This window comes from Lepidochelys olivacea (genome assembly GCF_965140295.1).
Source record: "Lepidochelys olivacea isolate rLepOli2 genome assembly, chromosome: 5".
In the NCBI taxonomy this organism is placed as follows: domain Eukaryota; kingdom Metazoa; phylum Chordata; order Testudines; family Cheloniidae; genus Lepidochelys; species Lepidochelys olivacea.
This window is the reverse complement of record NC_140415.1, coordinates 121,146,151-121,288,057: the sequence shown is the minus strand read 5'-3', so window position 1 is coordinate 121,288,057 and position 141,907 is coordinate 121,146,151. Positions and strand designations below refer to the sequence as shown.

The following is a 141,907-nucleotide window of genomic DNA, read 5'->3' as shown; positions in this document are numbered from 1 at the left end:
TGCCTGCTGGGTTTATGAGTAAAATCTTGTGATTCTGTTTTTAAGATGAAAGAGCGAGCAATACAAACGCTGGGTTACTTTCCAGTGGGAGATGGAGACTTTCCCCACCAGAAACTACTGCTGCAAGGACTAATGGATTCTGTGGAGGTAAGGCAGTAACATTATCCCTTACACTTCAGTGAGTGTTCCAATTTGTATTAGCCTTCTGAATACTTTGGGCCACATTTACAAAGGGAAAAGGGAGCTGCTCTTTGAAGTGACTCATTCCATTTTTCAGATCTGTTCTTTCTGTTTGCAAAGCAGGCTGGTAGAGGGTGAGGAGAAGTTTTGTGCATGTAAAACCTGTGGCCTCAGTTTTAGCTCCCAGTCTTGTGCCCACTTACATACATATTGTCCATGGGATTGCTTATGTCTGTAAAATTAAGCACAGGTGTAAGTGCTTGTGTTAACGGGCCCTTTTAGAGACCACTTCTGAAAATCTGGTCTTTTAAAATGTACTAAATATACACATTGAATGTCAAAATATCTTGGTCCTGTGACAAATTTTAAACAAAGGACAGAAATTGTATTGGAAAGACGTTGAGTGGTGTAGCTCGGTTAAATTAATCATTTTAGAAAAAATCAGCAATATTTTTTTTTTGTTAATCGCGGAACTCTGCTCTATGTTGGAAATGTATTTTGTTCCATCCTGTACAGTATTTCAGAGTTGCTAATTTACTGAATGAGATGCTGGAAGGAAGAATGAAAAACTCCTTCCACATTAGGGTAGTGTTCTACATTTGCAGGTTGGCTTTCCCTTTCTCAGTTGATCATGATCGCATTTAGCAAATTCAGAGGTGACTAGTGAATATCAGATCTGGTGCTGTGGCCAAGCCCTGTAATATGACATGATCATAAAAGCAACAAAAATGACATTTGTATCTTCAAAGTGGGTCTTTCAAAAGGCCGCACTTCTCTTCCTAGAACTTCTCAGAGGACTGGAGAGCTTCCTGTATAAAATGTTTATTTGAGCACAAGGATTTATCTGAGCTTGCAGGAAACTAATTTTGAGGGACTGATTCTGCTAAGAACTGAGACGCTGTTGCTCTAATTGAAGTCAGTGGGAACTGTAGGTGCTCAGCAGCTTTGAAAATTAGGCCTTAGGGCTACAGGTAATAGTAAAAAATTATGTATATATAAATTAAACTAGTAGCAAAGTTCAATGCCTGCGCTGCTCCTGATGCAGGTAAAAGGAATAGAGAGGAAGTGGTAGAGGGACACAGAACAAAGCTAAATCTTACTTGCATGTCCCTTGTGAGGGGAAAAGAATTTCTTTCCATCTCTTGAAGTTAGAATGTGCTGCTCAGCTTTTCAGTGTGTCTGGGTAGAACATTTAACAGCAGTTTGTTCCCTGAAGTGGTGGGTAGGGGAATCTTTTATTTTACTTCTGCCTAGTACAATAAAACCTCAGTTTTTCACAGGAATGACTGTGAGAGCTGAATGAAGGGAATAAACCTTTTGTTGTTCAGTCAAGGACGCTGCATCACCTTTGTTCTCTGGTTTGGACAAACGCAGAACAGTTGTAATGACTTCCAGGAATACTTTATAGCAGGCTGTCAAATAGTCCATAAAGCATTTTGTAAAAGTAAAGGCCTGAGGTTTTCAAAGTTGCCCTGGGGGTTTGTACCCTGAATTGCCATCAATTTTAACGGTGGCTGAGCATCCAAACTAGGGAGCTTTGAAAATCTCTGCAAAATGTCACTTGACTGTGCCGCTCTACTTGGAACTGGAGTGAGAATTGTTGGGGTCAGTCAGTAACAAGGTGATTATTTAGCAAGGACCTATTGTATTTTTCAGGCCAAGCAAATAGAACTTCAGTTCACCGTTGGTGAAGCCATTACCAGTGCTGCAATAGGAACCAGCTCAGTGGCTGCCCGTGATGCTTGGATGGTCACCGAGGAAGAGTATACTCCTCCTGCAGGTATACATTGTTGATGTGGGAGATTTGGAGGTGGAATGAAGAACCTGAGGGCCCTGTCCTGCATGGAGCTGAGCACTTCTGGGACACTGATTCTAATTAATGGGAGTTAGAGGCTCTTAGCAGTTCCCAGGTGGTGCTCAGTACCTTGCAGGTTTGGTCCCTTCACCAATCAGTTTGCCTGTTTTTTACTATTTAGTGTCGTCCCCCCCCCCCCCCCCGTTTGACCAATCTGAAAAATATTGAGAGACAATAAAAAGATTTTCGAAGTGTGTGCTGTTTAAATCAGCTTCTTACTAATATACAATTAACTGCCTTTTGCTTTGATCATTTATTATGCTCTCCCATGCTCATTTCATATCTAATATGTGTAAGTCCTTTAAAACAGTTAGAGCCAAATTTCCCAAAGCAGACTTTAAAACGGAATCTTCGGTTTTTCTTGCCAGAGGTTTTGTACACAAACGCTTGGATTGCTATGAACAAACTGCATTTGTGTGTGCATGGACTTGGATATCTACCCGATTTTATGCACCCAGGTGCACATTTTGTTTGCTAGTCGTATTTTTGGATATGGACGAAAGTGAGCATGAAAAATGCTGCCTACAAAAACCATAGGTTCAATCTTAGGCCCCATTCCTGCAAACGCTCACAGTCATGCTTAACTTTATAGGCATGAGTAGTCCTGTTGATCTCAATTGTGCCTAGTGTTAAGCACATGTATATGTGTTTGCAGGATCAGGTAGAAGCTAGCTTGAGTCTCTCTTGGGAATTTGGTACTCAGAAAACCCTAAAACGTTCAGTCATAGTCTGCACCATTCCTATTAGTCCAAGGACTGTTGTGGGTTTTTCAAACCTGTACCAGATGTTCAGAGTCTTGGCCAAGGATATTTTAAGACTGGCCAAGAGGTGCCTATTCAACACTCCTTACTCATTCAAAACTCCCATTGACTCCCTCAGGGCTTTTCCTGAGTAAGCAGTTTGACGGTGAAGGGTGAGTGCTTGCACCACAGTGAAGAGCTATCAATGAGTTGATTGACTGCATTAAGTGACAATAAGCATGTGTGTGTTTCAGTGTCGATGTAATGGTCCTTATCTCCTTCCATCCAAACAGACGTGAAAGTGAATGACGTGGTCCCTTGGGTTTTGGACCTCGTTTTGAATAAGCACATTGTCAGCCCTAACCCCCACGTCAGGCAGGCAGCCTGCATCTGGCTTTTGTCGCTGGTGAAGAAGCTGAATACGCACAAAGAAATTAAGGTGAAAACCTGCCTCTGCCTTGCTTTGCTGCCTTCTTTCTCTCTCCTCGCCGCTCTTGCCTCTTTCCTTCCTTATGGACTTGCTGAGATCTTCATGTGACCCCTGCATGACCCATGGGATGACACTGCTCCTACAGTCCTACAGCCTTAATAGGCTTCTTAACTTCCACTGAAGTCAGTGTGGGTTTTGTTTCCATAAGGACTGCAGGATACGGCCCCAAAGACATGTTCCCTTAGGCGAAGGGGGTTGGTGTCACTGGCATTTTAAAGGATTTCTCTTTGCAGAACGCTAAATCTCTAAGAATAAATCAGGTTTGGATTTTCCAGACTACTTGGAACCACAGGGTCAGTTCTGCCCTGCAAAGGCAGATAGGCTGATACTGTGTTTGGGATCTTTTGGATGGGACCTTAAAACTGAGGGCCTATCCACTCTGTATGACCACTAAAGATCCCCTGGTCCTCTGCCTAAGTACAGGAGTTTACCCCAGTGGTTTTGGCCAAAATTTCCTCTCCCCACCACTCTGATGCAATAGGCAATGATGATCCAGTTGGCTGCCACCTTCCAACCCAAGGTGGATGAATTTCAGCAGCAGTGTGCCTGTACATAGTTGACAAAATGCTTTGGGATGAAAGATGCTACATAGGTTTAAACTATTACTAAATTTTAAACTCGCACAGTTGCCCCACATCAGGTTATTTTTGCAGAGTTCTCATCTAAATAATGGGTCTTCAAGGAGGCAGTACGATCTTCTGATGAGGACAGGGGCTAGGAGTTTGGAGATATGGGTTCTCTTTCTGACTTACTCAGTTTGTAGCCTTGGACAAGTTACTTGACACTCCCCCTCTCCCTGCCCCCCGCAAAAAATCCTTTCTTTCCCCATCTGAAAAAAGGGAGTAACACTTACGTTACTTAGTAAATTGCTTTGAGGTTGGAGGCAAGATGTTGGATGAATGTAAAGTATTATAATTATTATAATCTCAGAACTTCAGATGGCCTGTTTCTAATTTCTCAGGAAATGAGTGCAGTTCTTGTAATGTCTTTTGAACTACGATTGTGACAGCAGTAAAATAGTCTGAATGTTTCTGCTAGACCCTGTTAGATGAAATTGAATGGAGGTAAAAACCCAGAATAATAAAAGACATGTTCTTCTTTCATCTTTCAGTCTCATCTCAAGGAGATTCAAAGTGCATTTGTTTCAGTTCTGTCTGATAATGATGGTAAGTAATACCATATCTATGTGCTTTGTCTTTGAACAAACAGTTTCTTAACAGAGGGGAGAGAATTTTTGCTATTCAGTGTAGTTACATAAAACCATTTAAACCTTTATTGTTCAGCCCTGCGAGACGTTTGTAGAAATATAATTTTTACTGGAAAATGGACACATTTGCATGCTGTTGTTCGCAGAAATGTCAAATGAAACATTTCTCTCTCCCTTAACCTGTTTGCATCAACATTTCCATTGGAAGGCAGGCTTTCCCCATCTCCTGGGATTATAGTGTCGTGGAGACCAATGGGGCTCCCCTGTTTGGTTTGTGTACCAGGGCTCCAACCCTGCAGTTGGATCCGCATGGGCAAGACCTTTGGCTGTGCCCCATTTAAATCCTTACGGGGTCCACCTGCATAGGTCCAGTTGAAGAAATGGTGCCTAGGGGGCTAAACAAAAGCCCAAAGAAATCAGTAGGGGGAGTCTTTCTGTTCATTTCCCTGGGCTTTGGCTTAGGCCCCAGCACCTTTGATGTCATTTAACTATGTCATAGATCACATTTTTTTAGCTCCTATTTTAATTCTGTCTTCATTGGTATTTTTCTTACTACTTACACACTTGGCTTTTATTGTATGAAATCTGTTGCAGAACTTAGCCAAGATGTTGCTTCAAAAGGCCTTGGGCTAGTGTATGAACTAGGTAGTGAACAAGATCAACAGGAGCTGGTCACCACACTTGTTGATACGCTTATGACTGGGAAAAGGTATGGTGAGCACAGAACTTGCAGTGTGTGTAACCACTTTGAAAGTAAGTGTGTGTGTGTGTGAGAGAGAGAGACCTGTGGAGAGAGGTTTCTTAGGATTTGAATGGTGGAAGTCAACTTTCACCTACTCCCCATGTTTCTGACAGTGTGATAACTAAGTACAACAAACTCTAGCCTATTGAGCTGTGCTGAATGGTTGAAATGTTAAAAAGGTGTTTTGGGGTTTGCCTTGTGGGTCAAATGCATCTTGTGCTGATCAAGTTTTAACGAAGAACTATTTCTTTTTTGTGCAAGAGAGTCCAATGTCCTTTCTGCTTTGGGTTATTTACAGTCCCAGCAGCTCTCTGCAGGGGAGTTCCCTTGCTTGCTTGGTGCTACGAATAATGGCTGGAAATTAAATTTTGCTGTTATATTTCTAATATTTTTGATATTTTAAAAAATGTTTGATTATAGCTAAAATGACCACATAGCAAGCATTGATGGTTCTGCGGTAGAGTGGATAGCTCTCCTGCTGAGAGGAGGAAGCAGTTAGGTTGGACAAAGGTTAGAAAAACTCCCACAGAAATCAATGGGAGTGTTGCCACTAACTTCAGAGGACCATAAATTAGGAGAGTGGGGCAATATAGGGAAAATTCCAGTGGTAGCTGGGACTAAGAGGCAGATGAAAATTGTATTTTGCCCTTTGGAATGGGATAGAGACCGTGTCTAAATATGTGTTTGGATCCTTGGCCCCAGTGAATGGGAACAGATACAGTTAAAAGTAAAAAGCAGCCGTTTATATACGTTGCATCTTTTAACTTGGACTTGAACAGTAAGACCCTGACCTTTCAAAGACTTAAACAGGTGTGTAATGTTCTGCCTCGCTGGAGTCAGCGGGACTCCTTGCAGTGTATGAGGTTAAGCATGCACAGAAGTCTGCATGATCGGGACCCAAAGAAGAAGAATTTACCAGGCAAATACAGCAAAACAAATTCATTGGTATTCGAATGTACAGCATGTGAATGATAGCCTGTTCCTGGACAGTGCACGGAAAAGCTAATGCTGGGTCTGTTTTACCACCAGGGTCAAACACGAAGTGACTGGAGAAACAGTGGTGTTCCAGGGAGCCCTTGGCAAAACCCCAGATGGGTAGGTTTAGTGATGACTTTTCCATGAGACGGGTGCAATTCTGCGCCGAACTGCTGTTACAGAGCTATATACTCCTCTTGTAAATGCTCCCTTCCTGGGATTTTATTTGTCTAGAATTTTGATTGTGTTACTCTTGTTGCCTCTCTAATGGTTACTGTAGCTCTTTCTCTGCAGTACTGATTGGACACATGTTTATATCTAAGCTGAATTACTTACTAAATTCTGCTCCAGGGTATGACTTGATTCAGTGGGAGGTATAGCGCTGTCTGTGACTGAAAAGCTACACTAATTTTTCCTTTCTGCCTTCCCAAGTCAGGGTCTCTCTACCTACAAGGAGCTTTGTTCACTGGCTAGTGACCTCAGCCAACCAGACCTGGTGTACAAATTCATGAATCTGGCCAACCACCATGCCATGTGGAACTCGCGCAAGGTAACTTGATACAACAATGCAAATACCTATGTGAGTTGTAAACCCCCCCCGCCCAAAAAAAAACCCACCAAAAAAACAATAATTGCATTATTCCTCTTCTAACAATTGGTGTGCAATTTCTGGCCATAGATACTGTGTTCTAGTGTGACTCTACCAGCATGTGAAGTGGTGAATTACAGATTTCTTCAAATTATTGCAACAAATCTTAATACTATTTGTATTGCTTGAATCCACATTCCACTGTGTAATTAATTATAGTTGTTGTTATTTATTATTTGTACTGTGGTAACAAATAGGGGCTGGGGCCCAGTGTGGTAGCTTCTGTACAAATATTTAACAAGAAGAGCTCAAATCCTAAATTTAAGGCAAAAAACAGGTGGATTTGACAAAAAGGAAGTGGAGCACAAGGTAGCAGTGAGACGACTGTGATAAGCACTGGTCACAGCACACCAGCTGTTTTAATCACTGTCCTTGAAATAATGCTCTTAATTTTATTTACCAAAAGATCAACTACTCACATTCTTCAGCCATTATACCCTTTATCAAAGCCAAAATGTGACTTGTCATGCTTCCTGAAGTCAAATAACCATAATTCCTATTCATTCTAACTAATTTAAAAAAATATTTTTGTTTATTTTAACATTTTTAAATTAAGATTTTATTAATGTGATATCCTTTTTCGTTAGCCCATTTGAAATACAAAATAAGCTGTTTTAATAACCAAGCAGGCAGTGCTCCTGTATGCTTCAAATACCCTGTCTGCTCTGCACAGGTTCACCACTTGCTCCCTTACTATGATTTGGCTTTATTGGAAACTCCACTTTAAGCAGACCGTAAGCCTCTGCCTAAGCTTTCTTCCAAAGCTTGACTAGTCACGGTGTTTCCTGCAGGACCTCCCTATCTCTGGCCTTCGATTCCTATAACCAGAGGTTCACACCTTTCTCTTGTAGCCTGGTGGAGTTAACAAGCTGCACCTGCTGTAATGAGTCAGCAGAATTTACACAGCAACTTTATGCTGGATTCTAATGTCTGCTAACAGAAGAGCACTCCATCCTCAGTGGGGTTGTAGATTCTGCCACCCTGTTACAGTAGCCTTATGATTTGCCACTGATCTTAGATCCCTGCCACAGTAGGGGAAATGAAGATGGAGTTTCTTTGTATTTACTTGCCATGCTTTTTAAAAAAAATTGTGACACAAGATTCTCTCTGTAGCTAAATGCCAGCTATGATACATTACGGACTGTAGCAATGCTAACAATCGTCACTGTGGGCTAGACTCTGAACCTCTTACTTCAGCTGCTGAGCCGTTACTTTGCTTGGTTACACTGATGTTACTGGGACTACTTGGGTGAATAGGTACACGTCAGCCTAGGGGTTGACAGTCCCGCTTTCCGACTGCAGTAGGGCTGATGAAGCAGTGCCATCTGAGTTCCTCTAAACCCTGATGAATACAAAGCAGTAATCCCAAGTATCTTAAAGAAATGCAGAGAAGTGCTTGCTCGCTCGCACGCTCTCTCTCTCTCCTTATAACCTGAGATTTTTTTTTTAAATTTTTTTTAAAGTCCCTGTTTTTATAAATGCAACACAGTGTGTGTGCAGGGAAAACTCCGACCTGGCCAATCCTTTTGGGAACACGTTTTCTTTGGAAAATCTGCTGCTTATTGTAATGCTCACTACTGCACAGATGTATACCCCCCTCACTCACCATCTCTAGATCAGAGGGCTGAGGAGGTGCCTCAAAATGAAGAAGAGTGAGGGAGAGAGAATATGTGATATGTCATTAAGTTATCCTCCCTTCGCTGCACATACACTGCATTACCTGTTGGGAGGCTGACTGTGTGGCTCAAAGCTGTGGGATTGGTCCTTAAAGTCAATATTTGGCTTCACTTTTATACTAACCAGATAACATAGGGAACGTAACTGAGCAATGACAAATCAGGGGTGCAACAGGGATCTGATCCTACATTGCTTATCTTTGTGGAAGCTTTGCCATTGACTTCAGTGGGCTCAGGATTGGGCCCTAAACAAGTAATATAGATGCACTTGTCCGCTGAAATGAATCAAATACATCCATTCTTCCTCCTTTTAGGGAGCAGCGTTCGGTTTCAACGTGATCGCTACGAAGGCTGGCGAGCAGCTAGCTCCGTTTTTGCCCCAGCTGGTCCCCCGTCTCTATCGTTACCAGTTTGATCCCAACATGGGTATTCGACAGGCTATGACCAGCATTTGGAATGCGCTTGTCACCGACAAATCTGCGGTGAGTGAGCATGAGTTCTCGTGTCCCATTTGGGTCTGTAGGGTGTTGGAGTGCAAAGCTACGTGCTTGAGCATCTCAACGGGATTCTCGGCAAGAAGTAGCTGAGGAGCATTTTGTGAAAGGCACTGATGATCTGTGCTGTATGAGGAGGAGGAAACCCGTCACTGTGTAGAGTAGGTCCTAAAATAGCCAAGTAGAACTGGGGATGTGGAATTTATTGGGAGAAATGGAAGATGCACAGATGTCTCCACACTCCCTGTTATGCATGGAAGGACCTTCCTGAGCTCATCTGCAAGGGCCACGTTCAAGCTCTGATGCCTCATAAAGAAGGGGGTTGCAGCACTTCCTGCCTTTCTTATGAGAAGCCCCTAGGGGCCCCTGCTGCTTTGTGAGGGTACAGTTCACCCATCAGTGGCTGAAGAGGGCTCTGGGGTTGTGGCAGCCAAAGATCAGCTGATCAGCTTCCCTGAAGTGGCGAGGAGGTGGCTCATTGGAAGAGGCAGATGCTGACTCAGTGGAAGAAGCTGTCCCCAAGCTACAGGAGGTAGGAGAGCTCAGTACTAGGCTCCTGAAACTCTGGAATAGATTAGTGAGTTTTCTTAGCCCCAATCCTATCTCTCCCCATAAGAAACTCCATAAGCAGATTCAGAGGCTCTAGAGACCTGTTTATTTCTGCTTCCAAACCTCTCCATAACAAAAGGGCTGGAGGGCTCTAGCCTTTCCCTCCTCCACATGGCTAATGTGGCTCCCCTCAGCCTTGGGCTCTGAACCAGCAGAGGGGAAGTCCCTTCCAAACTGGAGTCCCTTCCAAACTGGAACAAGAGAGCCAGCCCGAGCAGAACAGGCTCATGCAAAGTCAGCTCTGACCTTTCCCAGTTGATCAGGATTTGCTGTACTTTGGCTGGTATCTCTGGGGGCACTGTCTCTCGTCCACAAAGACCTTTCTTAGAAAGGTGGAAAATCTTGGCAGGTACTAGCTAAAGACCTGGCCTTTTGCTTGCTACGGTCCCAATCATGCAGTCACACCCGTGTATGTGGATCCAGTTCCAAGGTCAGAGCCTTGGTGGGAAGCTGCAGGCTCCTCCTTGTCTATGATTTTTTCTTTTCTTCCACCAGGTTGATAAATACATGAAGGAGATTCTGGATGATCTGCTCAACAATCTGACCAGCAACATGTGGAGGATCAGAGAATCCAGGTATAGTTGAACAGTGACCTCTTCCTCTTTAAACAAAACTGCCAGCAAGTCTTTAGAAATTTTAGTGGATTTAGAAAGGAGAAGGGCCGAGGGGTGGGGAGGAGGAAGGAGGCAGAACGGAACCCACCACCAGAATAGAGTCGTGCTGCGGTAGGATGTACCGCAACGCCTTGTGTTTCAGTGTTGGATCCCATTCAGCCCTGCTGCGATACTGGCCTAAAGGCTCTGAAGAAAAGGGTCTTCTGATTGCAAAGTTCTTGGGGGTCCCAGAGCCTGAAAAGTTTCAGGGTATGTCTACTCTGCAAACTAAAACCTGCAGCAGTGAGGCTCAGAACTGGGGTCAGCTGACTCGGGCTTGTGCTGCAGGGCTAAAAACAGCCATGTACATGCTCTGGCTGGAGCCCAGGCTCTGAAACATGGTGAGCGGGGAGCAACTCCGAGCCCAGGCTCCAGCCCAAGCAGAAATGTCTGCACTGCTTTTTTTAGCTCCGTAGCATGAGCCTGAGTCGGTTGACCTGGGCTCTGAGGCACACTCTGTGTGTGGTGTGCTTGGTTGGGTTTTGGGAGGGGTTTTGAAGTGTGGATGTATCCTGTGTCATGGTCAGAGTCTATGGACAATCCATTTATCAGTGTGTAGTATAAGGACTTGGTGATAGGAGGGTGCAGTTAGATACATGAGCTGCTGTTAGTTAAACATTTTTTGATATAGCTCATCAGTAAACCAGCATAAATATCGAATCTGTGCTCCAAACCTGATCCATCGAATGCCTCCGTTCCACCTCCCCACCCAGACTTAGAGGGACTTATTAGAATATCATACTCTGGCTAGAAAATAAACCTAAAGCTGGATTACAGCAGCTGTAATTAAGGTTGCTTAAGCATTTCCATTATAAACCATCTTTTTCAGTTGCTCATAACTTTCTCCAGTTTTCACTTTTCTGGCTGAAGTTTTCCAGGGCTGGTCTCTGCCCAAGTCTGCATTCTTATTGTTGTTAAAAGTTGGACCCAAACTAGTTCAGCAGTTCTGGAGAAATACAGGAGTGGGGAGAATAAAACGCTGTCCTCATTGTTTAAGGAAAAAAGATTGCCGTCTTTATGTGAAGAGCATTGGTGCTGCCTCGTGTGGACACTCAGATCCCTCATAAGGAGCGGTGTCTCCCCTGCAGTGAAAGTTCAGTGACGGGTCTGGGTCAGCTGACTCCGGCTCTGGGGTTCAGGCTATAAAACATCAGGTTAGACATTCAGGCTTGGCCTGAAGCCTGGGCTCTGACACCCAGCGAGGAGGATGAAGCCTGAATCAGCTGACCCAGATTCTGAGACTCGGTGCTGTGGGGTCTTTTATTGCAGCATATAATGTACTGTTGGTGTCTGGGTGAAAACTGGTTTTGATCCAGGTGAGTTACAAGGATTTGAAACCAAATTGTATTTATGGTAGTTTCTTTAATTACCATCTGCCTGTGTTGTAAAGGGAAGCAGGTTGCAATGTGTGTGCTTTTGTGTTGTACTTTGGTATATACGCATTTTTTTAAATGTGCAATGAAGCAGATCCATACTGAATGAGGAAGCCGGCTTGTCGGAGAAGGTGGTGAGGAGCAGTTATCGGGTGTGATTCACCACTTCCTTAATCTAGTTTTATGCCAGTGTCACTCCTCCAAAATCAAATGTAGTCAAGCTGGAGGAAAGCAGTGGTGAATCAGGGCCGGGAAATATAATGAAGGTATCTGTTGAAGGAGATAGAGCTTCATGAGCCTACTGCTTTATTCTGGAGACAGAGGGGCCTGATTCTCATCTACACAAAGGTCACGTTGCATCTTTCTGACAGTGTAAAGGGGCTTTTTAGTAGGTGTGTGTGACATTTTCATTGACTCTCAGGCCCCTTTACACTGCCAAAATGATGCAAAGTGGCTTTAATGTAAATGAGAGTCAGACCCAAAGGTCTTTCCTGCCAAGGACGGCCTGCCTTTGGAAGTAAGTTTAGATGAGAATAATGTGTGGTGGGGCTTTTTGTGGTGTTTTGGCTTTTAGTATTTTATTCCTGTATTGTATTGTATCCCTGTCTGAAACAAAACTGTGTTTGCAGCTGTCTAGCACTGAATGACTTATTAAGAGGTCGACCACTGGATGACATTATTGACAAACTTCCAGAAATCTGGGAAACCCTATTCCGAGTGCAAGATGATATTAAGGTAATAGAGCTTCCTGTTAAATTGTCAGCTCTTACAAAAAGTGTAATTATCAAATCTGGAGGGAATATCCCATCTGCTGCAAGTTTAGAAAAGTATCTCTGCGAAGTATCAGTTACTAGCTAGGGGCAGGTCCTGAGAGCATCCCCAGCTCCCACTGAAGCCAATGGAAGTCATAGGTGCTCACCACTGTTCAGGTCCTAGTGAGTAAAATGCTTGGGAAATTCTTCATATGGTTTCCTTGTAGTGTTGGGATTCCTTCTGAGAGCTTTTCCACTTGGCTTATCCAGAGCACCTTGTGCAGTTGTGGGAGAGCAAGTAGGTTTGGGGGTGTGGATACAGCACACACTGTTTTCCATTTCTCTTATGCTCAATCTTGCAAAGTGCTGAGCTGTCTGGCCCTGACCCAGCACAACACTTAAGCGAATGCTTAACTTCAGGCACATGAGTAGTCCAACTGGGATCGCTCATGTGTGAAAGTGAAGCACACGCTTAAGTGTTTCTGCAGGCCAGTGTGTTCAGCGTCCTACAGAATCAATCCTTATATTTTCTAACATCCAGCTTTGCCTGTTCAAACAGGGCTAAAGCTTCTTTGCATCTGAAATTGTGCTGTGATTGAAGGTGTGGAGGTTAGGCCTTGTCACTTTCACAAACTCAGCTGGAACTGCATCATTTTTGCTGTGTAGTGAAAGGCCAGATAAAACCAGTCCTAAATATGATGTTGGTAAAAACAGCATATAACCGAATTCCTCAGCAATGCTTCTGAGTAGAGAATAAAGCGTACAGGAGAGATTTTATGCTTCCTTTTGGAAAAGGACAGATCCTCTAACATTAGTGGCATGGAGGAACAAAGCATGGGAACTCCTTTAAATGGAAAAATGGCATCCAGCCATAAATCAGGATCAAATTGATTTCATAGCGCATGGTTCCCATTTTTTGGAATCTGAACAAAGTAAATGCACAAATAGTGATAAGAGGTTGACCATACACAAACAGATCTTTTAAACGTAACCTACAGGTTATGAATCAGATTAGTCAATACTTGTTTGGACTTTCCAGGTCAGTAATGATAAAGTAAAAAGTTTAAATAAAATATTAATGGAATTTTAACTTCTTCTGTAGGAGTCTGTACGAAAAGCAGCAGAACTAGCCTTGAAAACTTTAAGTAAGGTAAAATTGAACTTCTTCATTGCAGACTGTGTATGCGGTGGGTGTGTTGTATGTGGTGGGGTATAATAGTTCATTTCCACCTGTCCAAGAATGGCCTTTGATTATAAATTACTCTCATATAAACTACCCTGGTACTAAGGTACAGTGTTAAGTTATAGCCCAGTGGAGATAAAAAATATAGGTGTGATCCTGCATCCTGTACACACTGATAACCCCTGTTGAAATCAATGTGACACGTTGGAGGAAGACATCTGAAATCTACTTCCCTGTGTGCCCTTCTTTTTCTAGAGGGTTAAAGAGTGGTGGTATATACAGTATATAGTGCACATAGAAATGGAGCTGACTAAACAGGGTTTAGCTGCCCTTCCTGGCGTTTGAGACTCTCCTAATTTGGCACCTACTGTTGCGGCCATTGACCATTTGGGCCAATCTGGCTGAAATAACCTGCACAGCAGCCATGTTTCCATTCTGACCGTTACTAGATCCAATTGTTGAGGGCCAGGGCGATGCCATGCCTGGGTTTGGAGGACGGCACGGTTCGTGTCTCTATGTCCCCGTTCAGGAGCAAATATCGGGATACCACTGAGCTGGAATTTGGCTGAGCATGTAATCCCCCATAGAAAAATAATGGTGATATAACGGGCAAACCCAGACCTGACATGATCAGGCACAACTGCGTTGACTTCAGTGGGCTGCACCTACGTACACCAAGTCTGAATGTGACCCAGTCTCCTGGCTCTGGTTCCTCTGTAACTTTTCCCGTTGAATGCGGAAAGGCTCTGGGTTAAATCTGAGGAAAGATTTAGCAGTTTGTGATGTCGACTCTATTTATCCTTAGGTGTGTGTGAAGATGTGCGACCCCTCCAAAGGCGCAGCGGGCCAGAGAACTATAGCAGTGTTGCTCCCCTGCCTGCTGGACAAAGGGATGATGAGCACAGTGACTGAAGTTCGGGCTCTGAGGTTTGTTTTACATCCTGTGAATTCCCTTGGGATTGGGCTTGTGTTTGTTCCAAGGGGATTCGATTTATTCACCTGAACTGCAGCGTGTCCAATAATCAGTTCCCATTTTAATCCCCTCTCCCCATCCCCAGAAAAAACAACCCTCTCACCTCCCCCTGCTTTCATCCAGTTAAAACAGCAGCTCAGAGAATTCTAGTTGTTTCCTAGAGTGCAATTTCTTTAACTAAACAGAGGGCTGGTGCAATGGTGTAAGTATCAAATTCAGAATATCTAGCCTCTCTGCACCTATTGAGTTCCTGGGGGCATCCAAAGGCCCCCTCCCCTTTGGTCTAAGGAGAGGAGCTACTGAGTCCAGGGCTTAAGTAAAATCTGGGGACAATAAATTAAAGACTCTGCGGTTGCACAGGTTCACATCTCAGCAGGAGTCAATACAGCTTTCCATATTTCTGCAGCAAGTAAACTGACCCCCCATGCAGTTTGTAGTATGTGAGACTCTTCTGTGGGTCTTCACAAGCTGATGATGTGTCTGCTCTGTGTGCACATGTAAAATGCTCATGAAAAGGCATTTACCCTTGTGTCTCCTTGGCCAACATTTCTCCACTGCTCCCTGTTCATCGCTCTTTTTCAGCATTCTTTGTGCTGGTTATGCACACTCCAGAGGTGGCTGCATTTCAGTGGTCCTGAATACAAATATTTTACTTTCTGTATCCCTTTAGGATCCTTTGAGATGAAAGAATGGCACATATTGCCGTTGATTATTGTTTTGTAATCCTTTTGCTAGTGAAGTAAATGAAGCAGTAACCAAGGTTCTGAAGTAGCTAAAAGCTGAAGTGAAGCGGTCTGAAATAATATGATCCCATTAACATTATGTTGCAGAGCTCTGACCTTGTCCCCATGGGTCTCGCGCTTCCAGGTGGTTTATGCTAGCCTCAGAGGCTCACTGTAACCCTCCACATAGCCCTTCTGTCTCTAGGACCAGGGTACAGTCTACTGAGCTCTTTTCATCATAAGCCAGCAAGGAGGTTGGTGAGAGAACTCCCACATTCTCTGTTGTCCCTACAGATTATTGAAGAACAGTTTAGCCTCCTGTCTTGACAGGGGTCTGCCTTCCCCCAGAAGGCGTTTCTGTAGTGGCGGGTTGAGTGGAACCCGGGCCTGCCCTCTACTCTGGGTTCTGGCCCAGGGACCCTAATGGCAGTAGCTGTTGGCAGCTGAGCTTTCACCGCCAGAGTTGCTACCTTTCCCTGGGCCACTTCCCCACTTCTCTCTCTTAACGCCTTCTTCACCCTTACCTTGGGGCTCCCTTTCCAGTGGTTTGAGGATGTCTTCATTATCCAGCCCTTCAGCCGCACTTCCTCTCCTCTGGCTCCCTGACTCTCTTCAGCCTGACTGGAGTGAGCCCTTTTATACTAGCAGAAGGGCCTTAATTAGAGTCAGGTGTTCAAATTAGCTTAACAGCCTCACCTGACTCTGTGCAGGTTAATTGGAGTCAGGTGTTCTCATTAGCCTAACGGCTTCAACTGACTCTTTGCAGGCTAATTGGAGTCATATGTCCACCCTAGCCTGGAGCAGCCCCTGCTCTGGTCAGTCAGGGAACGGAAAACTGCTTCTCCAGTGGCCAGCCTTCGACTACTCTGCTGTACCCAACTGGCATGGGTCTATCACAGTTATTATCCAGCAAGATTAAAAAACAACAAACCATAACAAATCTCTCACGAATTGTTTTCTTCCTTGTGAGAGTCTGAAAGTACTTTGTTGCCTTCCTGATTTTCAAGTGACAGTCCATGAGCACACGTCTTGAGCCAATAATTGTTTGAGGGAGGGTATAACAAATGGAATGTGTGTGAGAGAAGCAGCCTGTGTGGAATGGAGTGATGTGGTTGAACATATTGTTTTAAACGGTGGGGGTTTCACTTGTGCAGAGATGACTGAAGTCCCTGAGCTGATTTTACATAGTGTCTCTTAATCTAATAATTTAGCTGCTTCCTGTTTCTGTGTTCAAATGTGTCTAAATAATATTATCTTTGCAACACACTGGATATGCCAGGCAATCTGGACAAGAGGATAAAATAGCCTGAACAATGTGTGAGTATCAGTAGAGACTCTAGGCAAGATTCTGGTCTCCGTTAAATAGAAAAGACACAGGAAAATTACATTCACAGACATACTCCAGATTCCTACCGAGGCAGCAGATCTGAATCTGGTGGTGTGTCAGAACAGAGTTACTACGGATACCAGCTACCCTTGGGGAAAAGGTTTTTGTAAATGATTAAGTTGTACAGGCTCTGTGATGACATGAGCTTCAATTTTTTTCCAGCATTAACACTCTTGTGAAGATCAGTAAAAGTGCTGGTGTTATGCTGAAGCCTCATGCACCAAAGCTCATTCCAGCTTTGTTGGAGTCGTTAAGTGTGTTGGAACCCCAGGTTCTCAATTATTTGAGTCTCCGTGCTACGGATCAGGAGAAAGTAAGTGTAACAACCATGGAGGACATTTTCACAGCTGTTTCACAAGGATTTAGAGCTTCAAGACTCCCACAGACATAACAAAACAAAGCAGCGACTCTCCATGAGAGGCATCCCAGGGTGTTAAGGGAATTAGCTAATGTATCTACTGAACTGTTATCTGTTGTTTGTGTATGACACAGAGAACCATGGAGTTACTGGAGGATTTTTTTAAATGCCCTGTGTGCCCCCAATCTTTCATAAAGGGAAAAAAGCAATCCTGACAATAACTGTTAGTAAACCTGACTTCAGCCCTGAGTAAAAAGTTCTGGAACAGCCAGAGACCTCTGTAAGTATGTAGGCTGCATCTACACTAACAAACCTGGCACCTGTTTCCCAGAAATGCTACTTCTGAAGCACCGTTGCTAGTTATAGTGTAAACTCCAGTGTAGATCAGATTGGGGTGTTTTCAGCACTGTCATTAAACCCTGGGCTTTCCTAATGGAGAGGGGTATTGGAGTACTGTGATCTCCCAAGGCCTCATTGCTGACATCTGCTACTTGCCTGTATTTATCTGAAAACATGCCCGAGTCAGAGTTTGTGGGGAAACACATTCCATTTGATGCTGAGATTTGGTGGCTTTTTCCACTGCCTTCAGATTAAGTCTGTTTTGTTTGTTCGGTTTCCTTTAGGCTGCAATGGATAGTGCAAGACTTAGTGCTGCTAAATCGTCTCCCATGATGGAAACAATTAATATGGTAGGTATTTGATTTAGGAAAGGTCCTAAAGTAGACTTGTGGGAGGGTGGATAATGATCAAAGTGGTAACATGGTGGGGAACTTCTCTTCAGGCTTTTATCAGACAACCATTCATTTGATTGTCAGAGTTCCACAGGTATGGGCTCTTGTCCACCTCTTCATTCGGTTAATGCCTTCTCTCCCCCCACCCCCTCAATACCTCATACAGGAGGCTACTGGCCTTCCTTCTGCATCATAGCAACTGCCATGCGGACACATGGGGTGATCCACATCTGATGTCCATTGTCATGGTTCCATGGAGGTCAGTAGAGCTGCGACAGTTGGCGCCAGCTGAGGAGCTGCCCAGGATGTGGTGAAGAGCATAGGGAGTGTTTGTTTTGTTCTTAAGGGTGACAACTAATGTTGCTTCATGGGAGACCCAACAATTTCAGGGGGATGCTGAATGCTAGCAAGGAGGGACTCCTCCACTTCTTTAAGAGTCGAAATGCTTCTCCTCTGTAGTTAGCCTTGTCTCCACTTGCCCGAGGATCTGCACCCTAATTTGTTCCCAGCTTGGGTCCCCAGGAGGCAGTGTGAGGGAATTGCTCTTGGACACCGGCTCAGAGCTCTGTTGTTTTTCCCTTTCTTCTGTCCTACCAGTGGTTTTTAGTGCTTTAGACATTTAGATCTGGGTCAGGACAGTACTTTAGTGGGAAACCTTTGGGGAAAATCCAGCTGCTGTTGAAATGGTGTAGGTTATTCAGTATTCCACACCTGTTTTTCCTGAGTTCAGCCTTCACTGGTGCCCAGGCACGCTGTCATGGGATGCTGTTCTGCTGGAGGAGCTGCCGTCTGAGTGAAAAGTACAGCTGTGGCCTCTTCTTTGGTTTGAACTCTATGGCTGTCTTCAGAAGGGATAGGGCTGTGACCGCCACTCTTTACCCAGCCTGTGACATGAAGGCAGACAGGAATATAAACACCAGCGCTGGCGGCTGTCCCAGTTGTTCTTAATAAAACCTCCGTTGTGCGAGGTGCTGTGGCTGTTCCGTGCCATTGTGCGCTCGGTGATGTGGTCTCTAAAGCACCTGTGGATAAAAGGCTGTACGTGCTGGTGCCCTAAAGACTTCAGCGGCTGCTGCTGTCTCCCCCGGCTGGGAGAGAAGAGGCGGCTAGTGGTGGTGTCTTCTCACCTCCTCCCAGCGGCCTGTGTGACACTGCTGCCCCCTGGCGTGGGTGCTCTCTGGGTCTCACCGAGACCGCAGTGCTCCCTGCAGTAGTCAGGCACAGGCCCCACAAAGACAGGCTCTGCTCCCAGCACAGCCATCTGCTGTAAAGAAATGAAGCCATCTTGTCTTCTGTGCATCCCCTGCTCATGTGGACGCAATTTCATGTGGCTCGGAGAAGCAGACTCCCTGGTAAAGGGCAATAGCAAATTGCTCACAGGATGTATTGCCTTGGAGGGCTGTCCGTGAGACACAAGGCCTGCAGCTGACGCACCACGCTTGGGCTCCACCTAATGGCTCAGTCTTACCTTTGGTGACAATGTTGCCAAACGTCCTAATAATCTGAGGGTTTCTGTACTGTCAGCATAACTCCATGAGCAATGTAGCTTGGAATGGGAATGCTTCTTTTTTTATTACTGACTTAAATCTATAGAAACCCTAGGAAGGAAGCGGAGGAAAGTGCTATGCTTTTGATGGGGTTTCTGGTGTTCCAGAGACATGATTGTTTAAAAACTCATGGTTTTTAGAAGAGAAATTTCCTTCCATTTGCTATTAACATGTTAGATGATTGAGGTTGGAAATAATCTCAGCATTGTCTGGTTCTGATGTGTTAGTGCTGCGGTGTTGAGGTTTCCCGTGGCTGCTGGGGAATGTTTATGTCCCCGCCAAAATTTACACCCACAAATTTATTTACTTGGTAGCGGTTTTATTTTATATAGTCTTAAAAATACAAAGGGCCCAATTCAGCACTTTGATGCACCAGCTCTACAATGGGGCAACCGTTGGTTTCAGTGGGGTCGCCCAAGTGTACAACGGGTGTAACTGCGTGATGAATCAGGCTGCTAATCTGTATTTGGGGCCTGACAGTGTCCCTTTAAAATGAGTGCTGCACGCTACAGTAAGCTCCCAAGTGCGGTGAAGAACAAGCAGATTGCATCTTTTCTGTTTATGGCACAGACCTGGCTTCAGTGTCTTCGCCTCAAGGTTTACTCTTTCATCCCTTCCCTTTCCATAGTGCTTGCAGTATCTGGATGTGTCTGTCCTGGGTGAGCTGGTTCCTCGGCTGTGTGAGCTGATCAGAAGTGGAATAGGCCTGGGCACTAAGGTATGTGTGCCGCATTACTAAGACTTGGGCAGTGTGGGAGGCAAAATGCTGCAACGGCAACCTTATGCTGCGCTTGTAATAGCCGAAAACTGCACCTTTCCGATCGGGATTCCTGTCCACCCGCGTTACTTGTTTCTCTACATGTGTACTAATAAACTCACCTTTGTTGTGCAGCTGGTGGATTCTGTAGGATAAGCTAATAACCTTGATTTTTCTCTTGCAACCTTTCAGGGAGGCTGTGCTAGCGTCATTGTGTCCCTGACCACTCAGTGTCCCCAGGACTTAACGCCGTACTCAGGTAAGGTTCGCTTTCAGATGCGTTTAGACTCTTTTCTGAATAGCCTGGTTTCCACTGTCCCTATTTGCTGCCAGCACAGAGTGCTCTTTGTGTTCCCTGGCCCTCCCTTGGAGCTGCTTCACGCAGAAAAGGGTTGTAGGATAAGCCCTAAAAGGGGTTGAGGGCGTGGCTCAGCAATGGGCCTAGGGCCTCTCCCTGCCATGTCTGACGCCGACTAGCGATAGCTGTGTTTTAACTGCAGTTGCGAGCACATTTTCCTTCACCAGCATGACCAGGGATTAAGGGTATAACAGGGCTGTCCCCCTACACAGCTAGAGCACGTTTCCGCCCTGGAATGGGACTTCAGCAGTGCTGCCCAACTTTGCGAAAATCTTGTTTAATGCACTGGCCAGCAGTGGCTTTGTTCTGCTGTAGGAACTCGCTCATGTTTTTAAGTCTGCTACTGCCTTCAAGCTGATGGAGTTGTTTCTTCAGCTCAGGAAGTAGGGGCTCATGCTGTTAGACCTGAAAGCCTTGTGTTCAGCCCCTACTGGCCACCTAATGAGGGACACTGCTACTGTTGGAGCATCCAAGGCTTTATCACGATTTGACAGCCTTGGGCAGGTCTCGTCTACGTTACGAGAAGGAAATATAGTTGAATGGGTTGGGGGACCATGGTGCTGAAACCAGATGCCCTTGTAGATCAGCTATGGCTATGCGTGTCGCTAGCTGCAGAACAGCAGTATTGTCCCCCTGGCTACGCTCCCGTGACAGCTGTTCTAACCGGTTTCAGTTTTGCGTGTTTACATGGGGCCAGATGGAGTTTTATCATCCTGTTAAAGGACACTTTTTCATGCATTATTAACAAAACTAAAGAAAGTGACTGATGCAGAAACAGAAATGATGTAATAAAATACAGGCACTCTAACCCATAGCAGTACAAGTCCAAGTTTGCGTTAGCAGAATCAATCCTGTCTCTTTTCAAACAGGCAAACTCATGAGTGCTTTACTCAGTGGGCTGACTGATCGCAACAGCGTGGTGCAGAAGTCTTTTGCATTTGCTATGGGGCATCTAGTTCGGGTGAGCTGGTGTCTTTTAATTGTATTTATTATATTGTTTTTTTGGGGAGGGGGATGGTTACGTGTATTTAAATGATTTGAGTCTCTCTCTGACTTTTTTTTAAAGACCTCCCGGGATAGTAGCACTGAGAAACTACTGCAGAAGCTCAACAGCTGGTACATGGAGAAGGAAGGTATGTGGTTTTTGGTGGTATTTCAGGCTTACCATATGATGCAGGGAACCAGCTCCTGGGTGTGGGAGATGCTGGTCAAGGCGTGTTCTAGTATTTTTCATCCCCATTCATGCAGTGCACTAATGTGTAAATTTACTAGATGAATAACTAATAGAAAACATAATGCTGCTCCTCTCCTATACACCCGTGTGACTCCCTCCCCTGCTTCCGTGGAGTCACTCTGGATTCTCACCAGCAAGGGAGAGAAGTCTCTGGCTCCAAATGACCAAACTGTGTCATTGTTTTCTCCCCTTGTCCTTCAGAACCGATCTATAGGATAGGCTGTGCTTTAACTGTTCATGCCATTGGGCGCTACAGCCCGGATGTGTTGAAGAACCATGCCAAACAGGTCTTGCCTCTGGCATTTCTGGGCATGCATGAGGTCCCAGATGAAGAGAAAGGAGAGAAGGATGATTCTAATCTGTGGACCGAAGTGTGGCAGGAAAATGTACCTGGTAAGTTGACTGGGAGATGGGTAGACACTTGCTTATTGCTGGGAATCCAGAGGAAACCTCATCCATAAAATATGCGAAAAATGTAACCTTTAATTCTAAGTCAAGTGCCTGCTCACGTCCATTCCATGTTAGGGGTGTGTGCTCGCCACATGCACCAGTGCCAGAAGTTTTTCCCTCCGTGGTATCCGTAGTGGGCCAGCTCTGATGCCCCCTGGAGCGGTGCGCACATGCCGTGGTATAAGGGGCGCCGCCAGCTCCCCCCACCCTCAGTTCCTTCTTGCTGCCAGTGATGGTGCTGGAACGTCTGCTGCTCTGGTTAGCTTTTCGCTTTGTTCAGTGTGTCTCACAAACGTTTTTTCCTGTAGAAAAGTTGAATATAGTTAATAGTTACCCTTAGTGTTAGTTAGGGTGACCCGATTTTATAGGGACAGTCTCCATTTTTGGGTCTTTTTCTTATATCGGCTCCTATTACCCCCCACCCCCGTCCCAATTTTTCACACGTGCTGTCTGGTTACCCCACTGTTAGTTCTAGTTAGTTGGTCCCAGACAGGACTCAGCCTAGGGCCGGGGCATGCCCTGGTCCCCGGCCCGGTCTCCAGGCTTTAAGTCATGCGATCATTGTAAGCAGCCTATGCCCATCAGCGACCCGCATGGTAATTGTTTAAGGTGTCTAGGCGAAAGACACATAAGCAACAAGTGTCGCATCTGTAAATCATTTAAACCCTGAACAAAAAGGGGGAGAGACATCCATCTCAGGACACTCCTGATGGAGTCGGTGCTGACCTTGGCACCGGAGCACAGGTCTGACTTAACCCCAAGAACTGCAGCGTTGGTGCGGAGCGCCCCGCTGGTGCCATCTACAAGCTGGCACCGATCCCTGTCCCCGGCCAAGAAGCCCAAGAGGATCGTGAGGGAAACCTCTCCCACTTCCCGTAAGGGAAAGGAGAGGGCCAGAGGAGAGCCAAGACTCATGCTGGGCAGCTCAACACCTCCATCAGGGAGTCAGTCCCCAGCTCCATTCGAGCGGTCTAGCCCATCCCGTACTATGCTTGCCACACCAGACTGTGATGAGGGCCTTTGTCAACTCGAAGTTCCGTCGACGCCCAAGGACCTGCAGGCAGCGCAGGAGATCCTGACGCTACCGGTGCCGCCCACACTGGCTCTGGCGGTACCCAAGCCCAGGGCTAAACCGACTTTGGGACCATTCTGCATGTCCCCGCCTCAGCGGCTCCACTCCCCATCGTGGGAGACGTCCCGCCAGCACTCGCCCGCACGGAGCCATCATGCCCCGGAAGTAGGGAGGCAGGCTCAGAGAAGCCCTCTTCGGTCTCCGGAGCCTGGGCACCGACAGCAGGATTCAAGGCGCGGCTTGCCAGTGACCTGGCACAGACCTTCAGAGGCATGCACTCTGCGGCATGACCGTCAAGACTGACCCTTCATGTCTCCAATGCCTTGGCACCGATCACGCGACCGATTGGTTGAGCGGGGTGGCTCGGTTCGGGGCTGTCCCCTGACCTGCCAGGACTGGGGAGAAGCGCCTCTCCCCCACAGCCCAGGTGCTGCTGTGGGGAGAAACAGTTGGGAGAAGTCCTGCACCCCAAACCCATCATTCCCGGCCACACCCCATCCCCAGCCAGAACCCTCCCCCCCCCTCCCCCATCTTCACCCTGCATCCCAGCCCCAAGCTTCTCATCCCCAGCCCCACCCTAAAGCGCACACTCCCAGCCAGTGTCACACATCACCTCCATATTGATGCACATAACAAAATTCATTCCACACATGGTTGGGAAAAATTAGAGGGCACACTGCTGCCAGGGTGGCTTTACCCCATATGAGGAGGTATTGAAAATTATTAATACCCTATGGCAAACCCCCTCCTCCCTGGCACTCATTTCAGAAAGAGCTGAGCACAAATATTTTGTACCAGCTAAAGGCCACGAGTATCTCTGTACTCACCCGGCCACAAACTCCGTCGTAGTTGAGGCAGTTAACCAGAGGGAGAGGCAGGGTCAACCCAGGGCTATGCCCGAGAATAAAGACTTGAAGAGACTGGGTCTGTTTGTGCGAAAACTTGATTCATCTTCCAGTCTTCAGTTGAGAGTGGCCAACCACCAAGCTCTCCTTAGTCGCTGTGACTACAAAATGTGGCAGGCCATGGCCAAATTCAAGGTCTTGCTGCCCGAAGGGTCCAGGAAGGAATTCCGGGTGATCCTCGAGGAGGGCATGGCTGTGGCCAGAGCAGCCCTCCAGGCAGCTTCGGACACAGCGGACTCCATGGCTTGCACCATGGCCTCTGCCATCTCCATGCAGAGGGCATCCTGGCTGCTCCTCTCAGGTCTGTCGACTGAGGCTCAGCAGTTGATGCAGGACCTCCCCTTCGACGGCCAGGCCCTGTTTGCAGAGCAGATGGACCAAAGCTGCATGGACCAAAAGACACTGAAAGCACTACCCTGAAAACTCCAGGGCTGTACGTCCCTGGTCCAGCCCGTAAGTGGCTCAAACCACAGCCATCTCAGGGTCAAGGGAGCCCACCCCGGCAGGAGCCACCCCACAAAAAGAGCAGGGCCTACAAGCGCTGCCCGAGCCACCCACCTCCTCCCTTTGCCCAATTGGGCTCGACCCGCAATAATCGGGGGGGCAAGTGGGCATTTTTAGGGTGCGTCCGAGGGCGACCTACCAGACTATAGCCCAGATATGGGAATTGGTCCTGCTTCGAGCAGGGGGTTGGACTAGATGACCTTCAGGGGTCCCTTCCAACCCTGATATTCTATGATTCTATGATCTGTATTTTCCTGCTGTTCTCCAACCGCCTTTTCTTTTTTCCTCCCCGCATGGACCTCTATAACTTCGAACTGCTGGATCCTCAATACTGTGGTACAAGGTTATATCCTCCAGTTTCTTTCTAGCCCCCCTTCCCCATCCCTCTTCAGGGACACCTCTCACAAGAGTCTTCTTGCACGGGAGGTAGAAGGGTTGCCGCAGTTGGGTGCAGTCGGAAAGGTTCCTCGTGAGTACAGGAACAAAGGGTTCTATTCTCGGTACTTTCTAATCCCGAAGGCCAAGGGTGGTCTATGGCCCATCCTGAACCTGCAAAACCTCAACAAATACTTGAAGAAGCTGAAGTTCCATGTGGTCTCCCTGGCCTCAATCATCCCGTCCCTGGATCTGTGAGACTGATATGCCGCCCTCAAATTGAAGGACGCATATTTCCACATAGCGATCTTTCAAGGCCACAGAAGCTTCCTATGTTTCACAGTGGGACCCGACAACTATCAGTTCGCATTCCTCCCATTCAGTCTCGCGTCGCACCAAGGGTGTTCTTCAAGTGCATGTCGGTAATAGCCGCTTACCTCAGACGTCGAGGTGTCCAGAGCTACCTGTACCTCAACGACTGGCTCGTCAAAGGCTGCTCAAAGTCCCAAGTCCAAAGGGATGTTGCAGTGCTGCAGGCTGCGTGCCGATCCCTGGGCCTGCTGGTAAACGACTAAAAGTCGATGTTAGTTCTGGTGCAGAGGATAGAATTCATTGGAGCGGTGCTCAACTCTATCTGTGCCAGTGTGTTCCTGCCGCAGGAGAGGTTCCAAGCGTTGGTGAACTTCATCGTGGGAGTCTCCGCGTTCCCCTGACCACGGCCAGGGTTTGCCTGAGCCTGTTGTCCCCCATGGCAGCGTGCACATACGTTGTCCCCCATGCCAGGCTCCGGATATGGCCCTTACAGCAGTGACTGGCGACGGTCTATTCTCAGTCTAGAGATCACTTCGAAAAGGTCATTACCATCCCACTGACAATACTTACCTCGCTACAATGGCGAAGTAACCCCAGGACGGTCCTGGAAGGAGTTCCAGTTGACAACCCTTGTCACATAATTGAGTTGATATCGGACGCCTTGGACTTCGGCTGGGGAGTGCATCTTGGTGGCCTCCAGATCCAGGGCATATGGTCCCCAGAGGACGTTGCATATAATCGTCAAAGAGCTCAGAGCAGTACACTTGGCCTGCGGGTCTTTCTACCGCACCTGGCGGGCAAGGTGGTGAGAGTGTTGATGGACAGTACAGCCTCGATGTTGTACATCAACAGGCAGGGGGGAGCATGCTTTTCGGCGCTCTGCCAAGAGGCTCTCAGATTGTGGGATTTCTGCATCGACCACACGATCCACCTGGAAGCCTGTCACCTCCCCGGTGTCAGGAACACGCTGACAGATTGTCTCAGCGGGTCTTTTCTTTTACCATGAGTAGTTGCTTGATCCAGAGGTAGCCCAGACACTCTTCCAGAGGTGGGGAACTCCCCGAGTGGATCTGTTCGCCACCAGACAGAACAGGAAATGTCATCTCTTCTGTTCCCTGCAGGGCCTCCCTCTCCGACACCTTCCTTCTGTCATGGTCGGAGGAAACTGATGTACGTGTTCCCTCCAATCCCAGTCATCAGCAGAGTCCTGTCAAAGGTCAAGAGAGACAAAGCCGAAGTCATCATGGTCACCCTGGCATGGCCAACATTGGTTTGGCACACTGATGGACCTGGTGGTGGCCACTCCCTGGCCCCTTCCCGACTGACCAGATCTGCTCTCCCAGGATCACGGGCATCTCCTTCACCCCAACCTTGCCCCCCTCCACCTCACAGCGTGGATGTTGCATGGCTGAACTCGGAGGAGTGGACCTGCTCTAACGTGGTCCAGCATGTCCTCCTGGAAAGCGGGAAGCCTTCCATTAGAGCAACCTACCCGGCTAAGTGGATGAGGTTCTCCCACTGGGTGTCTGAGCGTAGCATCTCTCCGTCGTGCTCCTTCTTACAATCTATCTTAGGTTACCTGCTCCATTTTAAGAACCAGGGGCTGGCCCTCTCTTCCATCAGGGTGCATCTTGCTACTATCTCCGCTTTTCATCCGCTGATCAAGTATCAGATGGTGTTCTCACAAGACATGTCTGTCCAATTCCTGAGAGGCCTCGAGAGACTCTTCCCACCGACGCGGGCGCCTGTCCAACAGTGGAACCTTAACTTGGTTCTTTCTAGGCTCACGGGCCAGCCCTTTGAACCTATCGGCTCCTGCTCCCTCTCCCACCAGTCATGGAAGGACACATTCCTTGTGGCCATAACCTCCGCGAGGCAAGTGTCAGAGCTTAAAACCCAGATATTGGAGCCACCATATACGGTATTCTACAAGGACAAAGTCCATCCAGCCTTTCTGCCAAAGGTGGTGTCCTGATTAACATGGAAGGCAGACATCTTCCTCCCAGTGTTTTGTCCCAAGCCACACACCATTAGCGAGAAAAGGAGGCTGCATGCCCTGGATGTCAGACGTTCCCTGGCATCTTACCTGGAGCGTGTCAAGCTTTTCCGCAGGTTGACGCAGCTCTTCGTCGCGACAGCGGACAGGGTAAAGGGCCTTCTGGGGTCCTCGCAGAGGATTTCCAGCTGGATCACCTCTGGCATCTAGACTGTTACGAGCTGGCACAGGTCCCACTTCTGCCGCTGATTGTGAGGACCCCCTTGACCAGAGCTCAGGCGTCCTCGGCAGCCTTCCTGGCACACGTTCCCATCCAGGACGTTTCCAGGGCTGTGACGTGGTCCTTGGTTCACACGTTCACGGTGCATTATGCCATCACGCAGCAGGCCAGGGACGACGCTTGGTTCGGCAGGGCTGTGTTGCAATCTGCTCGTCCGTGAACTCCTACCCGGTGCCTCTGTTGGCACTGCTTGGGAGTCACCTAACGTGGAATGGACCTGAGCAAGCACTCGAAGGAAAGACAGTTACGTTTTCCGTAACTGGTGTTCTTCGAGATGTGTTGCTCGTGTCCATTCCACAACCCGCCCTCTTTTCCCACTGTCGGAGTTTCCGGCAAGAAGGAACTGAGAGTTGGGGGAGCTGGCAGCGCCCCTTATACCACGGCATGTGTGCGCCGCTCCAGGGGGTGCCAGAGCCATCCACTGCGGATACCACGGAGGGAAAACCTTCTGGCACCAGCGTATATGGCAAGCGCACGCACCTCGTGTGGCATGGACATCAGCAACACATCTCGAAGAACCCACCAGTTTCGGAAAACGGTAACTGTCTTCTCTGCAGAAAATTTTTGAAAAGTGTGGGAAAATTTGCAGGGTTATTTTTAACCAATTGATATCAAAACACATGAAAACACTAATATTGTATCTTTAGGGACCTGTTTTAATAGGACTTGCTGGTCACCCTAACTATGCTTTTTTTTAATTTAATTTTTTTTATTTTAAAACCAAACCCAACCAAACCTTCATTTCCTACCAGAGACCCTGCCCACCTTTCGCACTTTCCAGATATTGTAGGGAGGGATGGGTGACAAGATGGCTTCAGCGGGAGTTGCTAGGTGCCAATGCTTGTTCAAAAAAAAAAAAAAGAAAAATCAAGCTGCTTATTTAGGTGCTTAAATCAGGGTGTAGGCTACTATCTTTCAGCTGCCTTTTTATCAAGAAGGATGACCCAATGATTACAGCTGTAGCCTCGGGTCTGGGAGATGCCTGTTTAGTTCCCTGCTCTACCACACAAAACCTGTGTGACCTTGGGCAAGTCACTTAGCCTCTTTGTGCCTCAGTTTCCCATATGCAAAGTGGGGACAACACGTGATGGATATACATGAATTACAGGTTGTGAGGCGCTGGATGCTATTGTAATGGGGGATACCGTAGATATTTTTGAAAATCTCAGCCCCAGCATTCAAAAGCTTCATGGAATGAAATTTGCTCTCGCTGCAGGTACTGATGTAGGGAGGGGTATTAAGGCTGATGCCCAGTACCTGTGCTAGCCTGATTGAAATTGGAGATCTCTTTTGGTTTGGGGTCTAGTAGGTGGTGCTCATAGTATTAACTCCAAAGAGTGGGTGTTACCCAATAGGAGGGCTCTGGATACCAGTTTCAACAGCTTTATGTCCTGGGATGAAGGACGATGCAGCTGTGTAATTTGCCCCTTGTGAGTGACTTGCGTGATCTTTCTCTGCTGTTTAGTGATCTGGTTTCAAAAGTCCCAACCAGTCAGTAGGTTACTGTTGCCAGACCTCTTCCCTAGGACCTGAGGAACTGCAGCCATCAAATTTAGTAAGGGATATGGTTTTTGAAGAAAAATAAAGTGTCCCTGGAAATTGACAAGAGAAATACCCCAATCCTCACAAGATCAAGGGATGGAGATAGGCTCTCCTGTTCAATTGTGTATTAAAGACCCTCTTAAATCAGTTCTTAAGGATTTAGCAAACATGGTGAGGAGGAGCTGGAATGACTCCCAGTTACTTGGCTCTACGATGAGTCATCTGGAGGTTACTGCGGTGACTCAGCTCACCGCCAGAAGAGGAGAATCCTTTTACTACTTGAGGATCAGCTTTTTTTTCCTTTGATGTCCTAAAATTACAGCTTTTCTCTGTGTTTGATACACAGGCACTTATGGTGGCATTAGGTTGTATATGCAGGAGTTGATCGCCATTACCCAGAAGGCTCTGCAGTCCCCGTCTTGGAAGATGAAAGCCCAGGGAGCAGCTGCCATGGCATCTATTGCCAAACAAACTGGTTCCCTGGTGCCGCCCCATCTGGGAATGGTGGTTGGTGCATTGTTGCAAGGTCTATCTGGAAGAACGTGGACAGGAAAGGTAAACAAGTGGGGCCAAGTGGATTGAGAGAGGCTCAGGTGTTCAGTCCCTTAGCCCAGAAATGGAACATAGCGAGCCATAAACATTCCCATCCCTGCAGGGAGTGTGATTCCAAATGTATCTTGCTTTGGTTGATGGACCCTTCCTGTCCTGTGTGTTCCTATGATACAAAGAGGGGCACTGAGGTTTTCTGGCCTGAGCATGTGGCTGTTTAATAGATCAGATACCCAAACTGCTTTGTTCCTGTTTGATTTAGAGCGAGTGGGACTTGTGCATGTTTTTAAATGACGAGGCATGGAACCAGAGGAATTAAAGGTGGTGGAAATGGGAAAACTCTGGCTATGCCCAGTCGGTAATGGAAATAAGTGCACCAAGTAGCATACGTAAGCACATGGAGTTAAAAAAAACAAAACAAAAAAACCTTAACGTAAATGAGAATCTGGTTCTTCAGACTACTTTCTATTCCTCTGGCAGCACGCATTTAGACACACTTTAAGGCCCAGTTTTGCAGCCAGGACAGTGTGAGTGAGAACCCGGCTGTGTCATGTTTTTGGAATGTAGGCATCTAGTCAGCTAGTTTTCTGCGGGAAGAATGAGTGAGTGGGGAGGATGAGATTAAAACAGTGCAGTTTATAGTGGCGTGATGGAAAGAATGTGCCCCTTGTAGAGGTGAGTGGCATTTGGATGCTTCTCCAGCATCTGAGTCTGAGCCACAGAGTTAGGGATACCAGTGAAAACCGTGCAGGAGGAAAGCACTGTCTCACCGTGAAGTTGTTCTCATGAGCACATCTCACTTTTGTTTTAATGCTCACAGGAGGAGCTGCTGAAAGCGATCGCCAGCGTTGTCTCTGCATGCAGGTAACCGGAACTGGATGCCACCCTAATCTCCCCCTGGACATAGACTCTTTATCTCCTCTCCCCTCTGATCTTGGGCTGGGGGCTGTTGGGCAGAAGCCGGAGTTGGCAGCAGAGCTCCTCAGTGGATGTAGGGACAGGATGGGAGAAGTGGGATGGTGACGGTGGTGAATGGATGGGCGAGTGGATTACAGGGGTGGGAAAGACAGAGGGATGGGGGACGGAGGAGGAAATGACATGAGGGTTGTATTGAAAGTGTGAGGAGGAAGAACACAGGAAGTGGGAAAAGTGTGAGGAAGAAGAGGGAAAAACAGATACTGCAAGACTGAGGAAGAGCTCAGGTACAGAAATGTACTTATGGGAAGGAAGGGAGAGCGAATGAAGCCACAGAGAGTAAAACATTGCCCTTAGAACGGAGGGTGCATGTATGTACGCTGGTGAACGCTGGGAGAAGGATTTCCCTGCCTCTGGTGGAGATTTGCACACTCTGGAGCTAACGGGCTTACTTTCGTTCATTGAGATTCTCCTGGACAGCACTTTTCCCATTTGCAAATGCCCTAGACTCCACCAAATGACAAGGAACCCCTCCCTCTTCCAAGAAAAACTTCCCAGAGGAGAGTGCCATTAGAACGCACCTCCAAGGGCTGCATCTTCTCCAGGCAAATTACTGGATGTTTTTGGGGATGGCCAGAAGATCTTGTCTAGAGCACTGTGAACCAGTCATGCCCCTTAGGCCTAGAAAAGGGCCCAGTCAGGCTCTGAGCTCTTCACTGGCACCAGTAAGACTCTGTGTGTTTGGAATAACCCATTTTATTTAACCTGTATTAAAATAAAAAGGATGGAAAGTCTGTGAATTGTGGCAGTAAAGGGTGTGGGGTCCTGGGTTCAAGATGTCGGAGCTGCTTACTTAACAAACAGCCTCAGGGGGGTGTAACTTGTGTTTGACCTTCCATGTGCTTCTGGTGTTTCAGTGTAGAGTTGCAGATGTCTGTGCCTAATCAGCCCAGCGTCAATGATGTTGTCCAGGCTGTCCTGAAAGAGTGTCGCAAAGAGAACCTCAAGTACAAGATGGTAGCTCTCAGATGTACGGCAGATGTGCTGAAAGCAACAAAGGAAGACCGGTTCCAGGAGCTGGCGGACATCGTCTTTCCGATGATAAAGAAGGTGACGCTTCAGCTTTTTGATTTACTTTGTTTTTAAAACCAGCTGGCGGTCGTAGGCCTGCCCGGGTGAAGTCATGTCCATGGGGCTCTTTTTCTCCTCAGGGCTGATGGTTTGAAAAGCTCTCCCCATTCAGACTGGTCCAGTACAGGTGTGAACGTCTCCCACTTGTTTCTCCTTGTCCCCACTTTTTTGATTTGTCTAGACTTAGTTTCTAGGAAGGGTGAGGGGCTAAACTGGAGTTCTGCGTGGTTTCCGGCGTGCCGTGCTTCTCCAGAAAGACATTAAAACCCAAGTCCCTGGCTGCTCTGCTGGAAACTAAAGATCCCATGACACTGTCTCAAACCACAGGGATTTGCCCACTGTGTTTGCATAGCATTTCTCCTCCAAACCCACTGTTGGGCAGTGCGGTGTCTGCTGGTTGCAGCCCCCCCATCTGAATCCTGAAGAGTGTGATTTTTTCAAATGCTGAGCGTCTGCAGGTTGGGCTGAAGTCAATGGGAACTACAAACATGCTGCCCCTGTGAAAATTCAGCCCTGTGTTGTTAAAGCACTTTGGGGTCCTTCCGGATGAAGACAGCATAGAAATTAGTAACATTTCTGTAGCTTTTCCTGATGGTAACAGAACGTCAGTGAATTGAGGTTCTCTAACTGTGTGGTGTGGGTGGATTATATAATGACTAGATACAAGGGCTGTTTGTTAGGAAAGCATCCTGTGGAATAAACAAAGCATATTATCCTTCCCCCCGTTACTGGTACCTCTCCAGAATTCTCATGAGAGCGTAGGAGCCGGTTCACCAAAGAATGATGATGACGAGAACGAAAAAGAAAAAGAGCTTCAGATGGAATCTCTGCTCTGTGCCTTTGAGAGTTTGGGCAAGGCCTGGCCTAGGAATCTGGAGACGCAGCGTAAGTTGGATCAGACAAATAATCAGACTGCTTTGCTGGCAGTGTGTGGATCAAAGAGTATTTGCTTTAAAAAGGGACTCAACCAGAAAGCACACTGAGGGATGCGGAGGAATGTCCAGGGCTTTCAAGAGCCATTTGCTTGAGCAGTGGGGTCAGTTGCTGCAATCCTGGCAGTAATTTACAGTAACTGGGGAAGATGCTCTGTCTTTCGCACTCCAACAAATGTACACTGCACAGTCTGTCTTTGCCCAGGCCAACCCCTGAAGAGTCCTTACAAGTGCACTCAGTGCCATATACCAGGCTGTTTTGAAGGCGTAGAGTGATGTGATAGGACGTGTAGGCCAATGTTTCCTAACTGGGGGTGTCTGAAGCAAGACACCTAAATAAGTGGTCTGGTTTTCCCAGATGCTGAGCACCCACTGTTTCCACTAATGTCAACAGGAACTTCAGGGGCTCAGCATCTCTGAATGATCAGGCCCCTTTTTACTGAGATGACAGAATGTGGATTTGGTTGCCTGTGATTAGGCCTCCATGTATGGAAGTGTTGCCCCGTCAGGATCAACCAGGGTTTCAGGGTCCTTTGTGGGAGGAGGATGTTTTGAGCTCCTTGCAGTGACTGATCTAATTTGGAGCATGGGCATAGACAACGATATTAGTGTGAAGTAGGGAAAGTACAGATCTGCCTTCCCCTTATTAATGTAATGCCACCCTAATTTGTTGTTTTCAGGCTGCTATTGGCAAGAGCTGTGCAAATTAATGTGTGAGCGTCTGAAACTCAGTACGTGGAAAGTGCAGCTTGGAGTGCTACAGGCCATGAACGCCTATTTTCAAGGGTAATTTTTCTGCTTGTACTTCACTTTTATTTCCTGCCTTCACTCAGGCATTTCGTCCTTTTCATGAAATTGTGACAAATGCACTATTACATTGGCTGTAATGATTCCTCAGAGTCAGCCAAGCGGATCCTTAGAGTGGCTTGTTTCCTTCGGCACAATGAGTCTCACACTGCTTTTAAATTTGCTAGGTTAATGCTTTTTGAAGAGGCGCACTCAGACCCCGGGGCTTTGACAGAAATCCTGTTGGAAACCTGCTCATCTATCACACACTCATTAGGTAAATCTATTTTCCCAGCAGGTGGCTGGTGATGAACAGCTTGTTTAAATGCTCGTCTTCTGGGAGCTGGCTGGTGGATGTATTTGAACCTCTCTCTTGGGACACGTTCAGTGAAGTGTAATCTGTAACGTTATCGCTCACAACCTTGAGTTCCCTTTAATCTCCCTCCCTTGGGTTGGCTGTTGAAGACAGTATTGCCCATGACGCTTTGACCAGAAGTGTCAGACTCCTTTAGAGAAGGCACACCCCTTCGTCTCCGATACTAAATACCTTGATTTTGGAGGTGGTAGATTGCTGTGTGGCTCCTTCCAGGACTGTACTTTCTACAAATCCATAACTTCCCCCATAAGAGTTCTCCTTGCAGAGGATGAGTCACGTAGGACTGGAGAACTGAATGAAACATAATTTTCCCAGTCTCTTCATTCAGACGTTTTATAGCTTGGCCAAGTTCACACCTGAAACAATAGCCATGTTTATCTCTGGTGTAGTTCCCTCAAAGTCAATGGAGTTGTACCAGAGACTATTTTGGCCCTATATATCCATGATCATTGTTTAGGATGGAAATTTTCTTACCCAAGAATTTCCTTTCTGCTAGCAGCGTCTCCCATAATTCTAATATGTCTGGGTTGCTCCTCTGCACTCTGCAGTTTCTGGAGGCAGTTCAAAGCTGCAGCGCAATGTATGCTGGCTATCAGATGAGTCATTTCAAAGCTGTATAAAAAGTCACATGCAGTGTTGTTTTAGCCACGTTGGTCCCAGGATATTAGAGAGCCAAGGTGGATGAGGTAAGATCTTTTATTGGACCAACTTCTGTTGGCGAGAGACAAGCATTCGAGCTTACACGGGGCTCTTTTTCGGGTCTGGGAAATATCACAGCTAAATACAAGGCGGAACAGATTGTTTAGCAGGAGTTAATACATATTTCAAGGGACCATTCAAGGAAAAGTGGCCCATTAACACACTTCTCCAGTCATAAGGGGGCGGGGAAGAAGCTAGAGGGTAGGATAGTTTAGTGGGTTATAGATTGTTGTAATAAGCCATAAATCCACTGTTTATTCAGTTCGGGATTTTTCATGTTAAAGTTATGAAGTTAAGCTTAAAAATCAAGAACTAAAAATCATGGCTTCCACTCTCCTGTCCGTTAGGTCCTTAGGGAACAATTCCCCTTCTTGAGGAATAACCATGTCCCTAGCTAGGGAGGTTTCTGTGGCATTGGTCTTTTGGGCTTCAGTGAGAGCATTCTCTGGTTCTTGCAGCTAATAAAATCAAAGGTCGTGATCGCTGCTACATTTAACCTGTGTCAGACTTGTCCCTGATTATGTCTTTGAAGAAGGAGCGCAGGGGACTTGCTGCCTCGGGGGAGGATTTGGAGGGAAGGTATTTGCTTTTAGGCTCATCCTCGGAAGCCTGCTCAGGTTCAATCTGAACTGTGGCCACAACCTTTTTGCACAGGGCCTCAAACTTCTCAGAGGGAAAAAAAAATTATTACATTTTTTTCCCAAGTCTTGCGCAGATTTGGAGCCCGGAAGCTCTCCTTCCTCGGCAGAGGAGGAATAGTCTGACTCGGAGGTGTCTCTTCTGGATTATTTTGTTCTTTTTCCTCCCACTTTTTATTCCTTGTGGACTTTTTTGACTTTCTGGCGAGATTTGCTGGAGATGGTGACCAGAGTGCAACCCAGACGTGGCTTGCTTTGTGCAGAGCCCGGAGAAATTTCTCCCTAGCTGTGTGCTCCTTCAGGATCCCATTCTTCTTGAGCAGGAGATGGGATCTCATTATCACCATTTTCTGACTCGAACTGGGGGTGGCAGGAAGGCTGGATATAAGCCCTGAGGGTGCTCAAGGCCCATTCCCAGATTTACCCCTGGGTCGTCTGGATGAAGTCGTCCTCAGAGCCTCTCCCTGTTCTGCCTTGGGTCTCCTGGTCAGGCTTTGGAGGTGGAGTCGTGGGGAGGGATCCTAGCTTGTCTGTCTGACTCAGAGCCTCACGCCCATGCGGGTGCTAGGGTTGGTTGCATGGGAGGAGGCTGGGCATAATTCGCCCTCTGCTGATCCTGGGAAGGCTCCCTCATGGGCAGAGCACTGTTTGGATCTCCCCTGGCCTTCGTGCAGCTGCTGTGCCATGCCAGTAAGGGGGAAAAGGAGCTCAGCAGAAAGGCATTGCAGTGGAGGCTCCATGTGTTGGAGCTGCACAGACCCCCACCAAGGAAGAAGGAGGGAGGCTTGAGATCAGAGAAAAGGCCCACTGCTGCCCGGAAAGGACAGGAAACAGTAAAGGGATTGGAGCAAATGAACTGTCACTTCACTGCTGCAGAGGTAGGAGATCTGGCAGCAAGTGGGAGGAGGGGGCATGGCCAGCCGTGAAGCACCTCCAGGACCTGCAGAGTGAAGGGGAGCAGCCCCTTCCCAGACCTCTCAGAATGATGGGAGATGATGGGCTGCAAAAGGAAACCAGAGATGCGAGTCTGTGGTGCACCTTTTAAGAGAGGACATGTTTGTGCCCTCCCAGTCCTGCTATGCTTCCAACACGCCTCTCCTGCACCCAACCCCATGGCCAAGGAAGGCGCCCTAAGGCTGTCTGCAGTGTCTGTGTTGGGGAATCGACCCCTGGGCAGATATAGGGCTCTTAGGGCCCCTTTATGCCACTTCCGTCCTTTTATGTGGCTCAAAGGGGCCAGTGTGGGGATAAGGATGTCACCCCAGGGGCTGAGGACCATGGAAGTGCTTGTGCGAGTTATGGTCACAGGAAAACAACTTGGTCTCTGGTGACGCTGGGTGAAAGCCCATATAACCAAATACCCTATTGATTTAGGAAATACCCGGATGGTTATTTTAAGCATTACCAAGCCACAAGTTTATTGAAAGGAGACTCCTCTACATAAAGAGTTGTTTCTCAAGGACTCTGATGTAGGAATATGACTGTATTAAAATGTCACCGGTGTTTGTTAGCCTCCAATTCCTCTTTAACATGTGGAACAGTTGCACTGTGTGTACTGTACCAGAAGGCGATGCATGATGCTTTTCTAACATGGTGGGGGAGTCTGTGTATTTGCAAACTCTCTGCTATTAATACACCTGACTATCCGTGGGGATTTCTGAGCTGGCCATATGATGGACAGAAGTGTTCGGAGCTACAAAAGCTAAAGTACTTTGTGGCAACAAATGGCTAAAGCTGTATTTGTGCCACTGATGTATACTCCGCTTTGAAAGTTGGCTGCATTCTTTCTCCATAGAAAATAGGAGCTACACCTCCATCAGAACAGAAGCATTGTCTGTGATAGAACTGCTGCTCACCAGACTTAAAGGTGAGGTTCTTTGTCTGCTTATCATGTGGAAGATCCAAGTCTGAGATTCCAGCTGTGTGTGTGGCCCCAAGGCCTGGAAGGGCGGAGAAGGCGATGCCTTTTGTTGCTCTGCATTTACTGTGCTGGGTGATTTAGGAGCAACGTCGACCCGCTGCATGTAGCCCTTCTCACCTGGAAGGACCGCGCAGCACTGACATGGGGTGGAGGCGGGAAAAGTGGGAGGGAGAAATTCTGAGTTATGGTTGGAGAAGCTGTGGATGAATCCAAGGTTGCGAATCCAAGGTATGCCCCCCCTTGGTGTGAGAACCCTTCAAGACGGAGAGTTAGGTGGAGAGAGCACAGGCCTGGGAGTCAGGATATTGAGGTTCTTTCTCCAGCTCTGTCTCAGACTCAAGGTGTCAGATTTTGCATTGTGCTCTGGCCCTTCTGTGCTGCTCCATGGCTGGCATTGGTAGAAATGCTGCCTGCCCCCTGGAGGGCTGGAGGAGGCTTTGCTTGCAGGAAGTGCTTCTCCTCTTCTTGTAACACCTGTGCTGAATTTAGCCTCTCAGTTTGGGGTTCCATCCCCTTTAAGGCCTAAACAGGTGTGTTCCTTCAAGCGTCCTACATGGCTGCAGTTGCTCTTTATTTAGTGAACTTTCTCCTTTTGAGCCTTTACGTTCCTGCTCTAGCTCCATGTGTCTCCTTTAGTGGAAGAGGGCTGTGTATTCCTTTTTCCTGCTGCTCTTCTGGCTTCTCCGTGGTACACCTGGAGCAACCATGAAGTGAGAAGGAAATGCCCCCCAAGCCTTTCTTTCCCTCATGCTGAGCCCTGTGAACCACATTTAGCCAGGCCTTGGTGGGCACAGCTCCTGTTGAAGTCCGTGGGACTTGCATCTGTGTAAGGCAGGCTGAACTTTCCCCATGTGGTTGATAATCCTGCAGGATCTCCTCCCTGAATAGCGATTTGGATCATGCGTAGAACTCGAAGCGGTTCCTGTTTTATGATGTCCGGGGGCCTAGTTACTTTGCATCATTCGGGTATTCATTTGAAAATGCAGCTGCTTGTCTCCTTTTATCCACACAGAGTCTAAACAATGGGACAGCCTGCCGCTGGAAAGCAGAGAGCTCCTCATTGGCTCCCTTACTACCATGGTATTGGACAGCAGACCTGAGCTGCAAGAGAAAGCATCTTTTTTGAAGAAAACACTTGAAAACCTTGACTAAATTGTAAAACACCAACAGCAAAGTGCCATGTAAAACAAAAACAAGTGCAGTGTGATCTGAAAACCAAGTGGGGAAATGCAGATTAATCTGTAGCATGCATCATTCCTTGGCCAAAATAAAAAAATGCCTTAAATTCTGTTCCCCATTAACTGTATTTTTACTGTTTTAAGCAGCTGGTTAGTAAACAACTTTTAAGTTGCGGAAAAAAATAGTTGGATCAGTAAATACCTCTAATGATGTGCCCTAAAAGACTTATAGGTGTGTAACCTAAAAGAAGTATTAAGGGCAAGAAGCATCTGATTCTTAAAATAGGCAAAGGATGTAACTTAATTTACTCTGGATCCCAAATGCCCCTGTAAAAAATTGTTGAAGGTGGCTGAAGAACCAACAGCTCTAGAAAGTTTAAACGCTTATTTTCTTTTCACTGTACCTTGCATGTGGAGGCTTAATACTTGGTGCCCAAATAGTGATTCTTTAAGTCTCTCCAGGAGATCGGGAGCAACTAATATTTGTATTAACAAGGGTTGAACCCCCGCCTCCATTAACAAGGGTTGAACCCCCATTGACTTCACTGGGGGCAAAATTTCATCCCAGAACTCCCATCTCACGGCTAGCCCAATCTGGTCCTCCCTGGCACACGCTCCCACCCTTTGTGAAATGTGAAAGGCAGAATATTGTTGACTTATTTCCTCCATCTCTGACTTCAGAGTGGATTTAGCAAATCCATGCCCCCCTTCAGAGCTAATGGATCCCTGCTTCCCACATTTTAAACAACAATGATTTTCTCCAAAAGTATGCACGTGAAAGAGCACTTTAATGAACTGTCTGGGGCTGAGGTGGTTTGGATCTATAAGACAGGACAGGTAGGGGACACTGCTCTTCTCAAAGTTGTTTTGCATGACACTCCTTAACTGCAGCAAAAAATGACACTCTCCCCACCCCGAAACTTTTTCTAGAAAATGTTTTTCCAGAGTGTTCAGTTTGCCATGATGGAAATTTTTATAGTAGTAGTTTTTTTTTTATGTTTGTAACTCTGTTCTTGCTTTGGAAAGCTGTAACAATGTAGACTTCTCAATGTTTGTAACAAACTGAATAATCTATCAGTCGCCAGCTCACACTGGTTTCTAGAAAATACTTTTAATTTGCACTTAATAAGAAAGACCATATCTGCATTACCATGGAGTAAAAATTCTATTTGATTAAATGGCCACGCTACCCTGTCCCCGCTCTTTCTCTTCTCAGACAAAAGGCGGAAACCTGGATGCTGTGACGACAGGCTTTAGAAATGTAAAATGACCCCTGTAACCTTAGCGTGGGTAGGGCACCGCGGTGGTGATTATGAAATAAAATCATGAGTGTTGGCAACCTCACAGCCATGGATTTCAGCAGAGAAAGTCTTGTTGTTTTCTTAAGGACTCCTTCCCATCCCTTTCTGACTTAACCTACAGGGGGAGAGAATCTTGCAAATAACCTTGCCAACAGTCATTGCTCCGGGTTGCTGGCACAGTCAGGATTGAGCGTTCAGTACCTGCCTTTCCCTCAGGTCTGTGCTAATTCACGTTCAATGGTTTTGCTACTGTATTAGCTGAATCGTCTGACGTGGTACCTAGGGGAAGGGGCAGTGCAGTCCATACTCCTCGGATCAGAAAATTTCAGCCAACGGTGGGGTAAGCCTCTTACGGCACTTCTGTATCTGAGACCTCAGCCAGTGCTACTGCATCTTGTATTAGCACACGTTAGGCAATCCCTCGCAGCTGGTGCTAAAATGTTTGATCTATGACTTAGCGGCAGGGAGCTGCTGTTTGTTTACATTGTTTGGATTACCGAGCACATCTGTAAATTTTAAAAGCTTATTGGGCAAATCACTTGCATAAGATGGTACCATTTAAACAACTGGCCTTCCATGAAATCTTTTCACAAGAGCTTATTGGTGTAGGAATGAGAATTCCCCTTGTTGCTTTGCCGTCACCGGTGTTTGTCTGACTTATTCTTTTTCATATAGTTCAAAGCAACAGACGGTTACGGTAAACCAAGCACTCCCAATCTCTTGATTTCAGCAGGGACATGTGTATTGTGAGGAAGTTACCTAAGATTGTTATGTAGCTATAGATAGAGTAACTGGGCTAGCTGCCATATTCTGCTAGGGGTGCATAGTTCATAGAAGAACAGGTTCTAGAAATTCTATTGACGGCTGGGGCCAGGATTATTGGGGAGCTGGAGATGGAGTATTCGAATCTCTGACTCACAAAGCAATATGTTTTTAATGATCAAAAGTACAGATTCAGAATTCTTCTAAAGCATGTGCCTATATACAGAACCTACCTGCACAGAAGTTGATAATGAATTTAAACCAAGGTCTGAGGCCTGATTTCCACCCCCCCCCCCTTTTCATTTATAAACTTGACAGGAAAAAAGAACAAACAGATGTGGCCTTCCTGGAGTTTTTCCTCTGAAAGTGATTGCACTGTGTAAACCGCACTGTACTTTGCCCAAGGTGGGCATTTCTTGTGCTGCTGAAATGCTGCTTTGTATACAAGAGTGAGCTGGGCAAGTCTGACACTAGTGCTCGTTCTAACCTGCAAGCTCTTGCTTAAACGGATGTATATTAAGAAAAGTTTTCTAATGTTGCAAGGTCTCCATCGAATTCAGTGCGATCGGTACTTGGATGTTGACGTATGTAAATGGACTGATTGAAAGAAAACCCTCCCACTTACCAAAAAGGTAACATTAAATAAAGGTGCATGACCTGTTCTTGGAAGCAACTGGTAATTTTTTCCCTATTGCTGTGTCAAAATTTCAACTATCCAGCACTTTCCAACCTTCAAAGCTGGCATTAATGTTATGCACGAGTCATATATGACTGGTGTCCTCGCTCTGTCCCCAACCCAACGGAGCAGTTCAAGCCCCTGTCTCATCCTTCAGCTACCCTCTCGCTCTGGGTTACTGCCAGTTCGTATAGACCTCACTGATGGCCATTTCTGGCCTGCTGGGGTCAGCAGGGTTGCATGAATGTCAGCAAAGGCAGGACTGGGCTGTGAGGCTGAAAGTTACATAATAAGCAGTGTTCAAAAGTCTCACCTTTTGAGCTATTTATCAAAGCCACCAAAGTGCACAGGAAACCCTCCCAGTGTACAATGCTGGGCAGCTCACTGCCCAAGCTTTGGTAAAGGGCAGAAACCATAAGGAATAGCAAGAGTTCACTAAGGCCATGTTGGGGGTTTTTTTTTCTTCTAAAATAAAGTGCACTGCACACACAACTGCACCTTGTACAAATAAGCTATATCAATACCTACATGCGCACTAAGTGTGGTGTTGCAGTAATGATTAGGGCTGTCAATCACAGTTAACTCACAATTACTCAAAAAAAAATGAATCCTGATTAATCACCCTTGCAGTTAAATAAGACTACTGACTGAAATTTATTAAATATGTTGGATGGTCTACATTTTCATATGTATTGTATTCTGTGTTGTAACTAAAATCAGCATGTATTATTTTTGCTTACAAATATTTGCACAGTAAAAATAAGAAATAGTATTTTTCTGTTCACCTCATACAGGTACTGTGGTACAATCTCTTTATCGTGAAAGTGCAACTTACAAATGTAGATTTTTTTTGTTACATAACTGCACTCAAAAACAAAACAACGTAAAACTTCAGAGCCTACAAGTCCACTCAGTCCTACTTCATGTTCAGCCACTTGCTGAGACAAATACATTTGTTTACATTGACTGGAGATAATGCTGCCGGCTTCTTGTTTACAATGTCACCTGAACATTAGACCAGGTATTTGCATGGCACGTTTGTAGCTAGCATTTGCAAGGTATTTACATGCCAGAGATGCTAAACAGTCATAGGCCCCCAACATGCTTCCATGCTGATGACACTCATTTAAAAAAAAATGTGTGAATTGAATTTCTGACTGAACTCCTTGGGGGAAAATTGTATGTCCCCTGCTCTGACATATATTTCCCACACTCTGCCATATATTTCCTGTTTTAGCAGTCCTGGATGATGACCTACCACATGTTCATTTTAAGAACACTTTCACTGCAGAGTTGACAAAACACAAAGAAGGTAGCAGAGTGAGATTTCTAAAGATAGCAACAGCACTTGACTCACAGTTTAATAATCTGAAGCGCCTTCCAAAATCGGAGAGGGATGAGGTGTGGCGCATGCTTTTGGGAATCTTAAAAGATAAACACTCGGATGTGGAAACTACAGAATCTGAACCACCAAAAAGGAAAATCAACCTTCTGCTTGTGGCATGACTCGGATAATGAAAATGAACATGCTCTGCTTTGGATCATTATCAGCATGGGCGCATGTCTCCTGGAACAGTGGTTGAAGCATCAAGGGACATATGAATCTTTAGTGCATCTGGCACATAAATATCTTGCGATGCCGGCTATAACAGGGCCATGTGAATGTCTGTTCTCACTTTCAGGTGACACTGTAAACAAGAAGCAGGCAGCATTAATCTCCTGCAAATGTGATCAAACTTGTTTGTCTGAGTGACTGACCGAACAAGAAGTAGGACTGATTGGACTTGCAGGCTATAAAATTTTACATTGTATTATTTTTAAATGTAGGGGTTTTTGTACATAATTCTACATTTTCAAGTTCAACTTTCACAATAAAGAGATTGCACTACAGTATTTTAACTATCTTGTTTTTTTTACAGTAAATACATTTACAGTGCTCACTTTATTTTTTGATTACACTTTGTGTTGTGTTTAATTGAAATCAATATTTGAAAACGTAGAAAACATCAAATTTTAATAAATTGTATTCTATTGTTTAATAGTGCAATTAATCATGATTTAATCACTTAATTGCAATAAATTTTTTTAAATTGCTTGACAGCCCTAGTAATTATATCACTCATTACAGTACCATACAGTTTGCGTGTGACAAGTTCTAAAGGGCTATACTGCTTGACAAACCAACATGGCAAACTGAACTGGTATTTAGTTCAGTCTATCTTAAAAAGGGATCCAGAATGACACTGCTTCAACAGGAGAGGGTGAGGGAGCTCTACATCCGACAACCCCATAGCTCAGGGGTTGGCCCATGCTGCTGTAAGGTGAGAGAGCCACCTCTTCAAATACTTTCTCCCACTTTGGCAGAGAAGGGGGAATTGAACCTGGGTCTTCCACATCTCCAGCAAGTGCTCTAACCCCTGGGCTAAAACTTAAGCCAACAGCAGCAGCACCTCATTGAGCTGATTTCAGAGGGTGGGTTGGGGCTCACTAAACAGAGCTAGACAACTTCCTGCAACCTGGATTGATTTAGGGCACACCGCATCTCACATGAGGTAGCTGTGGCAGCTCCCTGCATTCTAAGGCACCTCTCTGTCACAGTTCACTGTATAGGGAACCTTGTCCATTATCACAGTGTTGTTCCTATGCTTTCCTAGGTACCTAAAACGTTAGGTGTTGCAATGTGAAGTATCACAGCACCTAAATTGCTGCTTGGTAGCTGGTTCTCAGATTTCTAACTTTCAAAGAAACAAGATGACAGGTCTTTTTACTGTGTCAGCTAGTGCAGAATTACTTGCTCCAGGGGACTTGTTATTGTCTTCAATGATACAAGCCATGAGGCATCACCTGCTTCCTTTGCCATGCTAGTAGATGGGGGTGATCTTTGTTCAATGTCAATCAACTTCTAGTTCTAGCTCTTTAAGGATTACAAACCATTCCTTTCAGTGAGAACTGTGTATCCCTTACTTGTTACCCTCCACACTGCACCTAACATCAAAAACCTTAAAGAGTGGGAGAAAGTCTGTATTATGGCAAATGAAGGATTGGTTTAAGGGAGATGAGGATAGCAATGGTTTGTACCATACAAAAAAAAATTGAGGCCCTGCTGTAGAACTGAGCTAGTGCACATTGACCTGGCCAGAAACAGGCCTAATAGATGCAGGTGAGGGTCCTTTTCTATATGCATGTAACTGGGAGCTACTCATTGAGGAACAGACCATTTTCAGGTCATAATATGAGATGACTAAGTGCCATTAGTAACTTGGTAAACGCACAGCCAAATGGCCGCTGGAAGTACCCTTTGCCCACAGGTGTTCCAGACAGTCAATTAGGACACACTTATGAGCTGAAAAAGCTACTATGACAAGGAAGCAAATCACAGGCAGACTTGCATTGTTTTTCCCCACCCGAGCCACACTGGATTTCTAAAACTCCACTCACTAAACACTACAATGATCAGTAAAATGGAACTATTGGAAAACCAGATTAGGGCCCAACAAGAGGTGGACTGGGATTTCAGGAAGAGCAAATGAAAAAAGTTCAAAACTTGTTCCAGCTAGGTACTGCACTGTTGAAGATGCATTGACAGCATATCCAATTAAAAGGAATCACTGCTGGGACTGATACAATGAAGCATCTGGTTTTTTACTGTTCTGTTTCTGAGGTAACAAGAGAATTTGTCCACTGCAAGGGAACATATCTACTGATCTCCTTTCCAGATCCAGCATCTATACACAAAAAGCTCCAGAAACAACTTTAAGGGACTTAGAAGAAAACCAGATTTCAGAGTAGCAGCCGTGTTAGTCTGTATCCACAAAAAGAACAGGAGTACTTGTGGCACCTTAGAGCATAAGGTCTTATGCCTCCCTGGCAAAGCTCCAGGTAAGTTTTGATGGAGGGAACACCTCTTTTGAGCAGTAGTTTGCCATCCGAAGAATTCTGATGAAAGTCAGCAAGATTGTTTGATCCAGAATCAAACGATTCCTGCAGAGTATCTTTCCCTTTGTTCTTGCTTAAGTCAACTCGTTAGACATTGATTTTATGAACTACATAACTAACCCCGAGTCGGAGTAACATAGTTCAAGCTTATTTAAAACTTGCCCAATCATAGTCACATGCCACTCCGTTAAGTGGTTACCTACAAGGTGAGAAGAGAAACCAAAAGTGAAGGTAGGCTTCATGTTTGAGCTAAAATCATTTATTAACAACACAAACAAATTAAAATATTAACATGGCAATTTTAGCAACTGTAAGAAAGTCATGGCTTAGAAGGATAAGAAGTTACCTTTCCCGTTTTGCTTTTTTAAAAAGTCAGCAGTATAAACATTAGCATTTCATTTTTATGTTGTATTCTTTAGCAATCAAGCTTCACTCAAGTATTTTCAATTGCTTTTTGATACAACATTTAAGAACTCCATTAAGCAGTCCCTATTCTCCTACCTTACTGAAATTTCACACACACATTTACATGATGTCAGACTACAAGGACCTGCTTCTCGTTTTTAAGGAATCATGATAGAAAGAAAAAAGCAGATTTTAAAAATGGAGGAAAACACTGAATTGTGAGTAGGACACATACAGAAGTAGCAACTGTTCATGGTCAGCCCGGCTTCAGCCAGTTCAATGGCAATGCTTTGTCTGAATAGAGGACAGAGTTAGAATTTCACGTATGAAACAAAAAAGGAAGGTACGTAGGATAAAACAGAGGAAGTGTCTAGCAATGAACAAGTGGAAAGACAAAAGTGAATGGATATTTAGTCCAGATTTCTCTTTAGAAAACCAAGAATAATGAGAATTTTCAATATGAATTACAATTAGAGAATATATAAAATAAAACTGGCCAGAGTATTCACCAACTCCCTCATGCTCACTTCAGGGTTTTTTGGGTTTTTTTTTTTTAAGTTGGCCATTTAGTAATGTGTTTTATGATGACATTTCCAGTCTCTTCAACATAAAGACAAGAAACACAGGACATTCCAACAGAAAGTGCTGCAGGTGGAAGTTTGCTCTTCAAGCATCCACATAGGGTCTGGGTCTATTCTTCTGTTTTGCCTTGTCAGCTTTTTGCTGTGCAGATACATTACTTCCATTCTGTGCCTGAGTATATCGTGCCACAGTGGATACACCATCTACAAACTTGGTCTTGTAGAGGACATTTGCATTGTTGAACATCCCATCCTTCAATGATACCACAATGAACTAAAGAAAGAAAAAAGTTTCCACAGCATGAACACCATATCTGAATGTAAAAGGACAATAGAGATTTTAAAATTAAGATTGATAAAGCTTTCATAAAGTCATATAGGTATGGAAATAGTCTAAAAGCAACAGTTTAGATACACTGCTCCATTTATGCTAATTAGCTACTGTCCTGAGCAGTAGTTCTCCAGGAACGTTCTGAAAATGTCACCTGAAACCATAGCAAAATAGAAACCTCCCCTGCCCAAAACAGAGAGACAAGATATAAGGCCAGTTCTAGGGTTGGGATTGATTGGGCAAAAAAATAAGGTAAGCCCCATGTATTAGGCCACCCCAAATTAAGTCCTTGATGCTGAACAAGGCCCTTTCATTTCAGATCAAACCATGACCAAACAACCTGTAACTAACAGATATGAGGTGAGCCTCCTGCCTCGTAGTTGGGAAGGGCACTTAACTCTCCCTTGTGACAGCCAGAAGATAGTTCTCTCTTCTTCAGTCCTTCCCACTTTGCATGGGTGGGTTTCACAGCAGCACTTTGCTTAGACCTAGGCAAAAAACACTTCACGGATACAGCTACTACAAGTAGTATGTTCAGAGCTCTCAAACTGTGCAGGTGAGAATCTAGTCTCAACAACAGGAGGAAGACAGAGACCAGACTGGGGAGTTGGGGTGAGGTATGTCAAAAACCCATACTGATTCTGTTTCAGATTGTGTGTGGTTTTCCTATAAAGAACCCTTCATGGACCACATGAACACACAGGATCACCAGAACAAACTCCTCCAGCTCTATACGTTTTCCTGCCTAAGTTGGAATGATATGAAGATTCTCTCCACTGATTCCTGGCACACTTCATAAGGGCCCAAAATAGAAGAAGAGAAGCTATACTTTTAAAGTGGGAATCCTCAAACCTCTTTAAAAAAAAAGTGTGGACCTTATCTTAACAGATGGATTAATTCACGGACAGAACCCTTCCCATTTGCTGCTATGTACCAGCTCTGTTGGTTACAGCAACTGGTTACAAAGAAAAACAACACGAGGAAAGTAATGAGTTTTACACTAGAAGGCGAGAGGAAGACTAGAACAGGACTCCGTAAAAGTGTTTCACAGTCTGCAGAATCATCACTGTGACCTCCATGTTTTAGGCCTCATGAATCCAGAATATCTAAGCACCTTACACTTCCCAGTTGTATACTCACACTATCTCGGAGAGCAATGAACTACACAAACAGACTACCACATATTGTTATTGGCAAGATCATACCTGGGAATGTCTGAAGTGAGTGCGAAGCATCTGTCCAATGTTCTGTGTGTGAGAAAGATCAAGGGCTGCATCTACTTCATCTAAGATGTAAATTGGAGCAGGTTTGAAGAGAAGCATGGCTAAGATCAGGGACAAAGCCACCAAAGATCTAAAAACAGACCAAAAGACAGTTAATTCTGTGTAAGCTACAGGGGAAAAAATATTCTCTCCCCACTTTGGCTGCTCCATCAAAGCACAGTTTTGCTGCAGCAAGGACATTCTGTGAACATAGACAGATACTAGAAGCTCTGGAGCGGTAGGCCAGATAGCTAATACCATGGTTTGATATACTGAAACTCAGATTTCTGCCCAAAACTTAATGTAAGATATAAAATAACCTTTCAACATTTGACTGGTTGAATTGTTACTTTGAAGTTCATGCTGTTTTACCCATTTCCAATTGTGAGTTTTGCTACATTCTCATTGGTCTACATTGTTGCTATGTTAGCCAGTAGCTATTCTGGATGATTCTCTCCCTTCCCCTCAAGAGGATCCTCTGCTTCCTTCACCATGCTCCCACCAACATTCTCCTAGTCCTCCAATTGCCAGATCTACCTTTAAAAGACACTGCTTAGCTTCTGGCAGAGAATGGTATTCTCTCCACAGCAACTTACTCCCCACTTTAATATGCTAGAGAGGTACAGAGCTTTCAGTGCCATGGTGGTACATCTTTTGAACCAGGAGAGGAACACATTATATCTAGGAGCCAGAGACTACAAATCAAACATGGGAATAGTATTATCAATTCCTCAGTACTATCCATTATTTTTACAGTTATTGCAACTCTCTTGTAATTAATTTCACTTATGCCACTTCTCTGCAGGAGCACAGTTTATCTTAGTAGCTGTGAAAAGCAGTGTACTATTATTTAAATTTCTCTTTGTTCTTGAATGTCTCCATTATGTAGATACATAAAGGTTAGCTCAGCACTTTACGTTACATGCTCTGGATGTTAAAATGTGAATTGGTAAATACATCTATATTTTATTTAAGGAAAGCAAAACCCTCTACCTCTGGGGAAAAAAGAGGACCAAACCTGTGTGGCCTATATCATCAGGACACCCTGCAAGATGGAAAGGAAAACAAAAGCATAAGAAAAAAAAAAAAAATCACACCAACCTTTGTCCTCCACTAAGTTCTGTTAAATTTTCCTTCCAGGTATTTCCTAAGGCAACCTTGAATTCCAAACCATCTAGGACAGTTTGCCCCTCAGGGGCTGCCAGCATAGCATTGGCCCCAGGTAGAAGAGTAGAGAAAATTGAACCAAAGTCTTTGTTCACCTACAAATCAGACCACCACAAATATTTTCTAAAGGCCTTTGAATTATGAACTATTGCTGTATACTTAAACTAATATTATAAACAAACACTTCATTTCTGCCCCATTGAGTCAGTTTCTTTTAACCTGATGGAATTGGCTGTCCAACACAAGATTAGCATGTGCTAGATGGTGAGAAGACAGACTGTACAGAATCCTCTCTTTGTTACATAATTCAAGACAGAAACACGGTCTAGATCAGAGGTCCCCAAACTGAGTGGCACGCCCCAGGGGGCGCAAAGGACTGTTTTGGAGGGGGATGCAGCTGGGACCAGGATTAGCCCCCACAGGAGGCAACGTGGGAGTGTCACCCAGCTCTGCTCCTGGCCCAGCTTCGGCCCCTGCCCCCAGCTGTGCCCAGCCTCAGCCCCTTTACTCCTGTCCGCGTACAGTCCCCCCTGAAGCTGTGATCTCACTCCCGGCTCTGCTGATCATAGGTAAACAGACAATGCCTTAGAGTACAAATTAATGGAAAAAAGCAATAATTGGTTTTACTTTTAATCTTTTCAATTTTTTTATTTGTATTATTGTAGCACCTAGGAGCCTCAGTCATGACCAAGACCCTGCTGTACTGGGCACTGTACAAACACAGAACAAAAAGATGGTCCCTACCCCAGGAAGTTTATAATATAAACAGAAGCCAGGAGACAACAGATGGATATAAACAGACTGACCATTGGAGGAGTACAAGGGAACCAACACAATATTGACTGGCATCATAGTAGGCCAGCAACCTAACTGTTGTCAAGTTTTCTGTAGACATCACAGCAAAGGAGTTTTAAGGAGAGATCTGAAGGACAAGTAACTTTTAATGGATGTTTATGGGGGTTAAGACACTCAGGTGCAAGAAGCAGCACAGGAGAAAGCACAAAAAAGGTACTTATGTGAAAGGGTGCTTATTTGAAAAATCTAGCAAGTGGGCAATAGAGGTTTGTACTAAGAAAGGGCACAATTATGTCTATATGGACATAAGTGTCTTGCATATGCAAAAAAATTAGGGCTATCGATTAATTGCAGTAAACTCACATGATTAACTCAAAAAAATTAATCGTGATTAATTGCAGTTTTAATCACACTGTCAAACAATAGAATACCAATTGAAATGTATTAAATATTTGGATGTTTTTCTACATTTTCACATATATTGTATTCTGTGTCATAATTGAAATCAAAGTGCATATTATTTTTGCTTACAAATATTTGCACTGTAAAAATGATGAACAAAAGATAGTATTTTTCAATTCACCTCATACAGGTACTGTGGTGTAATCTCTCTGCCGTGAAAGTGGAACTTACAAATTTAGATTTATTTTTGTTACATAACTGCACTCAAAAACAAAACAATGTAAAACTTCAGAGCCTACAAGTCCACTCAGTCCTACTTCTTGTTCAGCCACTCACTAAGACAAACAAGTTTGTTTACATTGACGGGAGATAATGCTGCCTGCTTCTTATTTACAATGTCACCTGAAAGCGAGAACTGGCATTTGCATGGCACCTTTGTAGCCAGCACTGCAAGATATTTACGTGCCAGATATGCCAAACATTCGTATGCCCCTTCATGCTTTGACCACCATTACAAAGGACATGCATCTGAGCTGATGACGCTTGTTAAAAAAATAAATGTGTTAATTACATTTGTGACTGAACTCCATGGGGCAGAATTGTATGTCCCCTGCTCTGTTTTACTCACATTCTGCCATATATGTCGTGTTATAGCAGTGTCAGATGATGACCCAGAACATGTTGTTCATTTTAAGAACACTTTCACAGCAGATTTGACAAAACACAAAGAAGGTACCAATGTGAGATTTCTAAAGATAGCTACAGCACTCGACTCACAGTTTAAGAATCTGAAGTGCCTTCCAAAATTTGAGAGGGACGAGGTGTGGAGCATGCTTTCAGAAATATTAGAAGAGCAACACTCCGATGCAGAAACTACAGAACCCAAACCACCAAAAAAGAAAATCAACATTCTGCTGCTGGCATCTGACTCAAATAATGAAAATTAACATGCATCGGGGTCTGCACTGCTTTGGATTGTTATCGAGAAGAACCCGTCACCAGCATGTCCCCTGGAATGGTGGTTGAAGCATGAAGGGACATACGAATCTTTAGTGCATTGGGCACCGAAATATCTTGCAACGCCGGCTACAATAGTGCCATGAGAACGCCTGTTCTCACTTTCAGGTGACATTGTAAACAAGAAGCGGGCAGCATTATCTCCTGCAAATGTAAACACACTTGTTCAGCCAATCACTCAGACAAACAAGAAGTAGGACTGAGTGGACTTGCAGGCTCTAAAATTTTGCATTTTTTTGTTTTTGACTGCAGGTTTTTTTGTACATAATTCTACATTTGAAAGTTCAATTTCATGATAAAAACACTGCACTACAGTATTTGTATTAGCAAAAACAACGAGGAGGTGCCACCGGACTCCTCGTTGTTTTTGCAGATACAGACTAACGCGGCTACCCCTCTGATACTTGTATTTAGGTGAATTGAAAAACACTATTTCTTTTGGTTTTTTTATAGTGCAAATACTTGTAAAAATATAAAAAATAAATATAAAGTGAGCATGGTACACTTTGTACTCCGTGTTGTAATTGAAATCAATATATTTGAAAATGTAGAAAACATCCAAAAATATTTAAATAAATGGTATTCTACTATTGTTTAACAGTGCAATTAATCACAATTAATTTTTTTAATCGCTTGACAGCCCTAAAAAAAGGAATAAAGTTGATCTTCCATGTTTAGAAAAAAACACTCTAAATGTGAAAGCTAAATCTGAAATAACGTACCTTTTGCCAGGCAATGTTCAAAGCTTCATTTTTCTTTTGGTCAAGCTCTTCAATAGTTGCAAGTATTTTAGACTTGTCATTCTCTACAATTCTTTTTCTCTTCATTAAGTCATTATACTGGTTCAATTAGAGAAAATTGGTCTCAATTAACTTTGTACTGGATATGTTTGGCTGTAATCCTGTAAATACTCAGATGCTTAACTTTAAGCATGTGAATAGGCCTACTTAAAAGAGTAAACTTAAGAATGTGTGTATAACTTCTTGCAGAATCAAGGCTTTCAGTAATTTATTCTAAAATATATTCTAGAAATTTGCTACAACAATTAACAAAAGGGTGAAACTAAACCCTGAGGGACACTTCTCTCCCTCATGTGAATAGTGGGTCATTGTCATTTTTACCTATTAATTGGTACAAAAGGATAATTTCTCCTAACTGCAAAAAATGCACCAACCCTAGCCAACTATAGTGATACTAAAATGTCAACTGGCCAATTCTTCCTGAAACACCATGGACTACAGCCCATATTTTTGGCAAGGTTTTCATTTGGATTTAATACTCAATCAAGCATTGCAGTAGACATAGTAATGCTGGACTGATATACTCAGACTTAGAATGGAACTTTTTAGAAGGAAACTAACCTTTTGTCACTGAAAGTCAGGATTTTCCTGAATATCAATTGCTGATGCACAGTCAGTTAAAAATATATTAGCATCCAAGAATAAATAAAATGGGTCATGCTATTGACTTCTGAATTAGACAATGTGTAAAGCTTAAGCAAACCACTTTACTTCTGTGGGGCATTGAATAGTACTGTGCAGGTGATAGAAATTACACTGCCCCTAAACAAAGAGATATGCCACAAATTGTCCAGACTCTTGAGGTTAAAGCAAGAAATCTTTACCCTTTCTTCTGCCTCTGAAAGCATGTTCATAGCTCTCATATTGACATTTCTTCCCAACTTCTCTTTTTTTTCCTGTAGTTTCTGCAGCCTCTGGCCTGCTTCTTTAGGATTGTTAGTTTTAAAATCATACGCTGTGTTAGGCTGGCCAAAAAGTTGTTTCTCTGAAGCTATCCACTCATAGTCTTTCAACAGTTTAGCCACCTGGAAACATGCACAAATGTACACATGTTGAGAGCATTTACATGAAAAATATCAGCATCCTAAGTTGTTCTACAACATTAAACCTCAGTATACAAAATGCAGCTTTATTGAGCATCAAAAGAACACTGGCTTGTATCAAGTGCTGAAGAAAAGTCAGGAAGGTCAAAACATGAGGAAAGTTCTCAATGCTCTGCCACTGTGTCTCCAAGTCAACCTTCTTTAATAGGTACTTGGTTTGTCCGACAGATATGACATCTGCTTCATTGGTGGTCTCCCATACTGACATGCTCTGTTTGCCTATGGGACAATGTATGGATAAACACTTGTGACTTTTCCCTCCTCTGAGATGTTTCTCAGAGTTCAGGATGTACCAGTATAACAATGCTTATTAGATAAAGGAGAATATTTCGTGGCCCATGGTGACTGAAATAACCACCTCTGGTTACGGAGGCAAAGACGGGTAGAGCTCTGGGATACCTTGGCAGCAGCATCAGTAGTTTCTCGCTTGTGTTTGTTTATGTTATGTTCTAGCTCTTTAACCTTAAGCTGTGATTCATTATTTTGTTCTCTATATTTTACAGCCTCTGCAGATTTGTCTTTAATTTCTTTATCCTGAGCTGTGATTACTTCCTTTTGCTTAGCCAGCTCCTCCTGAGCTTTCTTTACAGATGCCTGGAAAACAAAGGAGACAATCACTTCTCTTTTTTAAGCAATGCATATTATACCTTTATTATGAATCAAGGAAAATGACTAGAAGGAAAAAAGGGGAAAATACAGAAATTCTTTGAGGGTGAAATTCAGTCAAAGGATAAAAAGGCTGCAGAAAGGTCCTATAGGCTATGAACTTCCTGTGTGGTGGGAGGAAAAATCCATATCAAATTGAATAATCTATAGTATGAGGTTTAATAGTCTTCCTTCCCAGCTACACACAGATGGAAAAATATCAGAACCAAGTTGTCTTTGGTATCGAAAGTACCTCCGGTTTTGCCAGACCTACCTTTGTCTTGGACACCTCAGATGCCATAGCATCAATCTGATCCTGGTAGGATTTGATAGCTTCATTCACAGCCTCAATCTGTTGTTTATAGGAGGCCTGTTCTCGCTTTAGCTCTTCTAATTCCAGAACTAAAGCTTCAACTTCCTAAACAGAGGACATGTTGAAGACATATTAAGGACTACACTTGAATAGAAAGATTTAATATTCAGCTTGCTTCTGAGTAAAGGCTGCAGAAGAAAGGTTGAAAGTCAAGGGCGCCACAACCACAACTAGAATATCATTATAATCAGACAGCCGCACAAAGGGAGGATGGAGCATAATTATGATTCTAGAACAAATCATGTATCACCAATTTCTATGCATGTCAATGACTACAAAATAATATCCATGTACTGAAACTAATAAGGTTTAAGAGAATCATAACCCTCCACATTCACTTCTGCTCCACTGCGGCCATTTTTCAGGATGGTTAAACTTGCTACCAACAGTGCTGTTTTACCTGCTGCTTTTCTTTCATTTTTTTGCTGGAAGCATCGGCCCTTTTTTTGGCACCATGTAGCTTCTGCTGGGCAGCTTCCAATTCTCTCTCACGCTCCACTTCGGCATTTTTAATTTTGTTCTCCAGCACTTTATATTTTTCTTCTGCCTTCTTTTGGATTTCCTTTGTTTTCTTTAGTGTCTCTTCACTTTCCTCTGAATCAAAAAGTATAGTATTGAAGCTGAGAGTTCTTCCAGCCCAACGAAACTTCTACACACAAACTTATAATTTAGGTGTCAAATCAATTTTAACAAAGGCTTAGTACAAAAAAAGGGCTAATAAGAATTTTTACTAAGTGATGAGATCAGCAATTTCAGTGTTCCCTTGTTCATGGGTCAGTGTAAATGTTGCCCAAATACTAACAGCACAAATAAAATATATGGGAGGATAAAGCAAGATTGAAATTCGTTCATTAAGTTAAACAAAATAAATAAGCTCTCCCTTTATATGCCAGATAAATTATACATTTTACATACCACAAGATGAACAAATTCATTCACTGAATGGTAGTCTACCAATCTTTGGCATCCTATCAATTCCTTCATTCCTGACAGTGTTTGAGACACTCCCACTACATCTGCCTATTTCTTCCTCTTGAACCCGTATGCTTTTGCTATTCCTTCTTTCCAGATCTCCTTTATCTGTGTGAAAACTAATATTTTTCAAATAATTTCTCAGGATTCAAACTATGTGTAGTGCAAATCCTAAATACAAAAAAATTAGCAACCTTAACTGTATCCTCATTTTAGTCAGTCTATTGTTATTTTAATTTGTAACATCTTTTGTATTTGTTAAACAAAAATTCCTACAAAACAAGTTTCAGGTTTTTAATGGCATCTAAAAGCTATTAGCTTTATACAATCTCAAAAGCAAATAAAAGGATTCCACTATGAATAGCCAAATAATGTCCTTCACATTTTCAGCAACTTGCCATCTCACCAATGGTTTTCTTAAGGGTGTCCAGCTCCTCTTGCTGTTTGTGATAGGCACTTTGCTGAAGTTTGGTTTGCAATAGCTCTGCTTCTTCTGATTTCATCTCCCACTGCTGCTTCAGTTGGCGATATCTTAGCAGATTATAGTAGACATAATCAGATGTGTTCGCGTGATAAATTACAGGCATACCACTTACGTAGGGTACATAGAGCTTTATATTTTCGAGCTATACATGAGATAAATTGACAAGTATTTATATTTCCATTTTACAATGAGGAGAATTGAGGCTGAGGATCAGCCATGAATTGGGAGTTTCTGCCTTCAAACCTCATGCCATATCCTTTAGGATAATATGACGAACATTTACACATCTGCAATGATAAATCCTGTATAGTTTCACCAATTATGGTAGAATTCCTTTTATCTGAATGGCCTGGGGGACATCCAAAACATTTGGATAACTGGACACTCGGATAAATGCAAGTGCTATTTTAAACTGGAGTTTCATATTTTCATACTGCAGTGATGCCAGTTCCTGAGGATGGAGGAAACAGGGAAGGAAAGGAGCAGCTGCAGAGGGCAGGGGTCTCCTTGGTGCTGCTTGAGTGCTTCTTGGCACTAAGAGCCCCAGGGGAAGGAGCTAAGCATAGCCCGTGCTATTTGTACTGGTGGTTGTAGAGCTGGGGGCTGAGAGTGCCTAGTGCTGCTTGAGCACTTCCCATGAGGCTCCTGTCTTTTGCAGCAACTTCCCCGCTCCTTCTTTTCTCTCTTCCAGCCTTGGGGACTGGCATGAAATTGAAACTTACAATAGCATGCTCATGTATATGAATGTCTGATTATCCAAAGGCTATGTTGGGGACACACTATGGCTGTGGATAACTAGGATTTTCAGATAAATGGAAAATGTTTGTGCAAACACATTAATAAGAACATAAACCTTACTAGAGCTACTTATCAGTGGCTTAATTAAACGGACTCCTCTTAGTGGGCATGCAGCAACTGCACTATTTATCAAAAAGCAAATAAATGAAGATATCTAAATGACAACTAAATCTTTTTAGCTGTACAAGAGCAAATTCTAGATGAAAGTGACATAGAAACATTAAAAACTAAGTTTGAATCTGGTTTGCTCAGTTTATTTGTGTTTTGGGAAAAATTAAAATGGTTGAAACGGGGTTTGAAAAATAAGTACAACATGTGCAAAGTGTACTTTATTTTTAAGGACTCTTATTTGCCTACGTATATTTCATAGAAGACCTTTAAATAAAAAGAAAGATTCCACAATTATTTTTAACTGAAATTCACACAGAAATATTTTCTAAGTAAGATCTAATTTAAATTCCCAAATAGCAAATATTTGGGGGGATACTGTTGTAATTTCAGTGTTTTTATAACTCTCACCTACTCTGATTTTATTCTCTAGAAGCTGAAATTCTGGATAGGAGTTACAGAATAGGACCACAGGAAAATCATTTGGCACTTCAGTGAATAGGAAAAGCAGAAAACTGAATACAGTTTTCAGGAAAGCACCAGTGTGTACTAAAATGCTATTTTCCCAAGCATAGCAACAATATAAGCTTTTATTGCTACTATTTTCCTGCAGATGCTGTCCAGAAATCTCCTTGCCTCCCCATGAAATTGTGTAGTGAAGTGGCCACACTATTCTGGCTTTCATACAAAACCTGATCTGATCCTCTGTGCTCCTACAGTATTATATAAATATAAATAAAAGAGAAAAAGAACTTATACAAGCATCTATATTGTAACCCTTACTTTTCAGCAATGTTCTTTAAGCTTGCCAGCTCCTTTTCTACTGTGTCTAGCTCAGACTCCTTTGTTTTTAATTTTTCTTGAATATCTTTCATTTCCAGAAGCTTGGACAAAACAGGTGTAGACTGTGAGCGTGCACCTGATTAGTGAAAGAAAACAGAAAGCTGAGATTATTGATTGCCTACCATTAATTTCTTAAACTAAAGGATGCGTTTAAAAATTGGGCATGAGAGACAGCAGACATGAGAGAACAAAACTAGAGTTTCTAAGAAAACCAAAGATTTAACATATAATAGTTCTCACACAGTCAGAGACTATTTTCTGACTCTGGAACTAAAGCATGTTTATCTACAACTATTTTTCTAGATTTCCTGGAATAGAAGTATTACTGGAATCTAGTATTACTGGACTGGAAACTCTCAATGGAACTCAATCCAACTTTTTATGCTATTGTTTAACAAGTTGGGCAAAAGTAGGGTACAGTAACTCCTCACTTAACATTGTAGTTATGTTCCTGAAAAATGCTACTATATATAAAACACACAGTGTAAGTTTTAAACAAACAATTTAATACTGTACACAGCAATGATTGTGAAGCTTAGTTGCGGTGGTGAAGTCAGAGCGTGGGATATTTCCCAGGGAATGCCTTGCTGCTAAATGATGAACTAGCACTCAGCTGACCCCTTAAGGGTTAATACATTGTTGTTAATGTAGCCTCACACTCTACAAGGCAGCACAAATGGAGGGAGGAGACACAATAGATGCATGGCAGTGGCAGCAAACATTCCCTGCGGAAACTGAACCCACGCTGATGAACCCACACTATCCCACTGGGGTGCACCACTCCCTCCACTTTCCAAAGTGCGGGGGGGGGGTGTGCATGTGTGCGAAAGACAGACACACACACCGTGTGCGAGTGTGAGAGAGAGACATGTAGCATGCGCGTGTGTGAGAGAGCGAGCGAGCGAGACATGCATTGTCCCTTTAAGTATGTTGACTCCACTCTAAGTACTGCCTTTTTCAGTAGATCAACAAGTTGAGACAGCAGCTGCTGCCAGCAAGCTCCCACAGTCCTGAGCCCTGTCCTGTGTCCCCCTGCTCTGTGGAGATGGAGGGCAGGAACAGGGGGACACCCTTACATCAGTACCCCTCTTCCCCGGCACAGCAAGCAGGAGGCTCCAGGGAGCAGCTCCAAGGCAGAGGGCAGGAGCAGCACATGAGTGTGGGGAGGGACACTTGAACTGCCCAGCAATTGATAGCCTGCTGGGCGGCTGCTGCACAGGGAACTTAGGGGAGCTGATAAGGGGGACTGCTGGCCCACCCTGGTTCCAAGCCCCCACCAGCTAGCTGCAATGGGCTGCTCTTCCTGCAAGCAGTGGACAAAGCAGGCGGCTGCCAAACAACGTTATAAGGGAACATTGCACAACTTTAAACGAGCATGTTCCCTAATTGATCAGCGACATAACAATGAACCAACGTTAACCGGAATGACATTAAGTGAGGAGGTACTGTACCAGTCTTACTGGATTATTTAATTATGTAATTAATACATTTGTGGGTTTAACTGAAATACTTAATTGAAGATATTTTTTTCCCTGTTAGATGGACTCCCCCTCCTGGTTAAACCTTATGACATATGTTGTTTTGGTAGCAAACAAAAGCTGGTTTATTTTTCCTGGATTGGAACTCCGCGATCATCAGACTGATATTTGTCTGTTACATTTGTAAACAGATTATCCAGCACATTTCACGTGCACAGGGAACACAATACAGTCATAACTTTTAATTAAAATAATTTAAATAAGGCAAATAGTTTTGTTCCAGTATTTTCAGTTATGTCTTGCAGAATTCTTTGAATGGCCAGGGACTAACTGGGATTTAACTTTAAGTAGAATACATCTTCAGTCAAATAGATTTCAAAGTTATCCAGTGTAAGGTTCTAAATACAATTTTACTGTTGGCATTTGTTAAAACATCTAAAGCAGTACAATAGTCAGCAGAGATGATATTGTAGGGGAAAAAAATAATGATTACCTCCACTCAGAGTCCCCTGAGGGTCAAAGGTATCTCCTCCAAGAGTGACAGTTCTTTTCATTATAGTTTTGTCAAAAGTCACTTTCTTGGCATTATTCATGTTATCACAGACCAGTGTTGTTCCAAAGACATATTCCATTGCCTTCTGCAGTTCAGATTCATATCCAATCAGAGAGAGGGCCAAATGCACATTATCAGCACCAACCTAACAGTCAAAGGAAATGGTATTAGTGTTCCACAAGAATTAGATAAAGAGTTTTTAAATCCAGTTTCTTGCTCCCCTTATAAAGGTTTTGTAACATATTAGAATTCCTCAATACCATGTACGAATACATCAGCAGCAAGTGTCTTTGAACTATTGACTGTAGGTAAAAACCCTGACTCAATCTCTCCCCTTCTACAGTCAGAGTACTAACAGGCAACACAATCAAATGAGTTCAGCAATGCATCTCTCCCAGACATTATTTGGTTCTCTCCCTTCTTTGTGACTAGCAACACAAAACTTTATTGTTCTGCTCAGTTTCTCCTTCCTCTATCTAAGAGTCAGCTCAGTTCTTTGCCCCACTCCCACTCAGCCCATTGTGCTTTTGCAGAATGGTAACCTTTAGCTAACAAAGCATGTCAATTTTAAGTAAACAAAATAAAATAAAGAAAAACATACACAGCGAAATAATGTATCTAAAGACATACCAAGCGTTTTGCTGCCATCACGGTTTCTTGCCTAATACACTGTGATGAAATTTTATTTAGTGGAATTATGGTGTATCGACGCTTCAGTTCACCTTTTTCTAGCAGTTTTTTACCAACCACCTAAAATTTAGAAAAACATTTTTACATAAGGGTATCAAAACACACGTCAAATTGTGAAAACTAAGACAACTAAAAAAATTTCTTACAGGAATGATACACATACTGGAGAGTTTAACATTTGGCCTAAGGACGCATAACTCCATTGACCTATATTAATTCATACTCACTAAAGGTAAATTCACTACTTGCTAAGGTATCTGCTGAAGGATATCCTATTGGTATGGGCCAAGATTTTTAGTGGTGACTAGGGATTTGATGGGCCTTAAATTTGGGGGTGGGGACCAACTGGAGATACCTTAAAGGGGCCTGATTTTCAGAGTTCAGGTGCTCAGCACTTTCTGAAAACCTGCACCCTTTTAAAGTGTCTGAAGTTGAGACCCCAAGTCACTAATTGCTTTTGAAAATCTGGGCCTTAATGCACAAAGTTTTAACTACACATCTCTCAGGAGTGTCCATAGAAGTTGCATGACTAAATCACAGGGTTGAATACAGCCAAAGGGATGTACTCAAAAGTTATATGTTAAGAAACATACCTCTGTGTCCACCACAATGTTATAGAGTTTTCCCCCAGCTACCACTTCTAGAGCTGTTGCTGTGGAGATCTCTTTCACGGTGATTAGAGAGGCAACAAGCCCTTTGATATGGGTTGGGTTCCAATTTTTTTCTGGATCCCTTAAAATAAATTAAAACTATATGATAAGAAACATAATTTGTATGCTACGATGAAAACAACTTATGACAAACGCTGAACCCACATATATTAATATAAAAATTCCACAATGTACAGAGATATAATATTCTGAAGCCACAGACAGCTAAAATTATTTTAAAACTTCATAACAAACAAATAAGGTTTTCCAAGTAAACTGTCAGCTGTGGAATAAATAGAAGAATCCTGCCTTCAACATTGCCTCAAGTTGTTCATAAAACTTGGCACTACAAACAGTTATGCAGAACTGACTTTATTAATAAACTAACGAAATTTGGGAGCATTACTAATATTTCTAATTTACGGGCATATTTTGGCGTTAAATTAAAGTTACATGAAGCAAGTCTATTCATTAGGTACGAGGTATAAATCTTTCATTAAAGTAGTTTTTTATATAGTTACATGAAAGAGGTTTGGGGAGATGATGAAGTTCATGAAATTATTTTTTTCTTGAATGTAAGAAGTTATTGAATTTTTATCATTTACATGTTATAACTAGACTTTTAGATTTGAATGAACTTGTCAAAGGTACTATTTAAAGAGGCACACATACAAAATTTAATAATATAATAATGGATCATAGCAAACTTTAGACAAAAAGATACAGCAAGTTTCTCTAACTGAAAATACTAATACCTACGGATATTTAAAGAAAACTGCATTTCTCAACAGTGACAGTATAAAACTGATCAGTAATTAGCTGCTACAATATTGCTATGGGAAAAGGATAACTAATCGTTTTGATGCTATATCATCAGAAATTAGCAGGTAACATTAACATTTGCAAGCATTTAATAAATGCATCTGCTGTTTTCACTTTCACTTGTCCCAGTGGATAGTGCACCAGACTGTGGCTCAGGAGACCTAGCTCTGCCACTGGCAGGATGGACCTTTGGGCAATCATGTTACTTCTTCATACCCCAATTTCCCCATCTGTAAAAAGTAGATAATGATATTTACCGCCTTTGTAAAGTGCTTGGACATCCATGTGTAAAAAGAGCCGTGTAAGTGCCAGGTAATATATTATTGTCCTAAATACCCAGGCAGATTAATCATGCCATAACTGAAAGTCAGTAATGGAAAGGGAAGCAAACTATTTATATACCAATAGCAAAACAATGACTTCCTGAATTGTCATCCTCCTGAGTTCTCTAGAAACTTCTATAAAATTGTGTGGACTTTTATTTTTTTAAATAGATGTTTAGTGAACATTAGAGTACAATTCTGAGGCCTTACTTATATTCAAAACGTAGACTGGGAAACTTGGCCATTAAGGCTTCATATAACTCTCTCAACTGATCGACGTCACGAGACAGCTCTCTCCGTTTTGCTAAAAGAGTTTCTTCTTTTTTGTCTAAAAGAGCCAAACAAACATATCACTGAACTTTTTAGTCACACTCTTTGCAGATTTAGATATGAAGCAGTTTAGAAGCAGGTACACAGCAAGTAGCCCAAGGCATAATGAGAAGTCCTTCCTTCTTCCAAGATTCTTACAGCTATAATTTAAGCAAAATATTGGCACCCAAATATTCCAAACAGACATAAATCAAAAACTTGGAACTTAGCAAGCTTCAATGAGATTTATAGAAAAACAATAATTGGTACTTTTAGCTAAATAAATGCACTTTTTGCAGTGAGGACATACACAAAAAATTCCAAGACACTTTACCTTGCTTAGGACAACATTTTCCAACTTAGGTGCCTAAACTAAGGCACTTAAACTGGTTAGATTTTCAGAAATGGCAAACACTGGCATTTGCTATTGACTTTGGGCTGGATTTTCATTTACAGTAGAGCCCCTGTATACTCTGGCTCTGCATTTGCACTGTAAAGGGGCCTCAAATTGGATGTGAGTTATACTTAGGTTGACAGAGTGGTGTGAAGGTGCCTTAATGAAAATGCATCATTGCCCTTTACTGGGAAGAGGTTGGGGGAAAGTTTTAGTCTGGTGTCCCAATTTAAATACCCAGAATTGTAAATCTTGGCCTATAAGTTTAAACTAGTATGCTTTTACCTTCAACATGCAATCATACAGCCCCAACCTGCAGCCCAGTGATCTATGAACTCTGACCTGCTACAAGTAAGAAAGCTGCATATTTTCCCATCTAATTCTATTGTACTAGCTCCACTATACTAGTAACCATTCATTAAAATGGCAGAAATATTAATTTCTTCAGAGTTCTCTTCCTATATTTTCAGGCTCTTTCTTCACACCAGGTTCTTCTAGATCGTCCTAGACTTCCACCCATCAATCCCAAAATTGCTATTCTTGCAGTAAGTCAGTACCACAAACCTTCATAGTTTAGCTTTTTCATTTCATTTTCTAGTTTTTCTTTCAGCTTTTTGACAGCTTCAAATGCTTCTTGATCTTTCTTGTAGCCACTATCCATCTTTTTTACTTCTGCTTGTTTTGTCTTTAATTCTTGTTGAGCATGTTTCAACTTCATTTGAGCCTATAGTGAAATACAGGACAAATACAGAACCTGGAGGTTTTCAAATAGTATGTTGTATAGATTTAGAATGTCTACATTATCAGTGTGCTTGGGTTATCATTCAGGATCCTTATCACTTACAGTAGTGTCAAATAGCATCCTTGGCATTTAAAAACACAGTGCAATAGTAGATGGGGGAGAGAGTCTGGAAATAAAAATATTATATTGTGCATCTCTCTGTTATTTTAGGTCATATATTAAAAGGCAGGATGGGGGAAGGTTTCAGAGAGGGTAATGAATAGGGTTAGTAAATGAATGAAAAGGAGTAGGCCCCCTTTAGGGTTTTTCAAAACCACATTTCTTTAGATGAGTCATTGACCACATTCCTCACTAAGGACTAAGCATATATTAAGTTTGAAGTTTTAATTTAAAACATTGCATTAATATGCGGCTCCTTGTATAGGCACGGACTCTGGGGCTGGAATTTACAGGTGTCAACTTTCCAATGGGCCAGGGGGTGCTCACTGCTCAACCCCTGGCTCTGCCACAGGCCCTGCCCCCACTCCACCCCTTCCCGTCCCCTCCCCATAGCCTGCCATGCCCTCGCTCCTTCCCCTCCCTCCCCCCCCCCCCCCAGAGTCTCCTGCACATCAGAAACTGCTGATCAGGAGGGATGCTGATCAGGGGCTGCTGACATATTACTGTGGCTCTTTGGCAATGTACATTGGTAAATTCTGGCCCCTTCTCAGGCTCAGGTTGGCCACCCCTAGTTTAGTATGAATGAACCAAATGACTATTATTAAGGCTATATCTTCATTAGAAATGCTCCAAGAGTGCCACTGTAGCACTTCAGTGTAGACACTCATTACAGCGACAGGAAGGGTTCTCCCATTGGTGTAGTTAATCCATCTCCCTGAGAGGTGGCACGTAAGTCAACAGAAGACTTCTTCCTTCGCCCTTGTGCTGTCTACACCGAGGGGTGGGGTGGTTAGGTCAGCTTAACTACATCACTTACGGATGTGAATTTTTCACACCCCGAGAGACGTAGCTCCGTCAACCTAACTTTTTAGTCTAGATCTGGCATAAATTAGAATACCAACATATCTTGCCACAGATCTGCATGATTTAAAATTAAGATTAATCTTTTCATGACTACCAGGACCAAAATCAGGACTTTCAGAGCTTCCCCCCCCCCCTCACTAAAAACACTGAGTGACAAAGAGAACAAGTAGCCATCTACTGAGCAAGACTGATCAATGAATTTTTATAAGTCTGGTTTTCATATATACAGTGGATTTAGGGCTTTAATATAGCTTGAACTGGTTACATTTAATTTTAAACAATTAATGTAAACATAAAAAAATAAATTACAGGACATTGACGTTGAAATTAAAAGCACCGAGTACCATGACTTTCTTTTTTAAATCTAAAATTCTAATTTTTGTATTTTTTCTCATGTCAGTGCCATGGCTTTTCCTAATGTATGTTAATACAATATGCTATCATGCACTGCCTGTTACAGAACATCCCTGTAAAGCATTTTTTGATAACCAAATGGAATGTTGCTGAGCAAGCTTTTCAAGACAAAGTTCATAAAAACATCAATGCTTGTTTGGGACATGGTTAGCTTCTATTCTTACCTGCTTAGCTTCTATTCTTACCTGCTTAGCCTCCGTTTCTGCTTTACTAATGTCATTCTTGCACGTCATCATCTGTCCAGCAAGGGTTGCTTCTTCACCATCTTCATTGCTGGACAGACCCGCAGATACGGCATTAAAATGTTGCTGTGCAGCAACCAAAGCATTTGTATCTTTATCACTTGCCTCCTGCAGAGCATTGAGCCCATCTTTTATCTTCTTTACTTCCTTCTCCTTGGCCACTAAAGCCTTAGAATCCTTTAGCAAAACAAATCAGATCAATCAGATTCATTTGAGAGAGTAACATCAACTTGAAATCTAAACAGTATTGAAAAATAAGTTACAAATAGTTTAAAGTATTAAGTTCCCAAGCCCCCTTGCCAGTCTTTGTGGTTGTACAATCATATATTTATATTTTTTAAATGTTTTCTTGCCCCTATTCTTGCACGAAAGAGCCACACACAGAGGGCAAATACAAAGTGTTGCACAAAATACACTGGAAAAATAAATTACTGTAACTGATACAGATGAGAGGGGAAAAGTTTTTAAGTATTATATCTTTTTACCTGTTACTGTTACCAATGACAGAAATGTGAACCTTGACACTCATTTAATCTTCAGAGCATCCATATTCTCATAGAGCACATATTTTAAAGCTATTGTGATCCTCCCTGAACTTCATAAAAAAAATAATACTAGCTGAGGGGGCCTATTCTGTTCATGCACACACCTAATTCCTAATGGGAAATATATTCTTTATATGAGGCTACACATGAACACCAAGTTTAAAACAAAATCTGTCTCTCAGGTGATACTGAAGGGGGAAATCAAATCTTTATTAAAGGGCAAGTTTAGACTACTTTATATAATACATGATATTGTAAAAAGGCAATGCCACTTACTCTTTATCTCTACAGAATACAGATCCTGGACTTCAGAAAAGCAGACTGACTCCCTCAGGGAACTGATGGGCAGAATCCCTTGGGAGGCTAATACGAGAGGGAAAGGAGTCCAGGAGAGCTGGCTGTATTTTAAAGAAGCCCTATTGAGGGTGCAGAAACAAACCACCCTGATGTGCAGAAAGAATAGCAAATATGGCAGGCAACCAGCTTGGCTTAACAGAGAAATATATGGTGAGCTTAAACACAAAAAGGAAGCTTACAAGAAGTGGAAACTAGAACAGATGACTAGGGAGGAGTATAAAAATATTGCTTGAGCATGCAGGGATGTAATCAGGAAGGCCAAAGCACAATTGGAGTTGCAGCTAACAAGGAAGGGTAACGAGAAGGGTTTCTACAGGTATGTTAGCAACAAGAAGGTGGTCAGAGAAAGTATGGGACCCTTACTGAATGGGGGAGACAACCTAGTGATGGATGATGTGGAAAAAGCTGAAGTACTCAATGCTTTTTTTGCCTCGGTCTTCACAGACAAGGTCAGCTCCCAGACTGCTGCGCTGGGAAGCGCAGTAAGGGGAGAAGGCAAGCAGCCCTCAGTGGTGAAAGAACAGGTTAAGGACTATTTAGAAGAGTTGGACATACACAAATCCATGGAGCCAGATGCAATGCATCTGAGGGTGCTGAAGGAGTTGGCTGATATGATTTCAGAGCCATTGGCCATTATCTTTGAGAATTCATGGCAATCAGGGGAGGTCCTGGACAATCGGAAAAAGGCAAATATAGTACCCATCTTTAAAAAAGGGAAGAAGGAGAATCCAGGGAACTACAGACCAGTCAGCCTCACCTAAGTCCCCAGAAAAATCGTGGAGCAGGTCCTCAAGGAATCCATTTTGAAGCACTTGGAGGAGAGGAAGGTGATCAGGAACAGTCAACATGGATTCACCAAGGGCAAGTCATGCCTGACTAACCTAATTGACTTCTATGATGAGATAACTGGCTCTGTGGATATGGGGAAAGCGGTAGACGTGATATACCTTGACTTTAGCAAAGCTTTTCATACGGTCTCCCACAGTATTCTTGCCAGCAAATTAAAGAAGTATGGATTGGATGAATGGACTACAAGGTGGATAGAAAGCTGGCTAGCTCGTCGGGCTCAACGTGTAGTGATCAACAGCTCAATGTCTAGTTGGCAGCCAGTATCAAGAGGAGTGCCCCATGGGTCGGCCCCATGGGTTCAACATCTTCATTAATAATCTGGATGATGGGATGGATTGCACCCTCAGCAAATTTGTGGATGACACTAAGATGGAGGGAGAGGTAGATATGCTGGGGGTAGGGATAGGATCCAGAGTGACCTAGATTAATTGGAGGATTGGGCCAAAAGAAATCTGCTGAAGTTCAACAAGGACAAGTGCAGAGTCCTGCTCTTAGGATGGAAGAATCCCATGCATTGCTACATGCTGGGAACTGACTGACTAAGCGGCAGTTCTGCAGAAAAGAACCTGGATTACAGTGGATGAGAAGCTGGATATGAGTCAGCAGTGTGCCCTTGTTGCCAACGCTAACGGCATATTGGGCTGCATTAGTAGGAGCATTGCCAGCAGATCGTGGGAAGTGATTATTCCCCTCTATTTGGCACTAGTGAGGCCACATCTGGAGTACTGTGTCCAGTTTTGGGCCCCCCACTACAGAAAGGATGCGGACAAATTGGAGAGAGTCCAGCGGAGGGCAACGAAAATCATCAGGGGGCTGGGGCACATGACTTACGAGGAGAGGCTGAGGGAACTGGGCTTGTTTAGTCCGCAGAAGAATGAGGGGGGGATTTCATAGCAGCCTTCAACTACCTGAAGGGGGGTTCCAAAAAGGATGGAACTTGGCTGTTCTCAGTGGTGGCAGATGACAGAACAAGGAGCAACAGTCTCAAGTTGCAGTGGGGGAGGATATTAGGTAAAACTATTTCACTAGGAGGGTGTTGAAGCATTGGAATGGGTTACCTAAAGAGGTGGTGGAATCTCCATCCTTAGAGGTTTTTAAGGCCCAGCTTGACAAAGCCCTGGCTGGGATGATTTATTTGGGGTTGGTTCTGCTTTGAGCAGGGTGTTGGACTAGATGACCTCCTCAGGCATCTTCCAACCCTAATCTTCTATGATTCTATCCTTGTGGCGCCCTGGCATGTTTATGCCATACATTTGTCCCAGCGCTCTTATCCCTCTTGGACATACATTACAGAAAAGTAATAAATAAAATCACAACATACAGCTATTATATATTACTGAAGATGTTTGTAGTGCACCAGTTTAAATATTTTCCTGAAGTTTTAAAAACAAGGGCCTTACTGTTTACCTCCTCCATGCTTTTTACTAATTCTTTACATTTCTTCTCTTCATTTTTAAAGTTTTGCTTCTTGAGATCAAGAGCACTTTGTGCTTTTGTATCAACTCTCTGAGTTTCTGCAAGAACATCTTCCAGTGAACGGAGTACACCACCAACTTCCTATAACCAAGGCAAAAAAAAAATGTAATTCATACTACAAGAAACCTGTATAATAATCATATGATATTGTACATTCTATTCAGCTGCATTGAGGAAAAAAAAAGAAAAAAAAAAGAGATTAAAACCAAATTTCCTTACCACTGTCACTTAAAATTCTTTTAGTTTTAATCATTATAATTACAAATAGGGACCTATCAAATTCACGGCCCCACTTTGGTTAATTTCACGGTCATAGGATTTTAAAAATCGTATATTTTAAATCTGAAATTTCATGATGATGTAACTGTAGGGGTCCTGACCCAAAAGGGAGTTGGGGGGAGCACAAGATTATTGTGGGGCGGGGAGTGTTGCAGTATTGCCACTGTTATTTCTGCACTGCTGCTGGCAGCGCCGTTGCCTCCAGTGCTGGTTTCCCATCCAACAGACGCCACTCTCTGCCTGCCCAGCTCTGAAGGCAGCAGCGCGCAGTAAGAGTAGCAATACTGCAACCCTTCCGAACAATAACCTTGCAACCTCCCCCACAACCTCCTTTTGGATTGGGACCCCCAGTTTGGGAAACGCTGGTCTCCCCACCGTGAAATCTGTATAGTATAGGGTAGAAGTACCAAAAAGACCAGATTTCACGGTTCATGACGTGTTTTTCACAGCCGTGAATTTGGTAGGGCCCTAATTATAAATCAAGTTTATTTTTCACTATTTATGCTGTTCACTTGATGCAAATCTCTGTGCAATGAACACACAGAGCAAATAGCTTCATTTAAAAAAAAAAAAAAATCAGTTTCAAGTAAGCTTGACTTCCAGGTTGGATTTGGTAGCAAGGTGCTGCTATATTTGGGTTTAAATAATACAGGGCAACGTTTGAAAAGCCTACGTTTAAGAATCGTTTCATTGGCGCTGGAAAATATGGTAGAAACATTTCCATTATCTTGCATGAATGCTTATTTTTATAAAAGCTGAATTTTGAGCCCAATTTGACTTGCTGAAGTGTCTTTTAACCACAATATAAAGTACACAAATAACATTTTTGTCATTTTACATTAAAGAGTGGATGGGAGGCATCAGAGAATGAATGGTTTTCCAATGGATCTAGAAGGATTTTCATTCATTTATTCTGAACTGTGGCATTTATTTCTCTTCGAGTAAATAAGTTGCCTTTCAGGTATCTTCTCTCTGGCTGGACATCTCCCCCTCTTTCAAAGATACAAGAATGTTCATTCTCAAAATGACAGGGTTTTCTGAGTTTTAGAACGTCTGAATGTGAATCTTCCACACCAATCAAAGATCTACTTCCACAAATATTATTTATTTCACATGAGACGAGCTACTCACATGCGTAAATATACACAGAATCAGGGCCTAAGTATGCTAAACTATGTTCCTATTTCCACTGGCATGGAAAATAGAAATTGTGAGAATATGACTGCACTTGGCTTAGTTCTTCTACAGTTATAATGCCATTAAGATAACCACATAATCTGGTGTTAGGTGACCTATAAAATATCAGTGTTTATATCATAATAAAATATAATTCTTATTCTTTATTAATGGATGCCGCCAAATAGAAATCTACTCAATCTCAAAAAGATGCTCAAGAACTACAAAATCCCTCTGCCAACTTTTGTGGTGTATAGTCTTATTTTCTTTATCTTAATGCTATTTTGTCACAAGCCGACTAAACTCAAATAACTATCAAATGAAAAAAGTAAAAATAAAAAGCCTGAAAAGACAGTATTTCTAATCTTTCAGTTATCTTAGGTATTACTGGTAATGATAGGATGTAAAATATTTTAGATGGAAGTATAATTATTAAATCAAGTGTGTCTTTCACATAATGGCTAAGAATTACAGTATGTAGTGTATAAACATAAGCATATAAAACCCAAAGGAAATCGTTCTCTCCTAAATTCCCTCTAAGCTGCTCAGCCACCTATTAAGTCCCGTGCAGGGGCTCAGGGCTGCAGTGGGGAGAGGTGCCCCTTCCTCAGCCCCGAGCAGCTGCGGTGAGAGACGGCTGGGGGGAGTCCTCCTCTCCCCACCACAGCCCTGAGGCAGCCTGCACCCCAAGCCCCTCATCCCCGGCCCCACCCCAGAGCCCATAGAACCCTTACACCTCAACCCTCTGCCTTGAGCCCCCTTTCACACCCCAAACCCCTCATCCCTGGCCCCAACCCAGAGCCCGAACCCTCTGCCCCAGGCCTGAGCCCCCTCCTGCAGTCCGAACCCCTCAGCCCCACCCCCACCACATTAATTTTGTTATGTGCACCAATATGAAGGTGATGTGTCACACATCACCTCCATATTGGTGCACATAACAAAATTCATTCCGCGCATGAATGTAAAATATTACAGGGAACACTGGTTCTCTCTATATATTTTAATTCAGAGAAATGAAGTTATTCCTTTCCAATTTAATCCCTTGTGTTAATATATACATCAACATAAACATATTTGTGTTCACTTACCTGATCTCTCTTCTTTTCCATCTCTGCTATTTCTTTGTTAAGTTCCTTCACCTTTTTCTCATTCTCAGCCATTGTTTCCTGAAGTTTCGCTATGTTAGCCTGCATTTCCTTTAACTCATCAGCAGAACGTACCTTCGTCTCTTCAGCCAAGACAAACTGATATGCAACATAGAGACGGCTTAAGTGTTCTATCTCTCGCATTACCTTTTGGTACTCTAAATAGGATGATCGTTCCTGAAAGAAAGGGCCACCAATAAAAATAAGCCATCATTAAAAGTTTTTTGTAATACGCCCATGGTATTTCTAAAAAGTTCTGTATAACTTTATGATGAATATTTGTAGCTATACAAGCCAAGGCGAGTAATTAAATCTCATGCTTCAAAGGATATATGTCAATTCCCCTAGAGGGATGAGAAAGCAAGGAAGGATTCTCCTTTCCTACATACAGTAGTACCCAACTGGCTATATGCGTTACACTTTTGCCTTCCTCTGAAGCATCAAATGCATTATACATACACATGCCTGCTTAGCAAAATGTTAGCAAATGTTTGCACAGTACAGGCTGTTGTATTAGCATCAACACTTGGATATCCTTTTATGAACCAAGTTAAAACTTCATCTTGCAATTGTCTTCGAGTTTTTTTTCTCCATAATTTCTTGCAGGTCCTGAATGGCCAATGTTACCATTATAATTAGACATTTGAAAATAAAATATCATCTCTATAAACCATGTTTTCCACATTAAAAAGATATTCAGACTAGAAATGTGTGTAGATGTTTTAGAGTCTAGGAGAGCATTTTGTTTCAAAAAATGAATCATTGAAGAGATTATCCAAGTTAGTCATGCTATTTTCCAATATTTTAAAAATTGGCCCCCAGTGTAATTTCACCCAGCAGAACACTAAGTCTGTTTAAAAGCCAAAAATGTATTTCTGGTCTAATGATCGGTACCTCTTTCAGTTTCTGTAAGGTTGGAGTGATTTCTTCCTCTAAAATCTGAAACATAAAAAATAGAATATATTTTCAGATTCTTAAATCTGAAAACTCTCACAAATCCTACTACTCTGACCACATGCACATTGCCTTAGGCAGAAAAAGCAAACTTTCCACAAACCATAAATATACAACAAATGGGGGCAGGGGAAAGAGAAGGGACCATGGTGGTGCAAATGGGTCAAGTACTGCCTCTTCTATTGTGGCAGAGAAGCTTTTGTTCTTTCTAAGGCTACACAACAGTCAATTGAGTCATTCAAGTCACCTTACAACTGCTATCATTGATGGTTATTCAATTTATGTAAAGCATTAAAAAGCCACACAATTGCAAACACGTAGTACCGTTTGAATTTCTTTCAGTTTTGCCTCTTTTTTCTCTATAGTTTTCTGGGCAGCTATTTTCTTGCACTCATACATCCTTGTACCAGCTGCTTCTTCAATCATAGCTAAAATCTGGAAAAACAAAAACAAAAAAAAACCTACCCACTAAGCTTATGAAATTGCTTCAAAATCACCAGTGTTAAACAAAAAATTTTCCCTCCCCACCTTTCTTCAAAATACAGTTCCAACAGTCCTGAGCAAACAGTCAACTCAAAATTTTACACATATAAAGGATATCAAGAAAAAAGAGAAAGAAAGGAAACGTCAGCTGTGTTCTCACCTCTGGAGGTTTCATGTTTAGAACCTTGGTAATTCGTCCCTGGAAATAGAGGCAAAAATGATTATGGCCCTTAAACTCAAAGTGCACTAAACTGTCATATAAAGTGTAAGATTTTTATATATTAAATTCTCAATCAAAACTTTATCAGGTAGTATAATAATTTTTTAAAGATAAATTTATTCTGTCTAAAAGAACAAACCTGGTTTTGCTTCAGTTATCTCATTCTTGAAAGTTCAGATTCAAATCTGAAACAGCTTGTGTCTCATTACAGTCAGCTGGTAAGTATTATGTGCTATACTTTATAACTTTGCTTATGCTGTGTCCCGCTATACATAGTTACACTGATCAGGCACATTGCTTTCACTCCCTGTTTGGAATCTCTTACTGACTGACTGATTTTGATTAAATTCTTAGTCACAGATTGGCTTTGAGAGATTTGATGTCAGTCAATATGTGGAAGCCTCTGTGGTAATAGAAACAATGTATAGAGCTAATGTAAAGCAAAATTCCCAAATCCAGCAACAAAGGAAGTAAGTTTTTAGGAATATATATATAATACCTGCATAATGAGAAAGTGAGGGTTATTGACATTGAGCCCAACAGAACAGAAGAGATCCTGCACTCTTGTGTTGTTTGCATTCACACCATTGATTAGATACTTATTTCTACCACCAATGACGACCTTGAGAAAAAGAAAAATGGGATACTCAAAATTAACTAAAAATGGCTTTATGGTTTGAGAATACAAACTAATGGAATTCTTAGATGGAGGAATCTGAGCAAACAACAAATGGAAAACAGTTTCAATGTGTCCAGAGGGAATTAACAAAATTACAAAATACACAGATCAAACAAACCCTCTCATCAGTTTGAAGTACCGTTTTTAAAATCCTCTACCCCAACTGCAAAAATGTGAGCTAAACCCCCATGGCAAGTATCTTTGGCAATTCCTTGGTAGTCAGAAACAAGTCTCTCAGTTCAGTGTCAGACCAGAAAAAAAAAAATACCGCCACCACAACTAGCAAACTTGTTGTCAGTTTCATCAGAAAGGTTATGGTTAAGGCTATGTTTTAGTCACTGGTATTTTTAGTAAAAGTCATGGACAGGTCATGGACAGATGGGAGGTGGTGGGGTGGTTGGCAGGGCTGGCAGGCTCTCTACCCGGCTTCTGGGAAGCGATGACATTCCCTCCCTAAGCTCCTAGCACTGCCAGCCAATGGCAACCACAGCCAATGGGAGCTGTGAGGGTGGTGCCTGTGAGTGGGGGCTGTGCTTGGAGCTAGGAGCTGAGGGACATGTTATCACTTCCAGGGAGCCCCCCAAGGTAAGCGCTGCCCAGAGCCCTCATCCCCTTCCACGCCACAACCCCCAGCCCTGAGCCCCCCCCACAAACTCCTCCTGCTGCTGCTGGGGGGGGTGGGAGGGAGGCGATGGCCCAAGACTGCCCAAGCAGTGGCCAGTATGACTGGCCTGGGGCTGCCTGAGCTTCCTGAGACAAACTTCCTGAGACTTCCGTGACAAACTTGCAGCTTTAGTTATGGTTAATATGGGTCATGGGAACCAATTACTTCTAGAGGTGGTCCCTTCGTGTCAAGTCAAAGCACACTCTGAGACAGCATAGGAAAGCTTCCAGTGCTCCTGTCTGTACCACATCTGTACTGTGAATAAATGAATTCAGTATCGCAAGTGGACAAAAGGAAAGGAGAAAGGCAGAAAAGGGAAGCACACTATTTTCTGTATGGGACAATATAGCTTGCTCCAGGAATGTTGTCTCATGATTAGGTGCGTTTCCATTTAAGGGAGTAGAGTCAATGTTTATGGTATATGGAATACTACAAAATTTGGAGTATGAACTGTGAAAAGGCAACTTGTTATATCCTTATTTACTTGCTTAGCTCAAATCTTATATAGTTTGTTATTGAGTTCTCTCTGAAAACATTGCTTTCCTAGCACAAGTTCATGAAGTTTTCAAGAGAGCATATTTAAAAAAAATTAGTGCACAATCAAGTAAAAGAAACCAAGTGTTCTTTAGAACCTTACCTGAAGAAATCTTGATTATGCAAAATAAGCTGAGGCGTAAGGGTGGAGAGCATTTAAAAAAACCCTACAACATTGAATTCTATACCATCTAGTTGAAAAATAACAATCTGCCTTTTATCTTAGTATAGTTATTTTCCACTGAGAATGGTGGAAATACATAAGTCTTTGTGATGTTAAACACTCACCTGCCTGGTGACTGTGATCTCATCATGAGCCTCAAATCCCAACGGACTCTGTTTCTTGTCAGAATTATCAAACGTGATTGATACAGTCGCTTTAATAATTCCAGCCTGACCATTTTTGTAAACCAAATCTTGCAAATTGGATGCTCGCACCTGAAAATGTGGAAGAGGAATACATTTATTAACAGAAAGCCATTGCATTGCTTCACACCGTACACTATTAATTGCTAGAATTTGAGGAAAAATGTATGAAATATTTGAAAAATAGGAATACTATACATTTAGATACTCTAGCAGATCACAGGTATAAAACAGAGCATGGAGAAAATGTGCAAGATGCTTGCATGGTAAACTAACATACAGTAAGTCAGCTAAGCATTTTTTTTTAAACCAGATACATGAGAAAAATTAAATGTTTAGATTTAGAAGCACAATGACAAGATCAGTTAATACATAAGTGCCTTTACGTAACGTGTTTGATTTCATGATACAGTATGTGTGTGATTGTAAAGATAGCATAATAGGATTTGCTTGCAATTTTCCTGGATTTCCCTAGAATCCCAGAGCAGCATTGTTTAAAGACTGGGATCCACATTTGCTTCAAAATGCACACTTTTCATATAAGTAGCAGTAGACGCCAGTGTCTTTTAAATACAAATCATTTCAACAAAACCTGCTTGCTGTTTTTCTGATGAGTCAGCTAACAGTGTTCTCAGACCAGCTCCAGATATGCCCAACTTTATTACAGAGAAATAAGTTTGTGTTATATTCAGTGATTGTACTTTTACCTACCAAAAGTCTGCAGTTCCAATCTACGACTTCCTAACTTGGCATTTTTTCCCCAGTGGTTCTGGGCTGCATAGTTTATATCAATGTATGATTATTACTGCTATACAAAGCTAATATATTTATAGTCTTCTACAAAGTGTTTGAAAAGAATTCCCTAGTATTTGTAATAGTCCTATGTAAAAGAGTATCGACACAGTAGATATGATTGTAAGTCAATTTTGAGAATAAGAGTCAGTGGTAATTACAAATTCATATTTAATTATCAATAAAATCATTTTTATTTGCCAATTTGAGCCTAGCCAAAAAGTAGCATAGAAAATGTCAGTCTGTCTCATTTTGGTTAAAAAGTAACATCAGTCTCCACAACATTTTGTGAAGATTAACCTCAGGTTTGTTGCACAAGGATGCTATTCAGCACAATGAGAAGTTGCTCATTGACTCTTCCTAACTGCAGTTTTTCTCCTTCCTTTTTACCTGAGATAGGTTGGAGATGCCCAACAGGAAACAAATAGAGTCTAGGATGTTGGACTTGCCACTGCCATTTAAGCCGGTGATAGCATTAAACAGTGGGTCGAAGCCGTTGACCTCTGTCCTCTGGGCATAGGACTTGAAGCCTTCAAGAATGATTGACTTGATATGCATCTTTTCTGTCTCTCTGGAGGACCTGTCCAAGCCCCTCTCCAAGGGATATGAAGAAAGATCTCAGATTTATAGTCCTGTGTGTTTTAAAATAACAAAAGCAGACTTACTAAAATCAGAGGGCACTCCTAATATAAACCAAAGTATGAAACAAATGGAAAAGAATATAATACCACTCTAGCACACACAGTGGTATTTGGTCCCACATGCAAGAATGTGATAAGATTTTTTTTTGCCACAACAGTACAACCTCAGTTATCTGAATCTCAGTTATCCAAAGGAGGGATAATTGAGTCCCCCAGCAAATATTACTCACATTGAAGAGTCCCTTGATTACATGACTTTATTCAATATGCCTCATGATATTCAAATAGAAGTTCTACTGTAGAACAAAATAGGTTTCTCATCAAGAAAAAAAAATACAAGACTAATAGGGGGCAAAAAGAAAGACTAAAGTCTTTTTGAAGAAAGGAGAGAGGAAGAAATTTAAAAGGGCAGTGCTGAAGTACCTTGTGGACTGTTATTTGTATCCAGAGCAGAACGTGACTTTATGTTAGGCTTAAAATTGTGTTAAAATAGTTGAGAACTTCATAGGAAAAATATATGTAGATAAAAAACCCAGTCGCTTCTTTATTTCAAATTGGAAAACTATAAAAAAAAAAATCCCAGTACTGTCTGCTATCTTTACAAATGTGATTTTCAGATTATCCCAAACTGAGATCAGAGAGAAATGTCTCCTTATTCTGTACACCTGGTAGCACTTTGTTTATAGCCAGTTTTACTGTGCGACTTTGTAAATCTGACAGCTCCTGGACAGTCCCTTGTCCTCTGTGGTTCGGGTCACCCAGAAAAAGGAAAAGACAAACAGTAAGATCAGGGGCTTGCAAAGGCAGGGACTGGGGGCAGGCACAGGCCTGGGACTGCTGTCCCTCAGTGACTAGGTTTACAGTGACCAATTTTGCCCCCCCCCCCGGGGTGAGCATGTGTGATGAGAGGGCTTGTGCCCGCAGGGCAGGCATGCGGGGCCCTTCGCTCCCTCACTGGTATCAGCCCAGACCCCCACTGACCTAGGCCCTTCTGGGGACACCCACAGCCCAAAGAAGCCCCTCGCTGGGGGGACGGGGGGGGGTGTCCTGCAGGGATCAGGACCCCCCGCCCCCAAGGCCCCTGCAAACATAGCTGGGAGGGATACCTATTCCTCAAGGATCCTCCCCTCATCCGTGGTGCATCCGCTGAGCCCTCTCCGCGCCCCCGGCGAGAAACCGGGACGGGACCCGCCCCCTGGCCAAGGGCGGTGAGGCTGGGCCCCCTCCCTGGTTGCGTCCCTGCCCGGCCGCCTCTCACCTGCCGAGAGGCGGGTCGAGCGCGGGGACAGACCGTTAGCCGCGGGGTCTAGAATCCCACCGCCCGGCCGCTCCCGGCGCCCTTCCGCTTAGCTTGAATTTTGGCGCGCAAGGACTGACGGGAGCCCCGCGGCTGCCTGATTGCCCTGGGCTCGCCTGAGCTCACCTAACCTGCACGCGACGCAGCGCTCCCGGGTGGCGACGAGCGGGGCGCCAAGGAGAGCGCGCCATAGAACCCCACGGCGCCGCGGGAGGAGGCTGTTTTAAGCGGAGAACGTATTGATTCCGGCGTCTGCCGTGGACAGACCCGGGCAAGAGAGGACCCCCCGCAATCTGATAGGTGGAGATGGAGATTGGGGGCTTCTTCCGCCCGCCCGCCTGCTGCTGCGAGTGCGCATGTATAAGGGCGCGAGCCTTTGCTCCCTGTTTCTTGCGGGGAGGGGTAATCGAGGGGAGCGCGGGTTCCTTCCGGGTGGGGGCAGTAGGATAGAGCCAAGGAAGGGGCATGTGCGCAGGCGCGCGCCTGCGGGGTGTGAGTCCCCGCTCGCGGGGGGCAGCTGGGCATGCGGCGTGGGAGTCCCTGTTCCTGGGAGGAGTGGCGGGAAGCGTGCACTGAGGGGAGAATGCCTCCATCGCTTGGATCCCTCCGCCATTATTCTCCTCCTGCCTCCAGTTCCCAGGCACTCCTAGACTACCAGGGGTGGAAGGGACCTCAGGACGTCATCTAGTCCGACCCATTGCTCAAAGCAGCACCCGTCCCCAAATGGCCCCCCCCTCAAGGATTGAACTCACAACCCTGGGTTTAGCAGGCCAATGCTCAAACCACTGAGCTGTCCCTCCCTCATTGTGTCAGTAGTGTCCCAGGGGAATAGCAGGATCATAGAATCAAAAATGTAGAGCTGGAAGGGACCTTGGGATCACAGAATCAAAAATGGAGGGCTGGAAGGGGCCTTGGGATCACAGAATCAAAAATGGAGGGCTGGAAGGGGCCTTGGGATCACAGAATCAAAAATGGAGGGCTGGAAGGGGCCTGGAGATCAGGTCCAGCACCCTCTGCTGAGGCAGAACTAAGTAAACCTAGATTGCCCCTCACAAGGGTTTGTCCAACCTGTTCTTTAAAACCTCCAGGGATGGGGATCCACAGTCTCTCTTGAAAGTTTTCAGAGTAGCAGCCGTGTTAGTCTGTATTCACAAAAAGAAAAGGAGTACTTGTGGCATCTTAGAGACTAACAAATGTATTTGAGCATAAGCTTTTGTGAGCTACAGCTCACTTCATTGGATGCATTCAGTGGAAAATACAGTGGGGAGATTTATATACATAGAGTACATGAAACAATGGGTGTTACCATACACACTGTAAAGAGAGTGATCACTTAAAATGAGCTGTTACCAGCCGGGGGTGGGGGAAGGGGGAACTTTTGTAGTGATAATCACTACTCCCCTGCTGGTAATAGCTCATCTTAAGTGATCACTCGTTACAGTATGTATAGTAACACCCATTGTTTCATGTACTCTATGTATATAAATCTCCCCACTGTATTTTCCACTGAATGCATCCAATGAAGTGAGCTGTAGCTCACGAAAGCTTATGCTCAAATACATTTGTTAGTCTCTAAGGTGCCACAAGTACTCGTTTTCTCTTTATCCATAGAGATTCTATGGTACAGTTTCATTCATTTAAGATTTTTATTTCATTTAATTCTTCTCTTTCTTTCACATATAGTGGCACTCCCCCACCCGCATGACCTGTTCTGATACTTCTGAAAACGAATTATGGAATTGGTTTGCAAGGTTGTCTGAAAGTGTTTTTTTCAAGACTTTGAATGATCAGCTAAAAACAAGCAGTGATAGAGAAAGTGGGTACATGATTAGCATTCTATTAAAAGACTTTATCTGTAGTCATGGCATTCAACTTAGTATCTTAATAAAGTATTTATTTAACTTTTTGTCTCTGAAGAGAAATACATTTAAATAGATTTGTGAGAATCATATTTACAATACAGTACAAAACAATGCAAGCAAAAACTACAGTTAGATGTGACCTAGAGTACTTAGTTTCAGAAAGCTGCAATAAGTGAAACTATCACATAGAAAAATCAAAGTTCAGAAGAATTAGTTCAGTTCTATTCCTCCAAAAAAGGGTAAAAGCAAAATATGTTGCTGAGATAAATCAAGGGTTCTGTCTCTACTGCTTCTGAATTGGGGATGATTTTATGAAATGGTATAACATTACTGTGTTTTGGAAAGCCTGTATGTATGTGGATCCCCCATGAGTTAGCAGGGTTACAGTGGTGAGTGATCAGCACTCAAGATCATCTATTCAAAGTAAAACAGTCTGGCACAATAGGTTTGCTCTAGCTGGGAGAGGACACTTCCTCTTGTCTGAAGGGGATGGGTGGGTTTGAGAGCTGTGGAAAATTACTGAAAGGCAGAACAAAAGAAGCAGGAGTCTATGAAGGGAGTCTCAGGTAAACTGGGGAAGAGAACTGTTTTGTACCAGGTTAAGATGGGGGCGGCTGCTGCAGGGGTAGGGTAGGCAAGGTGCATAAAGGACCCTGCCTCACTGACAGAGCACAGATGATCCTCCAAGGTCTCCCAGGAAAGGGCTTGAGCTAGTGAGAGACATTGCATTAGGATGTCTTATATTGTATGATCTGTCCTCTACATGATGAAATATATTGAGCATAAAGATGTTAAACTGTAAACCAGACTCTTCACACGTGCTGGGTGGAATTCTGTGAGAGGTGTGTTTCAGTACTGAGGAGTCTGAAGGGTTTTATCTTTCCTGATGAACTTGGCATAATTTTTTGGGGTACATCCATGCTTGCAGACAAAAGACAATATCTGTAGTAGCTGTAAGATCTGATGTTTGTCATTTTTAATGGTTAGTGGTTCCTTGTCTAAGAGTGGTAGACTCATTCTCTGTATGTATTAATCAGGCCAGCTGCATATATACTAAATAAATCACCTGAAGAAAAAATTGCTCAGTACCTTCAAACTTCTATATGTGCATTTAATTAAATACTCCTCCAAGTAAACAGTATCTTGAAACAACATGTCAATCTTTAATCTGTGCACTAGTATCTGTTACTTAATATGTTAGCCAATCATAATTACTAAGATGCCATCTATTGTCATGGTCAAATTATTTAGTGCCTGATCCATTTCAGAGTAACAGCCGTGTTAGTCTGTATTCGCAAGAAGAAAAGGAGTACTTGTGGCACCTTAGAGACTAACCAATTTATTTGAGCATAAGCTTTCGTGAGCTACAGCTCACTTCATTGGATGCATACTGTGGAAACTGCAGAAGACATTATATACACAGAGACCATGAAACAATACCTCCTCCCACCCCACTCTCCTGCTGGTAATAGCTTATCTAAAGTGATCACTCTCCTTACAATGTGTATGAAAAGCAAGGTGGGCCATTTCCAGCACAAATCCAGGTTTTCTCACCCCCCCCCCCCAAACACACACACACACACACACAAACTCACTCTCCTGCTGGTAATAACTTATCCAAAGTGACCACTCTCCCTACAATGTGCATGATAATCAAGATGGGCCTTCTCACCCCCCACCCCCATACACACACAAACTCACTCTCCTGCTGGTAATAATTCATCCAAAGTGACCACTCTCCCTACAATGTGCATGATAATCAAGGTGGGCCATTTCCAGCACAAATCCAAGTTTAACCAGAACGTCTGGGGCGGGGGGGGGGTAGGAAAAAACAAGGGGAAATAGGCTACCTTGCATAATGACTTAGCCACTCCCAGTCTCTATTTAAGCCTAAATTAATAGTATCCAATTTGCAAATGAATTCCAATTCAGCAGTTTCTCGCTGGAGTCTGGATTTGAAGTTTTTTTGTTTTAAGATAGCGACCTTCATGTCTGTAATTGCGTGACCAGAGAGATTGAAGTGTTCTCCGACTGGTTTATGAATGTTATAATTCTTGACATCTGATTTGTGTCCATTTATTCTTTTACATAGAGACTGTCCAGTTTGACCAATGTACATGGCAGAGAGGCATTGCTGGCACATGATGGCATATATCACATTGGTGGATGTCCAAGTGAACGAGCCTCTGATAGTGTGGCTGATGTTATTAGGACCTGGGATATTCTATCTACTACCTAAGATCCATAAACCTGGAAATCTTGGGCGCCCCATCATCTCAGGCATTGGCACCCTGACAGCAGGATTGTCTGGCTATGTAGACTCCCTCCTCAGGCCCTACGCTACCAGCACTCCCAGCTACCTTCGAGACACCACTGACTTCCTGAGGAAACTTCAATCCATCGGTGATCTTCCTGATAACACCATCCTGGCCACCATGGATGTAGAAGCCCTCTACACCAACATTCCACACAAAGATGGACTACAAGCTGTCAAGAACACTATCCCCGATAATGTCACGGCTAACCTGGTGGCTGAACTTTGTGACTTTGTCCTTACCCATAACTATTTTACATTTGGGGACAATGTATACCTTCAGATCAGCGGCACTGCTATGGGTACCCGCATGGCCCCTCAGTATGCCAACATTTTTATGGCTGATTTAGAACAACGCTTCCTCAGCTCTCGTCCCCTAACGCCCCTACTCTACTTGCGCTATATTGATGACATCTTCATCATCTGGACCCATGGAAAAGAAGCCCTTGAGGAATTCCACCATGATTTCAACAATTTCTATCCCACCATCAACCTCAGCCTGGTCCACTCCACACAGAGATCCACTTTCTGGACACTACAGTGCTAATAAACAATGGTCACATAAACACCACCCTATACCGGAAACCTACTGACCGCTATTCCTACCTACATGCCTCCAGCTTTCACCCTGACCACACCACACGATCCATCGTCTACAGCCAAGCTCTGCGATACAACCGCATTTGCTCCAACCCCTCAGACAGAGGCAAACACCTACAAGATCTCTATCAAGCATTCTTACAACTACAATACCCACCTCCGGAAGTGAAGAAACAGATTGATAGAGCCAGAAGAGTTCCCAGAAGTCACCTACTACAGGACAGACCTAACAAAGAAAATAACAGAACGCCACTAGCCGTCACCTTCAGCCCCCAACTAAAACCCCTCCAACGCATTATTAAGGATCTACAACCTATCCTGAAGGATGACCCAACACTCTCACAAATCTTGGGAGACAGGCCAGTCCTTGCCTACAGACAGCCCCCCAGCCTGAAGCAAATACTCACCAACAACCACATACCACACAACAGACCCACTAACCCAGGAACCTATCCTTGCAACAAAGCCCGTTGCCAACTGTGCCCACATATCTATTCAGGGGACACCATCACAGGGCCTAATAACATCAGCCACACTATCAGAGGCTCGTTCACCTGTACATCCACCAATGTGATATATGCCATCATGTGCCAGCAATGCCCCTCTGCCATGTACATTGGTCAAACTGGACAGTCTCTACGTAAAAGAATAAATGGACACAAATTAAATTTAACAAGAACGTCGGGGGGGGGGGTAGGAAAAAACAAGGGGAAATAGGTTACCTTGCATAATGACTTAGCCACTCCCAGTCTCTATTCAAGCCTAAGTTAATTGTATCCAATTTGCAAATGAATTCCAATTCAACAGTCTCTCGCTGGAGTCTGGATTGAAGTTTTTTTGTTGTAATATCGCAATTTTCATGTCTGTAATCGCGTGAGGGGCATTGCGTTCTGTTATTTTCTTTGTTAGGCCTGTCCCTTGAAACCGCCAAGACGACAAACCTCAGCCTGAAAACAAGGTTTGCAACCAATCGTTCTCTGGGGCAGTATAGGCCTGTGCTCCGGCTCGGACATGGGCCTAAGACTGTACCACCTTTTCATAGATCTCATAACTGCTATCATTTATATATACACAACATCGGGGCCCGACGAGGGCACAGACCCCTCCTTGGGATGCCAAGAGATAGTCCAAAGCCAGCCTGTTTTGGAGGGAAAACGTCCTGAGCTGCTGTACCTCTTTATTTAATGTTTTTACTGCTGACCCGAAATCACTAACCGAGTCCTCTAACTCTAAGGCAACTTTCTCAAGTACCATTTGCAGCCTTACAGTATAGCGGCCAATGCATGCCATGGCTGGCCCGGAAACCAGTGGCGCTATTCCCAGTACAGAGTACCCTACAAGCTTCTCGGTTGTGAGGGGATTCTTCGTATTGCCCTCCAATGCCGTAGTCAGTCGCTGCAGGGTCTTTTCTCGTGACTCAACAGAGGTGTCTCAGGCATTTCTAATCTTTCTTTTGGGCAGTGTGGCAGTTATGGAAAGATGAGGAACTCCATGAGCTATATAACAGCTACCTGTCCAGTTGGCTGGCAGCACCTTGTAAGCCTTTCGGCCACATACAAAATAGTGACCCTGTAGGGCCCAGTAAGGACTGTTTCTTAAGGGGATTCTTGGGATATTTAAGGCTGCTTTTCCAAACAGTTCATATGCCCCTAGGGCGGCCATCCCATCCTCCTGATTGGGTACAAGTGGGGGCATTTCTAATTGTGCCGTTCAAATTACTCGCCATAGGGACCACTACAAACCCACCATTGGCTTGCTACATTGGAGATATTAACTGGACGGCAAGTTACATTTCTAAACTCTTTTGTGGTAAGATTATTTGTAAGAGTTTCCCTAAAAGGGGAGGAACCATTACACCCACACTGTTGGCCTCCCCTGTTGGTCTTTATCCAATACCCATCAGCCCACTGTGTAATAACACAGGAGCTTTTTCCCACAGGATGCCCATAGTGATCAGATTGGTTTCGGGTAAAACATAACACTCCCTCAGTGAGTACTGCAACTGAATACTCCTGGACCTGATAGGTGGCCTACTGTAAAGAGGTCTTGTTCCAGAACGGCAAGTCCGTTCTTTCCTGCTCTTTGGTGGTGGCTAATTCTGCTAGGGTCAAGGGCAGCATGTCAAGGGGCATTCCCGTTTTGGGGGACAGTGGAGTTGGAGCACATACCCAGCAATCAGTCTGGTTTGTTAAAGTAGCAACATGGTGCGCAAGCAAAACAAAGGAGTTATGCTCCCGATATGCACAGTTTGGAAATACCAATACAGAGAATAACAATGTTACCCAATTAATTATCACCAGAGTCTTCCTAACCCTGGGTCTCCAGTACCTGGGTGGGCCCATTTTAGCATTAAGGTGCCCACTATTTGTGTCTTTTAAACAGTAGCTTTAGCCCGAGATCGTCACTAGATGAGGAGTCAGCAAGTTGGACGGTCCACTGTTCTGCTGATGAGGGGGCGGGTACTGCCTTCAGACGAGAGTGATGGATCCAGTTCTTGTGTCCCTCGATCTTTGCCGCTGTATGGGAGATCAGCAGGACGGGATAGGGTCCTTTCCACTTTTCCTGGAGAGGCTCGTCTTTCCAGGTGCGAACAAGCACAGAGTCACCGGGCTGTAAGGAGTGGACGGGAGTGTCCAAGGGGAGAGGCTGGGAATCCTTGGTATACCTGTGAAGAGACAAGAGAACAGCAGACAGGGAACACATATACTGTGACAAAAAAACATTACCCAACTCCCATTCTGCTGACCGAACCGGGGTGCCATTCATAGGCCATGCCCTTCCAAACATAATTTCAAAGGGACTGAGCCCTAATCTACCCTGTGGGAGAACGCGGATACGGAGTAGGACGAGGGGCAAAGCATCAGGCCATCGCAGTGAGGCTTCTTGGCACACTTTTGAGAGATGCCATTTAAGGGTTTGATTGATACGCTCCACTACACCACTGGCTTGCGGTCTCCAGGGCGTATGGAGTTTCCAGGGGATCTGTAAGGCATGTGAGATGCTTTGAATGATTTTTGACGTGAAGTGTGTCCCGTTGTCAGATTCCATCCACGGGGCAATCCAAAGCGAGGAATGATCTCCTTAACAAACTTGAGGGCCACTGTCCTGGCAGTGCAGTTACGGCATGGGAAGGCTTCTGGCCATCCGCTGAACCAATCCACTATAACAAGGAGATATTTGAACCCTTGGGTCCGGGGAAACTCAGTAAAGTCTATTTGCCACACTTATCCAGGGCCCGGAGTGGGTCCTAAGGCAGCTGGTGGCACAGGATGTCCCGGTTGGGGGTTATTCTTTTGGCAGACTAAGCAGTCCGCTTGTACCTGGGCAGCCAGGGGTCGGAGTCCGGAAGTGATAAAGTATTTTCCCATTAGTTGGATAAGTGCTTCCCTGCCAGCATGAGTGGTTTGATGTAGTTTCTGCAGCACTGGCCGGATTGGGCCCTTTGGTAAGAGGACCTTCCCTTCTGGGGAATGGAGCCATCCCTCCTTTTCCCGGAGACCGAGTTTGTCAGTTAGCTGTCTCTCCTCCCCAGAGTACTGAGGGGTTGGAAGCTCCCCTACTGATGGGATAAGGGCATGCATATGGGCGTTCTCAGTCTGAGGGGATGGCAGGGTGGCAGCATGCTTAGCCTCTCTATCTGCCCAGGCATTACCTCTGGCCACATCTTGATCCTCCCTTTGATGGGCTTTACAGTGTACCACCGCCACTTCCGAGGGGAGTTGTACGGCTTCTAAGAGCCGGAGGATTTGGGGCCCGTACTTGACTGGGGAGCCTTAGGCTGTCAGCATTCCCCTTTGCTTCCATAGGCCAGCATGAGCATGCAGCACACCAAAAGCATACTTTGAATCAGTAAAAATGTTGACCCGCTTTCCTTTTGACAGTTCAATGCACGGGTCAGGGCTATTAGTTCGGCAAGCTGAGCAGAGGTCCCAGCAGGCAAACCTTCAGCTTCCACAGTGTCATGGAGGGCCACAACAGCATAACCCGCCCTCCTTTGCCCATCTATTACAGTACTGCTACCATCAGTGTACCGCTCATAATCTGCATTTGGGAGGGGTACATCCTTTAAATCCGGACGGCTGGAGTACTGGGCATCTATGGTCTCTAAACAGTCATATTTCTGTTCCTCTGTTTCTGGCAAGAGAGTGGCTGGGTTAAGGGAGGGGCAAGGCTGTAGGGTGACTTCAGAGTTCTCTAACAGCTTAGCCTGGTACCGAGCAATCCGAGCCTGGGTGAGCCAAAGCCCTCCCTTTGCATCCAATAAGGCTCGGACCATGTGGGGAGTATAGATTTGCATAACCCCTCTCAATGTTAGCTTCCCGGCTTCCTCAAGCACTAGGGCAGTAGCTGCGACTGCCGGTAAACATGCCGGCCAACCCTTTGCAACCTGATACAGTTGCTTAGAAAAATAAGCCACGGGACATCTCCATGCCCCTAACAGCTATGTAAGCACTCCTAGGGCCACCCCCCTTCGTTCATGTACATACAACTGAAATGGCTTAGAGAGATCCGGTAGGCCCAGAGCCGGGGCTTCCATCAATTTTCTTTTCAGGATTTTAAATGCCCTGTCAGCCTCTGGGGTCCAATAGAAGGGGTCATGATCTGCTCCTTTTACACAGTCGTACAGAGGGTTAGCCTACAGTCCAAACTCTGGGATCCATATCCGGCAAAAGCCTGCCATACCCAGAAATGCCCTGAGCCGCTTACGGTTACTTGGGGTAGGAACTTGACAGATAGCTTCCTTTCCTTTTTTTTTTTTTTTCTTCGCTTGAACGCTGACACTCCCCTTGCCTTAGCTGTAACCTGATTCCTCTACCTCAGACAACAGGGTTCTCAGGAGGATATTACAGTCGTCTCAATCCGGCTTGTGACTACTGAGGCACCCCTCAAAGACTGATATAAACCTGCTTGGGTTGGTGGAAAACTCTCCTGCCTGTGCTTTGAAAGCAGCCAAATCCACAGGATTAAAGGGTACATGGGTGTAAACTTGCATAGTGGTAGCCTGACATCTGTCTGCCCCTGGGCAAGCCACAACAGTCTCGGTAAGCAAAGGATAGAGTCCCACCGAGGGGGCAATCTCTGTAACCCGAGGCATCCTACCCTTATAAGGTGGAGGTGTGGGGGCCGAAGGGGACACCGGTTCTGCCATTACAGTGGGGGTGGGGGTCTGGGGACTAACATTAGCTGCTAGCGAACCAGTCGGAGTCAGATTACGGTGCTGTAAAATATCTGGTCAAGTACATAGAGTCAGAAACAAATGCTCATACGTATATATGTTCATTCCATTTACCCATTCACTGACAAAACAAAACTAATTGGAGGATCGTGTTGTAATTAATTGACCCTCCTGGTGGCCACCACTCCTGGTCCTCTAGTTGATATTGAGGCCAGTCAACTATACAGAATCGTTTTAATTGGCTCTTAGTCATCGGATCCGCACCAAATACCTTCCAGTTTGCTAGAATGCACTCTAGGGGCTTACACCGTGCCCTAACCCCTGAGCTCTGTCCCTGTCCCATACCTACAGGGTAACTCTCGGCGTCCCCAGGTTCCAACAGAGCATACAGTCCGGATTTCAAAAGGTTCCTACCTTATCCAAGGGACCAGTTCTTCACCATCGTCTACCACAACTGCTTCACCACTACATGAGTGCGTTGCACCGTTGTGCCCTCCGCGGTCAATCAAATCGCGTCTCCTCCGAGGCCCCGGTGAACTCACCAGTGCGCACTGGGCGTCGGTTCTCGCCGCAATCCTCGACCTCCAGGAGGGGTCCGGGCAAGGCTAAATTGCAGCCTCTGGCCCACCCAGGGACGCCAAAAGCTGTTGCCGGCACCCAGTGCCGAGAGGCTGAACAACAGCTTGAGTGGTTCGTTACCCGGTGTGCTACATCCAATAATCACAACGGGGTGGAGAAACAGAAAAGTTTATTTGAAGCTTCAAATAGGTACAGGGAGATTTGAATCTCAAATCCTGTACCCAGAGCAGGAAGTTACACAGGCTTTTATACATCCTTTTTCCCAGCATACTTATCCAATAGCAAGCTGCCCCAAGTATCCATATAGCCAGCCAATCCAGTTCCCAGCTAGTTCCCTGGTTCTCTGTATCATTTGTTAAACTATACATAAAGCTGCTTTATTCAGCATTGTTCTTCCATATCTGCCCTGTGTGGCCTTGCTTAGTTTCAGGCAGTCTGACTCTGCAGCATATTGTTGCAGATTCTCAGCATAACTGCTGTGTGTGCCTCCAGGCGGGGGAGGCCAAGGATACTTGGGCCTAGTATGCAGAGCTGCTGCAGAGTGCCTCCAGGCGGGAGGGGGGGCCAAGGACACCTAGTGTGAGGGGGCTTCATCGACACTCGTGGTCTTCCATCCCCTCCAGTTACCTAGTGGCCATGCCCCAGTGTCCCCAACACATTTGGTGTTCAGATAAGTAGTTCTAGGCATGATCTGATGAGTTATGATCAGACCTGACTTAAGCTGCTTACAGCATTGCTGCTCTGTCCCTCAGCCCAGAGAGAACAGACAAAGGGAAAAAGTTTCTTTCCCCTTTTTAAAAGTTCTAGCCTTCCCATTGGCTCTTTTGGTCAGGTGCCAACTTTTTTTTTCTTTACCTGGAAGACATTTTAACCCTTTATAGGTAAAGCAAGCAAAGAACAGCTACCAAGAAGGATCATACAGCTAACTGGCTGGCTGGTGTCCATCAAAGGGAGCTATCCCCCAACTTTATTTATCACAATCCTGATAATTTTTCATACCTGGCTCCAAGCTTCTTACAGCATAGTTCTGCCCTGTCCCCTCCTTCTGGGAGAACAGACAGACAGACAAAGGGGGAGTCTTGTTTCAATTTAAAAAAGTTCTAGCCTTCCCACTGGCTCTTTTGGCCAGATGCTCACTCACTCCTTTTACCTATGCATCCCAGTGACTTTTAACCCTTTACAGGTACAGCAAGTAGAGAACAGCTACTAAGAGGGATTTTATAGCTACTGTCTGGCTGGGTGTCCACAAAAAGGAGCTAACCCCTCCCCTTCATTTATCACAGGTGTGGAAAAAAACACACACCCCTGTGCGATGCAAGTTTCAGCGCTGTACAGTGGCAGTGTAGACAGTTCTGGTACCTATTCCCCTTGCGGAGGTGGTTTTATTACAGCGCTGGGAGAGCTCTCCCCCAGCACTGGGGCCGCGACTACACAGCCATGTTAAAGCGCTGACAGAAGCCAACTGACCATCCTTCAAATTCAACAAAGTCTGAAACAAGCAGCCTGGATGGAGTTTCTATCCAGGAGTCCAAGCCTCTGTCTCTCTGCACATAGCAGCCTATGTTCTTTTTGATCTTCATTCCTTACGATATCACATAAAATTCTGCTTAACACTTATGCGCTATGCTAGCAGTATGTGACCTTGGGCTCTGAAAGTGCCCCCAAGGCCTGCCCATCACCTGGTGCCCACTAGGTTAGCTTTCCTACGTAGCCTCACTCACCAGGCAGCCAGTCAATCTCCCAACTCCACAAAGCAACTTGGAGCCTTAAACTGACACTTGTCAGGTCACATAAGGCTGTAAGGGAGCTGTCCCTGACGCTGCTGTCCCTGACGCTGCCCCAAATTCTGTAGGTGCGGTGAGGTTGAGAACAGGGGCTCAGCTATCTCCAGCTCCCTAGAGCGGTGGAATTTTTTACTTGTCCTAATGGGAGTTGCAACTTGCATAGCTATGTAGGGGTTAAGCAGCTGCTGCATTCTACCCCAGAGGTGGTCGTATTTCAGTAGTGGGCGAAGTGGTTTGTATGCATAGTTTGATTATCTGTTATTTAAGGCTCTAACACATGTCAGAAATTTGAGTAGGATAAGTGTGGATGCTGCCCAAACTGTGATCGTGTCTGTGCTCTATATTTTGGCCTGCTTCTGCACGGTGAAAGTGTGGAACTTCCTCCAACTGAAGGCTATGGACTCTTAATGGGACAAGCTGCTGGAGTGCACCATGTGACTCTCAATGGGATAAGCTCCTGGAGCATGAGAGCAAATGGGCAGAATGGGACTGCCCACTTGACTAGCTGGTTGTTCTCCAAGGAACGCCAGTCCACTCAATGGCAAGTATTTGCACTTGCGATGCTGGGTGGTGGATGTTCAATTCATTCCGTCTCCGACATTACAGGTGGAACTCAGTTTCCTAACTTGCCAGGTGAAAATGGTAGGTCACTGATGTGTTCTTGGTGCTGTGTTTCGAGAGGCATGTCTAGGTGCTGCTAACTTAGATCCAACTGAAGTGCAAGTTACCACTGCTGCTAAACTGCATGGGAACATTCTCCACACTGGGGCATAGGTTGAATGCCACCAAATTTGCCAAAGATTTGTGTATGTGATTGCTGGCAAAGACCAGGTTATCAGACTGTTGTCTTCACTGGGGTGATGTACTAGCTGTCAGGGCCCCACCAAATGCACAGAGACTCCCAAAGTAGCTCTCAATCATGCTGCTGGAGGGTATAGTGTTGACACTGAGCATTTCTTGTTGCCTTGGAGGAGACTTAGATGCATGAGGCACCAGAGGAGTTTGTGAAGCTGGAGGCATGTCCCATCGGTTCCAAAACAGCTACTAAGAAGACATCAGGCCCCAGTTATAAGTACCCCATGGCGCGCTGTCCCTAGACCTGCTCCTATGAGAGCATCAGTGTTGAGATCTGGATCTCCATGAGGAGGGTGGGAGCAAAGTTTGAACCCTGCCATAATCAGACCTGGATATGTAAGATCCTACCTTCAACTCCAAAGAGGAGTAGGAGAAATCCAGTGGCCAGGGAGCTCTGGTACCAGGTGGTGTAAAAGGAGTTGGCAAGTGGGATGGATGAGGAGAAGCAGTAGGTGTGGGTGAAGCACTGGGGTGAAACTTGCCTGCTGACAGTACCGATCATCTGATTTGGAGGTGTTCTGAAGACTGCTCTGAGGGCTGCTCCGTAGAAGCCAGTGTTGAATGGGCGAGCGCTGAGGATGTAGTGAGTACCAGTGCTTGCACTGAAGAAGACAATGCCAAGACATCTGGGCAGGAGTGGAGAGCCTGGCACTGAAAGGCAGAGCAGGTCCTTGGCCACTGTGGACACTTCTGGTGTTGTCAGCACAGAGAACGTCTGGTAGATAGCAAGATGCAAGAGAAAAGTCAACTCTGTAGATGGCCCCGGCCATGGAGTCGGCCTCAACAGCACTAAAGTCGGTGCCAGAGTCAGTGGCTCTAGGCGAGTGGCTCTGGAACAGAGGTGGTGCTAGCCCATTGGGGGCCGTAAGCAGAAATATTTTTGCCCTCCCCTTCACAACACATAATAAAAAGCAAATAGTGGTGCCCCTTGAGCTTCTCAGGGCCCTAAGCAATTGCTTAGTCTGTTTATGCCTAGCACCAGCTCTGTCAAGGAAGTATGCATTCCCAGGTAGCACCTAGCTGGTTCTCTGAACTCAGTACCTGACTTGCTCCTGGAGGATTCTGCTGGAGACTGAGTGATGATGAGACAATTTCATAAACATCTGAGAAACAGGATTTGAGTGCTTCCCCCGCTCCTCACCCCTTTTATTTTTACCCACTAGACAATCCCAAGCCACCTGGTTGGCCAACATCTGTGAAATGTTTCATTTTATTGTTGGGAAATTCAGCCAACTGGCAGCTTCTTTTAATCTATCAGAGAAACTGCAAGGTCAAAGAAATATCTAGGTTGAGTGTGTTTACTTGAGTCACAACATGTATAGATAGTGAAATGCAGACCTCAGGCACCAGACGAACTGCCTCTGTAGGTCTGAATAGTGCAAAGTTGGAGCAACCTTATTGTAAGAAAGCTAAGTGGATGGATTAGAATTAAAAATGTATGGACCGAGATTTTTAAAAAATTGACAGTGATTTTGAGTGCCTCAGATTTTGGGTGCCCACCATGACATATAATAAAGGGGCTTGAATTTTAGAGGGTGGGTGTTCATCCATTCTAAAAATCAGGGGTCCATTTAAGCTGTCTCAGTTTGGGCACCCAAAAACTGGAGGTAGTCAGCCACTATTCCAATTGATCAAATTTTTCCTCAGCCTTACAAGGAGAGGGTCTCAAGACCACATTTGTCCCTTGTCATAAAGTTAATCCACACACTGCAGTATTAACTGCTAAGGAAGTACTGCAAGCACCAGAAACTGTCAGATTCCAGCGTGGGTTTTGTTCAAGTCACCTCTTTCAAAACTTCTAATTTTCAGACTATTATATCCAGGTGGCTGATCCCTGCTGTAACTCCATTGACTTAGTTGGAGTTAGACTAAAGATGAATTTGAGCCAGGGTCTTTCCCAGATTAGGAATGTCCATGTTTTGTTTTGTTTCTGGGGGTGAGTGCACTGGGAGTCACAGTACAATATTCTGCAGTGATGATCCAGAACACTGCAGCAATTAAAACCCCGTGTCGGAGGAAATACAGTTGAACTAGTTTAATAACTTTCTATAGTGGGAGAGGACAAACCTCTGTTTTTTCGTTATTACTTGCCTTCTGCAACCTGGAGTTATATGCGTGAGCCAAAGAGTGCCGGGTACAAATCACTGTTCCCTTCCTTCATTCCCTCCGCATTTTCTTGTTTACCACCTGCTTAGCTGTCTTCCCCATCCTCATATCGCCCTCTCATTCAGTCTCTCCAGCACCCAAACCCAGCAGTGCTGCTGTTAACAGGGGTTTCTCTGTAGTACAAGCAAGAGATAGCATCTCAGCTGTGTTCTAGGTGCAGGAATAATTTTCCATTTGAAAAGGGAGACAGAAGTCAGGAGAATATAAAAGTCCTTTAAGAAAAGCATGCAGTCCAGGAACTCAGCCTTTCTGCAGCGCTGCGAGAGAGCTATTGGTTGTAGCGACGCAAGGACACAGCAGGTGGCATCAGAGGAAATACAGATAATGATAGTGGCGTGACCCCTACTTTCTGGAGCCAGAAGAGTGGGAAAGCAGAACAGAGCAGCCTAACTTCAGTGTCCAAAGAAGCTGCATCCATTAACTGTTGCACAGGTTAGTAATGGGCGATAGGAATGAACAGTAGTAACTGGGACTGAGTTGATGATAATTAAAAGGCATCATTATCTAGGCTCTTACACATTTGAAAAGTCGATCCAATGCTGTGTCTTATCTCAAACCAATTCTGATAGAGAAATGGCTGCTCAGAGTAGGCCAAAGTTTAGGGTTTTGTAATAAATAGCATTTTCCAGAAATCTAAGAGTAATAGAAATGTTTCCTTAAATTATAAATTGTAGTGAAAAAACTTAATTTAGATAGTCCCTGGCAGTGTTTGTAAGCCAAACACGGCAACACCAGAACTAATGCAGGGGAAGGAGAGAGTGAAACTGACTATAAAAAAGGGAAGCTCAGTATATTTTCCTTGTCTAGCTGGAGCTTAGGGCGGGAAAGAAACATGAGTGGTGAGAAATGCTGTAAAAGCCAAATTCTGACCTTAATTTCACTAATGTCACTATATTAAAGTTTATGGAATTACTCTGGGTTTATACTGGTATAAAGAAAACAGTATATGGCCTCAAAGTTTTAAAAAAATGTTTTATGAATGTAAGAGTTTATTAGTCTCACACTGATTATGAAAGTTGTGCTTTGTTTGTTTGAAATTAGGCTTTAACTTGAGAATGTTTCTTGAATCTGGCAGGTTGATTTTTTTTTTTTTTTCTTCAAAAAAATTTATCATGTGTTATGCCAGCCCAGAACTCCTGAGTGGGACCTGTAGTAACAAGCAGTGTAGACATGCCCACCCAGATTCTGAGACCTGGTGAGGAGGGTGGGTCTCTGGGCCTGGGCTCCAGCTAGAGCAGGAATGTCTACACTGCTATTTTCAGCTTCTATAGCGCAAGTCCTACGAGCCCAAATCAGTTGACCTGGGCTCTGAGATTCACTGCCACGGGGCAGGGGGGATTCAGTGTACCCTAAGGTAAGATTTTTCCACAGGCACTCAGCACACTGGGTGCTGCCTATGAAAATGTGGCCTTTTATTTTGGTGCCTGAATGGAAGTGGGACTCTTGAAAACCTGGCCTTAAATTAAGTGGATTGGAAGTGGGGAAATGCCAGTAATTAAACCTGGTGGAAAGTTTTTCAAGGTTCCTACAGACTGGGATAAACAAGCAAGTAAAATTTATTTTAAAATTTTGAAAAATGCTTTGATATCAGCCTCTTAAGAATCTGTATTTGTATAAAACTACTTCAGAGATGGTAGGCAAGATAGAACCACAGCTTCCTAATAATCTGTGTTAACAATGTAAAAGTCGGATTCTGCTCTGTGTCAATCAGTGGGAGTTTTGCTAATGACCTTAGTGAAAGCAAAATCTAACATAGTTATTGGGATCATAGTTAATGTTCTGAAATATGTTGTATTTTCTTCATAATTTTATATATGCTGAACCTTTGTCCTGAAATTTTTATATATTGTGTAGCAACACTAGGAATGCATGATAGTCTGTCCGACTGTTCTCAACCTTTTCCACAGTGGGGACCTCATTTTTCACACCAGAATAGATATGGGGCCTTTGTCTGTGTAGCTGGGATCCCCCTCCCACTTAATAATATGGGTAGGGTAGTTACAACCCTGAAGTGGAGAACCCATCTTCTATCCAGTCCCTGGAGAGAAGTACTCTGAGCAAGCCAGCACTGCTCCATGACCTATTTAGCAACGGCAGAGCTGCATTCAGCCAGGAAAATCCCTATGCATTCTCTGTGCTCAGACACGCAGTTCAGATCTTTGTTATTTGAAAGCCAATCACCCTCAGAGCTGCTAGTATTGAGTGCTCATTTTCTGACAAAAAATAGCCAAGAGGCATGCATTAAAAAACCCAGAACTTTTACAGCCTCATCAAGTCCCTTTTCAGCTTCAATGGAATCCTGTGAGCTGCTGAAGCTTCCCAGGGAGTTGAACAATGTGCCCAAATGAGTTGGGGTGCAATAGACTGGATTCTGTTCACTGTCTTTTTCTGTGGTAGCTTGGGCACCATCAGTGCAAATAGCAACACAGCAATGCCAATCCAACCTGGCTGCAAGAATTGATTGGTGAAAAGTTTCAAAGATTTCCCACCTCCGCCCTGGAATGTGCCCTGAATAGACAGCAATACAGGGAGTCCTCATGTATGCATCCTTCCTACCTATATTGAACTCATGTTACATGTTGGGCAGAAGACATCTCTAGTTTTACCCACTTGTGTTGAGAAATTGTCGCTCTCCTGAACAGGTGCTACTGACCACGGGAAGCCATATTGTGAATTCATCAGTTGACTATATCATGGGAAAGGGGAACTGCTTTGCCTTGGCTGGCAGATCCCAACATTACATTAACAGTTAAGAGAGACAACGTAATTATTGTTTCCACAATTATATGAGACTTGGGAGCTTTTAGTATTCACTGCAAACCCAAGTCTGATGCATGCAGGGTTTTCATGATTACAGCACTGCCATTTAATAAAAGAGGCTTCTAGTTTTGTCAACCCATGCATTGTTGCTCAAGGAATTTAATGGGTTTCTTTAGTGAATGTAAGGGGTCTGTTAGCCCCTTACTAAAACTCATTGGGGGTGTTTTGGTTGGCTAGCTCCCAGTAACAAAAGAAAGGGGAAGGGTCAATGGGAAATCAGGACCCTGAGACTGACAGTCCCTAGGAGGAATGGGGAGAGGCCAATGCTTCAGGTCAGCCTGATTGACAGGGCAGGCAGGCTAATGACAGAGTCAAGAGGCCGGGGAGGTCCCCTCTCCCTGTGAGCTGGAAGTGCCTGGGTCAGACAGAGTGGGGCCCAGCTAAGGAGAGAGCTGGGGCCCGAGCTGAGCTGGGGAGCAGAGCCGTGCCAACCAGAGAAGCAGCCCAGGGAGCAGATCCGTGCTGGGAGCAGAGCTGTAGCAGCAAAAGCCAGAGAAGCAGCCCAGGGCTGGGAGCAGAGCCACAGAAGCAGCCCAGAGAACAGATCTGTGCTGGGAGGAGAACTGCAGCAACCAGAGCCAGTGGGGCCAGAGCAGCAGCAGTGCTGAGAGAGTGGAGCTGGAGCTGTCCGGAAGTGGGTGTGGTGAGCAGCCAAGGAGAGCGAGGGGGACCCTGGGCAGCGGAAGCAGCAAAGGGAGACACCCCCAGCCGAGAGGCCTTGCAGACCAGACTTGGAGGGGGATCATAATCCCAACAGGGTGGGGTCGGCGCTGGGAAGAAGGATCCTGCCACCTAGAGGTGAGGGCGTGTGGCCACCACCAGAGCAAGTGTCCGACCCGCAGCATCCCTGCGGCACAGCCAGGGCCTGAGAAGGAGGCCTGGGACTTGTGAGGAACAGACTGTGAACTGCTCTTACAGAGATGCTGGTGGTGGTTATGTGTTTTCCTTTAGCCTTTCCTGATTTTTAAAAAATTGACTGCTGTTTACATGCAGTTCAAGGCAAATACAATTTATTAACGATCAGTGGGTCAGGGAAGCATCCAGTGCAGAGAGAGCACCCTGGAGTGGGGACACTGCCCTAGGTGACCACGACAAGGTTGGGGGTCGAGCCCCCCCCAGGAATCCTGGGCCCAGCCTTATTAGGGTTACCAGGACTCTGCCACACAGGAGGGTGGAAGGGGAGCCCTCAAGGGCAGGCAGGCCTCTGGGTAGAGGAAGGGAGAGTGAGGATTCAGATCCGTTCGCTAGCCCATTTCACTGGGGTAGTGCATAAGCCAGGAAAATCCCCACAATAGTGGGCCTATTCCCCTGCTTACATAAAGCTGATTGCTTCCTCTCCACATGCCTCAGTGTTCCCTCCTTTTGATGGTCATAAGTAAGGCTCCATGTTTGTCACGGAGGTCACAGATTCCGTGACCTCCTTGACTTCTGCAGCGGCTGGTGTGCCTGGCCCTGGGGCCGCCTGAACAGCTTGGGCAGCCCCTGGGCCAGGTGCACCGGCTGCGGCTGGGGCATCCTCGGGCTGCTGCCTCCCAGGACAGGCAGTTTTCACGGCATGCATCCGATGAAGTGAGCTGTAGCTCACGAAAGCTCATGCTCAAATAAATTGGTTAGTCTCTAAGGTGCCACAAGTCCTCCTTTTCTTTTTGCGAATACAGACTAACACGGCTGTTACTCTGAAACCTGTCATAAATTTTAGACAAATTCTTTGAACTAATTGCATATGTAAGTAAAAAAATCTTTTTTTCCCAGATCTCCTTTATTTACCAACCGGTTTTGATAAAATTGTCAGTTTTTTCTTTAGAGGCCCCTCATATTGCAAGGCCAGTGTTCTTCACTGCACGGCCCGTGAGCCAGTTGCGGCTCCCATGGACTCTAAGTGCAGCTCCCTGTCGATCGCGCTCTCCAGCGGCCATGGAGCTGCAGCTAAGGCAGGCTCCCTGCCTGCCCTGGCCCCACGCTGCTCCCGGAAGCGGTCAGCTTGCCCTCGTGGCCTGGGGGATAAGTGAGGGAGCAGAGGTCTCCGTGCGCTGCCCCTCTCTGCAGGCATTGCCCCCGCAGCTCCTACTGGCTGGAAACGGGGAACTGTGGCCAATGGGAGTTGCGGGGGCAATGCCTGCAGAGAGGGGCAGTGTGCAGAGTCCTGTGCCCCCACAGAGGCCACAGGAGTGCGTTGGCCCCTTCCAGGAGCAGCGTGAGGCCAGGGCTGCCCAAAGTAAGTGCCACCCCCTTCAATGGGCAGGTTCTGAATAGCTCTTCCACTACCTAACCTGCAGCCTCCCAGGTCAGTCCCCCATAACCCCTGCTGCACCCCAAACCCCTGCCCCGAGCCCCTTCCCAGAGCCAGCCCCCAGTACCTCCTCCTGCACCCCGTTCCCCCTCCTGCATCTAAACACTCTGCCCCAGCCTGGAGTCCCCTCCTGCACCCAAACTCCCTCCCAGAGCTTGCACCCCTCACCCCTTCCTGCACCCCAAGCCCCTGCTCTAGCCCTGAGCCCCCTCCCAGAGCCAGCCCCCCATACCCTCTCCTGCACTCCCAAGCAATATTACCAATTATGGTAATATTACCATATCAACCAAGAACTCAGAGTGTTCAACCATCTGTGTTGGATTGATGTGGCTCTCACATTGAGGGTTTCTTGCCAAAGTGGCCCCCACTTCAAAAATAGCGAAGAGCACTGCCCTAAGCTGTAGTTTAGTTATCTTATACTTTCATCTGGCATTGAAGGGAGGGTGGTCACAACTGCCCTGCTGCTTGGAACAGAGCAGGGGCATGTAAACTGTAATGCAATTCCTTTCCCTTTGAGGGGAAAGCTGGAGAGTAAGAGGCATCTGCATACAGGTCCCATTAGGACAGGGAGAAGCAGCAAAGTGGCAGGCTACTGGGTGCAGCAAAATGGAGAATTCTGTGGCTTGTTGGAAAAATGCCACATTCTGTGCTGCAGAACTAGAGTCCACCAGGCCTTGACTGACTTACCGAGCAGTTCAAATCTTAGAGCTATTGTTTCTGGCTGGCTGTGGATTTTAGCCAGGGCATCATTCCCATTCTAAAGCAGTTGACTCTTGGCTTATGGTTTTGCTGTTTTCTCCATGACCCAAAGGGCTAGAAGTGTAATTTAAAGAGATCTGGTAAAGCCCTCTGAAACCTATTGGTGAAACCTGGAGGTCACGACCCTCAGATTGAAAACTATTGGCGAGCCTGTCAATCTCCTAAAATATTCTGGGCTATAAGATATCCATGGTCTTACAGTTTAGTTTTGTATATGTCCAGACATTATAGATTTTAATGGGCTTTTTAGTACTGTAGAGTTGCTCACCTTTCCAAAATTCATGGGAGGTTCTCAGTTTTCTCAGGTTCTCACTGGCCTTGCCCTCCATCCTGTGAGTCTACGCTGTAAGGCAGGGAGAGTATTGAATTTTGACGTTGCAGCATCATGACGTTCGGTTGTAGTGAAGCACTGACACATGATGACTTTGCATTTCTGCACTGTGATATCCTGTCAGTTTGTGATAACAGTGCTGAAGGAACTGAGAATGCAGTGTCATTGTCATGACAGTTTAGCAATTCTGATTTCATGATGCAGGGTCAGGAATTTGTCCTGCAAATAACTTCATTATTCAGGCTTGGCACTTATAACACACATTTCCCCACATGGACCTGAAAGTGCTTTATGAAGGTAGGAAAGCATTATTATCCCCATATTGCCAATGAGGGATATGAAATGCAGATAGGCGTCAGTGGGACCTGCAGTTGCTCAAAATATCAATCCTTAAGTGACATAACCAAGATCACTTATCGAATCATTGACAGAGCCAGGAGTAGATCCCATAATGTCTGATGCTGTCCAGTCCCCTGATGTCACCTCCAGACTATAACCTGTACAGCCTAGTATTTATAAAGTTCTTCAGGTTGTTTCATTGACAGGTGTTTCAAAAAATGTTAAGTACTGTTGTTATTGTTAGAGTGTCAAACAACTGCGTAGACCAGGTAAGGAAGAGAGGTAACAGGGTAAGATATTGTTTCCCTGAATAATTTCTCTAGTTTTTTTAAGTCTGGGCGTCTGCCCATAACACAAAACCTCCACTGAACTATTGCACAGTGGATATATTGTGCTCAGGAATAAACATTTTCATTTCAGTCATGCATGTCTGAAAGCCTCTAAGCCTTTTCAGAGAGAATATGAAGAAAACAGACCTTGGTCTAACACACACAGCAGTACGGCCAAATGAACTGAGACTGGCAGCAAAACCAAACCAGAGTCCGACTCAAAATTCACAATAAAGAATCCAGGGAGAAACAATACTAACTGACAAAGGAATGAAACAAAAGTTGCACTCTGCCACGAAACTGTAAATCTCCTCAGCTACGTTAAGGCAGAATAACTTCCCAAATTCCTGAATGTGGGACAGTCAAATGTGCTGATCTGTTGCTACAATTGACATAAAAGCAAACTTGATCATTTAAAACTTGGCTTTATACAGTGTGATTTAGAAGAAAGCAGGATACGCATTGCTTTTGGGTATCTGTTGGATATGGAAGCAAAAACCTTATGGAGTGTTGGAATACGTTGTCCACAGCACTGCAGGCAATATGTATGTGGAAAGGAATGTACAAGTCTTTCCCCTTCTGATTTCTGTTCTTATAAGATTTTTGGTGGATGGGGTATGTCCAGCCTTAATAGCCATTAAATGTACTTTTGCTAATCGTATCTCTGTTGTGCAGTCTTACAGAAATATCTATAGAGCTATTCAGTAGAGAATTCTAATTATTCTACATATTTAAAGAGAACTCCTTTAGTTTAACAATAAACCAGTATAAGGCAGCATGTCATATTCAGTATTCTGTGAACCTCAGGCAAAACCAAGGGCTTCAAATGCATCTGTGACTGAGTGGCTTCATTCCCAGTCTGAAGTGGACATAATCTGGACACAGAGTTACAGACACTCTTAATGAATCAGCTCATCTATGAGCTGAAGTGTTTTTAAAATAAATTGACACAGCAAGTGATCTCTAGGATTGTGAGCTATATGAAACATGATGTGTGTGAAATGCAGGAGGGTAAGTCAGGACAAAGTTTGGCCAGTGATGTTTTCATGCTGACTGGATTTTTAAAAATCACCGGGTGAAATGACTCTCGTTTCCTTAGGTTCTACTTGTACAATAACTCTTAAAGACATTTTGGTGCAGCTGTGAGGGCTGTCACTTTGTATTTGCAGATCACAGGTATACCAGAGTGGTGAGTCAGTTCCTGCTCTTTTATTTGTGTTCAGAGTGCCCATGGCCACAGATAACAATACCATCTGGCTTTTCCTCTAATCCTGATCATGCAATAATTGATTATGGGGAACGGTTTTTAAGATGGCTCTGTTAATAACCTTAGATGCATAGGGGCTGTGTGGGAAAGACAGAACTTGAAGCGAAAGGTGTAATGTTCTTGCTGGGATTTAGGTGTCTACAGCAGGTGCAGATAGACAGTGAATGGGAATTCATGGTATCATATAGGTTTATCCTCTTTACTGCATGTAAGGAGCTTGCTTCTAACCTTTGACACAGTGGGTAGATGAGTATTGCTGGTTATTTGTGAAATCAGTTAATGCACTTGTGTAACATGTACTATTGCTGAATGCCAGGGATTGTGGCAGGGTTCCTTTTTAAGTGGGCCAAAGTAATGTTATACCAATAAAATAAAAACCAGCAGGATCTTATTAAAGGGAAAAAGGCAAAATACCACATTTATTGTGAATACAGAAAGAATCATAGTAAGCAGTTATAGCTATAACATTCCATTCAATTTCATATTTATTCACACATTCATTCTCACACACACAGGTTCTGCAAGGTTGTTATCATAGTTACCAGCCTTAGAGTTGCTCATGCCAAGCCACTGGCCAGGTAGCCTGGACATGAGGAGGGAGCAGGGCCTTGTCAGATGCTCATCTGATGCTCCTGGAAGTTGGTTTGCAGAATCAGACCCCAAAGTTCTCACTTTCCAGAGTCCATTTTTATAGGAATTTCTTCCTATGCCAGTCTATGGGAATTGCTTCATCAGCAGATGGCACATTCCCGACGGCTCCATGCTGCCAGATGTTATCTTGTTCTTTGGTTCTCCCATTCTTGAGGCTGTTGGGTGGATTCCAGTCTGCCCTCCGGGGGTCCTCTGGTTATTTCTATTTGACGCCTTCTTCAGCCGATGGACACTGGATTCTTAGGCTGGCACCTCCCTGATCATTCAGTTATTATCCACACACATTCTCTATCTCTATTTTAATCACAATTGTTAATACAACAAAAGGGCGGGGAGTCTGGGTGCTGTTTCTGTTGTTACAGAGTATTGCTTTGAGTCTCTCTGTGTGAATTGCTTTGAGAACAGACTGTCTTAGAATGTACTAACACAATTAGCAGCTTGCAAGTTTCACACAGAGGGAGAGAAACAGTACCAAAAACCAAGAGACCTCTTAATTAGTAATACCCTGGAATTTAAACTCTGGGGAATCAAACTCATTTGTGATTTTAATACAGAACTTCTTTAATATGATCCAACAATGTACACCTTTTGTATGTTCTCCATTGGCCTACCACAAACCCCACACGTGTCTTTTAGTATCTGAAATCAGTGCAAAGCATTTAACTGCAAAATCACCACTCCCTAATACTGCTATCTTGGCTTGTTTGTAGTTAGGCCTCGTGCTTTGTGCTGATTCACTCACCTTGTTAAATCCTGCATAAACTTTGAATTTGGTGGGCGTGTTTATTGTAACAGGAAAGAGTGATTGGGCCCCTCAGTAAAGCCCAAGATAGTGAAGTCTATTCAGAGTCCCTCTCACACCATGCAATTCAATACAATGTGGTGAAGTGCCAAAGCTTATTAATATTTAACAACTTGTTGACTCCTAAAGGAGTACACAAAGATCTTCTGTACTTTCCACAGTATGCATCCTATGAAGTGAGCTGTAGCTCACAAGAGCTCATGCTCAAATAAATTGGTTAGTCTCTAAGGTGCCACAAGTACTCCTTTTCTTTTTGCTAAAGGAGAGTGGCAGTACTAGGTGGATAATCAAAGACTATTGTTAGAACTAACAGGCCTATATAGGTATATATGGTCAAAATTTCCAAAGAGCCTAAATGACTTTATAAGCTTAAGCCCCATTTTCAAAAGGAATAAACACCCAAATCCTCAGTTATTTAGGCACCTAACTTCCATGAAATCAGTGGGAGTTAGGCCCTTAAATACCTTTGAGGATCCAAGCCTCAAGAACCTAAGTCTCACTGAAATTTACTTCGGCTCCTAAATCATTTTGATGCTTTTGAAAACTTTACCCATGGGCCCCAGGAAACAAAAATGTGTTAAAGATAAATAGGGTTGTTGGGTTTTTTTTTTTTCCTTATGATGGTCTTTAAAGTAAATTTTGACCAAAAGATATAGGTTAAAAATAAAATTTGTGAAAACAGAACCGAGTTCTAAAATAGAAAAGTTGCTGAAATTGCTTTGTTTGCAAAAGCAGATTAAAACATAGGCCTGCTTTGAGAATAAGAACGATAGAGTGGTAATAGTTGTGTGTGTCATAGGTTTGGACCCATTTTTGTTTTGCTAATGGTTGGATGCATCGAGTGACCGGTTTTAATTCTTTTTTAATTTTTGGATTTTTGTATTGGACTTTCCATTAAAGCTAGTGAGACGATATCTCCTTTGGACTTGTGACCAGCAAACACTCTTGCTAGCTGCCCCAAAAACAGTGTCTCTGTCTGAAAGGCAATGTGTTTTTTGGAGGACTCCTGGATCAGCAGTCAGGGTGACCTGCGAATGTTCTGTGTATTTAGAATTGCTTAGTCATGGGGGACCCTTTTAGGAGTTATTGTTTGCTGAATTGGGGCGTTTTCTACAAATGAACTAATTGACACTCGATTGGACTAAGTCAAATCACTTGTGAACCTGATTTGCTCATGGTTTGAAGATAGGCACAGTAGGGGCGGAGCAAGGGAAATTCATATCCATTGTGGATAAAAGCAGAGATCTTTACCACTAGTTTCCCACCCGAGGAAAGGCTGAGGTTCCAGAATCTGAGAGACTGATCACCTTGCAGAGAAGAAACCTCGATATCCCGACGTTGGCTATTCCAGTCTCTGACTGGGCTTTTGCTCTGATCTGCTGAGCCTGTTGACAAAAAAGCAGCCAGCAGACCACCACCTGGTTCCTCTCTTCAGCTCCTGCTGGTAAGTTCAAATCTTTACTCTAAGTATCCACTTTTCTCCTTTTCTTCTGTTGAGGGGAAGATACATTCAATTTTTTAAGGGTATAAAAGAGGCTGTGCATCCGTGTATAAACACGTGTAAGATTCACCTGGGAAAGTTCCCTTGGATTGTCTTAGGAAAACACTGCTTAAGGGTGTTCTCAGTTTAATGTGTTGTACTTCTAAAACTTGAGAAACTCTGATGTCATTGTCTGAAACATTTGGTTATTAAAATCTGCGTTTATCAAGTGTATCAATCTGTTTTGTACCACCTATTGGTAGAAGTGTGGGGAAGGGTGAGCCGCGGTATCAGTGTTAAAAATGTACAGAGGCTTTATTTGCCTTTGCAGCTGTGATTTGAACTTTGGCTAAAACTGGTAACAATTGGTTTTCAGCACTGTCTATTTAACCAGGCTGAAATTGTAGTTTTAACTGGTATAAGGAAAAATCCTTTGAGGATTTTGAACCAATCAGGCTGCCACCATTTTAGATTTCTTTTAGAATACATGGATGAGATTCTGTGCTGTGTCTTTAAGAACTGTGGCAAAGAATTCTCAGCCCAGTGGAGTGGGGGCTGAGAGGACTTTAAGCCGCCTTTATGCCCTCCCGTTCCTGGGCTGCTCTAGGACTAGAAAGGTCCCTGGAGTAACTAAGACAGCTCTCGGGCATCCTTCACTGAGGCAGGGAAAGGTACTAAAAAAAAAAACAAACAAACCCAACCCCCCCCCCCAAAAAAAAAACAACAAAAAACCCAAAAATCTTGGTAAGTGCAAGTATAAAAGACTTGACAAACTCTTATCATGCTTATGGGGCCAGTGCTTAGCCTGAAATTGTTAAGCACAGAGATGGAGATGCTCTGGCATGGGTGTCTGACAATATCTAATCTTGCAGTGGGGGTGGGGTTGTGTGTGTCAGAATGGCCATGCAGCCATTTGTATTCCAGGTTTTGATTTTGATTGTGCTGTCTTCTCATGCAGGTGGTACAGGATGGTGAGAGCCAAGTCTTGGACGCTGAGAAAGCATTTTGAGGGCTTCCCCAAAACAAGTGACTTTGAGCTGAAAGAGGTAGAGCTGCCAAAGCTAAAGGATGGAGGTAAGGAGAATGGTCCTTCATGTAGATGTTGTTAGGACTATATTTTGTTTTTTACTCATAGTGCAGTGTGTAAATCTAGAATAATTAATACATTTCTGTGAACTGAGCTTTATAAAAGTACAAGCAGGCTTGGATCTGGCAAAGATGTGGAGTCATGTGACTCAAAGAATCCCCTGGGCTTCATGTGCCGAATACCTGGCTCAGCAGTGCTCCTGTGGATGAGCAGACATTTAGGGCGGGATTTTCTAAAGTGCTCCGCATTGCCTAAGGTACAGAAGCCTATGGAACAAAGTTTTTTTTTTTTTTTTAAGTTACGCCATCGTCATCATATCATCACGTTGTAAAGATAACACGATATTGATTCACGTTCAGAAGGTTCTCTTCCTCGGTCTGCAGACAGGCAGAGATTGATCATAGGGAAGGGGAATTAAATTAACAAGACTGGTCACTTTCACTGCTTCTAGTCAGAACCCTGTGGGCAGCAGAGAAATTATAGAAAATCAGGTCATTTTCCTTCTGGTGCTGCTGCTTGGGAAAGTGGCAGATGTGCGTAAGCTCAAATTATTCACTAGGAGTCCCCGTCCCCCCCAAAAAAAAAATTAAGAGAGGCAATAGAGGAGTAGAGTAGTTGACACCTGTCCGCACACTAACCAGGAATCTCTGGACTGGGGAAGAGATACAGAAAACTCTTCCCTTCCAGCAGCAAGAGAGTGCTTGAACTTCAAGTGTATGAAACACCTACTAGCCAGAGATTGACATGAAAGATGGAAGCCCTAGACATGGTGCAGGGACAGCATCATGGTAGAAATACCAGTAGCTGGGGGACTGGGCTTTTACCAGGACATTGCTCCTGGACCCCACTGGTGCCTTTTGCCCTCACTTCAAACCTGTCCTTAATCGCTTTTCTGGCTAGTAGGTTTAATTCTCCAGCCAGTAGGGATCTGCCAGACGTTTCAAGCCTTATTATTGACACAGCAAAGTGTGAAGTTTGCCTTGTGCTCCCAGCCAGAAGGCAGGCCTAATTCAGGAACACTCGTGTCTGGATTTTTATTTAAAAAAAAAAGAAGTGTGCAGTTGTCACGCCTTCGCCAAACCCCCTACAGTGGGGAGGAGGGAGAAAAAAGTGCACCCCTCTCCCCTGCGTAGCATGCAATTTAGGAAAGGGAAATATTTGTTTTCAGGGGGATGAATGGAGAAAAACGGGGGGAGAAGATAGGGGGAGCAGTAAAACAGAGTTACATGCAACACGTGGACCTACGGGCTCAATGGTACCCCAGTATGCAGGGACAGATACTGACCAGTGCATCTAGACCAAGAGTTCGGGAGTCCTGGGCAGAGTTCCAGTCCGGCAGTGAATCTTGGGTGCTCCTGGTCATCTTCAGCACCAGTAAACTTTCCCCAACAAACCCCTCTGGTGCCCTCTTCTGCGGTTCTCTGCAAACCCATCCAGAGCGACAACCTCCCCACGTAGCTAGCTACAGCCTCTCTCCTTATTCCCAAGGCAAGGTCACAAGCCTCAGTACTCACAGCCCCATACAGCTCTGGGCGGCAGTGATACTGGGTCCAGCTCCGGTTTGTTCCTCTCAGGAGAGCTGGAGCTAGAGACACCCGCAGCCCTGTCGTGCTCCCTCTTTCCAGCCCTCCCCTGGAGCAGCCAGTGCTTCCTCTGCCTCACAGGCCATGCCCTCTAAACCCTAGGGGATGTCTACACTGTAATTAGATGCCCACGTCTGGCCTGTGCCAGCTGACTCAGGCTCTAAGGGGCTGTATAATTGTGGCTGGTGAGCTCTGGGACCTCCAATCTCACAGGGTCCTAAAGCCCAGGCTTCAGCCTGATCCCATAAGTTGGCACCTCAGTTAAACAGCCATTTAGCCCAAGCCCTGGGAGCCTGAGTCAGCTGGCGCTGGCTAGCTGTAGGTGTCTAACTGCAGTGTAGACACACCCTAAGGGGGTTACAATAGCAGAAAGTGCTTTGAACCCAGAGAGAGGGAGCCGTGTCTCCTATGGCTGTCTATCCAATCTATTTGTAAGGCTCTATAGAAATAGTCTGCGTACTGTACCCATAACACATAGCTCAGCAGAGTTGGCAAAGTTAGAAAAGTCCCCCTGATTGACTAGGTCATATTCCTGAATTTCTGCATTTTAAAGCGCTGCTCCCAACACTGTCCGGGGAGAAATGGACCTGCCTCTTCAATCTCTGGTGAACATCCATGCATGTCACGCTTACTATTTCCCCCCCCCCCCCTCCATTCCATACTACCTGGCCATTTCCAGCAGTCATTCCAGTGGAATTTACAAAAATCCAGGATTTTTAAATACACTGCCTGCCCAGAGAGACAGAGAATGGACCTGTATGTGCCTGGGATTGCGCATTGGTTGTTTTTGTTTTTTTAAACAATCTGAATACATAAATAGTTGCAACAAGTGTTTCTTTGCCCTTCGGCACTAGCCATGCATCTGAGCATTAAGATATGATGCAGCATTATCTAATATATTGTTACATGATTAAGAGTATCAGAGATGTTAAAACATCTGGATATGGTTGCAGATGGCAGGTTTGAAATGTACATCCATTCCTGCATGTATTTAAGAAAACTTAGTTATTTCCCTTCCCCTTTAAATCCTTAAAGTGTGGGTGGGGATACCTTTAGATTAAATTTTTTTTTTAAAGCAGATTTTCCCTACTTAAGTTGGCTTTGAATGCAAAGAGACTAATCTGTTTAACTTTCTGGCTCTCATGTACTTGCACAGTTCTGTAATGTCTGGGTTGTATTAACAAACTCTTGCTGTCACTGATTACAGACACTTCCAACCCCAATCTTGCACCCCACGCCCCAGCATTCATTGCTTTGAAATGCTAACTTTTCTAATACCATTAGTTCTTGTAAACCACTAATGTTAAACAAACCAAACTGGTCCAAAATTACTAAACAACATCCCCTCCGTGATATTTAAGAGAGAAAAAGTAAATGGGGTATTACTATTTATGGCCAAAGTAATCTGCCTTGGGGCCTAAGGGTGGGTGAATGTGGTCTGTCTGCACCCTCTGTTGGTTGAATAATGCGAATAAAGGGTTTTATGCATGGGTCTTAAAAGGTAAGAGTTCTCTGTTTGGGTGCCTGGACTTCTGAGCCCCTTACAAAGGAACGGGATACAGCGGGGATGGGCAATTCTAAGGGCTGCAGAATCCACTGAAACCTTTTGGCAGGTCATACTTTTTTTTTTGGTAGAGACGACATATTGCATAGCTTAAAAAAGTTTGCTACAGTACAGCATGTTAGCATACAATTATCTGTGTATTAACCATGTAAAAATGTTCTTAAATGTAAGAACAGAGTGATGACTCACCGGTGCAGCACCTCCTGCTGGTCATCTGGACTTAGCTCACTCCAGCTCCAGAGCACCTTCTGCTGGCTGGTGTCTCACCTGTCTAAGCCCCTCCGTGTCCCTCCTGGACCCCAGTGCCCTTTACCTCAGAGTTTTGCCCCTGCAGTAGCCCCACTTTCTGGGTCTCCCCTCCTAGGGGAGCCCCAACCCTCTAAACCCACCTTGCCTCAATGGCAACTGCCAGTCATCATCTAGCCCCCCGCTCACTGGTGCGGACTGCAAGGGGTTAGGACCAGCTGCCTCTGCCTATTCCCAGGGTGTACCTCTGTAGCCCCAGTACCTTTGTAGGCCTTCACCAAAGTCTGCAGCCTAGGAGTTTACCAGTCTGGAGCTCCCCAGCTCCTCTTGCCCTTTTCTCCAGCACTGCTCAGCTTCAAAACCTTGCTCCTAGCAGCTAGCCCTTCCTACTCCAGGGCTAGGGTGAGACTCCTCTGTCTCCTGGCCCCCATAGCCCTTTTATCCAGACCAGCTGTGGACTGATTAAGCCAGCCACACCTGGCGCCAACAACCTCACCAGCCTCCTTCAACTGCTCTTAATCCCTTTTACTTTGGAGTGGGGCAGCCATCCCAATACAAGCCCCTTATAGATCATACAATTATCATACAATTAACATACAAACCTTTATCTACAACCCCCCACCCCCAAAGCCCCAGGTTAAACACACATCCTTCACTGGCTGACCTTTTTTCAGGGTGCAGAAGAGCCCACCAGCAGAAACACCTGCCCGCCCATGTTAAGCGCCACAATCTTCAGGAATGTGGACAAGCCCATGCCCCTGGACACCACCTCTGCCCCAGTCCCCACCACCTGGGATGCACAGCCCCTGCTCAGTAACCCCAGGCGCTGTCCACCAGGGCCATCCTGGAGGGATCCCAATGTGATCAAGGAGCTGCCTCCTCCTCCGGCCCTTACTCCGGATGGTGGGAAGAGCCGCCACCCTCCCTCTTTCAGCATCCTCTGCTCGGGGCTACCAGAGCCTCTTGCTGCTTCCCTCCCTCTGGGTGCAGGCAGAGCCACCACCTCTCAGGCTCTGATTTGGATGGGCCTGGAATCTAACTGGGTGGGTGATGGTCCACTTGGGCCCACCTGTGGCTATACCCATGGTGGGCCAAATAAAATGATCTAGCTGGCTGTATATGGCCCCATGGCCCATAGTTGCCTATCCCTGGGGTACTGGAAAGGAAGACCGGCTAAGGAGAAAAGGTGTGTCCCAAAAACCTTCCTTCCACAACAGTCTCAAAAACAAAACAGAAAGCTATGTCTGTTTGCCTTCTCTGCTAACAGTGTAGCAGTAACTTAGACAAAGCCTAGAAACTTGATTTGATCTCTGTCACTTTAGCTTAGTAGCTCTGCAAAGGGAATCCAGAGCACTCTGTGATAGGTCAGTGCACTGTCTTGTAACATTTGATATTTATTTACTGTAGGTCCTAATGTAATTGCTAATCCTTTTTATTGCAGATGTGCTGTTTGAAGCTGTGTTTCTCAGTGTTGATCCTTACATGAGGTACGCTTTTCTTTCTTCCTTTTTAGTTTAGTTTACTACTTTGAATTGCTACTTGAATCCTAAAAGCAGTGCTTATTTAGAGCCTCTGGCTTTCCACGGTCTTCTCAGGGGCTGCCTGCCCTATACAAACACCAAAGCCCCACCTTTGGCTTCACCAAAGTCCCTTTGACACTGTAGCAACTACCACATTGGTGGCCCTAGTTACAACACAGTATCCTCCCCACTTCCACAACATAAGGCTAAAGCGCAGTTCAGTCATGCAGAGTAGACCGGACTGAACTGTGCAATAACTATACTATGGCCATAGAATGTCACTGGGCTTTACTAAATTTTAATGGACCGTTCAGAAACTCAGGTGAAACGCAGTTCTGTTCATCTATGCTGCAAGTCCTAATTGTTGTTGTTGTTACTATTTATATTCCAACAGAACCTAGTGGCTTCCACCGTGCTAGGTGCTGTGCATACACTCAGCAAGAGACACTCCCTGCCCTGAAGAGTTTAGTCTAAATAGACAGACAAGGGGCATGAGAATGGAAGTGTTATTACCTCCATTTTATAGATGGGGAACTGAGGCACAGAGAGATTACAGTCACAAAGGAAGTCTGTGGTAGAGCCAGGAATTAAACCCAGTTCTTCTGAGTCCCTGACCCGTGCCTTATCTTGAAGGTACTAGCCGGGTTCTCTAATTGTAACTGTAACCTCGTAATGGCAGGGGATGAGCATTTTGTAATAAATTATCCAGGCACGGTAGTTGATCAAAGGGCATCTCCACTCATGGGTGGTTGGCTAGGAACCATATTTTATTTTTGTTAAATTGAGAACGTAACTCTCTCTCTATCTCTCTGCAGATATCTGGCAGAGTCAGCAGTGAGACCCTCGGTGCACTGTGTCTTAATCAGACAATGGACAATAATCTGTTGTGACTATTTTGCACTTAATTAAGGCTCTATCTCCATTTTGTGTGTTTCAGACCTTATAGTGGGAGAATCATGAAAGAGGGAGACATCATGATAGGCAGTCAAGTGGCTAGGTAAGGTCTTCGTTAGTTGCTTGATTTCTTTTTTCCTAACTCACTATCATCTTTCCATGCAAGAGACTCAAAGCACTAGAGAAGGTACAGCATCACTTTTCAGAGATGACTGCATGCAGCCTATATTACTTTCTGTTACCTATTAATGTGCTGCATTGGCTATTATGTACACAATACTAATATAATATACATTATATACATAAAGTGTTGAGAAGTTATGTTAACGGTATGCCTTATGGTCTCCCCATGATTCTGTTCCCGCATGTTAAGTATCCCACAACACTTTGCGAATCTGAAGTCAGCAAATTGGCATTAGGAAAGCTGTCAAAGACAAGATACAGAAATGATGTGTCCAAGCAGAGGTTGGGATGTACCTCTATGTCCAACTTGTTTGGAATGTGCTATCCAAAACAGAGAGAGAGAGAAAGGTGCGGAAAAAGTAGTTAAGGAACTGGTGGGTTAGATCTTAGATGATGTATAGGGTGCTTTTTAACTTGTAATCAGCCATGATATAAATATGAGTGGTTCTGGGGGTGTATCATTGAGGCACACCTTCTGTGTAAGGAAGACATGCTGTGAGATAAGAATTGCATCCGGGAAGGAGGGTACGTATATCTCCTTTTTGTGTTGTGCTGTTTTTGTTTTTAGACAGTAAATTTGGCTAAGTTTGGTTGCTTGGCATATCAAACATTTTTCATTACGAATTGCAACTGGCTACACCTTTTAGTCAATACTTCTCTGGGTGGCCCCACATTTCCTGGCAGCTGCTTTCTTTATCAGTCTGTAACCTGTCAGAAAGCAAGTACGCCCTGTGAAGCTGTACTGCCTTCTAGTCCTACTTAAGAGTTTGTTCGGAGGCCTTGAAACAACCCTTATTTGTGTTTCTCACATGAGCAATGCCATTGAAGGGAGTTCTTACAAGACAGGGCAGGAAAGGCTAACATTGCACAAGTGGTCATATCCTGAAGTGTCCTCTTGTATGTAGGACGTGCTGTGTAATTGTTCACCCAGGAACGGTACAGTCAGCAATTCCAGCTGAGAATACTCTTCAGCCACCTTTTGCTGATAAGGCGTATTGTGACTTCACCGTTGCCAAGGAATGCTATACTGTCTCCATCATCATCAGACTTCTTTGTGGTCCTGTGTGGGGAAACGAGAGGTTGGGAGGAAATTTAAGTCCTAATCTTCTGAGCGAGAGGTCAGGTACCATCCATAGTTGTAATGCTTCATTTGAAACGAGCTGAGGAATTTGCAGTGTCTGGTGCCAAAGGATTGTGTGCATCTTCTGCTGAATTTTGTTGTTTTTGTTTGAATATCTTCATTATTAGGGTCCCAAGCCAATAGTTTTCAGGCTGTTCTTAAAGAGCCCTTCCTGTCCTAAAACAGGAGCAGCCTTTAGAAGGTGAAATGTCTTCAGCCTTTGAAAAGGGACCTGGTTTACTGAATAAGGAACTGCCTCTTCTCCTCTGCCCCTGTGATATACCATTTCCCCAACCTTCCTCTCGCCTTCTGGCCCAGCTGCAGGGATCAACTCAGGATTCAAACTGAACTGGTGTTTCAATCAGAGTTTTGGCTTGGGATCCTCCCTAACATATATTAGGCGCATAGGTCTGATCCAGTGTGGTAATTCCTATGGCCATGTACCAGCTGTTTCAGAAAAAGGTGCAGGAAATGTGCAGTGTAGCTAGTTTTGTGTTCATCTGCCTAGAGGGAGCATTTCCTCCTAACCCTCTCATAACCCCATGTGTTAGCCCTACGTAAATATTTAGTAAAGCTAGGGAGAAGGAGCTGTTTGTAAAGTGTGGCTTTCGTTTGTCTTCTCAGAGTTGTGGAAAGCAAGAATCCCACCTACCCAGTAGGGACCTATGTTGTGGCTAATTCAGGCTGGAAAACTCACTTCATCTCTGATGGGAAAGATCTACAGCTGCTTCCTCCTTGGCCGGAAAAGATTCCCAGATCTTTGGCTCTTGGGACAATTGGCATGCCAGGGTAAGTCATAGCTCATGCTATATAAAGACTAACCAAACTTTGCTGCATTAAGATTTCCAGCCATCTGTGTGCAGGCTCTACCATGCCCCACATGCTCTGAGAGGCTCTTGCCTCTGAAGAGGGACTGAATTTTGACCCATCCTGTGGGTGGGAGGCTTATAGCTCTAAATCTCCATTGGGAGCCTCTTTTTTCCTTACTTGGAGCCCACACAGTTGCTTCTTGGCCCTATGGTGATGGGGCCAGAGTATTGTGCTGGAATCAGAGGTGAAAGTAAGCTGGTATGCCCAAGTACGGTGTACCGGCAAGAGTGGTACACCGTACCAGACCGGCTTCCCCAGGTGGCAATTTGAAGGGCCTGAGGCTCCCAGCAGAGGCTGGAGCCCCGGGTCCTTTAAATTGCCACCAGAGCCCCGCTGCCAGAGCTGGTGGAGATTTAAAGGGCCCGGGGTGGTAGCGACGGCTGGAGCCCCAGGCCCTTTAAATGGCCCCCGAGCCACCAGCCGCCTCTGCAGCTGGTAGCTCCAGGGGTGATTTAAAGGGCCCGGGGCTCCCAGCTGCCACTACTGCAGCTGGAGCCCAGGGCCCTTTTTAAATCTTGATTTAAAGGGCCTGGGGTGCTAAAGGCCCCACTTCTTCCGGTTGAGGACCCACCCCCTGCTGAGGACTCCGGCGTACCAGTAAATCCTTTAAGTTAGTTTCACCCCTGGCTGGAATTAAAAAGCAGGCCAAGGGCCCAGTCCAACAGGCATTAGAGTTGATGGAAGGGACTCCTTTTGATTTCAGTAGTAACTAGCCAGGGTTCATAAAATACTGATCTTGCTCCGCTGATTTCTCCGTATTTCCAGAGTTTGCACAAAGATGGAAACATATGCAGCTGTAGAATTCTACAGTCAAATAGCAGCATCAAAAGCACATCTATACCTATTGAACAGACCTACTGTTCATGGTGACCCTGCCCTAAATACAGAAGAAATTCCATTCCACTCATGCTTTCTGTTGCCTACTTCCTCCTAACTTACTTCTTTTCTTACCTCTATATTTGTAGAAGGACAAGCCCCATGGAAAGCTTTCAGCTTGCTATTTGTGATCTGTGCAGAACAGAAGCTTCTTAACATTTATTTTAAAAATGGGCAAGATGTGTAGCTTTCCACATTCAAATAGCTTGAATGGATTTTGTACACATTATAAATAATTTCTAGTACTTCATATAGAACGAGGAAAAAGAATCTGTAATGGGATGAGATATCCCCTCCCCTGGGAAGCTACATGAAGCATGACCCGACTTTGTGTTTGTAATGTCTCCACCAATCTCCACTGATCATTTCCTTCCTCTTTCAGCCTCACTGCATACTTCGGCCTATTTGAGATCTGCAAGATAAGAGCAGGAGACACGGTGCTGGTTACTGCAGCAGCTGGCGCTGTGGGTTCAGTGGTGGGGCAGATTGCTAAAATCGGAGTGAGTGGCTTGAATTGTTCATATGAACACCAAAGACTAAGGAGAGGAGTGGAGGGATTTGCATGCTTAGGAGGAAGGAGGACAGTGTCTCTTAGAGCGGACTTGCCCCAGGGAATAAATAAAATATGCCATGACCAACTCCTGCCTGCACTTATCATTCAGCTGCTGCAAACCTTGCAACCAGCACTCTCCGGAGCCAGTGATACAGCACGTGCATTCCTGGTCAGTGGCCCTAGCTGCCCCTGAGTTGGCAGTTGGCCCCTACCCCATAGCGTGTGTTTAGCTGTAGAGGATCACTCCATTGTCACTACACAAGCCAGTCTTCACCTGTCAACAACATACAATATATGTACCTTACAGCAGTAGTTCTCAATCAGTGGCCTGGGGTCCCCTGGGAAGGCCACAAGCAAGTTATAGGGGGCAGCCAACCAGGGCCAGTATTAGACTCATTGCCCAGGGCAGAAAGCCATAGCCCCACCATGCAGGGCTGAAGCTTGGGGCCCTGCCCCCTGGGGCTGAAGCCAAAGCCTAAAAAACTTAGTTTTGTGGGGGCCTGTGTTATGGGGCCCTGAGCAATTGCCCTGCTTGCTAACCCATAACACTGGCCCTGGCTTTTATATGCAGAAAAACAGTTGTGGCACAGGTGGGCCCTGGAGTTTTTATAGCATGGGCTGGGGTGGGGGAGGGGTGGCGGCACTCAGAAAGAAAAAGTTTGAGAACCCCTGCCTTACAGGAGATTAAAATGTTGGGGGGAAAAGGGAAGAGTGTACACACTTCTAGAAACATTTTTCTGTCGTTAACACAAAGAGAAATGGTCTGAAATGTGACTTAAGTGGCTTGTGTCATATGTCATAAATTTAACCCATTCAGTGATGGATCCTTGAAAATGACAATCTTCCTTTTTAAGATCCCTGTAGCTAAAGCACAGAGGCTAACGGAACATCTATAAAATACATTAGTGTAGCAGTTCAAAGTCCCATGTTGCCTGATGGCTACTTTCTGTGCAGGGCAAAGAGAAGTAGGGGAGATCAGCTTTCACAGGGCAACTCAAGGCAGTGGGAGCTGGGGATGTAGGGAACCTGCAGCATTCCAAAGCTGTGCAGGGGAAGGAAAAGGTGAGTTGCAGGCTCTACTGTCTGGTGGCATGTAGCATCTCATTTGTATCTTGTATTTTATGCTGAAACCACCTGTGAGTTAAGATGTATTTTCTGTTCCTCCAGGGTTGTAAAGTGGTTGGCTGCGCAGGCTCAGATAAAAAGGTTGCTTATCTGAAACAGATTGGCTTTGATGAAGCCTTTAACTATAAGGCTGTAGGATCCTTGGAAGAAGCATTGAGAAAGGCCTCACCCGCTGGCTACGACTGCTACTTTGATAACGTGAGTTCAAACTAGGATTGGCAAGAGTGCAGCTTGTTGCAAAAGTCCACATCTTTCTGACGTGCATGTGCACTTGGAATGTTGTGGCCTCATCCTGTGAGAAATAGCCCCATTAGAGAAGGTCAGGGCTCACGCTGTTTCAGTTTTCCCTTTCAAATTCCTAGTTGCTAGCAAAAACTGCTGGCCTGTGTTTTCATGAAATTCTGAAGTTCCAGTTCAGGAGCATTGGAAAGGAGGAATAACGCTGAAACAGGGAGTTGATTTGCACAATTGTTCTTGCTTTCACTGTTTGGGGATAGGGAGAGGAAAGTTGTACTTTGGCTATATGTAAAATTAATCTAAGGTTGCGTGTCAGCGGCAGGTCTGAGGGGTTCGGACAGTGGAAGGATGGTCATGTATTTAAGCCACTTGACTGTGACTTGGTAGATCTAGGTTTAGATCTAGGTGTGACAATGGGCAAATTACTTGATCTCTTTGTGCCTCAGTTCTCCAGCTATACAATGGGGATAACAGCACTTCTTTTATTCTGCTCTTTGGCTCCGTTTAGATTGTAAGGTTTTGGGGGCAGGGACGGTCTCCCTGTCTGTACGGTACCTAGCACAATGATCTAATATGTAGCACTAGCATAAAATAATAGGACAAGCTACAATGAATTTAAAAAAGCAAAATAGACATGCTGGCTCATTATAATCAAAATGCTCCTAGTATTACTATAGAAACTGTATAAAACTAAAAGCATAACTAATAGTTTAAAACAACTCCTTCACCTGCCCGCTGGCTCAGGAAGGCCAGCATGACTCTTCACCACCACAGCTTTCTCCCTTCAGCCTCTGCAAAGGCAGTGGGAAAAGCAGCACAACACAGCAATTCTTAAGGCAGTGAGCGGCTCTGACTTTTTTTCCCCAGAAAGATCAAAGCAGTCAAGAAATCCCTGACAAACCATTGGCTCCGATAAGTGTTCTTGCTCACTTAATGGTCCCTCCTGCCCCGATTTGGCAGCCCTCAACGTTTTCAGGGAAAATGGTTACCATCACAATGCATCCCCTGCCCCTCCCTTCCAGCAACATGGAAAAGTCCCCAAATGTCAATTACAGATTTAAAAAAAAACCTTTTATCTTCGTAGGTTTTCTTGACAAGCATATGCCCTTATTCATAATAAGGTGTGGCTTCATCATGGAAGACACTTAGTCATCCTGAGCTAGATGGTAAATTGGTGTAGATGCATTCCATTTGGTGGCACTCCACTGACTTTCAGCAGTGGAGGACCTGTCCACCTAGGGGTGACAGAGCCCTGGACACACATCTTGGGTGGCAGGTTGGGAAAAATAGCCATCAGTACCATGACTACATCAACCATGTTTCAGTTCTAGCAGATTCTAGCTATTCAGCCTTTGCCTCAATTAGGCGTGTTAGACTGCATGAGCTAGATTGATTTCGCTCGGTGTAATAATACTTTCAAAAGCTCTAGTCAAGGCAAGTTGTTCTTTCGTAGATCCAAACTGGTTAAGGTAAAGCCTAGGCTCCCATCTGACATGATCTCACACCATACCTTTAAATCCCAGTCAACAGTGTCTCTGGTGCCCTGCAGATGTTGGGTGAGCATTTGGAAAGTAGCCGCCCTATGGACATATTGTTTGAATGAAAGTCAACAGCTGAGACCATATGCGGGGAGGGTGGTAAGGATGAAAGAAACGCAGTGTTAATACTCCCCTAAAATGCTCAGGGCATGACCTCTGGAAATAGCTTGGCTATGGAGCAGGATTTACAGCCTTTTCCCAGAAGCGGGCTGACATCAGCACAGCTGGTGCACAAATGAAAACATCTCCACTTAGAAACACACAGAAAAATATTCAATATTTTGCCAAGCAAATGGAAAAAGCATGATGCCAGTGAAGCTTTGTCAAGCTGAGGAGAGGATGTTACAAAATACTTCTTGCACAGACTCCTTTGAGAAAGCTGTGGAACAGTAGCTTACTACCGTTTGTCTAAAGGTTTAAATAATTAGCACTCCTGCACCAGGCAGGCCATTTGGAAGATCTGATCATTCCAGTGCTGGAGTCCTAATGGGATATACTGTAAATATAATACTGTCAGCAGAAATTCTTGCTTGGTATTTTGGTGCTACTTTCAAGATCCTGCCCAGTTTACCTCTTAGCACTTAGTCTTCTAAGTCCCTTTGTACCTGCACTCTGCCAGCAAAGCCTTCCTCTTGTCCACTCCCCTTTTCACATTTGCCCTAGATCAGCTGCTTTCCCCCCCGCCACACACCCTTCCTAAAAAACTCTGCTTCTAGTTAGACTTCACCTGCTAACCATCCACCTCCTTTCTCATACCATGCCTCTGTTTAACCTCACTCACCTTTCCAGGTTGATATTAAATTAGATCCAAGGTGTTCATCTTGCTGCTCTCAAATTCAATCTCTTCCTGGTCCTTCATCTAATTTAGATGAACATTTCAGGGCAGGTACTATGTCCTCTTATGTATTTTTAAAATGCTATCTAAATAGGAAACTGCATGCCCATAGGACCCTGACCCTCAGTCTTGATATTCTAGAACTGTGAAATAACATATAGCAGAGATGGGCGCAGAACAGTGCTTCTGAGTCAAACACTTCCAAATAAGGGCCTGCTCTTACAAGCACTTAAGCTTATGAGTAACTTCACTCTAGCAACTAACCCCTCATTAGATCTGCACTGCTCAATGGGATAACTCACATGAAAGTTATGTACATGCTTAAACATTTACAAGTTCAGCCCCCAATGATCAATATAGGTTTTATGTCACTTTATCTATGTTCTGACTATTTTAGGTGGGTGGAGAGTTTTCAAGTATTGTTCTGAATCAAATGAAGAAATTTGGCCGGATTGCTGTGTGCGGAGCCATCTCTGGATACAATGACACAGTGCCCCAGAAAGGTATGAGGCTTTTGGTCAGTTTTTATGGTGAAAAAAATAACTTTCCTCTTTGAATTCTTTTAATGGCTTTTATGTTGCTTCAATGTGAAACAAACCCTCAATTAAAATATATATTTTTGTCAAGCAAATTCATCCCCCATGCTGTATTTTTAGGACAAAGTTAATCAATCTTGTATTCTGTGCCTCAAAAAAAAAAAATGTATTTGCCCAGAATTAAAACAGAACAAACTTAGTTCATGGCCCTTTCCCACCACGGAATGGTAAAGCTTCACAGAAACAGCAAGGCTCATTGTAGTCAAAAGCTGCATCTGAGTAAATAGGAATGAATATGGCAAGGGATGGAGATATCCCTCAAATGGGAGAACTCCTCACTTCAATAATAACTGATCTTTGATATTTAACATTAAATAGTTCCAGATGGACAATAGGACAATGATATTTAACATTAAATAGTTCCAGATGGACAATAGGACAATGATATTTAACATTAAATAGTTCCAGATGGACAATAGGACAATGATATTTATCTACCAAGATGATGTGGGGGAAATGAAAATTGGTTTAACAGGAATGGGGAAGAGAGTAGTGATGGGCAACCACCATAGAAATAACTGTCCAAGAAGTGCAAATTACTAATTTTCAGCAAAAGCAGTGACTGGACCTCTCACCTAAAATAGCAGCAGCAAGAAAGGAATCCCTTGCAGAGTACAACCAGAGAACTCACTGTAACAGACCTGGTGACAGTTAGTATGGGATTTAAATGAGACTGAGTCACTCTTGCACACCACTAGAGGGCAGTAGAGAATGATGAGCTGGGTTGTTTCAAGAATTCCAACTTTATCTTTAGGGTGGTATTTACTTAATGTTCTAAATTAAACAGCAATGGTAAAACAGCCTGATACATGCTATTTCTCTAGCAAAGCTGATTACATAGTTCAGCTATCTAGATAGAAAAGTTCTTTCCCTAGGGCTTTAGATGGTTTTACTTTTATGGTGGGATTTGTATTGATATTAAGTACTGTCAACTCAATTGAAATCAATGGGAACTGGGGGGAGGGGTAAGGAGAGAATAAAAAAAATTAAATGTCTGACATTCCAGGTTCCTTGGTCAGTGCTCTAACCACTGGCCTATGGGGAGGGGTGGTCTGCACCACCAGTATCACAATTTTGTGCAGGGCCCAATCTGGTCAAGAAGTGCAGCCTGGGGCTGATGACACACTGACTAACTTGGCTTTACCAGCATCTCAGCTTCTCCTTACTGCACATTGGTTTGGTTTTAAACCAAGTAATATTACTGCTCTTTTGTCTATTACCATTTCCAACAGGACCTTATGTTCAGATTCCAATGATCTTCAATGAGCTTTGCATGGAAGGATTTCTTGTCTCTCGGTGGAATCACAAGCGTGAGGAGGCCCTGAAGATACTGTTAAGATGGGTTGTTGAGGTAAGAAATGGACAGTTTCTCAGACTAGTCTGAACTTATGCTGCTATTTCCTTCTTTACAAAAGACTACACTAACAAGAGTCAAGTCTGCTGTCATACACTGCTCTTCCATACCCAACATGTCCCTCAAGCGGGGGTTGTGTGTAGGGGGAGAGGCAGAGTCAAACCATGCTGAACACAATACAGAAGAGGAAGAGCGCATGCAGCAGTCAAAACTATGCTTGGCCAAAAATGAAGGGGCAACGTACCAAACTCAGCTCATCTCTACTGTAAGGTCAGTTAACTGATGAGTGAGAAGGGGGCCAGGGATATCCCTAAACATAAGTGCAAGTCTCTTAAGACCCACTTCAAAACTAGTCCAACTACTTTGCCTTTTTTGCCACCTGGCAAATATCTGAAGTACTTGCTCTATTCCTTCCCCCTCCACTAACAGCATGGCCAATTTTTGTGAATTTTTTTTAAACCACCTCAGTTTGGTTGCAGAAAAGCTTGAAAATGAGCCCTAAAGACAACACTAAGCATCAAAGAACCACAAAGTTGTTGTGGGGCCTATTACAGCTTTTGAACACTTGATGTTGGCAATACTGCACTTACTAGGGGAGGAAGAGAAATCTTGTTTCTGGAGTTCTAATGCTCCACACCTGAAGACTTAGTTCTGTTAGACCTATTGCAGCTAGTCTCTGCAGAAGTAACTGATCCTTAGGGAATTTGGCATCAGTCAGAGGAACAATGGTAGGTGGGCCACCAAAAGCAGCAACCATGTTTAAATCACTTTTGCTGATCAGTATTTAATGGTGAGGTCACTAAAATAAACCAAAAACTTCACTACAGACATTACTGTTTATTCAAAAGGTGAGCTCTTTAGCTGATGTAAACAGGTACAACTCCATTGACTTCAGAGCTACCACAGTTCACATCAGCTGCTAGGAATTATGAGTTGAATGGATCTAGCTACAGTTTAGACCACCTGCACAGTAAAAGTTGAGTAAAAATTGTTTCTCTTTCCACAGGGGAAAATTAAGTGTGAAGAACATGTTACTGAAGGATTTGAAAAAATGCCAGCAGCTTTCATGGGAATGTTAAAGGGAGAAAACCTTGGAAAAGCAGTAGTAAAAGTGTAAAGGGCATGTGGTTTGTTCCATGAGGAAAGCCATACTAATAAATAGCTTGTCTATCTTGTCACCAAATGTTCAGCCATAATTCACTAAATACTTTAGCCCATTAAAAATTATGTTCAAATTAGACAAGTCTCCAACTGGCTTCTTCAAATACAATGCTACAACAAATTGTTGCTCCTGCAGTTATGCAATTAATCCACTTTATCACAGCTTTTATCAGTCCTCATTGATAAATGTGATTGAGGCTTATAAGAATGCACTACTCTACTAATTTATGGGTATTTTGAAAATTGCCAGCCAGGTAAACTTTCAGTGCTGCTATATGGCTTTATACTGAGGATCTGACTTTTTTAAAATGCAGGTAACCTTAACTGAGCTGCTTGACAGCCTGATGTGAACTAAGGTCCATGCAGAGAGCAGAAGTCAACTGCAATCTTTTAAATACTCTGCACTACAGTTATTTAACTAGATTTGTACTAGATCCCCTTAAAATGTAGATTTTATTCTGTAGCTAATAACATGCTTGTCAGAGTCACAGCAACATATAGCCCAGGAGTAATCTGATGAAGTAGTTTAGAGCTGTTCTAATACTGTATTGTCATGCAAAGAAAGATCACCCATTAAATGGTCAAATATTCAACTAGTGTTTATCAATAAGATTAACAAAATTGTTCTTGACAATAAACTGACTACATGGAGTGGCAATATTTGACTTTGTTTTTGTGCATAAATAACCTGACTGATCAGCTATGCATTCCAGATTAATTTGGGAAAGACTGACATCTGCCAACTTTGTCATTTAACCTGAACCTTTTCCCATCTGTTTTACATACAACCCCCTTCCCTCAGACCATACCCACCATATCAATTTGAGAACAACTCCTTATTTTAAACTCAAACAGCTCTTCATATTCACTAGGACAAGTATATATCCACATCTAGGAAATTCTGCAGGAACTTAGTGGTCACATGCCTTTACCTCCTGTGAGCTGAGTGCCTAAGACTATCTCTTGTGTTGTGGAAGAGTAAGTGAGGTCCAGATAGACAAAAGTGCTCAACTCAAAGATATTGAATATAGCCTAAGATGGAGAGCTTGTAGTAGTAAGTACCTTGAATAACATCAGAGCTCCCCATCTGCAGGTGCACATAGAAACAGCAAACTTTATGGAGACAACAGGGAGGTCAGAGCCCCTAAAAATGATGAATAAGGTGTAAACAGACTGCCTGATGCCTTTTACCTGGCAACTAAAAAGGTTCACACAGCATGCTCACATCATCCAAGTAGGGGCTTATTATATTAGCTCTACTGGCTATCACAGATAAATGAATACTGAATGTATTAAGTGCTACAGCAGCTAATGCACCTTAAAATTAGGCAACAGCCCCTGTTGCCAAGACAGATTAGGTTCTGCATGGGCTCCAGGAAGCCCAATGGAGTCCAAAGTCAACATCTTATAAAGAAAAAACCTGAAGTGTCCTATGCCTGACACTAAGGCAATAGCAAACATCCCTGCTAGATTCTTAACTATCATGTGGTATAAAGAATACATCTTTAGCCTTCCAGTTGTCAGTGCACTACAACTATCTTAACTTCACAAAGAGCCTGAAGGTTAGGGCAGTTGACTAACCTATTGCCAAGGAACACAGGCTTGAGAGCTTAAGAGTTACCTAGGAAAAAAGACTCAAGCACAACTTTGATAGTCAATGAGAATTACAGCCTGCAGCTCCACTGCTCTTGATGAAGAGATAGCAAGTAATTCTGGCTGAAAGCAAGCCCTGGCCCACTCCCACAAATACAGCTCTGCCTTCTTGCTGAAGAAGAATGGGAGACCAGGACACATCTTCTAAAAAAAAGAATATCTTCCTATAATAGGTCAGCCTTGACAGGTTTTGCAATTTTTTTTTTAAACTTGATCTGTAAATTCTACCTATGCTGATTTGTGCTAGGGAATGCAGTAGTAAACTATTAAGTTTGATGATCCATGCAATAAAACCTCCTAGCCACCAACTTATTATAAGGTTGCTATGTGATGAATTAATGCACAAGATGTCACACTAAGTTCCCAGTTCTAGTCAGCTGAGTTCAACAGTGTGACAGCAGGAATCGTTTGTAATTTATGAAGCTTGTGTCTGCCTCACTTTCCCTTTGTGCTTTTTTGATTGCTACTCAAGAGGAGCAAAAGGTAAACACTGCTCTTGGAGTGAGAGACATGAGGTGTTGGTGTCAATGGGTCATTAAAGAACTTGGTGAAACCAACCCATATCAACTGAGAATCAAAGAAACAAGGCAAACCCCAAAGACTATCAACACTTAACTCTGGAAGGCAGATGCAAATACTCAGTGCATTGTGCCCTAAAGGGCTGCAGGAGCCTTGTACTGTACAAGTCTGTCTAGATTTGTCACAGGGAACTAAAGACAGACAGGTATTGCTAGTGCCTCAAGACCTCATCCAGTCATAGAGAGCAGGGGCCTGACCCTTTGGAATGGTGTGGGTCCTTGGGCACTCCCAGGGGACTGGTTACCGGTGGGGAATAGACCGGACGCTGGATCTTGTGACAAACAGCACCAAAGAGCTTTCTGTGGACTTAGAAATTGAAAAAAGCTTCAACCTGAAGTCATCTAGACAATGAAACCAATTGACAGCAGATAACACATACCAACCTTGCTAAGGTTGTTTGGACCCCTCTTCCCCACCCTCATTTCAAGTTTTAGCAGAAAATAGTTCTCACTATATTACTTCTGAGCCAGGCAAGCGAGGCATCTTGAATATGGAATCCTAGGAATGTTCTTCTAACGCCATTCAAACTATAGTTTTGGTACCTCTCATCAGACATTAGCATGACAACATAGTGTGCTGGCACCTCCAAACCTGAGCAGAATAAGATGGCTACATTACATGGTACAAATCAGCTATTACTGCAAAAACATGCTTTTTGTATTAAGATGGGTTATGGTGAACTATTTGCACTGAGAACTTTGTTCAAAGAGGACAGACTGCTGGAAATTAGCGATCTCCTGCTGTACAAAGCAGGTCAATACTAGTGAGAATAGCCATCTAGTTTTAGGGGAGTACTTCAGAGGGATTGAGGGGGGAATAACTTAATATCTAGCATTTGATCCAGTAGACCACCACATTACCACCTAGCCATCCATCCCCAGAAGCAATACAGCTATATATTATGCAAGCTGCCTAGTTTCACACACTGGACAGCAGTCTCTGTAAGTGAAGAATTTACATTTTATTGTACTCATTTACAGTCTGAAGTGACAATTTTTGGATACATATTTAGCTACCTTGATTAGTTTCCATAAGTAGAAAAAGTTACAGGCTATATGTAAACAGTCAACATTAACTGTTCACAGTGTTCAATCAGCGTAGCTTGGTAATACTTTCTTCCAGCGTCTCTTTGTTTGCTCCAGAGAATTCATGCACCTGTAACAAGAATTAGTTTTAAGTATAGCCATTTAAAAACAGTGATTTTAGCCCAAACAGTTTTATAATCCTTGGAAAGATATTGGCAATTTTAGTGCCGTACTATAATAGGTGGCCAGCATTGGAGGTTTGAAGTATTGTTTTGCTTTCCAGATTTTGTATTCTGCAGCTCTGTATCCCAAAGTATTTCACACACTTTGGGCCAGACCCTAATATATTGTTCTCCAGTCTTACTCAGTTTTACAGATTTCATATGAACCAGCTACACATCCCAGGCTAATCTTGGCTTTCAAAATATTAAGTTTTATAGAATTAAACTTTCTTACCAAAATCTTGCATATTATCCACAAGAAGTCAAACTATTCAGTTAGACTCTGGATGCAAAACCATGTCTTTTCACCTACTGCACTAAGGGGTTGACACCACTTCACATCCAGATGAATTAACTTTAGATAAGTAACACTTTGAAAACATGTTCACAAATCTAACTCAGCTGGAGAACAAGGAACAAACTCAGCAACAAAAAGGATATTTAGTTTTAAAGACAAAGTTACTAGAGATTCTAGAAGATAAGAGTCTTGTCTACACTGGACATAGTAACCACCTACTCAATCTACCTAACATTTGAGGCATATTTTCTGATGGGCAAATTTAGTTTTTAAAAGCCGCAGCTCCCACCCCCGGAAGGCCCTTCCTAAAATGAAGGAAATTTGAGCAATGTGCCTGCAAGTCTGGTTATACACTCGCCCACAATGAAGATGTCAGTCAGTATGAAGGACCTGTTTTGTATCAGAGCACAGCCATCCATCCAATTATTTCATAACTAAGTGCTTTTGGAGAACAGCCAGCCAGATGAGGTTACTAAATCAGATATTCCAACCAGAAGCTCACCTCTAGGTTGAGAGAAAGCATGAGAAGTCTTGCCCAAGTTCTCTTTATTATAGCACCTGGAGTTTAGACTTAAGCATCCAGCTCTGACATAGTTGACAGAAATTACAATTTTGTTATTGTGCAGAAGTATTGAATGTTACTTTAGCCTTTCTAGATAGCTGAATAAACACATCTATATAGATTAGTTTGCTTGTTTTTTGAAAAAGTTACAAATTTAGTTATGATGGGTCCAAAAAGATAGGAATAGTAATTAAAATTAAGTCCAGATGGCCTTCACCTGGGGTAGGTGCATAAAGCAGGTTTCAGACATATTAGGTTCTGAAGAGAGAGGCTCAAAGTCTGGATCATAACTTCACATTAGGATTTACATGGAATACAAACCTAGAGTGTTGCCAGAACTTGCTACATGCAGTTAGATCATTCAGAAGTAGTTTCTAACATTAGTGACCTATTGCTGTAGGCTAGGCATTATCCTGCTCTTCGGGTGCCAATATGAACTTCCTTGTTTCTGAGGCTACTCTAAAGCCAAGTGTGCTCTAAGTGAGAGAGTGTAAGTGAACTATATTGCTCAGGAGGTAAATTGAGACGCAAGCTATGCGAGATCTTCACAAGGTGCCACTTCTCCAGAGACAGAGTCAGGATTTGGCTAACTATTGTGTTGGTCACTTGCCCCAGTGTCCTATTTTTCCCCTAGAATAAACTTCCAGCAGCTCTGAGTTAAATCTCATTAGCATGTTTTTTCTGACCCCATACATGTAGTTTTAATTCATATTTACTGTTTCAGCATCCAGTATCCTCCCCGCCCCACCCCTATACACTTTCACTAAGAAAGTTGAAAACCTACCTTTTTGCCCTGCTTGTAAAATTGGAATGTTGGCATGCACTTGACTGAACACTCTGAAGCAATGTCCTAAAAAAAAAAGTTTCACTGCAATTTTAGCTTGGCAAATTAAACACACAAATCTAATTTCTGGTTAGTTAACAGATTACAGAAAATGAAAGGAAACCAAGTAATTATTTGCTACTCTGGTCAGTTTAAGACCAGTCAGTTATTATGTGGATATACTATAGTCTTCCTGTTTTGGATTTACAACTAGCAGTGGTTTCATCCTCTTTGCTGGATTTGTTTAGACAGAAACAAGATGTACTACTTTCCGCAGGAGTAGTCTAATACTAGAGAAAGCCAACTTTCTTCGATATCATGCCTTATTTATAAGGTAATTTTACAGCTGAATGTCTGCCTAATGAGTTTGTTAAACAAGCCTCTACTAGTCAGCCAGGTTTGCAGTCTGATGTTACTTCCACCTGTTCTGAACCTGTATCAGAAAGGCTCATGAAGATATTCCAATTAGAAGTATTTATCATTCATTACGAAAGGACAAGTACTTTTAAGCAATGAGTAGCATTCCTGCTGTTTATTACCACTCAAGAAGAGTTTATCACTAGCACAGAATAGCTTCAGGTGAGAGGCATCAGCTGTAATAGATCAGATATCTAATCAAAGGTTGTTTAGGTTATCTAACTGAAAGATTGGGGGAGAAGGGGAAGGGGGGGGGGGGAGTGAAATTTAGATCAGCTACACCCCCTGCAGAGAGCAGGGCCTATGCTATTCAAGATGTCGTCCTGTGCTCCTACTGTGAAGTTAAATACATAAGTAGGTAGTTTTCCCCTCTATAATATTAGGAAACTATGGGAGCGGAGTGCAAGAGCACCGCCGGTTCTAAACAAGATCTGCGGGCAAGCTAGCAATACTGCCAATACACAGACAAGCCTACAGCGTAAGTACTTCAGAAGGCAACAAATGTATCACTTATATAAGGGCCAAGGGGAAGCTCTGAGCAGTTATCAGATCACCTTGTCTGACCTCCTGTATGTTGTAGGCCATCCCCTGCACACTACACCCAACAACTGAAATTTGACCAAAGTATTACAACCCACAGGAGACTAGACTTACATGCCACAAGCAACAAAAGCAAGGATCAAGGTGCCCCTGTGCCCAAGGCCCCCACAATGGCATGGCAGTGACTGGGCAATATACCCAGGTAGTTCTGGCAACTGACCTGCAACCACATGCTGCAAAGGAAGACAACCCCCTTCCCCTCCCATCCCATCAAGGTCACCACTAATTTGACCAGGTGGAAAATTCCTTCCCAACTCCACACATGGCAATCAGTTACACCCGAAGCATGTGAGCAACAACCAGCTAGCCAGGCACCAGAGACTGCACAGTGATACCACCTCAGATCCCTGTCCCTCACCATCTAATGTCCTATCTGTAGCAATGGTCACCCCAATGCTTCAGAGGAAGGATATTAAAAATCCAGAATACAACAGATGGGGGTGTAACAGTGCAAGAGAATCCCTAACTGACTGTTATAGATAGCCAGCTGAAACATGAGCTTTTAAGAACATAAGAAGTCTCCTGAAAGGATCTCAGCTTCATTAGAAGAACTGAAAACAAACTCAAGTTTACACTTTAATATGGCTTGATTCCAAATATTAGAGAAATCTCCCTATTAACATTGAGACTTTAAAATTGATATTTTAGTCTAGTTTGAATGTTTATCAAGTTTGTTATTCACATACACGGAGGACAACAGGAGCTTTGGATATGCAAGGAGTACAGGATCAAGATCACTTTAGCAATCAGACCGATCTCTTGTCAATTAGTGTTTGCTAGGAATTAAAGAAAGATAGTAATTCAACATTTCTCCAACAGGGGGACTAAAATACCCCCTTTAGAAATAACAATTAATCCCTAGTTTCTTGCTCTAGGTAACTACTGTTGCAGGGACTGACCCATTTTGAGAGCAAAGTCCACCTCAAGTTTTAGGAGACAAGTTTCCCAGTATTAGATTGCATGGCAAAGTTAACCTTTACTGCCAATTCTGCCACAGTGCACCAACAAGTAATACTGTTTATTTGAGGACCTTACCTGAGCATCATCCACATCAACCTCAAGAAACACTATGTCTGGGAACCTCTCACAAAGACTCTAAAGTTTTAAAACAAAAAAAATTGTTAAAATTGCAGTTTATTTCACATAAACCTTGTTTAAGAGCGCTCTAGGATAGTCTTCTATAAGAGCCTCATTTGGGGAAAAACAAATCTTGCCAGTTAGTATCTTTTACTAAAAAGTAAAAGTTTCATTTGCTATAGAGCAATGATGTCACTAGCTGGAGCATCAAGAGTTCACTGACATGTACCATAGAAGTCATTAAGATTTTTAGCAGTACATTTTAGTTTCAAATGCTTTTTACTGAGATTTTTATTAGGAAATTAGGGCAACCACAAAGTCGTGTGACAGATGTGTCTCTAGGACTATATTTGCATGTGCCTAAGCCATAATAATTAAGTTTTAAAACCATTAAGCAAGTTGCAAGTCAGCTGAAGAGTAAGATTTAGAGTGATACATGCACTCTCTTCCTTGAAATGAATCTCAAACATGTATTCCTTTTTACTAGCTTTAAAGATTATAATGTCTCTTTTGACTGAAGAAAACTGATGATTTGTGAAAGTTTGACTCAATTCCTCAAGAGAATTAGAACAAAGTTTTAATAGAGCTGAGACTTTGGAGAGTCACAGGTGAAGTATGTTCATTCATCAAAAAGGTTTACTCTTGATAAAATAAGCAGATACACTAAAACCTCAGTTACAAACTGACCAGTCAAGCACACACCTCATTTGGAACCAGAAGTATGCCATCAGGCAGCAGCAGACACAAAAAGCAAATAGTACTGTACGGTGTTAAACTACTAAAAAAGGGAAAGCAGCATTTTTCTTCTGCAGAGTAAAGTTTCAAAGCTGTATTAAGTAAATGTTCTGTTTTAAACTTTTAAAAGAACCACCATAATGTTTTGGTCAGATTACGAACAACCTCCATTCTGGAAGTGTTCATAACTGAGGATCTACTGTACCAGGAAATTAGTACAATTTCCCAGCTACACATTTGTAATAGTTTACAGCCACATTTTACACTAATGAATCATGATTTCTAGTTTTCACTGATGGCTATTCAGAGTTAGCATGCAGGGTTACAGTTCTTCACTTTTCTAGTTTGGGTCATAAGTGTTAATATCATTTCAGCCTATTCTGTCATTTTGATTGTTAGAATGACATTTGAGATTTAGACTTCAAAATCATTTGACAAGGCTGTCTTTTATGGCACCAGAGACTATGATTTTATTTCAATTTTCTTGACCTTGTCAGTTTGTTATGATCCCCACAATAAGTGGTGAAGAGCATTTCACTCTTTTGGAGTGAGAATGCTTTAAAGAGAGTGGTGAAGAATTGTTTGGACAATATTAGAAATATCATTGTTTTGGTTAGTCACACATAGATCACAATTGATGTTTTCTTGCAAGTCTTCCCCCATGAGTATCAACTAACATAAGACAGTTCAGACATCTATAGTGACCTAGTTTTATAATAAGATATCCTTGCACTAGTCAAGTCTCAGCTGCAAAAACTAGCAGAGTATTGAGTTTGGAATTGTTACTTACATGATAAAAAGGCTTGATAATGTTGCATGGTCCACACCATTTGGCTGAGAAGTCAACAACTACAAGCTTATCACCAGCAGATTTCAATTCAGACTTAAATTCTTCCTGTAGAGAGAAGAGATTCAACACCAAGTTTTATTTTTGCAAGTGTGCTCTAATCTTGTTTTTGAAGTTCATATTCCGTTTCCAGACTGGATATTCTGGTGGCTCAATCCTAATGGCCAGTGTTGCATACCAAGACTTTCTGTAGAATCAGTGAATTTTTAATACACTAGCATGAGTCCAAAACAAGGTCTCCCACTCCAACCCAAAAGCTATTACAGTAACCTTATTACTTTTTCAGCAATAGAAAAAGTTCTCATGTAGGAATTACCCACCAAGTTGCAGAAGCACATTTGTTGTACTAGCTGGCCCAAAGCCAAACAAAAGAAATACTACTCGAGTCTAGATTTTTTTTTTTTTTAAGTTTGCATTAAAAAGAAACTGGGCATGCAAGTAAGGCAAGAGTGAAGGAAAGAGTGTGCTGAGCTCTAATCAAATACTTGCTCTAACTAGTGAGGCAGGTGCTTCTGACTGCTGGTGTTCTGGTATGTTTGATGCATGAGGGTCTCTTATTAGACTAGTTATCATTCTAATCAGATAGAAACACACAGCTTCTCCTTATATACAAACATTTGTTTCCAGTCAACTGTTTCTGAAAATGCCATTTTAACTGCAGTCAGTCAAGTCTGTCCAGTTCTTCCATCCTACATTTTAGAACTTTTACCCTTAAATACCACCAAAGCAGTAGGTTTTGATGCTAAGCAGGTGACTTATGCCCATAACTATCAAACCCTACCTTTTGTTTGTTAAAAACTGCACAATCATTTAGACTCCACCAGGAAAACAATTTTCTTCATGTTCCTGCACCAACAGCCAAGTCTTCTATAAGTTCAGCAAAGGATGGAACCACTCTATTTAAGCAGCTTACATGTGCAGCAGATATAGCTAGAGCTGTGAGACTCCTCTAGTAAAACCTGAAACACCATCTACATTTGTGAAAGTGGGCTAGTTTTGAGCCAACACCACTCCAAGGACTCTGGGAAGCAGATTTATATTTTGTACCAAGACTGAGGTGTTACCTGAATTTCACTTAAACCATCTGGCTTAAATTTGAGCACAAGACTCAAAGGGTACAATCCCACACAACATTTAAATGAATGCAATTAAAAGCTCACTAGGTTTGCTTAGCTCTAGATCAAGCCACTTTAAGGTATTTTAAAAGACTGCTGCATTCCTTCGGTATGTTATCATTCAGAAATTTAGCCAGATGGGTGACAAAAGCAGCCCAACTTGTATGCTACAGATAAAACTGAGAGATGAACAGAACATGTACCATTTTACTGTTGGCTGAACATTATCCACAAGTAAATTCTGCTATGCAATTTGCTGTATTGTAGAATGCAGAGACGGTCATCTGTACAAATTGGATTTAGTTGTGTTGCTACAGCCTGGATTTCAAGGTAGCCATGTCACATGAATGTGTAGTCCTTAGAAATACAGTGACACTAATAATTATAATTAAATTGTATAATATAAAACTCATTTATTTCTGACTATTTGTGGCCATGTACAAGATGTGCCATTTTAACAATTCTTGGAAGTTAAAGGATCAAAGAAACCAATTCAGTTTTTGAAGGAACCAGCATTACACTTTAGATAACCTGGGAAGCTATAAGGCAACAGCACTAAAATACTGGTTCAGAGACCACATTAACCTACCTGGCCACCAATAACTACCCCGACATGCGATTCAGACATTTAGTCATGTTCTCTACTTCCATTGGATTTATGGATGCAGAGAATTCACTAGGGTGGGACCAGTGGGTATGATCTGCTTCAGTTTTATACTGAAGACTACCTTGGGAAACCCAGTTTTCGGTTACATGAAGAAACTAGGACCCAATTCAATACCAGAATAATTTTTATTTAACAGCTTAAGTTTTAAACTAAGAGGACACAATCACAGCAGCTTTGCCTACACATGGCTAGGTGTTGTGACAAGCAAAGTACTTAAGTCCCCTAGTAAAGTGACGTGGTTTATTGTCAACACTGGGTCCCCCTTTTATTCCACTTCACAAAGTACTGGGCAAACTACTTGCACAGATGAACACAAACCATTCTTGACCTAATGTCCCCCCACAAGAAGGGAATCTGCATGCTTCCTATAATTGTTACACTAGCAGCCAAGCTCATCAACAGATGACACCAAACTTGTCTTCATCAGAGTCACCTTTACAGTGTAGGCAAAATATACCTTCAAATCAGCAGCACTGCTATGGGTACCTGCATGGCCCCACACTATGTCAACATTTTTATGGCTGACTTAGAACAACGCTTCCTCAGCTCTCGTCCCCTAACGCCCCTACTCTACCTGCGCTATATTGATGACATCATCTGGACCCATGGAAAAGAAGCTCTTGAGGAATTCCACCATGATTTCAACAATTTCCATCCCACCATCAACCTCAGCCTGGTCCAGTCCATACAAGAAATCCACTTCATAGTTTATTAGCACTGTAGTGTCCAGGGTCACACAACCACCACCCTATACCGGAAACCTACTGACCGCTATTCCTACCTACATGCCTCCAGCTTTCACCCTGACCACACCACACAATCCATCGTCTACAGCCAAGCTCTGCGATACAACCGCATTTGCTCCAACCCCTAAGACAAAGACAAACACCTACAAGATCTCTATCAAGCATTCTTACAACTACAATACCCACCTGCGGAAGTGAAAAAACAGATTGATAGAGCCAGAAGAGTTCCCAGAAGTCACCTACTACAGGACAGGCCTAACAAAGAAAATAACAGAACGCCACTAGCAGTCACCTTCAGCCCCCAACTAAAACCCCTCCAACGCATTATCAAGGATCTACAACCTATCCTGAAGGACGACCCAACACTCACAAATCTTGGGAGACAGGCCAGTCCTTGCCTACAGACAGCCCCCCAACCTGAAGCGAATACTCACCAGCAACCACATACCACACAATAGAACCACTAACCCAGGAACCTATCCTTGCAACAAAGCCTGTTGCCAACTGTGCCCACATATCTATTCAGGGGACATCATCACAGGGCCTAATAACATCAGCCACACTATCAGAGGCTCGTTCACCTGCACATCCACCAATGTGATATATGCCATCATGTGCCAGCAATGCCCCTCTGCCATGTACATTGGTCAAACAGGACAGTCTCTACGTAAAAGAATAAATGGACACAAATCAGATGTCAAGAATTATAACATTCAAAAACCAGTCAGAGAACACTTCAAGCTCTCTGGTCACGCTATGACAGACATGAAAGTTGTGATATTACAACAGAAAAACTTCAAATCCAGACTCCAGCGAGAGACTGCTGAATTGGAATTCATTTGCAAATTGGATACAATTAACTTAGGCTTGAATAGTGACTGGGAGTGGCTAAATCATTATGCAAGGTAACCTACTACCCCCCCCCCCTTCCTCAGACGTTCTTGTTAAACCCTGGTTTTGTGCTGGAAATGGCCCACCTTGATCATCACACACATTGTAAGGAGAGATTTCAGAGTAACAGCCGTTCTAGTCTGTATTCGCAAAAAGAAAAGGAGGACTTGTGGCACCTTAGAGACTAACCAATTTATTTGAGCATAAGCTTTCGTGAGCTACAGCTCACTTCATCGGATGCTGTGGCTCACGAAAGCTTATGCTCAAATAAATTGGTTAGTCTCTAAGGTGCCACAAGGCCTCCTTTTTGTTTTGACAAAATACTAGTGCCTTGACCTCATCAAGGCCACCCAAACGCTACCCCTGCCAGTGGCAAGTCAGGATCTATACTTCCACAGCGCAGGGCGTGCCCGACATCAGTGTCTGCTGAACTGGTTTGTAATGAACTTCATGCAGCGCCCACTTGGACGGTGCGCCGACAGCGCCAACCCGAACCGCAGGGGCCTACCGTTCACCCTGCAGCCGCTCCGGCCAACGCGACTGACTGGCAGCTAGGAGCAGCCGCGCCATGCAAGGGGACCACTCGAACGGCCAGTACCCGGGGAGGGGATTCCACACCCACGCGACAGGGGCGCCCGCCGGAGCGGGGGGGGGGGAGAATGGATCCCCGCCCCCGCGCAGACCGGCCGCCGGCTCAGCCAGAGGCTCCTCAGGCGAGCAGCTCCCCAAGGCCAGCAGCTCCCCAAGGCCTGGCGCAGAGTCCCTGCTACCCGCAGCAATGCGGCGGGGGCGGCCGCGCAACGCGGCCCAGGCCCCGAGGACACCGCCGCCCCAGAGGAAAGGGGGGGGGGAGAAGAAGAACCGCCCCGGCCCCCCCCCCTCAGCGGCAGGGGCCACTCACCCCTTAGGGCGCGGGCACGAGGCGGGGCTGCGCCCGCGCGCGTTCCCGCGAGCACGGAACAGCCCCGAGCCCCCAGCGGCTCAGCCCTGCCCGCCCCCGAGACACTGGCGAAGGGCGCCCCGCCACTAACAGCCGCTCACCAGGTTCTCCACGATCTTCACCATCTTTGCCGCTTGGCTTAGCGCTCACGAGACGCTGCTTCACTGAGACTTGGCCCGCTGGCGGCTGTGGGATGGTATGGCCGCCCTCCTGCTTATATAGAGGCCAAACCCCCCCCCGGCCTCAGTGCGCACGCGCGGTTCGCGCCCCGCCCCTCCTTTTCCCAGAGGAGGCGGTTGTGTGCGAACGGCTGACGCGGCGGAGCTCGTGTTCGCCGGTGTCCGTTCCCTCCCCCTCAGCTGGGCGCGCGCCGAGTGGCGCGGGTTAGCCACCCCTCCCCCTCCCCCTCCCCCCCCGCTCGCTGGGCGGCGGGTCTCCGCTGAGCTGTCAGGCGGCTGAGGCGGGGGGATCCTCCTGAGGAATCCCCCACACCGCGCCTCCCGTCCCGCAGCGGGAGGGCGGCTGCGGACACTGGCTCCCCCGCAGAGCAGGTGTCACCCCCCCAGGCCCCAAAGGAGAGAGGTCTCCTGCCTCGGCCTGGGAGCGACACAGGGCAGCGCCGAAGCCAGCCAACTCCCTGCCTTGGGCGGGGCCAAATCTGCAAGCGAGGCCCCCACTCTTCCAAAAAAATTGCAGCGGGGAGGCCCCACGGGAGTGGGGGCAGGAGAGTGAGCGTGGCCTGCCCTCACCCCACAGTGGCTGCTCCTGCCCCAGTTCCCCCCTCCTGGCAGGGTGAGGTGGGGTCACAGAGCCAGTAGCTCAGATTTGGCCTAGCCGCCCCTCTCTTGTGACAGCGGGGCGGCAGGGCCAAATCTGAGTGGCCCTGGAACTCCGCACACCAGGTCACAATGCCCTAGGCTGCTCTTGCGATTGGTAACCTGGGCGCAGGCACGTCCCCCTCCCCCGAAATAATAGGGATGCCTAGGGGCAAGTATTAAATGGGGTAATGGAATAAAATGTGTGAGATGTGTTGAAAACCGAATCACGGCCAGTGAGATGAAAGCCTCCAAATCCACAAAGGGCACTAAAACTCGTATATTAAATAATAATAATAATAAAAAAAAGCAAGGATTTCGCAGGAAATTTCAATTTGTTGGTAGAAAATTCAAATACTGAACAGTTTTGGTTTTCACCTGGAATATTTTGGTTGAAAGACGCACAGTTTTTCAAGTAAAATCTTCTGAGGAAGGCAGTTTTTATGTATTCATATTTATCTATATAAATGAAAACACAATATACCAGAAACCTACAGCTAAAAAAAGAATTAGAGAAATACAAAACACATACATTCAAAATGTACAAATTAAAAATTGTGGTGATGTGCTTTGGCGTGCGCTTGCAGCAATAAAGCAAAAAAGAACCCTGAGGTCTGGGTGAAGATGCTTAGTGTAATAGTGCAAATGCATTTTGTCTTTGGGGAAATTGAAAACAGCTGTTAAGAAATAAAAGGGTGTTTTTCTTTTTTTAATTATGGAAAATAAAAAATGATTACGTGGATGGAAATATTTCCTATACGTGTTTGTTTCTCTGGAATTAAAGTGGGCCTCTTTTGTGTCACCTGGGCGAAAAAGAGAGGGCAGTAGGTAGTGGAATTTTTGGCATTAAAGCAGCTTTTGATCAAACAGCGAGAGATGCTTGTATGCAGCATTAGTCACAGCAACATGCTGAGGGCGGGCCTACGTTTCCTTACATAGCTCATGGCTCTCAGTGACTGCTAAAAGCTCAGTGACTTTGGAAAAAACTGCTGTGTAATGATGACCAGGAAGTATTTCAGATGCACAGGCCGTACTCAGAAGTCATATGCTTTCCTTCCCTCACTCCTTGCTCACTGGTCATTGTTGATGTTGCTGCTTGTGCCTAGCACTATTTACAGCTCATATTACTGGAAAAAGTCCAGCCAGTCTGCATTGTTTAAGTAGTTTTAGTCGACTCTGTATGATTTATTGTTTTTCTGAGAGCCTGCAAGTTGCCATGAAGTTTTCTCTTCTTTTGGTTTCAGAAGGAGAAATCAGGGGTGTTACTGAGTTCCCAAGTCAGTGTTGGACCACAGACTTCCTACAATTATGAAATCTCAAGTAGTCACTTGTATTGCTTAAATTAAACTACCCCTGGTGTCAAGGTTCCTTCCCCACTCTGAACTCAAGGGTACAGATGTGGGGACCTACATGAAAGGCCCCCTAAGCTTATTTTTACCAGCTTAGGTTAAAAACTTCCTCAAGGTACAAACTTTGCCTTATCCTTGAATCGTATGCTGCCACCACCAAGCGTCTTACACAAAGACCAGGGAAAGAGCCTACTTGGAGATGTTTTCCCCCAAAATATCCCCCCAAGCCCTACACCCCTTTTCCTGGGGAAGGCTTGATAAGAATCCTCACCAATTTGTACAGGTGAACACAGACCCAAACCCTTGGACTTAAGAACAATGAAAAACCAATTAGATTCTTAAAAGAAGAATTTTAATTACAGGAAAGATAAAAGAATCACCTCTGTAAAATCAGGATGGTAAATACCTTACAGGGTAATCAGATTCAAAACATAGAGAATCCCTCTAGGCAAAACCTTAAGTTACAAAAAGACACAAAAGCAGGAATATACATTCCATTCAGCACAGCTTATTTTACCAGCCATTAAACAAAAGGAAATCGAATACATTTCTAGCTAGATTACTTACTAACTAACTAACAGGTATAAGGCTACATTTCTGATCTGTTCCCGGCAAAAGCATCACACAGACAGGCGAACCCTTTGCTCCCCCCACCCCTCCAGATTTGAAAGTATCTTGTTTCCTCATTAGTCATTTTGGTCAGGTGCCAGCAAGGTTATCTTAGCTTCTTAACCCTTTACAGGTGAAAGGGTCTTGCCTCTGGCCAGGAGGGATTTTATAGCACTGTATACAGAAAGGTGGTTACCCTTCCCTTTATATTTGTGACACCTGGTTATACCTTTAAAATAATAATAATGATGCAGTGAACACCCTTAAAAAAGTTCCACCAGTTTGAAAGAGTCTACTGGGTTCAAAAATATTTCTCATATTTAAAATGGACAATCCCATTAAAATCTTTCAAACTGCATGGAACTTTTAAAATAACCTTTTATAGTGTATTTTGGGTTTTGGTGTATTCTGAGTCTTATTATTTTTAGAGGGGTGTATTTTGGGGCTCATTGCTTGTGTTTCGGTGTTTGCTGCACGCTTTAAAATCCTGGACTGAATTAAGTTGAGTGATTTTAAAATGTGACTCAGTAGTTGTGCAAATTGTCTTTTCACTCTAGATACTATGGTTATTGGGTGTCCCTATAATTGTAGACAGATTATCAAGATGAATAGATTTCCAGGTCCTTTGCACTCAGATGACATAAATATTTGTACCCTATAAAATATACATGGTTTAGAGGTTGGTGGAGCTCAAGCCAAAGGGAATACAAAATGTTAAATTGATTGTTAATGAGAAAAATAAGAACAATTTTAACTGGCAAACAGATAAATGTTTGACTGTAAAGATAAAATATTTCTAACTCCTAATAGACCCTTTCTTTTTGTTCCGGTAGAAACGGGTATCCCCTTTCACCAAGCTTTAGAGGAAATTCCTGGTTCTTTATCAGATGGGTTCACAGTTATTGTACTGCTTAGTTACACACCTTCTTTCCGGCAAAAGATGTCCGTTTATTATTTCATTTCCATAGGCTGTCCTTGTGTCTTTAAAGGATTTTCACCATGTACCAAGCTCCCAGGTGATTTATCCTGCCTGGGAGATGCTGCACAGTCTTTATGGTGTGCTTTTATTGCCCTTTGCTTATTCGTCTCCTTTTGTGAAGAGGATCATTATCTCTCTCATACAATGTTCTATCAGGCCATTGTATATTTTAGAGAGAATGCGCTTGAGTGTTCTGCTGTTCTGAAAAGCCTCCTCTTTTGGGGAGGAACAAATAACTGTTTCTGTCTGAGCATAGCTTCAGTTAAGTGCCTAGCTTGCAGATGCATATAAAAGTCCATATGAGCAGGTTGTATTTGGTCATGCTTTCTTTAGATATGCTCTTCCAGGAAGTATTGGTGTTTATACAAATCACATTCATTCCCAGTGCTTGGAAGCTTGGGGTTTTCCCATCCAGGCAGGAAGCTGAGCTTTTGGGTCAAATTCTGATCACCTTGCCATGAGTGTGAATCTGGAAGAATTCCACTGACTTCAGCGGAGTTACCCCTGTGTAAATGAATTGAAAATTTAGCTAGCTCATCAAAAACTAAGTGAGTACCTGGAAGTAACAAAAATATTTAGAGCTAGACTCGGCCACCCTTACTTACACTGAGCAGTCCTTTACTCTGCAAGGAGTCCCACTGAAATCAACAGGGCTATTCTCACTCCACATAAGACTGGCAGAATCTGCCCCATTAAGTTTAGGACAGTTTACATTTTCTTCAATAATAAAGCACGGGAGCTATGTGTTTTAATCTCACTTAGCTTGGTGTAAATCAGGAGTAACACATCAGTATTAAAGCTGGTGTGAGATCAAACATGCCCTGTAACTTTATGAGCTAATGTAAAGAAGCTTCAAGCACCAATTAGATAAAAACATTCTTCTCTGAGGGCTCAATACCATACAGAGTAGAATTCTGTTAAATATGCCTTACATATTAGAGATGGGCCTGAGACTTCCATTCATTTAGATCTAGATCCAGACTGGAATGTCTCCAAAGTTCTGGGGTCTATTTTACAGGGTTCTGGCACAGTTCCTTCTCTAGTACATAAAGAGGGAAAGGATGGTATACCACAAATAAGTCTATTGTACAGGCATTAAAAAATGTGGCACTGCTTTTGATTGCGGACTAAAATCTTGGGCAGCCGAAATTTTTTTTTGACAATACCATAAACAATACAGCACCCAACATGCAGTTTCAAAGTGCTCTGTGACTAATGCCATTCAAACGTCTTAATAACAGCTGATCTGCATGGCAAACACTTATTTGCCTAATGCCTTTTGGCACGCTGTTCAAATTGAATGACATTCCCCTCCGACGGTAAGGGACTGAACATAGACAGAGTGCTTTGTGGAGTTTCTCAGAAGCAGCATTGTAACAGACCGGGGCTCATCTAGGGAAGATCTAACTATTGTTCTTTCTGTGCTACATCACATTCAGAGCATAGACCCATAAAAATGAACTCCTTTGCCCCTGAATGCTGGAAAATGATCTGTTCTGGCACGGCCACCTTGCTTTGCCACTCTCTCCTTGCACTTTTTCTCTTCCTCTCCCTTTGTTCCACCCTCAGTTTCTCCTTGTTTTTTTTCCCCCTTTCCTCTCTACTTTCCTTCCCTGTTTTGCTTGGAAATACGTGGAATGCTATAGATCAAAATGTGTAAAACTTCTTTCTAGCTCAGCATCTCTCCTTAACACCACAGAACATGATCCTTCCTGCAAAAGGAGCTCCCACCTCTCTCTGCATGAAGATGGGGATAAAGGATACAGATTCTGGTGCATCAGGGACTCTTTTGAATGTTATGGGATTGTCCAGAGATTGTGACCTTCTGAAGTGACGTATTTGGCAGTGTTGAATTAATATTCAATGTAAGTCTTAGCTTGAGACTGGAACGGATAGCCCTGGATCTTATCAGAACGGAGATTGAGTTCATACACTGTTCTTCTTGGAGTTGTGGGGTTTTTGTGCCTTTGTGGTAGCAAAATGATGAATTCTGCCATAGGGCTAGCGCTATGGTAACTACAGACTAAATGAAGTGGCAGCCTTGCAGGTAATAAAAAGAAACATGGTAGGATTCTGTGCTCACCTTCAAGAGGTGTGGCTCAGAACTTGTAGGATGAAGGAAGGCTTTAAGGTGGGTTTAAGTTCCTTTGCACTGTCCAGAAGCCGGGCTTTCTGGGCCCTCCAATATAACTTAGACAGCCCCGGGGACCTATTTAAAACCTCCTGGCACTGCCCTATGGGCCGTGCTGCTGCCTGGAATCTCCACAGTATTGTATCTTGTGGCCTGGCTCCCAGCAACCCACCTACGCCAGGGCTTAGTAAGGGACCCTTAAAAGGCAGCCTCATGGCTGTCTCTGCAGTGCCTATGTCGCGAGCATCCCTCCCATGCCCAGAATCAGGACTTTTGGGGCCCTTTGATGCTGCTTCGGCCCTTTTACCTGGTGTAAAGAGGCTGGAGTGGGGGTGAGGATTTCAGCCTCAATTAATTGAAAAAGTTTTAAAAATGCCTCTCATGCTCGTCAAATGCTTTTGAAAAGGCTAAGTCGCAAATATGTGGTCCAGCCACAAAGGGCCGCACAGAAATGGTCCGTGACCATGATCCATGCACAAAAAGGGTGCAGGCTATTGCACACGTGCCTTTGAGTGCACAGTCATTGAGACTGTACGTGTACATTGCAAAAGTGCCCAGGCCTAAATTTTCAAAAGTGACTTGTGATACTAGGTGCCTGAATTTTTGGGTGCTCAAGTTGAGATGCCTTAAAGGGGCCTGATTTTTAGAAAGCACTGAGCACCAGCTGCCTGGAAACCCTTTCAGGTGTCTCATGTTGAGCACCCAAAAACTGATGATCACTAACCATACTGAAACATTTAGGCCTCATATACTATAGTCATCATCAGCACTATGCAAAATTCTAAAAGAGACAGACAATGGGAGCTTCCATGCACACAGGGCTAGTTGACTGCCTAACTAACTCTTCATAGGTGTAGTCACCCAATGTGCATGCTGGAATGTGGTAATTACATAACCAAATGTAAGCATTGAAATGGATGCACATATTTGTGCATGGAACTCAAGACTTGTTTTAAAAAAGAAAATTGGCTCTGTTTGTGGAATTAAATAATGACGGAAAAGATGTAACTATGACTGCAGCTCTTGAACAAATAAAGCTGGGGTGAATACTAAATGTAAATAGCACTGTACCAATCCCATGTACCTTCTCTTACTTTTTTCTATTCTCTTTACTCTCTTCTGCTCTTTTTAATTCTCCATCCTGTCATACTTAACACAATACTACATAATAATAATTTTTAGACCTCTCCCCTGCCTTGCTTGTTTATTTTGTTGTTTAAAATGCAAGAAAAATCAAAGAAAGCTTTTGAACAGCATCCTCAATCTTCCCTTTAACACATTCCTAAATACAGCTGTACAGAACCTAGGTTTTGCAGAGCTCATAAGTATGTTTTTACACGACTGATGTTGTGCCAATCACGTCCACCCTCTGGCATATTTACATAATCTTTCCCTCACCACCAGGTCCATCAAATCTACTGTTAAAGTGATATCAAGCATTTAATGGGATTTCAATGGAGTTAGCCACCGAGGTGCTTTTGAAAATCCCACTTGGCGCGTATCTGCATCTCTGGGTGCATAAATACCTTTAAAAATCTGTCCCTCAGTTCTGCAGTGATAGGGTTGAAAATGCCACATGGGCTGTTTCTCTATTAAAAAAACATGTTTTCATTTTCCTCTAAAAACATCACTGAAGCATTGCTACTGCTCTCAGGCTTTGTAAAATCTTGTTTTTTACACAATCAAAGGTCAGATTTTCAGACAAGCTAGCCAGGTAAATGTGCATGCAAAATGCCCTGGTTAATTTGCACATGCAATTTATGCAGCTGTAAACACAAACTGGTGACAGGCTGCACAAATGGCTAATTAGGCTCAGCTGTGTGCACAGTCATGTCACACCTTTAACCTTCATGCATACACAAGGTCATAATGCCTCAAAAACTGTAAATCGTTTCTCTGGACAGCCAGGTTATAGAAACAGGGCCTCAAAAAAGGTGCAAAACTGAAACAGACTGAACAGGGTAATCATCTACAGGCAAAGTTAATGTTTACATTCTTTGCACCCAACTAATATTAAC

General features: G+C 44.0%; 4 protein-coding genes and 1 long non-coding RNA gene across 10 annotated transcripts in view; 2 read left to right on the top strand and 3 right to left on the bottom strand.

Annotated features, from left to right (window-relative positions):
* The window catches only part of ECPAS (Ecm29 proteasome adaptor and scaffold), an 89,893-nt gene extending 48,955 nt beyond the window's left edge, over positions 1 to 40,938 (top strand). For both annotated transcript variants that reach the window (XM_084627740.1, XM_084627739.1), the window contains exons 23-49: positions 46 to 147; positions 1,837 to 1,960; positions 3,069 to 3,214; positions 4,377 to 4,431; positions 5,067 to 5,181; positions 6,244 to 6,309; positions 6,622 to 6,739; positions 8,829 to 8,996; positions 10,113 to 10,192; positions 12,273 to 12,378; positions 13,498 to 13,545; positions 14,384 to 14,505; positions 16,823 to 16,973; positions 17,642 to 17,707; positions 19,925 to 20,014; positions 20,246 to 20,312; positions 21,281 to 21,372; positions 21,478 to 21,544; positions 21,847 to 22,038; positions 29,428 to 29,636; positions 30,451 to 30,494; positions 31,463 to 31,655; positions 32,420 to 32,561; positions 33,289 to 33,394; positions 33,583 to 33,671; positions 36,903 to 36,974; positions 38,041 to 40,938. In XM_084627740.1, the coding sequence (XP_084483866.1) occupies positions 46 to 147; positions 1,837 to 1,960; positions 3,069 to 3,214; positions 4,377 to 4,431; positions 5,067 to 5,181; positions 6,244 to 6,309; positions 6,622 to 6,739; positions 8,829 to 8,996; positions 10,113 to 10,192; positions 12,273 to 12,378; positions 13,498 to 13,545; positions 14,384 to 14,505; positions 16,823 to 16,973; positions 17,642 to 17,707; positions 19,925 to 20,014; positions 20,246 to 20,312; positions 21,281 to 21,372; positions 21,478 to 21,544; positions 21,847 to 22,038; positions 29,428 to 29,636; positions 30,451 to 30,494; positions 31,463 to 31,655; positions 32,420 to 32,561; positions 33,289 to 33,394; positions 33,583 to 33,671; positions 36,903 to 36,974; positions 38,041 to 38,180 (2,970 nt within the window). In that variant the 3' untranslated portion in view covers positions 38,181 to 40,938. The remainder of the gene's footprint in view (positions 1 to 45; positions 148 to 1,836; positions 1,961 to 3,068; positions 3,215 to 4,376; positions 4,432 to 5,066; positions 5,182 to 6,243; positions 6,310 to 6,621; positions 6,740 to 8,828; positions 8,997 to 10,112; positions 10,193 to 12,272; positions 12,379 to 13,497; positions 13,546 to 14,383; positions 14,506 to 16,822; positions 16,974 to 17,641; positions 17,708 to 19,924; positions 20,015 to 20,245; positions 20,313 to 21,280; positions 21,373 to 21,477; positions 21,545 to 21,846; positions 22,039 to 29,427; positions 29,637 to 30,450; positions 30,495 to 31,462; positions 31,656 to 32,419; positions 32,562 to 33,288; positions 33,395 to 33,582; positions 33,672 to 36,902; positions 36,975 to 38,040) is intronic.
* A 4,186-nt stretch (positions 40,939 to 45,124) lies between these two features.
* SMC2 (structural maintenance of chromosomes 2) lies at positions 45,125 to 77,327 on the bottom strand. Of its 4 annotated transcripts, none has more exons than XM_084629110.1 (25): positions 77,196 to 77,327; positions 75,517 to 75,758; positions 74,257 to 74,406; positions 72,591 to 72,713; positions 72,032 to 72,070; positions 71,713 to 71,823; positions 71,329 to 71,373; positions 70,378 to 70,611; positions 67,766 to 67,915; positions 64,551 to 64,784; positions 62,751 to 62,910; positions 61,694 to 61,811; positions 60,282 to 60,420; positions 59,629 to 59,748; positions 58,939 to 59,143; positions 56,908 to 57,043; positions 55,141 to 55,265; positions 54,163 to 54,356; positions 53,664 to 53,807; positions 53,144 to 53,338; positions 52,466 to 52,666; positions 51,564 to 51,680; positions 48,562 to 48,722; positions 47,404 to 47,551; positions 45,125 to 46,141 (listed from the first exon to the last, which is right to left on the bottom strand). In XM_084629110.1, exons 2-25 carry the CDS (start codon positions 75,682 to 75,684, stop codon positions 45,953 to 45,955), a joined length of 3,606 nt encoding a protein of 1,201 aa, XP_084485236.1. In that variant the 5' UTR covers positions 75,685 to 75,758; positions 77,196 to 77,327; the 3' UTR covers positions 45,125 to 45,952. The 4 variants fall into 4 exon arrangements, with proteins under 4 accessions (XP_084485236.1, XP_084485235.1, XP_084485233.1 ...); XM_084629109.1 differs by lacking the exon at positions 77,196 to 77,327 and adding an exon at positions 77,026 to 77,129; XM_084629107.1 differs by lacking the exon at positions 77,196 to 77,327 and adding an exon at positions 76,874 to 77,123.
* A 5,677-nt stretch (positions 77,328 to 83,004) lies between these two features.
* On the bottom strand, positions 83,005 to 88,372 carry LOC311520429. The gene is made up of 2 exons (XR_014711594.1): positions 87,431 to 88,372; positions 83,005 to 84,505 (listed from the first exon to the last, which is right to left on the bottom strand). It is a non-coding gene; the product is annotated as an uncharacterized lncRNA (long non-coding RNA).
* Positions 88,373 to 92,454: 4,082 nt separating this feature from the next.
* On the top strand, positions 92,455 to 121,476 carry PTGR1 (prostaglandin reductase 1). 2 transcript variants are annotated; one of them, XM_084629312.1, is made up of 11 exons: positions 92,457 to 92,832; positions 103,246 to 103,432; positions 104,427 to 104,542; positions 109,390 to 109,435; positions 110,406 to 110,465; positions 112,290 to 112,454; positions 113,794 to 113,911; positions 115,132 to 115,287; positions 118,097 to 118,202; positions 119,528 to 119,646; positions 120,656 to 121,476. In XM_084629312.1, the coding sequence occupies exons 3-11, from the start codon at positions 104,437 to 104,439 to the stop codon at positions 120,764 to 120,766; spliced, it is 987 nt and encodes a 328-aa protein (XP_084485438.1). In that variant the 5' UTR covers positions 92,457 to 92,832; positions 103,246 to 103,432; positions 104,427 to 104,436; the 3' UTR covers positions 120,767 to 121,476. The 2 variants fall into 2 exon arrangements, with proteins under 2 accessions (XP_084485439.1, XP_084485438.1); XM_084629313.1 differs by lacking the exon at positions 103,246 to 103,432 and having other exon boundaries at positions 92,455 to 92,832.
* A 2,508-nt stretch (positions 121,477 to 123,984) lies between these two features.
* Positions 123,985 to 134,263, bottom strand: LOC311520823 (thioredoxin-like). Its single transcript, XM_084628641.1, has 5 exons — positions 134,108 to 134,263; positions 129,591 to 129,695; positions 128,024 to 128,083; positions 125,933 to 125,998; positions 123,985 to 124,197 (listed from the first exon to the last, which is right to left on the bottom strand). The coding sequence occupies exons 1-5, from the start codon at positions 134,129 to 134,131 to the stop codon at positions 124,135 to 124,137; spliced, it is 318 nt and encodes a 105-aa protein (XP_084484767.1). The 5' UTR covers positions 134,132 to 134,263; the 3' UTR covers positions 123,985 to 124,134.
* Between the last annotated feature and the right edge of the window lie 7,644 nt (positions 134,264 to 141,907).

Excerpts from the sequence above, each read along its gene's own strand:
- SMC2 (XM_084629110.1), bottom strand. The coding sequence starts at position 75,684 with ATGCATATCAAGTCAATCATTCTTGAAGGCTTCAAGTCCTATGCCCAG. Across the intron at positions 64,785-67,765 it reads TAGTAAAAAGCATGGAGGAG|GATTCTAAGGCTTTAGTGGC; the intron begins GTAAACAGTAAG and ends GTTTTGCTAAAG. Across the intron at positions 61,812-62,750 it reads GAAAAAGCTAAACTATGAAG|ACAAAAAAGAAGAAACTCTT; the intron begins GTTTGTGGTACT and ends TGGCTCTTTTAG.
- PTGR1 (XM_084629313.1), top strand. The coding sequence starts at position 104,437 with ATGGTGAGAGCCAAGTCTTGGACGCTGAGAAAGCATTTTGAGGGCTTC. Across the intron at positions 104,543-109,389 it reads GCCAAAGCTAAAGGATGGAG|ATGTGCTGTTTGAAGCTGTG; the intron begins GTAAGGAGAATG and ends TTTTTATTGCAG. Across the intron at positions 110,466-112,289 it reads ATAGGCAGTCAAGTGGCTAG|AGTTGTGGAAAGCAAGAATC; the intron begins GTAAGGTCTTCG and ends TTGTCTTCTCAG.
- LOC311520823 (XM_084628641.1), bottom strand. The coding sequence starts at position 134,131 with ATGGTGAAGATCGTGGAGAACCTG. Across the intron at positions 129,696-134,107 it reads TGAAGATCGTGGAGAACCTG|GAAGAATTTAAGTCTGAATT; the intron begins GTGAGCGGCTGT and ends TTCTCTCTACAG. Across the intron at positions 125,999-128,023 it reads TTGATGTGGATGATGCTCAG|GACATTGCTTCAGAGTGTTC; the intron begins GTAAGGTCCTCA and ends TTTTTTTTTTAG.